At 55.5% G+C, this 134,648-nt stretch overlaps 11 protein-coding genes across 17 annotated transcripts in view; 5 read left to right on the forward strand and 6 right to left on the reverse strand.

The window, feature by feature from the left end:
* LOC125366323 (basic proline-rich protein-like) overlaps positions 1-3,973 on the reverse strand; it is an 11,610-nt gene extending 7,637 nt beyond the window's left edge. Inside the window, exons 1-2 of the mRNA XM_048366911.1 lie at positions 3,421-3,973; positions 1,690-2,115 (exon numbers count right to left, since the gene is read on the reverse strand). Of these exons, the coding sequence (XP_048222868.1) occupies positions 1,690-2,115; positions 3,421-3,973 (979 nt within the window). The remainder of the gene's footprint in view (positions 1-1,689; positions 2,116-3,420) is intronic.
* A 16-nt stretch (positions 3,974-3,989) lies between these two features.
* On the forward strand, positions 3,990-9,323 carry Fscn2 (fascin actin-bundling protein 2, retinal). The gene is made up of 5 exons (XM_048367351.1): positions 3,990-4,847; positions 6,934-7,090; positions 7,464-7,585; positions 8,622-8,789; positions 9,062-9,323. The coding sequence occupies exons 1-5, from the start codon at positions 4,022-4,024 to the stop codon at positions 9,265-9,267; spliced, it is 1,479 nt and encodes a 492-aa protein (XP_048223308.1). The 5' UTR covers positions 3,990-4,021; the 3' UTR covers positions 9,268-9,323.
* Positions 9,324-10,634: 1,311 nt separating this feature from the next.
* Faap100 (FA core complex associated protein 100) lies at positions 10,635-17,820 on the reverse strand. Its single transcript, XM_048366762.1, is given in 10 exon segments — positions 10,635-10,768; positions 10,897-10,983; positions 12,267-12,383; positions 13,197-13,333; positions 13,928-14,042; positions 14,044-14,698; positions 15,178-15,334; positions 16,133-17,088; positions 17,421-17,539; positions 17,635-17,820. Coding segments are annotated over 10 exon segments (2,640 nt in total). The 5' UTR covers positions 17,800-17,820; the 3' UTR covers positions 10,635-10,636.
* Positions 17,821-20,208: 2,388 nt separating this feature from the next.
* On the reverse strand, positions 20,209-89,534 carry Nploc4 (NPL4 homolog, ubiquitin recognition factor). The gene is made up of 17 exons (XM_048366766.1): positions 89,336-89,534; positions 84,156-84,236; positions 81,182-81,294; positions 68,619-68,792; positions 65,331-65,379; positions 63,169-63,263; positions 61,160-61,283; positions 59,838-60,017; positions 57,391-57,477; positions 56,406-56,477; positions 56,053-56,179; positions 48,818-48,978; positions 34,128-34,199; positions 29,944-30,039; positions 28,215-28,331; positions 25,829-25,931; positions 20,209-22,370 (listed from the first exon to the last, which is right to left on the reverse strand). The coding sequence occupies exons 1-17, from the start codon at positions 89,348-89,350 to the stop codon at positions 22,213-22,215; spliced, it is 1,824 nt and encodes a 607-aa protein (XP_048222723.1). The 5' UTR covers positions 89,351-89,534; the 3' UTR covers positions 20,209-22,212.
* LOC125366217 (GA-binding protein subunit beta-2-like) lies at positions 73,411-75,333 on the forward strand. The gene is given in 3 exon segments (XM_048366767.1): positions 73,411-74,243; positions 74,245-74,638; positions 74,640-75,333. Coding segments are annotated over 3 exon segments (1,251 nt in total). The 5' UTR covers positions 73,411-73,608; the 3' UTR covers positions 74,862-75,333.
* Positions 89,535-92,388: 2,854 nt separating the features above from the next.
* On the forward strand, positions 92,389-98,518 carry Tspan10 (tetraspanin 10). Its single transcript, XM_048366912.1, has 5 exons — positions 92,389-92,424; positions 94,536-95,071; positions 96,700-96,985; positions 98,317-98,373; positions 98,456-98,518. Exons 1-5 carry the CDS (start codon positions 92,389-92,391, stop codon positions 98,516-98,518), a joined length of 978 nt encoding a protein of 325 aa, XP_048222869.1.
* Positions 98,161-105,727, reverse strand: Pde6g (phosphodiesterase 6G). 3 transcript variants are annotated; one of them, XM_048366777.1, is made up of 4 exons: positions 105,699-105,727; positions 100,841-101,062; positions 99,469-99,509; positions 98,161-98,736 (listed from the first exon to the last, which is right to left on the reverse strand). In XM_048366777.1, the coding sequence occupies exons 2-4, from the start codon at positions 100,984-100,986 to the stop codon at positions 98,660-98,662; spliced, it is 264 nt and encodes an 87-aa protein (XP_048222734.1). In that variant the 5' UTR covers positions 100,987-101,062; positions 105,699-105,727; the 3' UTR covers positions 98,161-98,659. The 3 variants fall into 3 exon arrangements, with proteins under 3 accessions (XP_048222734.1, XP_048222732.1, XP_048222733.1); XM_048366775.1 differs by lacking the exon at positions 105,699-105,727 and adding an exon at positions 102,831-102,965 and having other exon boundaries at positions 100,841-101,061; XM_048366776.1 differs by lacking the exon at positions 105,699-105,727 and adding an exon at positions 101,393-101,405 and having other exon boundaries at positions 100,841-101,069.
* Positions 104,442-105,778, reverse strand: Oxld1 (oxidoreductase like domain containing 1). 2 transcript variants are annotated; one of them, XM_048366771.1, is made up of 2 exons: positions 105,698-105,778; positions 104,442-105,035 (listed from the first exon to the last, which is right to left on the reverse strand). In XM_048366771.1, exons 1-2 carry the CDS (start codon positions 105,734-105,736, stop codon positions 104,613-104,615), a joined length of 462 nt encoding a protein of 153 aa, XP_048222728.1. In that variant the 5' UTR covers positions 105,737-105,778; the 3' UTR covers positions 104,442-104,612. The 2 variants fall into 2 exon arrangements, with proteins under 2 accessions (XP_048222728.1, XP_048222727.1); XM_048366770.1 differs by lacking the exon at positions 105,698-105,778 and having other exon boundaries at positions 104,442-104,809; positions 104,891-105,360.
* A 94-nt stretch (positions 105,779-105,872) lies between these two features.
* Ccdc137 (coiled-coil domain containing 137) lies at positions 105,873-111,157 on the forward strand. Of its 2 annotated transcripts, XM_048366769.1 has the most exons (7): positions 105,873-106,029; positions 106,413-106,546; positions 108,106-108,328; positions 109,937-110,019; positions 110,465-110,544; positions 110,754-110,952; positions 110,988-111,157. In XM_048366769.1, the coding sequence occupies exons 1-6, from the start codon at positions 105,899-105,901 to the stop codon at positions 110,913-110,915; spliced, it is 813 nt and encodes a 270-aa protein (XP_048222726.1). In that variant the 5' UTR covers positions 105,873-105,898; the 3' UTR covers positions 110,916-110,952; positions 110,988-111,157. The 2 variants fall into 2 exon arrangements, with proteins under 2 accessions (XP_048222726.1, XP_048222725.1); XM_048366768.1 differs by having other exon boundaries at positions 110,754-111,157.
* Positions 111,158-112,914: 1,757 nt separating this feature from the next.
* Arl16 (ADP ribosylation factor like GTPase 16) lies at positions 112,915-116,769 on the reverse strand. Of its 2 annotated transcripts, none has more exons than XM_048366774.1 (5): positions 116,653-116,769; positions 116,501-116,559; positions 116,023-116,136; positions 113,878-113,966; positions 112,915-113,687 (listed from the first exon to the last, which is right to left on the reverse strand). In XM_048366774.1, the coding sequence occupies exons 1-5, from the start codon at positions 116,711-116,713 to the stop codon at positions 113,516-113,518; spliced, it is 495 nt and encodes a 164-aa protein (XP_048222731.1). In that variant the 5' UTR covers positions 116,714-116,769; the 3' UTR covers positions 112,915-113,515. The 2 variants fall into 2 exon arrangements, with proteins under 2 accessions (XP_048222731.1, XP_048222729.1); XM_048366772.1 differs by having other exon boundaries at positions 113,851-113,966.
* Positions 116,770-116,938: 169 nt separating this feature from the next.
* On the forward strand, positions 116,939-132,314 carry Hgs (hepatocyte growth factor-regulated tyrosine kinase substrate). Of its 2 annotated transcripts, none has more exons than XM_048366763.1 (22): positions 116,939-117,053; positions 118,940-119,024; positions 119,300-119,375; positions 119,986-120,078; positions 121,352-121,475; positions 122,141-122,193; positions 122,655-122,723; positions 123,186-123,310; positions 125,971-126,049; positions 126,116-126,214; positions 126,314-126,409; positions 127,017-127,055; positions 127,131-127,271; positions 127,347-127,406; positions 127,655-127,868; positions 128,263-128,435; positions 128,515-128,655; positions 128,732-128,903; positions 130,986-131,119; positions 131,200-131,322; positions 131,430-131,516; positions 131,725-132,314. In XM_048366763.1, the coding sequence occupies exons 1-22, from the start codon at positions 117,017-117,019 to the stop codon at positions 131,833-131,835; spliced, it is 2,331 nt and encodes a 776-aa protein (XP_048222720.1). In that variant the 5' UTR covers positions 116,939-117,016; the 3' UTR covers positions 131,836-132,314. The 2 variants fall into 2 exon arrangements, with proteins under 2 accessions (XP_048222720.1, XP_048222721.1); XM_048366764.1 differs by having other exon boundaries at positions 127,658-127,868.
* Positions 132,315-134,648: the final 2,334 nt, after the last annotated feature.

A 134,648-nucleotide genomic window follows, 5' to 3' on the forward strand; every position in this document is an offset into this window, starting at 1 on the left:
AGCGCCACCTCTGGCCTTTTCTGTATATGTGGTGCTGGGGAATTGAACCCAGGGCTTCATGTATACGAGGCAGGCACTCTGCCTCTAAGCCATGTTCCCAGCCCCAAGAAAAAATTCTAAGTGCAAAAAAACAGCACCTGCTACACCTGCTGGAGGGGGAGAAAAGAGCCAGGACGAGGCGTCTTGAGAGGCTTGTGGCTTTGTCCTCGTGCAGTTCTAGACGTCGAGGCGCAGGGCCTTGAACCTGAGCTCCGGCCGCTGGGGAGGAAAGCCAGCCGGTGCGCGGCGGGCGGCGGGGCAGGGCGGGCCGGTGGGAAGAAGCCCACACTGCGCTCCAGCCCTGAGCCCCCCCCCCCCCGCCTTGCAGAAGGGAGCCTGTCACCCTAAACCCGCCTGCAAGCCCAGCCCGCCCGCCCCGGCCCAGCGAGAGGGCCGCGCCCACTCGCCGCGTGTAAACAGAACCGCCAGGAGCCGCGCTCCGCCATGAAAACTTCATGAGGTCCCCCAGCGCCCTGCGCAGCCGCCGGCCTCTGAGGGGTGCCGGGGTCACCCCTGGGCCCCTGCCACAGCCGTGTCCTACGAGCCTCGGGGCGCCCTGCCCGCCCCGGCCAGCTCTTCATTGAAGCGGAGCCGGCTGGGGGCTGTGGGGGAGGCCGTGGCTGCCTCTCGGACGGCCGGGGTCACCCTCAGAGGCCCCCCGCAGCCTCCCCTCGGGCCGGGGTCACCCTCAGCGCCCCCCCACAGCCTTGCCCAGCCGGGGTCACCCTCAGCGCCCCCCACAGCCTCGCCCAGCCGGGGTCACCCTCAGCGCCCCCCCACAGCCTCGCCCGGCCGGGGTCACCCTCAGCGCCCCCCCACAGCCTCGCCCGGCCGGGGTCACCCTCAGCGCCCCCCCACAGCCTCGCCCGGCCGGGGTCACCCTCAGCGCCCCCCCACAGCCTCCCCTCGGGCCGGGGTCACCCTCAGCGCCCCCCCGCAGCCTCCCCTCGGGCCGGGGTCACCCTCAGCGCCCCCCCCGCAGCCTCCCCTCGGGCCGGGGTCACCCTCAGCGCCCCCCCGCAGCCTCCCCTCGGGCCGGGGTCACCCTCAGCGCCCCCCCCGCAGCCTCCCCTCGGGCCGGCAGATGCCGGGGCGGGCCAGGCGAGCGGGGCTCCTGGGCTCCTCCAGTGGCGGTGGCTCTGCGTCTCCCGGGAGCAGCCTGGGGGAGCCGGCACCCAGCACCCTGAGGAAGCTGTGCGCTGGGGTCCAGGAAAGCGTCTCCAGGGGCCGGGCCGGCTCTGCATGCGCCGCAGAAACCAGGCTCCCCACGCCCGTCATGGGCACCCCGACTCAGCAGACCAGACCGCCGCGCCCCAACCTGGGCGGGGGGATGGAGGCCCAGCTCAAGCAGCCTGTTCCACCCGCCTCCCCCCAGGAGCCCCCCGGGGCCCCAGCGCCGAGGGGCCCAAAGGGCCCAGGGTACGGCCTAAGTGGTAGAGTGCTTACCTCGCAAGCAGGCAGTCCTGAGTTCAAGTCCCAGTGTGGCTGACAAAGCGCTGCCCTGGCTCCGCCCCGAGAGGCCCCCGGAGCCGGGGTGCGTCGTGCGTGGTGGCCGGGTTCCCTGCCAGCCCCCTGCCGGCGCCAGGCCGTGCCAGTCAGAGGAACAGACAGCCTGGTTCCTGTGCAGCCCGGCTCGGGGCTAGTGCCCACCCCTGGGGCGGGCGCGCACCCGCGGGGCCCGGCCCCCAGACCCTGGTGGGAGACGGAAGCGTGGGCCCTCGGAGGGGGCTGGGCTGGGGGTCCCGAGGGGGCACGGGGGGCGGCATCCACCCAGCGCCAGCTCCCGGGCAGGGCCTGGCACCGGCCTGGCTGCCTCCTCGCCGTTCCGGCCACAGGGGCGGAAGCGGCCGGCAGGGGAGCTGAACCCCAGCCCGCGCCCCAAACTGGACACATCCCCCTGGGCAGAGGGGCAGGGCAGGGCTGGACGCGGCCCCGTGGGCCCTTGTCCTGCAGGCCCTGTGCTCTGACGAGGCAGAGGACACTGAGTCTGGCACGCGCCCAGCGTGGGCAGCTCGGGTTTCCCGGCTTGGCTCTCAGCCGCCGAGGCAGGTGCAGGACCCCGGCGGGCAGGCAGGGCTGCACAGACACACCGAAGCCCCCCCAAGGGCGCACTTCAGGCTGGGAGTTCCCACCGGCCGGGACCCAAGCATGGTGAGCTCCGGGCACCTCGGCCTGCTGGTCCCACGCCTCCACCGGAGGCCTAAGGGCAGACTGCGCCCCGCGTGGCCCGTCAGGCCTGTTGCCTGGCGATCTGAGCAGCCACGGTGGGCCCCTCATGGCGGCCTGGAAAGCCCACTGGGAGCCGTCGGAGCGCCGATTACCCTGAGCCTCCTTCAGAGAAGGGCGGGGCCCGAGCCCCAGGCCCAGCCCTGGCCCCAGCTCAGGCCCAGCCCCAGCCTCAGCCCCAGCCCCAGCCTCAGCCCCAGCCCCAGCCCCAGCCTCAGCCCCAGCCCCAGCCCCAGGCCCAGCCTCAGCCCCAGCCTCAGCCCCAGCCCCAGCCTCAGCCCCAGGCCCAGCCCCAGCTCAGCCCCAGCCCCAGCTCAGGCCCAGCCCCAGCCTCAGCCCCAGCCCCAGCCTCAGCCCCAGCCCCAGCTCAGCCCCAGCCCCAGCCCCAGCTCAGGCCCAGCCCCAGCTCAGGCCCAGCCCCAGGCCCAGCTCAGGCCCAGCCCCAGCTCAGGCCCAGCCCCAGCTCAGGCCCAGCCTCAGCCCCAGCTCAGCCCCAGGCCCAGCCCCAGCTCAGGCCCAGCCTCAGCCCCAGCTCAGGCCCAGCCCCAGCCTCAGCCCCAGCCCCAGCCTCAGCCCCAGCCCCAGCTCAGCCCCAGCTCAGGCCCAGCCCCAGCTCAGGCCCAGCCCCAGGCCCAGCTCAGGCCCAGCCCCAGCTCAGGCCCAGCCCCAGCCCCAGCTCAGGCCCAGCCCCAGCTCAGGCCCAGCCTCAGCCCCAGCTCAGGCCCAGCCTCAGCCCCAGCCTCAGCCCCAGCCTCAGCCCCAGCTCAGGCCCAGCCCCAGCCTCAGCCTCAGCCCCAGCCCCAGCTCAGGCCCAGCCTCAGCCCCAGCCCCAGCTCAGGCCCAGCCTCAGCCCCAGCCCCAGCTCAGGCCCAGCCTCAGCCCCAGCTCAGGCCCAGCCTCAGCCCCAGCCCCAGCCCCAGCTCAGGCCCAGGCCCAGCCCCAGCTCAGCCCCAGCTCAGGCCCAGGCCCAGCCCCAGCCCCAGGCCCACGCTGAGCAGGCCCACCGCGGCCCAGGGGGCCCTTTTCTTCCGCTGTGGGAGCAATTCGCGCACACCCAGTCCTGGACAGGCGCACTCTCAGCTGCTCAGGGCCGAGGGGTCCCGGGCCTGGAACTCGCAGCCTCCCGCCCCTCCCTGTCCAGAGGCCAGGGGCCACCCCCAGGGCCGCAGCCTGAGGTCAGAGCCAAGGGGGGCAGGGGCCGCGGGGCGGGGGCTCCGGGCTGCTGGGGAGGGGGCCCCGCGGGCTCCTGGCAGCAGGAGTCAGAGAAGCAGTAACCGGATCCGGCCGAGGGCCCGGCGCCGCGGGGGGCGGAGGGCGGTGATCCGGTTACCGGGCCGCTGCGAGTTTTCCATTGGGCGGCGGCTTCTACCCGGGAAGCTGCCGTGCGCGCGGGTCTGATGGAGGCCGGGCCCCGGGGTCCGCGGGCCCCTGGAGTGGCGGGCAGGAGGCGGCGGGGTGGAGAGGGGCGAGGGCCGCGCGGCGGGGTGTAGGCCTCCCGCCCGGGGCCCCAGCGGCGACGGGGGAGGCGGGCGAGGAAGCGGCCGGCCCCGCCGCAGCCCCCGGCGCCCCGGCTTTGGCCCCTGCGCTCCAGGAGCCGCTGAAACCCAAGCTGGGGGGCAGGCGCGTCGGCCGCCGCCCCTGAGCCCGGGGCGCGCTCGCCCGCCCTCCCGCCGGCCACGCGAGACCGGCCCGGGCGCCGCGGGCCCATGACGCCGGCCGGGCCTCCGGGGGCCTGGGGGCGCGGGCCGGCCCGAGGATGCCCACCAACGGCCTGCACCAGGTGCTCAGGATCCAGTTCGGGCTCCTCAACGACGCGGACCGCTACCTGACGGCGGAGAGCTTCGGCTTCAAGGTGAACGCCTCGGCGCCCGGCCTCAAGAGGAAGCAGACCTGGGTGCTGGAGCCCGACCCCGGCCAGGGCCCGGCCGTGCTGCTGCGGAGCACCCACCTGGGCCGCTACCTGTCGGCGGGGGAGGACGGCCGCGTGGCCTGCGAGGCGGAGCGCCCGGGCCCCGACTGCCGCTTCCTGGTCCTGCCCCAGCCCGACGGGCGCTGGGCGCTGCGGTCCCAGCCGCACGGCCGCTTCTTCGGCGGCACGGAGGACCGGCTGTCCTGCTTCGCCACGGCCGTGTCGGCGGCCGAGCTGTGGACGGTGCACCTGGCCATCCACCCGCAGGCCCACCTGCGCAGCGTGGGCCGGCGGCGCTACGTGCACCTGTGCGCGCGGGAGGACGAGCTGGCGGCCGAGGGCGACGTGCCCTGGGGCGTGGCCGCGCTGCTCACGCTGCTCTTCCGCGGCCGGCGCTACTGCCTGCAGTCCTGCGACAGCCGCTACCTGCGCAGCGACGGCCGGCTGGTGCGGGAGCCCGAGGCCCGCGCCTGCTACACGCTCGAGCTCAAGGCCGGCAAGCTGGCCTTCAAGGACTGCGACGGCCGCTACCTGGCCCCGGTGGGGCCCGCCGGCACGCTCAAGGCCGGCCGGAACACGCGGCCCGGCCACGACGAGCTCTTCGACCTGGAGGCCAGCCCCCCGCAGGTGGTGCTGCTGGCCGCCAACCGCCGCTACGTCTCCGTGCGGCAAGGTAGGGCCGCTGAGGGTGACCCCCCCCCCCCGCGCGTCCCCGACCGGGCTGCGCGCGTGGCCAAGAGGGGCGCGTGTGCCCGCGCCCGGGCCGGCGGCTCTGGGGGCCTGCGGAGGCCCGGAGGCTTTGGATCGGAGCCCGGGGGGACCGGCCTCTCTGGGCGTGCGGCACGGAGGTGTCTCCGGCCCGGGAGCCGGGTGAGGCGAGGCAGCCGCCATGTAGGGCCCCGTGGGGTGCTGGGCTTAGGCGGGAAGCCCGGGCTTCGGGGCCCCCCCCTTCCACGGCCCAGGAGGGCCCGGGCAGAGCCAGGGGACCGCGGGAGTGGAGTGGGGGTGCCCTCAGCACGCCCGACTCGCGGAGCCCCGTGGGCTCGGTTACCTGCGGTGCGCGTGGGCCCAGGCCTGGGCGGCCCCGTCCACAGCTCGGGGTCCTCGGTGGGGGGACGGGACCGCTGTCCCAAGGGCCCCGCCCAGGCCACCGGGCACCCCCCGACCTGGGCCCTGGGGTCAGGCAAAGCGACGTGGCGGGAGGCGCCCGGCCCGCGCAGGTGCCCTGGGGACCCGAGTCTGTCCGGGCCTAGAGCCCTGGCCCGGGGGAGCCCGGCCGCTCCCCGGGGGCCCCGGGCCCGCCGTCGGGCTCACAGCGAGGGTGTCCCTCACCTCCTGCGTACGGCCTGGCACATGGCCAGGTGCTAGGGCTGGGCTGCAAGTGGGCGCGCAGGGATACTGGTGGGCAAAGAAGGCATCAGACGTGGCTTTATGCAATTCTCAAAGGGCTGGAGGGGAGGAGGGTGATGATGGTGGACGGGGTGGCAGTGTGGGTGGAGGTGGGGGGGGACTGGAATGTAGGCCGCCCCCCGGCAGGGTGTTGGCTGTGTGCTGCATCTCATCATGACCCACATGCAGCAAACAGACCGTGCTGCCGGAGGAAGGGGGGTGCCCCAGTCCCTTTGATGGAGAACCCTAGCGGCCCTCCCCCCTGGGGATGGCGGGGGGGGGGGCCCAGCCGGTGGTGCGTGCTTCACCTCCCAGCCTCCCTAGTAAGGCCCAGGCTGGTGGCCCAGCCCACCAGGGTTTCTGGCTTTGACCTGGAATCTGAAGTGCACTGTGGCTTCTCAGTAAGAAAATGTCTCCCTTCACGCCTCACAAGGCAGCACAGGGCAGAGGGGTGAAGCCGGCGGGGGGGGGGGGGGGGGAGGCCGCCACCGTCAGGCCGGTTCTCTAGACGCCCGCAGAGCCCCGCCCGCCTCGAGCCCCCTCCCCTCTGGGAGCCGGGCGGGCAGGGGCTCTGCCCTTGCGCCCAGCAGGAAGCTGCCCCCCCCCCGAGTGTGGGGCAGCCCGCCTGGACCCCTGCCGCCCACCTGGGTCCGGCCCGGCCAGTGCAGGGATGAACAGCTGCCCACCCAGCTCGGGATGGTGGCCGAGGCGGAGGCAGGGCAAAGGAGACACCACAGTGAGGACACCGAGCCCCCCTTCTGGAAGCAGGTGAAAGGTCATTTCCTGATGACCTTGGTGGGGAGAGGGTTGGACGTAGCCCCCCTCTCAGGCTTTTTTATGGGGCTCTGCGCCCCCTTTACCTGCTACGCCTGTAGCTGAACGTACCTGGAGCCCCTGAGAGCTCTGTAACCTTTCAGGACCTTAGAGGAGCCAGTGGTCATGGAAATGGATACAGGAGGACCCAGAATCCATGTAGGGGGAGACCCCGAGCGAGTGCACAGAATTGCTGCTTCTCCCAGCCCGAGCCCGGACCCCCTCGTCCCCCCAGGCCCTTCTCAGCCAGAGCCCCACCCGCGGCTGAGCTCCCCCCGCGTGGGTGGGCAGCGCCTCCCGGGCCCTGCACGGGCTGGAGACCCCACTGTGCCCACCGAGCAGCGCAGGGGTGAATTAGAAGAGGCAGGAAGGCAGGAAGAGCTGAGGAGCACGCAGGGGGCTCCACAGGCCCGGAAGGCCTGGCTGTGGGGCGCCGGGTGGGGAACCCCTGGGGCTGGCCTGGGGGTGTGGCCGCCTCCTGCCCCCCTGAAAGCCGAGCTGGGGCGCAGAGCCCTGGGTGAGACGCCAGGCTTGGCTTTCCCATCTTCCCTCCCCAGGGGTCAACGTCTCAGCCAACCAGGACGAAGCACTGGACCATGAGACCTTCCTGATGCAGACTGACCCGCAGACCAAGAAATGCACCTTCTACTCCAGCACGGGGGGCTACTGGGCCCTGGTCGCCCACGGCGGCATTCAGGCCACAGCTACGCAAGTGTGAGTGCACCTGCTTTCCTCCACCTCCGCCCTCGCTCACCACGCGCCCCAGCGCCCCTGCCACGCGCGCCACGCCCCGGCCCCGGCCGCCACCGCGGCCCCCACGGGGAGGCCTAGCTCCTCGGGAGGCTGAGCTTTGAGGATCCTGGGGCCAAGCCAAGCGGGGCAGGCCGGAAACGGGGCTGTGGCTGGAGGGGTAGAGCACTGGCCCTGAGCACAGAGGGGCTGGGGGACGGCGCTCCGGCCCCACAGCCAGCCATAAACAAGCACGACCGCGCTGGGGCGGGGCGGCTGTGAAAGGTGGTGGGCTGGTGCCGGTCCTTCCCTCCCGACCCCCGAGAGGAACGGGCCGGGCGCCTTGCGTCTCCTGCAGCTCCGCCAGCACCCTGTTTGAGATGGAATGGCGAGGCCGCAGGGTGGCCCTCAAGGCCAGCAATGGGCGCTATGTGTGCATGAAGAAAAACGGGCAGCTGGCGGCCACCAGTGACTTTGTGGGTGAGTGCCGGGGCTGCGGGGCTGGAGGTGGGCGCTGCTGGGTGTGTGTGGGGGGGCCGGGGTGAGACCCGGGGGCCGTGGGGCTGGAGGTGGGTGCCGCGCTGGGGGGGCCGCGGGGCTGGAGGTGGGCGCCGCGCTGGGGGGTTGGGGTGAGACCTGGGGGCCGTGGGGCTGGAGGTGGGCGCCGCGCTGGGGGGTTGGGGTGAGACCTGGGGGCCGTGGGGCTGGAGGTGGGCGCCGCGCTGGGGGGGCCGCGGGGCTGGAGGTGGGCGCCGCGCTGGGGGGGGCCGCGGGGCTGGAGGTGGGCACCGCACTGGGGGGTTGGGGTGAGACCTGGGGGCCGCGGGGCTGGAGGTGGGCGCCGCGCTGGGGGGGGCCGCGGGGCTGGAGGTGGGCACCGCACTGGGGGGTTGGGGTGAGACCTGGGGGCCGCGGGGCTGGAGGTGGGCGCCGCGCTGGGCGGGCCGCGGGGCTGGAGGTGGGCGCCGCGCTGGGCGGGCCGCGGGGCTGGAGGTGGGCGCCGCGCTGGGCGGGCCGCGGGGCTGGAGGTGGGCGCCGCGCTGGGGGGGCCGCGGGGCTGGAGGTGGGCGCCGCGCTGGGGGGGGCCGTGGGGCTGGAGGTGGGCGCCGCGCTGGGCGGGCCGCGGGGCTGGAGGTGGGCGCCGCGCTGGGGGGGCCGTGGGGCTGGAGGTGGGCGCCGCGCTGGGCGGGCCGCGGGGCTGGAGGTGGGCGCCGCGCTGGGGGGGCCGTGGGGCTGGAGGTGGGCGCCGCGCTGGGCGGGCCGCGGGGCTGGAGGTGGGCGCCGCGCTGGGGGGGCCGTGGGGCTGGAGGTGGGCGCCGCGCTGGGCGGGCCGCGGGGCTGGAGGTGGGCGCCGCGCTGGGGGGGCCGTGGGGCTGGAGGTGGGCGCCGCGCTGGGCGGCTCCGCGCAGAGCCCTCTCCCGCCGAGCCGCCCGGGAGCAGCGGGGGAGGAGGCCGGGGCCGGGCTCGGGAGCCGTGGAGGCGGCGCGGCGGGGCTCAGGGCGCCCTCCCCCGGCAGGCGCGGACGAGGAGTTCGTCCTCAAGCTCATCAACCGGCCGCTGCTGGTGCTCCGCGGCCTGGACGGCTTCGTCTGCCAGCGCCGCGGCTCCAACCAGCTGGACACCAACCGCTCCGTCTACGACGTGTTCCGCCTGGGCTTCCGCGACGGCGCCTACCACATCCGAGGTGCGCGGGCGCGGGGTGCGGGGCCGGCGGGGGGCGCGCGGGGCGCGGGGGCGCACGGGGTGCGGGGCCGGCGGGGGCGCGCGGGGCGGCGAGGGGGCGCACGAGATGCGGGGCCGGCGGGGGGCGCGCGGGCTCACGGGATGCGGGGCCGGCGGGGTGGGCGGCGCACAGGGTCGGCAGGGGCGCACGGGGTGCTGGGCAGGGGAGCCCCGTCCCCCCCCCGCCCCGCCCGCCCGCCGACCCCGCCCCTGCCCGTCGACCCCGCCCCGCAGGCCTCGGCGGCGGGTTCTGGTACACGGGCAGCCACGGCAGCGTGTGCAGCGACGGCGAGCTGGCGGAGGACTTCCTCTTCGAGTTCCGCGAGCGCGGGCGCCTGGCCATCCGCGCGGGCAGCGGGAAGTACCTGCGCGGCGGCGCCTCGGGGCTGCTGCGGGCCGACGCCGACGCGCCCGCGGGCGCCGCGCTCTGGGAGTACTGAGGGCGGCCGCGGGCGCCGAGCCCCGCGGGCACCGGGGGGGGCACCGAGCCCCGCGAGCACCGGGGGGGGGGCACCGAGCTCCGCGGCCCGCATTAAACCGTGCACCTCGGTAGCCGCCTGATCAGGGCTCTGGATGCTGCTTGGGGGCGCGCGGGACGCGGGGTGGGGGTCCGGACGCACCCCGGAACCCCAGGCTCCACCGCGCATTGTGCGTGTCGGGGGATGAGGGACCCGGCCACCGCGGGAGGGCGCGGCGGGGGACACCCGCCCCGGTGGAGGCCGCAGGGGACACCCCGCCCGCGGCTGCCTCTGGTCTTCGTGGAGGGCGGGCTCTGAGGGGGCGAGGGAGAAGCCGGGAATGGGCCCCCCGCTGGGGGACCCGTGGTCCCCGGCTCTCCAGAGGCCCGGGACCACGCGTGAGACCAGGGTCAGGTCCCGGGGCACCAGGCTGCGCTGCGCGAGGCGGGGCCCTGGCTGGCACAGCAGTGGCTTTGATTCCACTGCTCCGTGTGCCGAGCACGGAGCCCCTCGATGGGCTCCCCCACTGTCCGGGCCGGCGGCGCAGCTCCGGCTCGCCAGGCCTGCTGTGGCCCCTGGGGTCCAGGCTGGGCCCCTGCAGCCCCTGGCGTCCAGCAGGGGACGTGACAGGCAGAAGCCAGCACCGCCGGGGACGCGCCTTTCCCCAAGGTCAGGGCCCCCGGCTCCTCCAGGGCCGGGGAGGCCAGGGAAGAACAGGACCCAGCCTAGCCAGCGGCAGCCAGCAGTCGCTTCGGGGGGGGGGGCACTTCCTCAGCCCCCCAGTCCGCAGCGCTGGGCCTCCGGCCCTAGGACCAAGGAGAAGGTGGGCAGGTGGGGAGAGCCGGGGGCGGAGGGGGGTAAAAAACGACAGCAAACAGCCAAGATGAGGAGCTCAGTGGAAAGGTCGCCTGTCAGCAAAGCACCTGGCCGCGCCTGCCCGCCACACAGAAGGCGCCCGCTCACGGGACAGGGTCAGCCGCGCCCCCCAAGAAACAGCACCGGCAGCGGCAGCGAGCGCGGCTGCGCAGGGAGGCCGGGGCCCGGGCTGCGCCCACCCGCGACCCTGAAAACAGCACACAGTGCGGGGCGCAGCCCCGGCCCCGGGCACGCGGGGGCCGTCACCCGGTCGTTGTGCTTTGGTCCGGGGGCCCCCAGCGGGGCAGCGGGGGCTCGGGGAGGGTGGTGGGAACGGGGCCGGGGGTCCACGCCCGTCATGGGGGGAGGAGAGTGGGGCTCGGGGGAGGGGGTCTGGTAAGCAGCTGCCGCGGGGGGGGGGAGGGGCGCAGCCGCGGGGGGGGGGTCCCCGCCGCCCCCGCACTCGTTGGCCGGCGGGCGCGCGGCCCCGCCGCGGTCAGAGCAGGACGAGGCTGGGGTTGCGCAGCTGCTTGTAGACCTGCAGGAGCCGCTGGGCCGTGGCGCAGGAGCTGGCCTCGTCCTCGGTGCACAGCCGGTCTCGCAGCGCCTGCACCTCCCGCAGCAGGGCCTGGGGGCGGCGTGAGCGGCTCAGGCACCCACAGGCTTGCACGCCGGCCGTGTGGCTCGACACGGGGACCCCCCCCGGCCCCCCAGCCCACGGCCCCGGCCGCCGGCGCCCACGGGCCCGGGACTCACCTCGTGGTTGGCGTGGATCTGGTGCAGGTACTGCATGCGGAGGTCCGGCGGGCTGGAGCCCCGTGCAGCTTGCTCCATGACCATCGCCTGGGGACACGGGGGGGGGGGCAGGCGCTGGGGCGGCCCCCCTCCGCAGATTCCTGCCCGCAGCCCTCAGGACAGGCACCGCTTCCCACCGCCGGCCCCGGGAGAACCCCCTCGCCCCTGCGGCTTTGCCACGCAGTGCCCTCCGGGGCCTTCCTCCTCAGAAACGCACCCCAGCCCCTCCGGCACGCAGATGCTGTTCTAGTCGGCGCTGTCCCTCCATTCGTTCCCAGAGAACTTTTTGTGCTCACAGCTGAATCTACCCCCTGCTGTCCGCCTCTGGCCCAGACCACTGGTGTGGGGCATGGGGTGGGGGGCTGGGGGGGCTCTCACCGGCCCCCCTCCGGGCCGGTCCCTCACGAGGAGGGGACCGTGCTGCCCACTTGCTCACTCCCTTGGCAGGGCACCAACCTCTGCTTCCCAAAGGCAGCAAAATACTCAACGAGTCCCCCCAGCAAGGCCCCGGGCAGCCCTCGTCGGGGACAAGCAAGGGCCCTGCGGTAAAGCTGCCCCCGAGGGCAAGTGCCCACCAAGAGCCCAGGCGGCACCGCTGGGCAGGCCTGGACGAGCCGCGACAGGTGCAGATTGCAGGGTGCTCTACGCCTGCCGACCCCACCACAAAGCCACAAGGGCTCCCGCGACATGGACCTGCTGATACCCGTCCCCCCCCAGCCAACAACAGCCCACAGCGTCCCTAGAGTCACAGTGCAACCCTAACCCAGTACCTCAAATGTGACACTTGCGGCCAAGGGACTTGTCCCTTCCCTGAGGAGACGGGTGGGCAGAGCCTACAGGCAGCGCCTCGAGTCTCCCCGAGGGGGCTCGAGCGCCCCCTCTGCCCCGTGGCCCGGCCACACCACTACGTGGGGTGAACTCTGGAATCACAGTGGGTCACCGCATGGGGCCAGGTGGCTGCCAAAGTCACGTGCTGGGGGACCCTGGCAGCAGCTACCCTGCAGATCCCGATGTTGGGGGTGACAGCGACGGAGGGCCATGCTCACTGGACGTGACCGCAGGGGCCAGGGCGACGCCCTGCTGGGTGCCAGTGGGCGAGGTGGCACTTCCCAGCACCAAAGGGAAAGGACTCATTCTCACCCCCCAGGGCCCCCGGGCACCCCCTTGTCCTGGGGCCGTGCCACGCTCGGCTGAGGACGTGCAAAGCTGCCAGCCCCACGGGAGGCCGCGGGGGCCGGGTGCGGGGCGGGAGGCGGCCTGGCCGGCCCCCCCGGCCCGGGCCGCTGCCCACACCCTCCCGGAGCCTCCCCGGGCCGTGCCGGTCGCGGTACCTGCATGCGCCCAATGATGGCGTGGTGCGCCCTGCACATGTCGGCCAGGGAGGAGCTCTCCACCTGGATCTCCACAGCCTGGATAGGCCCCGCGGGGCTCAGGTCAGTCACGGCCACCTGCAACACACGGGGGGCCTCAGGGCCGGCGGAGGAAGTGGGCGCCCGCGGCTCACGGAGGCGGAGGGCTCAGGGGCGTGGGTTGAAGCCCGCCTGGGGAAGACCCAACTGGAACACGCATCTCCAATTACCCGGCCCAGAGCTGGAAGTGGGGGTGGGGCTCAAGCCTGGGGTGCCGGGGCTTGGAGTTCATCCTGGCCCTCAGGCGGGCGCCGCCCACCCCCCCGGGCCGTGGGCCGGGGCCTCCCCGCCGGCGGGTACAGTCAGGGGTCAGGCCGGGAGAGGCTGCTTCCGGGACCCATCTGTCCCTGCCCTCAGCTTCAGGCCAGTCCTTAGGGCCAGACCCCCTCTGCCGGCTGTGTGCCGGTCCTGGGGCTCGAACTCAGGACTGGGCGCTGTCCCTGAGCTGCTTTTACTCCAGGCTAGTGCTCGACCACTTGAACCGTGGCTCCAAGTCTGGCTTTCTTTGGTAGGTTATTGGAGATAGGAGTCTCGTGGACGTGGCTGCCTGGGCTGGCTTTGAACCGCGACCCTCGGGTCTCAGCCTCGGGAATAGCTAGGGTTCCAGGCGCGAGTCCCTGGCGCCTGGCCGTTCTTTCTGCTGCCCAGTGGGGGATAAGGCTCTATCAGATCTGTCTGCCTGGGCCTGAGTCCCAGGGCTGCAGGAGTTTCCACCTGGCCTGGCGCTCTGGTGGCCCAGCAGGCCGGCCGCCCCTGAGGGGGACAGAGGGGGCCGGGCCGGGAGCCCCGGGGGCCCCCGAGGGCTGCCGAGGCCGCTCTCCCGAAGGGCAGGTGGACAGCCCCCCGTCTTGCCTCGCAGACGATGAGGCGGATGTCAGTGCCGCCTGGGGCCACTCCCTGGACAGAAGACAGCGCGCGGGCCCGGATGACGTCCGCGGCGGCGTTCCCGGCGAGGAGCCACTGCAGCGTGGCGCTGCACAGGGGCACACCTGGGGAAGAGGTGCGGCCGGGCGCCTGAGCCGGGCGGGGGCGGGGGGGCACGCGCGGCCACTCCCGCGCCTTCCCTCCCAGGGCACCCGCCGCGTGCCCGGCAGGCCCCAGCCCTGCCCGGCCGGACGCCTCGGAGGGGAAGGTGGGCAGTGGGGAGGACGCAGGCGCCCGGGGGCGCCGCCGCCCCGTGAGCCCGGCGGGAGGCTCCGCTGCGAGGGCGGCAGCGCGGACCGGCGGCGCCGTGGGGCCCGGGTGGAACTTGCCGGGCACGGCTGGGGTCACCGTCCGTGTGCGCGACCCGGCCCAGACACCACCGGACGCCCGCGCGGCAGGGTGGAGCGAGGCCGGACACAACGCGCAGACCCGGAGCGCAGAGGGGCCCCGGGAACACCGGCGGCCCCCACGCGGGGCCGGGGCCGCGGGGCTGCTCCCCAGCGGTGTCTGCTTGTGCCCCGGTCGTGCTCCACACGGTTGTTAGGAGGAACAATGGCGGGACAACGTAACACAAGACCCCGGCAGCACCCCGAGGGCCGCGGGCCCCAGGCCGAGCCGCGTGCACGCGCGCTTCCAGAGGGCCGGGCAGAGCCACCCACCTGCGTGCCCCCCCTCCAGGGCGGCCCTGAGCAGCTCGGCCGACGCCCGGATGGACGCCGAGGACGGGGGCAGGTACTTGGCCCGCAGGGAGGCGGGGCCGGAGGGCGCGCTGCCGCCACCGCCGCCCCGGCGACTGGCAGGTGTCCAGGAAGGCGTCCACGGGGTCGCGGGCGGGGCCGGGCGGGCAGGGCGCCTGCGCGCCGGGCGAGGCCAGGCCGGGGAAGCGCAGGCACTGGAGCATGTCCACCGTGTGCTGGCTCAGAGGCAGGCAGATGCCCTCCTGCTCGGGGAGCAGGTCGGGGTGGGGCCCCTCCAGGGGGTCCGGGGGGGCCAGGGCCCCGCCGACCACCTCTCGGAGGCTGTAGAAGAGCGTGCAGGACACGGTCACGGGCAGCTCAAACTCGCCGCTCTCACTGGGGCCCAGGGGCAGGGTCACCTCCCGCCGGCTGCCGGGGCCCAGCCTGTCCACGGGGATGGCGTAGGTGACGGCCGCGCCGGGCGCCCCCAGGTCTAAGGCGGAGGAGCTGGCCAGCACCTGGACGCACAGGGTCCAGCCCCGCTCCAGGCTGAAGCAGCTGCTGTTCTCCAGCAGGCAGGTGGCCGTCAGCACGTCCCGCGGCGGCAGGCCGCTCCACGCGGCGGCGGTGCTGCAGGAGATGGGCCGGGGGCCCTCGCGGCTCGACAGCAGCGCGCAGCTGACGTTCATGGCCTCGTTGAGGCTCGTCAGGGCCTTGTTCCGCTGGTCCACGGCCTTCTTCAGGAAAGACACCCTGCGGGGAGCGGAGGCGGCGCTCAGGGGCGGGGGCCCGCCGGCCCGCCGCTCACGCCGGCCGCCCCTGCTCGGGCCGCCGCCGCTGTGCCCGGCGCCCTCTTCCCTCTGTGGCTGGCGGCACTCTGCGGGGATGGCGGCGTGGCGGGCACCGTGGCCACGGGGCGGGGCGGAAGGCAGGCGAGCTGCGGCGCGCGGTCGCGCTGTCCGTGTGGCCAGCACCTTTGCTCATGGAGCGCGGTGGCCCCGGCCTCGGGGGAGAGGCACGGGCGGAGCAGGAGACGCCGGGGAAGACGCCTGTCCAGTCGGGGAGGAGGCCTCTCTCCCCTGACCTTCCCCGCGGCCCTTTGGGCTCTCCACGGAGCCAAGGCAGGCGGATGGGCACGAAGACCACCGCCGCCACCGAAGACCGCCCAGCCCGGGACACCGCCTCGCACACACGCAGCCCGACCCCCTCCTCGCGCGGAAGCCGCCGCTCACCTCTCAGAGACGTCCCCGATGCCAGACAGCAGCTCCTTAATCTTCCGGCCCGCGTTGGCCACGGTCATCCTGGCCGGGCTGGTTTTCTCGGAGTTGGGGTCCAGGCTGCAGCTCATCAGGCGGCCTTTGGCAGACAGGGCCAGGAGCTCCACGCCCCCTGATTGACGGCAGACACACAGCCGGTCAGCAGGCTTGCCCGGGGTGGAAGGCCCGGGCAGTGCCGGAGGGGAGCCCCAGGGGCCCCCCACTGGCCTCGCACACACTTGGAAGGGCCTCCGAGGTGCAACGTCAGCACGGAGGCGGCGCCGTGGTGGGAAACGGATTGGACAGCGGGGCTAAGCGAGGACGCGGCTCATCCTTCACCGGGGCACCCGGAGCAAGGCCACTCTGAGCTCGGAGCCCCATCCCTGCGCACGGGTCCTCCCTGGGCTCCCTTCCGCACCTCCTCCTCCTCCCCAGCTCCTGGACCGCGAGCAGTCCGCAGACCCCGCCCCCACTCTACCGCGGTGGGGGACCGAGCTCCCCCCCACCCCGCGGCCTTTCTCTTCAAAGCGCCTCCCCCAGCAAGCGTGTGGCTCGGCAGACATGTTGGCGTGTGCTCCGACCACCCCGCCGGGAACGCAGCCTCCCCTCGGCCCCGCGTCACGCAGACGCGGCTGGAGCGCCTCGGCCCTGCACACCACGGGAAGCGTCAGCCTGACCTGGTTTCAGGCCTGCTGAGGGAGACGAGCTGCTCCTGGCTGCCGTGGGAGCCGGGCCCCAGCCCCGGAAGGCCGCGCACGCAGCCGCCCCTTGACCCCCAGGCGGCAGCGAGCCACGTGGCAGGCCACGCCGGTGAGGCCGAGCCTATACTACGCTGGCCAGCTAAGGAGCGGCCAGAGCGGCTCAGGGAAGAGCACAGAGAGGGAGCCTCGCCCGGAGGCTTCGGTTTTCACGGCTAAGCAGCGGTGTGTACCTGCAGGTGTCCCAGGGGACACCGAGAGCGCGAGGACGCTGCAGATGCTCAAGCTGGCTGGACACAGTTCATGGGGCAGGCCTCCCAGGTCCGTGTGGGGCTTCTGGGGGCCCTCGGGGGCACTTCCTGGAGCCAGGTCCACCACACAGAGGCCCGAGGGAGTGCTGAGATACATGTGGCTACCCGCGCCACAAGCGGCACAGAGCATGGGCCCTGGGAGCCAATACTCTCGAAGCTCTGGCACCAAACTCCCAGACTCGTTCCAGCCGGCTCTGACGGCCAACGCCCGGCCGTCGTGACCAAGGGCCACCAGGCAGTCCGCGCGCACCGCCTCGTCGGGCAGTGCCGCTTCCTCGGCCTCCTCGGCCAGGAGCTCTGTCTTCAAGGCCCCGATGAAAACAACAGGCTCCTCTAGGTGATGGAGGATCTTGACGAGGGCTTTTGGGTCACCAGGGGCCAACCTGGAGGTAACCAGGGCCTTGAGGACCACACAGCAGAGCTGGCCATCCGGAAGGCCACAGAGGATCACGGGTGACTCCAAGAGGGTGGCATCGGCTCCAAAGAGTAGCCCAAAGAGAGCTTCCTTCAGCACGAAGCCCCCGCAGCCCTGGGGGCACCCGTGAGGACCCCTGGCGCCCGGTGGGGAGGCGCAGCACAGCACCGGCAGGAAGCGGGGAGCCGCAGGCTTCTCCGGGACCCCACCTGGGGGGTTGCAGGTGGACAACTCCACCTCTCCAATCAGGCCCGCCGGCAGGGAGTCCTCCCCGGGGCCAGGGCGCTCAAACAGCTGCATCTTCCACTGGGCGGGGCCCTGCGCCAGGGTGACCAGCACGTCATCCAGCGCGGCGAAGGCACAGAGCTCCGGGTCCGGGAGAACACAGGCCTCGGGGCCCACAGGGACGACGGGGTAGGGGAGCTCCCCACCGCGCCCGTCCTCGCGGGGCTGGCTGGCGGCGCTGCGGGAACAATGGAGGTGTAGTCAGGACCCGAAGTGCTCACCACCGTCTGCCTGACGCAGGCGGGGCAGAGGGGGCGCGGCTCCCGGGGGTCCCTCCGGTGACCCTCCGTCCCCCCCGCACCCCCCTGCCACAGACGGCCCGGCACACCCGCGGCGGGACAGGAGGCGGCCGGGGAGCCGCTCCGCGCCCCAGACCGCGCCACCTGGGCGAGCACCGGGCTGCAGCGGGAGACCAGGGAGGCGCAGCCGCCCCGCGTCCAGGTGCTGGGGATCCGCGACGGGCCCGCCCGCCCCCGGGACCCCGCGCCGCGCGGCCACGCCCCCCCTCACCGGCTCCCGGGCTCCACCGACAGGCAGTAGACGCCCTTCCGGGCGCACAGCACGTAGAGCGCCCTGCGGAGGGCCAGCAGCTGCAGGTGCCACACCTGGTCCGGAAACTGGTACACGGCCTGGGCGCCGGGAGCGGGGGTCAGGTCCAGCCCGCCCGGCGCGCCCCCGCCGCCCGCCCCGCCGCCCGCCCGCGGCCCCGCGGCCCCGCGCTCACGGTCAGCAGCCCGCCCTCCTGGTCGTACACGTAGACGAACTCGCTGCCGGTGGACACGAAGACCTCCGCCTCGTGGCACAGCACGCGGGGCTTGCCCGCTGCCAGGCCCCCGAGCGGGCAAGAGAAGCCAGCCAGGTAGTTCACGCGCCGAGCGGCGTCCGCCATCGTGAGGGCGGCGGGCGGGGCGGGGCCGCCGCGGGTGGATTACGACCGCCCACCGCGCCGCGCGGCCGCCGCCGTAAACCCGCGCAGCGGGGGCGGGGCCGGCGCGGGGGCGGGCCCGAGGCGCCAATCCGGAGGCGGGCAGGAGTGGGCGGGGCCGACCCGGAGGCGGGCAGGAGTGGGCGGGCCGATCTGCAGGCGGGCCTGGGGCGTGGGCGGGGCCGGGCAGGAGTGGGCGGGCCGATCCGCAGGCGAGCCTGGGGCGTGGGCGGGGCCGGGCAGGAGTGGGCGGGCCGATCCGCAGGCGAGCCTGGGGCGTGGGCGGGGCCGGGCAGGAGTGGGCGGGCCGATCCGCAGGCGAGCCTGGGGCGTGGGCGGGGGCCGGTCAGGAGTGGGCGGGCCGATCCGCAGGCGAGCCTGGGGCGTGGCGGGGCCGGTCAGGAGTGGGCGGACCGATCCGCAGGCGGGCCTGGGGCGCGGGCGGGGCCGGCCTGGAGGATCGGGGGACCAATCCGGAGGCGGGCCCGGGGCGCGGGCGGGGCCGCGTGGGAGCCCCAGCAGCCTAGCAGGGCCACGCTCGGCTGACCCAAGTGGACCGCGGGCCAGCGTGTTGGCCGTGGAACTCGGGAAGCCCGAGGGCGGCCCGCCCCGCTCCGGAGGGACGCTGTCAGGGGCTGGACTCGGGGTGGAGGGTGTAAGCCACCGCGCCTCCCAGGCCCGGGCCACCGCCTTCGCCTGGACTCAGCCCTGGCGAGCAGGAGGCTCCTCCGGGGTGAGCTGGCGGGCGTGCAGGCCACCCACGGCGCCTGGGGTTGAAACTCGGGCCAAGCTGTAGTGCGGGACCCCAGCAGAGCAGGCAGGCCTTCCTCCGTGCCCGGACACGCGGGAACGGGAGCCAGCCAAGGGTTAGGGGACCCTGAGAGGATACCTGGCCAGGGCCCACGTCCGCCCTCCCCGTCGCACTCTCCCCCGTGCTCCGGAGGGCGCCGGGGACCCGGCCCAGGGCCCCGGGAGTCGGGGTGAGCACCTCTATCGCCAGCTGCTTGGAAGCGGAGGCAGGTCTATCGCCTGGGGCCAGCCTGAGCAACACGGAAGACCCTGTCTGCGAGGTTAAGGCGGTCAGACATCCAGGAAAAAATGAAATGGAGCACAACCAGGCAGAGCACGTTGGACGGTCAGATGCTCCGACGTGCCTGCTCAAACAAACTGCTACGCCCCCATCCCAAACGGATGGTGCGGTGGGCCGGCCGCCCTGACCGCACCTCGGCCTGTCTTTGGTGCCGAGGGACTGTGACTTCCAGCTCCCCTTCTGACCAACTGTAAGCAATGCTGGCGGAGTCAGCAGAGGAAATCACGTGAAGGTCGTGGGAGGCGCCCCAGTTGAACGGGCCTTGCTGTGGTCGCTCCTCTTCCCACTCCACCAGACCCCAGGGCACCCCTGGCCCCCTTCCAGCCCCACGCTGCCTCAACAGCTCTTCTAAGCAGGAGGGGCCTGGAGAGGGGGAACCAGGGGTGATTCTGGCATTGGGGAGGGAGGGGGGGCCTTAGGCCACACCCCAGCCCAGCCCATGGCGGAAGCAGGCTGGGAACCTGTAAGACAGCAGAGCATGCTGGTGATGGCCCCTAAACCTCTGCTAAGATGGGGCCACCATCACGTCCCTAAGGACTGGTGTAGCTGAGCAGTTCCAGAATCAGGCTGGGAGAACAATGGAGTATGGGGGAGGCTACAGGCTGTGCGGAGGCACAAAAGCCCAACAGAAAAACATGTGGGGGCAGGGAGTAGTACAACTTGATGGAAGGAAGGGGCAGTCTGAGTACATCCCAGAACTCACTCTCGGTAGCATCCAACAGGAAGAAAATGGCAGGGCCTTCCAGTCCTGAGCCCCACCACCCCAGGATGGAGCACAGGGGGTCTCCAAGCGAGGCCCAGCTGCCTCAGATCTCAGTGAGGGTGCAGGGGCAAGGGCAAGAACCCCACTACCTCTGCAGCCCAGAAGCCAAGGCTGCTTCGCCCCAGGGGGAGGGAGGTGCACTGGGGCTGGGTGGGAGTTTCTGTCCTGTTTGCAGGGAGCAGTGCGCCACTACCTGGCCAGGAAGAGCATGGCAGACATCCTTGGTGGGCTCTGGGAAAGGGTTCAGCTCAAGGAAAGGCGGAGATCACCCTCTCCGCGCCACCCCCTGCAGTAACATGTACGCGGCCTGGGTTTGCTTAGACTCTCCTCCACCTTTGTGGCCATGTGCACCTGTCTAAGGCACAAAGACCCAGGAGCAGTCAGGTGGCTAGCAGATACAGAGAGGTGGGAAAGAGAGCTTGAGATTGGGGGAATCAGGGTGTTACCAAATCACTGCACACCCAAACATCTGCTAGACACGGCTTGGGGCACAGGAACAATACACAATGGGCGCAGGACAGTCGCTTCAGGTGCTTTTATTAGATTTCACTGCGGGGCTAGGATCAAGGTAAGGCTAGTCCACGCCCAGCCGACACACCTGTGAGCCCAAAGCAGAGCCGAAGCGGGAGCACCCGTGTCCCAGGAGCAGGCTGGTCAGATGCAGCCAGAGCCAGACCCCACCTCCGGGGCTGGAGGGACGATGGCAGCCACTGGACTCACCACAGCAGGTGTGCGCTCGGCACCCCTCTGGGCCATGGTGCCTAGCGGCACAGGAGGGGCATGAGGTGGGGCTGGGCCCCAGGTACAAGGGGGCCGAGCAGCCCAGCCGGAACCTTCGCAGGGATCACCCCAAGCTGGTAACATTAGCATGACTCTCTTTGGACAATAAAATAAAGTGCATTACTGAACAAAGAGCAACTCAAAACCATAAGCGGAGAAACACAACACTTCTTTAGCTGAAAGTTGAAGACATGAATGAATGGAGATGCCAGAATTTCAGAGTGAGAACACTATTGGCTGAGGAAACAACAGAAGGTTGGCTTGGTGGGTCAGAAGAGAGCGGATGGGAGAGGAAGCGAAGGTGCAGGGGTGGCCAGGCCCCGCTCCGCGCCCTCCCGCGCGGCGTGGGCGGCCTTGGGAAGAGGGGGTGGGCGCGGCAGCGCCCGGCCGCCCAGGCTCACGCCGACCTTGGAGACCAGGAGGGACAGACAGGTGAAGCCTCAGCCGGGCGGCTGCCGGGAGAGCCCACGCCCCTCAGCACCTTCTCGAGGCTGTGCTGGCTGACCCACAGGACGGCCCTGCCGCCAGCACACCAAGCCTGCCGGGCCCCATTCGGGCAGCTGCTCAAGCCCCATACCAGGCAAACCCAGGGGTGCTGGCCACGGCCCTGCTGTGAGAGCCCGACAAGCACGTGTTCTCTGTCTACACGGTCAAGGATGGGGACCAGCATGGGACACTTCTCCAGGAGGAGGGGGCGCCCCCGTCTCCCCGTCTGAGCGCAGTACAGCTGGTTCCGTTCTTAGTAAGGCAGAGAGACGGCGTGTCTGGGCAAGGGCTGGACGCTGAAGAGACCGCTGGGACGCTGTTCTGGACCTCCTAGCTGCACCATGGGTGGACGGTGCCAGCGGCGCAGGCCCCACAAACACTGTCACCGGACCCTGCTCCCGCAAGGCCAGCGTGCCGGGTGCTGGGGAAGCGGAAGCAGGTCCCCAGCGAGAGCCCATCCAGGCCGTCCCCACAGGCGGCCGGCCTGGCGAGGGCCGCACAGCAGGGGCCTGGGGAGGAAAGTCTCAGGCACTGAGGTTTGCTTCAAAGAACCGATGGTGGCCCAGTCCACTCACCACCCTGAACACCCACGAGGGGCTGCACTGAGGAAAGGAGGCGAAAACTAGTCTCTCACTTCCCTTTTGTGCAGTTTTATCTTAAAAACAATAAATAAAGGTTTTCCAGGCAGTTACTGATCACTATTATTATAACCAATGCAGACTTTAAAATCCCACCTGAGGTTGGCCAGAGGAGGATGGGGGCGCACTGACCTGCAGGCCAGGCCGCCCAGGCCAGGGCCCAGCCGCACATCCCCCCCGACGGGCCGCTCACAGGAGGGACGTGACCGTGAACCTCACAGGCAGGGCCTTCATCCCAGAGCAACAGAACAGAGAGGCAGCCGGGAACTCCCAACCAAAACAGGGCAGGGGAAATAAAGAACCAAAGTGTCAAAAGAGGGAAGAGGAAAGCCGGGTGGCAGCTGCAACCAAGCCCTGCATCCCTAATTCCAAATGGTGATTTGGAGGTGCCCGGTCCTCCCACCAGGGAGAGGGCTGAAACCAGGTGAGGCGTGTGGGTGTCGGGCAGGGCTGCTCTGCGTTTCCACGTGGGAAGTTCGGTTCAGGCCTAGCGCGGCAGCAGGGGCGCCTTCGCTCCAGCATCGTGGCTGGAGACCCCGGGGCAGCCGGCCCGCCCCCTCAGGGCAGAGGGCTTCCGAGGGCGGGGCTGGCTCAGTCCCACGCAGCAGAGGGCCGGGGCCCTAGGTCCTGGGGAGGCTGCACATCTCGCAGTGGCCCGTGCCGGGCTGGTTCATGAAGGTGCAGTGCTGGCAGGCCCACATGGCGGCGGTGGCGGCGTGCGCGGAGCCCCCGACAGCGCCGTACTCGTGGAGGCCAGGGAGCTGCACGCCAACGGTGCCTGCAGGGAGAGGAGGGAGGTCAGTGCTCACCTCTACACAGAGCTCTGGGCTTGGGCAGGGCGGCTGGAGACCTGGCACCAGAGCCACGGCTCACACACTGGGAGGGTCTTGGGGAAGGCATCCCGCGCCTGCTCTGGGCCTGCGCGGGCCACTCCGTGTGGCTGCGGAGAAGCTGTGTCCTAGCTGATGAAGGGGGCACAAAGCTGCCCATGGGCACGACCGCAGAGCCCGTGTTCATTCCTCACCGCTGGATCACAGGTGAAAACCTCCCAGTGGTGTGCACTTGTAATGGTTAACTTTTCTTTTTTCAGTTGTGGGGCTTGAACTCGGGGCCTGGGCGCTGTCGCTGAGCTCCACTTCTGTAACAGTGTTGAGTGCCACCTTGACTGGGTTAAGCAGCACTCAGGAGCTTTGTGTGTGGGTGTGCCTGTGAAGATTTTTCTACAGACAGACCACCACAACTCTTGACCTAGTAAGTGGTATAAGGCACTGATGGTTTCCCAAGTTGGACAGACCAGGTGCCAAGCTCATACTTGTAATCCTGGGTACTCAAGAGGCTGAGAACAGAGGATCGTGCTTCTAAGGCAGCCTGGCCAACAGCCTGTGTGTGACACGCTCCCATTCACCACCAAAATGCCAGAGTGGAGCTGTGGTTCAAGTGGTAGAGCAGCAGCCTTGAGCAAGAGCTCAGGAACATCACCCAGGCCCCGAGTTCAAGCCCCAGGACTGGTACAAAAGAAGAAGGAAAGAGAAACTTGAGCAGACTGTTGAGAGGTACAAGTGTGGAAGGTGGGACCTGGCTGGGACAAGCGGGTCACCAGGGGGAGTCACAGGTGTGCCCCTTCCTGCCACTGCTCTGCGCCCCGCGTCCTGCCCAGCAGCCAGTGAACAGCCTCCAGACACGCCTGCTGCCCTAGGTGCTGCCCAAGTAACCGCGGAATGAAGCGTCTCGAACAGCCAACTAAGTGCCTGCTCCCTTAGGTTGTTTCTGTCAAGGATTTCATTAAAGTGACTAGAAAAGAAAATAACACTGTCCCACTACCCTGCCTCCTCACTGACAAGTTAACTTACAATGTCCTGAGCACTAATGGAGCACTATCTCCTTTTGTAAAATGTTTGCCCCCCACCGCCTGCACATGCGAGCGTGTGTGTGGGGGGGGGGGGGGTATTGAACTCAAGGCCTTGAATTTGCGTACTGAGTACTCTACTACTAAGTCAAGCCTTTTGCCTAGTTTTCACTTAAGGCATTTCTGCTTATTGCTGAATTCTGTTTTGGATAAGGGATCTACATCATTATATACCCACTGCAAACGCCGGCCTGCTTTCTGTGCCTTTTCAGGTTCCACAGTGCCCTTCAATGAACAAACATGCTTCAGGTGGGTTGGCTATTTATCTCTTTGCTCTGAGATGGGACTCAAACCAGAACTCACTTTCCACTCTTTGGCAGGAGCCCTACCACCTCAGACACTTCTCCAAACCCCAGGGGTTTTCATTTGGAGAAAATTCAAATATTTTATCTTTTCTTTTTTTTTCCTGTGGTGCTAGGGTCAAACCCAGGGATATACACATGCTAGGTGAAATGCTCGCTGATTGAGCTACACACCCTAGTCCATTTTCTTTTCTTTTTGGACATAGGGTCTTCCTATGTAGCCTAGGTTGGTCTCAAACTCAAAAATCCTCCAGTCTCCACTTCTTGATAACCGGAACTACAGAAAGGTGTCACTGGACCTAGCCCAAAGCTGATTCCTGTCTAAAACAACATTCGCCTAGCCAAGGTTATAAATATATTCAAGTAAAAATAAGCAAATGGGCTGGGCCAGAAGCTACGCCGGAGGCTGGGAGCTGAGGATCACTGCTCAAAGACAGCCTGGGCAGTAGCTGGGGCTCTTATTTCCAATTAAATCACAGAACAAGCCGGAAGTGGCACTGTGGCTCCAATGGTAGAGAGCTAACCTACCAACTCAGGGACAGCGCCTAGACCCAGAGCTCAAGCTTCAGGACGGGAGGGGATAAAAGGAGGACTAGAGACATAGTTGAAGTGGCAGATTTTTCTATAAAGGGCAAGGTGCCAAGCTCTGCCCAATACCACCAAAGTAAATAAAAGAATATCCTTAGTTGGGCACCCTCAGTCAGGAGACTGAGATCCAAAGATCAGTAGTTCAAAGCCAGCCCCGGCAGGAAGGCCCATGAGACACTTATCTCTAACCACCAAAAAAGCCAAAAGAGGGGCTGGGGATATGGCCTAGTGGCAAGAGTGCCTGCCTCATATACATGAGGCCCTGGGTTCGATTCCCCAGCACCACATATACAGAAAATGGCCAGAAGTGGCGCTGTGTCTCAAGTGGCAGAGTGCTAGCCTTGAGCGGGAAGAAGCCAGGGACAGTGCTCAGGCCCTGAGTCCAAGGCCCAGGACTGGCCAAAAAAAAAAAAAAAAAAAAAGCCAAAAGAGGAGCTGTAGCTCCAGTGGCCCAGTGCCTCCCTGAAAGAAGCAGCCAAGCAAGGGGGCTGGGAGTGTAGCCTAGTGGTAGCGTGCTTGCCTCGCATACATGAAGCCCTGGGTTCCATTACTCAGCACCACATATACAGAAAATGGCCAGAAGTGGCGCTGTGTCTCAAGTGGTAGAGTGCTAGCCTTGAGCAGGAAGAAGCCAGGGACAGCGCTCAGGCCCCTGAGTCCAAGCCCCAGGACTGGCCAAAAAAAAACCCCAAATACCACACTAGCTTAGGAAGGAAAGTATAAGACTCCATAAAATAACCAGCAAAAAGCCAGGCTGAAGGCATGGCTTAAGTCACAGAGCACAAGTTAAGCAACCAAGCCAAGCAAGCATGAAGCTCACAGTTCCAATCCCAGTGCCAGGAGAAAAAAGCAAGGCTTCACAGCTTAGGTGTTATCATGAGGTGACTGACCACACAGCCCACGGTGTCAGTGCTCTCTCCATGTTTTCCTTGGCTTGGCCCGTCAGGCACTTTCTCCTTAGACCAGTACCCTAAGGACTCCGTCACGCTAGCTCTGCGGGGCTCTGGGGGGGACTGCCCCGGCCGGAAGGTGCGCACCCCCTGCGTACGCCTGCTCTCTGGGATTGCGCCTACCTCACCCACCCCGAGGCCGAGTCAACAGCACTGCTGGTCTGCATCACCACACTGTGACCAGACGGCGACCACACCCAGTGAGTACAAGCTGCTGCAGCGGCCCGTCTGGACGTGCCACTCCTACGGGGGAAGAAGTCTCGGGGATCGCAAGGACCACGCCGTGACCCCACACAGATACTGTTCAGATGGAGGCACTCTCAGCCCCAGGCGCCGCGCACAGCAGGAGGGTCAGGGCCACCTGACCAGAGCCATGGCCATGGCCACAGGCTGCACCCAGGCCAGAAGGCCCCTGGGTTTCTGAGGAATAGAGCACATGCTCGGGCTTTGGGCTCAAGCGCTATGGCGAGTGGGGTGAGGATGTACTTACTACAGAGCTGCTCAATGGTCGCCCACTGCTCAGACTTCTTCCATGTCTGGGCCAGCTCCTCATTTCTGGTCCTCACAGCCTCTAGCAGCAGACTGATGCTGTCCTGTAAGAAGCCAAAAGGAAGCTTCTACCTTGTTCTAGTTAAGGGTGACTGCTAAAAGGGTTCTCTTCCTTACCTTCAAGACCTACTACAGAGTAAATAAAACCTATGCTGGGCATGGTGATGCCCACTTGTAATCCCAGCACCTGAAGGCAGAGGCAGGGGTTCTGACTTCCAAGTTAGGCCATACAGCAATTTCGAGGCCACCCTGAGCTATTATATAGCAAGATCTTGCCTCAAATAAGTAAACAAAACGAAACCTTAGAGGCTGTCAACGTGAAACAAAATTTGCCACAACTTAAGTGACCCAAAATTTACAGTCTCAAGTGAGTATCTGTACCTAGAGAACAAAACAACACACATCCTTGGTACTGGAGGTGGAAAGAGATGGATAGGAACCCAGGGTTGTAAGACCGGCCCGTCTCCCTCTCTTTACCCTCTGCTCTTTTGCTTCTCTAGCCAATCTAGAAACAATACACTATATCCTAGACCTCCAAGGTCAACATACAAAAAATTAAATTTCTACTGAGACTGATGAAGCCTTCAAGGGGTCAGGAGAGCTACTGAACGTACTTCATGCTGAGGGCACCCCTGCCCGCTCGCCGTGGAACCCTCACGAGTCAGGCAGAACAGGTGACTACAGGGTAATATTCACTCATGACTAAAGTGTGTCCTAACCGGTGATTGAAAGCAGTCACATTAGCTAGCAAGGCGGCCCTGCTGCACAGGGCCACGCTAAGAGCCCTGACCCTGCTGCACAGGGCCACGCTAAGAGCCCTGACCCTGCTGCACAGGGCCACGCTAAGAGCCCTGACCCTGCTGCACAGGGCCACGCTAAGAGCCCTGACCCTGCTGCAAAGGGCCACGCTAAGAGCCCTGACCCTGAGGCCGGATGGCTCCTCACCGGGCTGACCACCACGGAAGAGCGGTGGATTTAGATGCGTACGAGAGGGTGATGGGTCCCAGTGACTCACACTTGTAATCCTAGCTACCCAGCAGGCTGAGATCTATGGACTGTGAGGCCAGGGACATGAAAGTGCATGAGACTTTTTTTATAATCGCTCACAGGGCATGAACACAGGGCCTGGGTGCTGTTCCTTGAGCTTTTTTGCACAAGGACAGTGCTCTACCACTTTGAACCACAGCTCTACTTCTGATTCTCTGGTGATTGAAGGGAGATAAGAGTCTCACATACTTTCCTGCCTGGGCTGGCTTCAAACCATGATCCTCACAGATCTCAGCCTCCAAAGTCACTGGGGCCTGGCTCTCCTTGAGTCTCCTAGCTCTAATTAACCACCAAAGAGCCAGAGGCAGAGCTGTGGTTCAAGTGGCAGAGCTCTAGCCCTGAGATAAAAAGCCCAGGCCCAGATTTCAAGACACGCACACACACACACGCACACGCACACGCACACACACATACACACATATGCATATGTTGCTTAGAGACAAAGCAGAACAAGATAAACCTAGTAAGAGGGAACGGCTACACGCTGCCCAACCCAGAAACTCCTGAGGGGAGTTCTATCACCCCTGGGGGAGGCGCTGAGTCAGTGCCATCAGAAAGAAACTCACTCCACCCTCCAGCATGTCCATGGGTCTCAGGCAGAGAAGGGCTGCTTGAGAAGACCTGTCCTGCCTGCCACAACCCAGGCAGCGGCTGCCTGCTGGGCCCTCACCGTGCTCACAAAGCACCTGCCATCTGTGTGATGCACATCCTAACCATCTGACACTGTCTTAAGGATGCAAACTGGCCGGGAGTTGGTGGCTCAAGCCTGTAATCCTAGCTATACAGGAGGTTGAGGAGAAACAAAAAAAAAAAAAAAAAAAAAAGCCAGAAGTGGCACTGTGGCTCAAGTGATAAAAGTGCTAGACTTGAGCAAAAAGGAGCTTAGGGGACAGCAGCAAAGCAAAAAGTTCAAGCCCCAGGACCAGCAAGGGAAAAAAAAAAAAGACCCAAGCCATTGGACCAGCGCTGGCTCAGAGGCTTTGTTACTAAAGCCATAGGGATGGAGACTACACAGCAGGCCCTCCCGGGCCAGAGGGCATGGCTCCTTCACCAGTGCTCTCTAGTTGACGATAACTAAGGAAACTGCCATTGCTGTGAAGGCTGAGGGTGAGAACACCCACGTCTCCATCCACACGCCACGTGGGCAGTTCCCGCAGGCCTGCATATTTGCATATGCCCATATGCAGAAGCAGAGAGATGACCCTCAATACCAAGCCTTACCGCAGCTTCCTGACACCCAAGTGAAATGAGAGAGACGGGCTACCGCAGCCGGCCTGTACCTGCAGAGGCATGACCTCATTGGTGACTAGAAACAGCAGGAGGTGGAAGTCCGAGATGGTATCCAAGAACACAGATGAGGTATTCTGGGACAAATAGGTGGCCAAACTATGGAAGTCCTGGAGAGGGGACAAGAGACAAAGAAAACACACAAACACTCCGTTACAATGCCAGAGCCTGGAAGAGAGCTGCTCCGACTATAACACAGACAGAATTAATGCTGGCAGGCCTCCTCACCCCCGTTTCCTACGACCACTGAGAAGGTGCAGGAAAAGAGGTACAGAAGGCCACAGTCAAGGCTGACAACTCCAGCCTCCCCACAGAAAGTCCCGAGCCCACCTGAATAACCGGGGTGTGTGAGAGCTGACCCACAGGCAGAAAACAACTCCTTCACCCAGAGCTGCAGAGCAGGGTGGGGAGGAGAGCCCGCTGGCCTGCCTAAACGCACTCCTCTGTGGGTACAGGAGGGAACAGGGAGGAACGACAAGAACCACCGTCACACAGCCCATCCATGTGCAGCAGGACCCCATGGGACCCCTAACGGGCCACTCGGGAGCTGGCAAGCTCCCCATGGCTCTGGCCAGGGTCAGACAGGGCTTTTCCAGTAGATCAGCACAGCAGAGGAAAGCCCATGACAGGCGATCCTCATTCGGGCACCTTCTGAAACAGGTGCAAAGCACAGCCCAACAGCCATGAACACATTAACACAAGGCAGGAATCGCCAGTCAGGCCTGGCCTGGCCTGCCCTGCCAGGGAGGGGAGGGCAGCGCAGGACACGGAAGCAATGTGCCCAAGAGCACAATGCGCCAGGCAGACCACCTAAGGCCCACAGCTGGGTCAGTCTGACAAGTCAGGCAGACCAGCAAGGCCACCTCCACACACACATCTCAGCCAGTCACAGAAGGGGGTCAGCAGAGGACACAGAGTGACGAATAAAATTTGATAAGAGAATGGAACTTGTGGCAAGTCTGTGGCCAGAGGTTAGGGCAAGATTTACCCTGTGGTTATTCATTACCTAGACAGGGACAGGGCACTCAAGAGATCAATGGTGCTCTAGGATCTTTGGAGATTCGTCTCCAATTAAAAGCACAGTTCATGGGCCTGGGAATGTGGGAGAGTGCTTGCCTAGCATGCACCAAGCCCCAGGTTCAATTCCTCAGCACCACATAAACAGAAAAAGACAAACGCGGTGCTGTGGCTCAAGTGGTAGAGTGCTAGCCTTGAGCACAGAGAGGCTCAGGGACAGAGCACAGGCCCTGAGTTCAAGCCCCAGGACCGGCAAAAAAATAAAAAATAAAAATATAGTTCAAGTGGTAGAGTACCAGCAAACGGAACTTACGAAGCTCTGAGGAAGCCTCAGTAGCAGCACCAAAAATAAAAAGCCTTTGAGAGGGCTCACCACAGACTTGATCAGCGGGATGTAAAAGTGTGGCACCAGACCAATGCTAGATAATCAATTAGCAGTTTAATTTTAAACTTTTTGAGGACTGGGCATGTGGCTTAGTGGTAGAGCACTTGCCTCCCATGCATGAAGCCCTGGATTTGATTCCTCAGCACCACATAAAAAGAAAAGGCCAGCAGTGGTGCTGTGGCTCAAGTGGTAGTCTTGAGCAAAAGAAGCCCAGGGACTATGCCCAGGCCTTGAGTTAAAGCCCCAGGATTGGGGGGAAAAAAAAACAAAACAAACAAAAAAGAATCCAAAAGCCCAATATCTTGAAACAAAGAACTTACCTGTGTCTCACCCAATACATCCCGGTTTTCAATAGGAAACGGATTTTGAGAAATAGAAAAAGTGTAAACTGGATCCTTGGGGAAGGTGGTTGTGATCTAATGAACAAAAAAACACAGTGTCATGAGATGTGCTGTAAATGGTTTAAGCACACTCATGTGTATTCAACGGGCAACTTGCACATAGACAGCAACTCTGAATCCTGTAAGCTTGTGTCCCAGGATATAGTTAGTGATGAGTGTTAGTCCCAAATGAGAATCTGGAACACAGATGGTGGGAGACAAACTGAAGAATGGTGTTTAAGAATACCTCCACCTGGTCTGGGAACGTAGCTTAGCTTAGTGGTACAGTCTTGGATAGCATGCATGAGGCCCTGGGTTCCATTCCTCAGTACCACATAAACAAAAAGGAATATATAAAATAAATAAAATTAAAAGGAAAAAAAGAATACCTTCACCTGGCTGGGTGCTGGTGGCTCACACCTGTAATCCTAGCTACTCAGAAGGTTGAGATCTGAGGATCCTAGTTCAAAGCCAGCCGGGGCAGGAAAGTCTGGGAGACTCTTATCTCCAATTAACTGCCAGAAAACCAGAAGTGGTGCTGTGGCTCCAAGTGGTAGAGTGCTAGAGCACTAGCCTTGAGCAAAAGAGCTCAGAGATAGTGCCCAGACCCTGAAAGGCCCACGACGGACAAAAGAAAGAAAAAAAAACAAAAAGAAAAGAAAAGAAGACCTCCACCTGGGCATCTCCTGGCAGCCTTCTGGCACCCCACTGACCTGCTGAGACCAAATGATTCTCATGCCATCATACTTGCTCTGCCCAAGTCTAACACGAGGTCAGTGTGCCTCTGGTCAAGCCAATGCAAGGACATGTTTTGGAGGAGACCAAAGACCAACAGGGGGCGCAAAATTCACGAGCAGAGTGGCCAGTACTGGTCTGAGAGTGACCTTTTGCCTTCTGCATCCTGCCAGGGCTGCTCCATGGTGCTCTGGGGGACCAGTTGGGGTGGAGAGCTTGTCAGCCATGAACCAAGCCATGTGGCTCTGATGCACTTAACAAGAGGGCCTGTTCACTCTCATGAGAAATCAACAGAAGCTTCTGGAACAGGGGTACATGTGCAGATGCCCTTCCTCACAAAAGTAACCAAGTGTGAACTAGCAATACCTCTGGCTGACTTAGCAGCCCTTTGCATCTGCACTCGACACTATTAACAGTAGGCCAAGCCCCTTCCAGGTTTAGGGTAGGTAGTTATTCTGGTTCCTGAGGGAGTATTTCTAAGGGGTGAGAATGTTGTTCTGCTTTCTGTATCAGCAAGCTGTTTCTGGATGTAGCTGTGCTGACAAGCACATGACTCCTGAAGTACTCAAGGATGGACATGTGAGTAGACCCATCAGTGCTGCCCCTGACCCAAGCCAGAGTCCTTTACAGACAAGCCTGTTCCGCAGTCGGCCAAGCACGCACACTTGGACACAGGGCTTCCCTTTACGCATCTGGGAGACAGGTAAAGAGAGAGTGGCTCACAAATGAGGCATCCAGGGTAGGACTGGCACATATTCAGTCTTAGCTGTTTCAAAGGTGAGGGTGTGCCCGCACTGTAGACAAACGCCTACCACTATTTGGGTACTTTCTTTAAGAAAACAAAAAGGGGAGATGAAGGGCAAGTGAGGAACGGGCAGGAAGCAAGCTAGTGAGTAATCAGGAGGGGCATTCAGCTCTGCATGCATGATGGCACACGCCAACAACCCCAGCTACTGAAGGCAACTTAGCAAGATTTTGTCTTTAAAGGGGGGGGGGGGGGCTGGGAAGATGGCCTAGTGGTAAAGGGCTCGATTCCTCAGCACCACATACACAGAGAAGGCCGGAAGTGGCACTGTAGTTCAAGTGGTAGAGTGCTAGCCTGGAGCAAAAAGAAGCCAGGGACAGTGCTCAGGCCCTGAGTCCAAGCCCTGGGACTGGCACCAAAAAAAAAAAAAAGAGGGGGACCAGGCATCTGTGGCTCATGCCTATAATCCTAGCTACTCAGGAGACTGAGATTTGAGGATCACGCTTCAAAGCCAACCCAGGCGGGAAAGTCAGTTACACTCTTATCTACGATTAACCACCAGAAAACTGGAGGTGGCACTGTGGCTCAAGTGACAGAGCACTAGCCTTGAGCTGAAGAGCTCAGGGACAACACGTAGGCCTGAGTTCAAGCCACATGACCAATGAAAAAGCAACAACAACAACAAAAAAGAGGTAGCAGTGGCTCACAGCCTATAATCCTAGCTACTCAGAAGGCTGAAATCTGAGGATCAAGCTTGGAAGCAAGCCCCAGGATGACAGAATGACAAACAACAACAAAAAAATGGGTAAGAGGAGTCAGGATAGAAATGGAGTTCACTAACAGTGTACATACTGAGCTTGCAGAAGTCTCTGGATACTCAATTCCCGGTTCTCCCTCACACACCCCCTCCACACACAGAACAAAAAGGGCATTCTTTCACATGTAACATTGTGGCCTTGGAGAACTATAGAACCAAAGTGCACACATCCTAGGGTTGAGCTCTTTGTCTCACATTTATGCCCACCGTCCCACATCCAGCCTGTCCCAGAATCAGGCTGCCATGCAGATCATCCCCAGGTACTTCCATGGAATTCCAGGCAATGCCTACCATACTACCACTATCTGCAACAGCTGTCTCACCCCTAGGTTTAAAAACAGCAACAGCCCTGCTCCAGGCCTGCACAGATGGGTCTCTGGGGCCAGACAAGGAGCACTCTCTTTTGGGCACTAGCTTTAAAGGGGCTCCCAAGTCTCACTTCCACGGGGACACAGAACTTGGGTACCACCAGGTTGAACTTCTTTTACGGGAGAAGAAAAGAAGGGAGAGGAGCTGCAGAGAGAAGATTTTAGGAAGGTGATTCTAAATCACACAGACACCTCCTATGAGTATGTTCCATCAAACTGTTTTTATCTTAATTATACCCTTAGCAGTCTAAAAAACAGATGCCTTTATGGCCTAGGTAATAAATACGTTCTCTGGAGCTGTCAATTAGAATGGAGCACTGATGGGCGTGGCTCTGGGGGACTGACTGCTCCAAATGCAATGATATTTTACTGCCTGAAACACATGGCATCCCAAGTCCAAATGCAGCCTGAATAGATACAGGCAGAGCAGCAGTGCAGGACACAGCTACCACCTGCTCCTCTGGAAAGCTCTGGCAGGCAGTGACACCCCAGCTGTGCAAAGTCATTAGACTTTGTCCTGTGGCACTGGTTGTTCTGCGGTTCATACCACCACATGGCTTCCAGAAAGGAGCAAGGACTCAGAGAGGATGCAGCAGAGACAGCCATTCTCCTTGAGATCTGCCTAGAAGATCACACGTACTCTTCTCTCCTCAAGGGTACAGAGTCACAGCTGCCCATCAGAGCGTCATGGCTATCCAGCCCAGGGAGGAAAGTCCGTGAGATTCTTATCTCCAATTAACCACCAGAAAACTGGAAGTGGCTCTGTGGCTCAAGTGGTAGAGTGCTAGCATTGAGCTGAAGAGGACAGGGACAGTGCCCAGGCCCAGAGTTCAACACCCATGACGCCCCCCCCCCCCAAAAAAAACCCCACACATTTATATACATATATATATACATACATATATATATACATACATATATATATACATACATATATATATACATACATATATATATATATCCTGAAACTGGGGCTGGGAATGTGGCTTAGTGGTAGAATGCTTGTCTAGCATGCAAGAAGCCCTGGGTTTCATTCCTTAGTACCATATACATGGGAAGAGGGAAAGCCAGAAGTGGTGCTGTGGCTCAAGTGGTAGAGTGCTCCCCTTGAGAGAAGGAAGAGGACGAGGAGGAGGAGGAGGGAGAAGGAGAGAAGAGGAGGAGGAGGAGAAGGAAAAGCAGCAGCAGCAGCAACAGCAGCAGCAGCAGCAGCAGCTCAGGGACAACACCCAGGCCCCAAGCTCAAGCTCCAGGACTGGCAACAGAACAAAGCCAACTTTCCAAGAACAATGATGGGGGCTTAACCATTCAAATGCATTCCCCATTCCCCAGCACTGCACAGGGCAAAGGGAGAGCTCTAGCTCCCACAGCCTTCTCTGGAGTCACCGCCCTTCGGCAATCCTGACCTCCCACATGGCCATGGGGCCAGCCAGGGGGCCTGAGCTCGGGACGCACTTACGTCTATGATCAGGTACTCCACGGGCAGCGGGCGGGCCAGCTGGGTGATCTCGTTGCCAAACTTATCTATGTCCTGAAACATTAAAGGGAATAACTGCTGAGTGAATCCAACCAGTGACAACGCTCCTTTCACATTTATATCTTACCTTTTAAATTATTACAGTTCTCTCTCTCTTTTTTTTTTTTTTTTTTTGCCAGTCCTGGGGCTTGGACTCAGGGCCTGAGCACTGTCCCTGGCTTCTTTTTGCTCAAGGCTAGCACTCTGCCACTTGTGCCACAGCGCCACTTCTGGCCATTTTCCATATATGTGGTGCTGGGGAATTGAACCTGGGACCTCATGTATACGAGGCAAGCACTCTTGCCACTAGGCCATATCCCCAGCTGCTCTACCATTTTGACCCAGGGCTCCATTTCCAGTTTTTAAGTGGTTAATTGGACAGAAGAGTCTCATGGGAACTTTTCTGTGTGGGCTGCCTTCAAACTGAGATCCTTAGATCTTAACCTCCTGAGTAGCTAAGATTGCAGGCCACTGGCGCCTGGGTTTAGATACTAATTCCTAAAAATCTTAAACCTCTGAAATCCCAAATTTATGGAAGCGTAGTACTTACAAAGTAACTAGACATGCACAAATGAATACACACACACACACACACACACACACACACACACACACAAATAAGCAGACATGGAAACCCCCACAACCAATCTGTCAAAGTCTAAATTTGCTTTGCTTTGTCAGATGAACAGAACATAAGGTTTAATTATGGTGAAAAAGAGCTAGCATAAATGTTCATTAATCATAAAATGACAATTAGATCGGATTTATGTCAAATATGCTGGGTTCAAATAAAACTCTAGAAATAAATTCATAAAAACTGAGCTTTCATTAAAGATTTACAAGAGGGGTCATATTATCTACTGAAATAATCACTTCAAATTATAGAAATCATTCACTGAGCCGTATGTATGTGTGTGTGAACACACACACACACGCTGTTTTAATTTGCCTGTCAGGCTTTGAACTTGGGACCGGGACACTGACTCTCAGCAATTTTTGCTCAAGGCTAGTCCTCTACCACTTTGAGCCACAGTACCACTTTCTGTTTTCTAGTAGTTAATTAGAGATTTGAACCGCCGCAAGCACAATCCTCAGATCTCAATCTCTTGAGTAGCTGAGACTACAGGTGTGGCACACCAGGGCTCACTGAGTGATATATAAATTATATATCCATAGTTTGCCATTAGAGGGTCTTATATAAAAGTTTCTTTCTAATAAACCTAACCAAGGAAGCAAAGGGCCACTATAGCAAAAGCTGTGAAAAATCAAAGAAGACACCAGGAACTAGATCAGAAGAAATATGGCGAAAATGGCCACACTGCTAAAGGCAATCTACAAATTCAATGCAAAACCCATCAAAATTCCAATGTCATTCTTCATCAAGATAGAGAAAGCAATCCAAAAATTCTTACAGGATCCAAAAGATTGCAAGTAGCCAAAGCAAATCTGAGCAAAAAAAGCAATGCTACAGCCGGGCGCTGGTGGCTCACGCCTGTAAACCTGAGATCTGAGGATCACAGTTCAAAGCCAGCCCAGGCAGGAACGTCCATGAGACTCTCACTCTAACCACCAGAAAACACAAGTGGTGCTGTGACTCTGGGGTAGAGCGCTACCCTTGGGCTGAAGAGCTCAGGGACAGCGCCAGGTCGTGTTCAAAAGCCCCACAACCAACAACAAGAAAAGGCAATGCTGCAAGGATCCCAATTCTCAACCCCAAACTTTGCTATAGAGCTATAATAACAAAACCAGCTTGGTACAGGCATTGAAATTAAACCCGATAGCCAGTCACCAGCAGCTCCCTCCCTCCTATAATCTTAGCTACTTAGGAGCTGAGATCTGAGCACTGTGGTTCGAAGCTAGACAGGGCAAGAAAGATGTGGATCATCTCTACTAAACTACCACAAGAGCCAGAAGAGGAGGTGTGGCTCAAGTGGGAGTGTGCTAGCTTTGAGTAAAAGAAGCTCCAAGACAGTGCATATGCCCTGAATGCCAGCTCTGGACTGGCACCCACCCCCAAAAAGCAGGGGGGGGGGGCCTGAAGACCAATGAAATAGATTAAAAGGTTCAGAAATAAGCTTATCTACTTACAGTTACCTGATAATCGATCAGGAAGCCAAAAATATATGTTGGAAAAAAAGCCTATTTAACAAATTGTGTTGGGAAGACTGGACATCCCTATGTAGAAGACTGAAACTGGATCCTTGTCATTTTGTACTATAATCTCAACTCAAAATGAATTAAAGACATCAATGTCAGACTTGGTGTCTTGTCTTTTTTTGTCATTCGTGAGGCTTGAACTCAACACCTGGGTGCTGTCCCTGAGCTCTTGGGCTCAAAGTAAGTGATCTACCACTTTAGCCATAGCTCCACTTCCGGTTTTCTGGTGGTTTATTGGAGGTAAGAGTCTCACAGGCTTTTCTTCCCTGGCTGGCTTTAAAATGCTATCCTCAGATCTCAGTCTCCTGAGTAGCGAAGTTGACAGGCCTGAGCTAGCAGCCCTCGGCTCTGATTTGAAATTTTGAAACTATTACAAACAGAAACATTAGCATTATTGGCATAGGCAAGAACCTTCTAAGTAGAGTTCCAGGGACTCAACAAATTGGAGAAGAGAACAACAATGGGATTGCATCAAACTAAAAATTTGAAAGACAGCCTATAGCCTATGCTTGGGAGAAAATCTTTATCAGCTATACATCTGACAAGGGTCTAATATCCAAAATATACAAGGAGCTCAAGAAACTATCTGTACCTAAAGTCACAATAAATACATGAGCAAAGGAGATAAATAAAAACTTTTTTTTTTTTTTTTTGGCCAGTCCTGGGCCTTGGACTCAGGGCCTGAGCACTGTCCCTGGCTTCTTCCCGCTCAAGGCTAGCACTCTGCCACTTGAGCCACAGCGCCGCTTCTGGCCGTTTTCTGTATATGTGGTGCTGGGGAATCGAACCTAGGGCCTCGTGTATCCGAGGCAGGCACTCTTGCCACTAGGCTATATCCCCAGCCCCAAATAAAAACTTTTTAGAAGAAGAAAAAATGGCTAATAAACATGGAAATGCTCAACATTCCTAGCCATAAAGGAAATGCAAATCAAAACAAGATCTCACTCCAGTAACAGCCACAATCAAGAAGGCAAACAATATCAAATGTGGATGGGGATTCACAGAGGAGAGGAAGGAACCTTAGGACTCTGTTGGTGGGAATGTAAACTAGGGCAACCAATCTGGAAGGTGGCCTGGCGAGTCCTCAAATAACTAAATATAGGCTAGGTGCCAGTGACTCACATCTGTAATCCTAGCTAGTCAGGAGGCTGACATCCCGTAGTTCAAAGCCAGCAGGGGAAGGAATATCTGTGAGATTCTTATCTAAAACTAACCACCAAAAAGCCAGAAGAGCAGCTCCCAATCAAGTGGTAGAGCACTAGCCTTGAGCAAAAAAGATCAAGAACAGTTCAAGCCCCAGTACTGGCACATACACACACATACACAAACATACACACACACATACACACACACACACACACGCTGGGAATATGGCTTAGCGGTAGGTAGAGTGCTTGTCTTGCATGCATGAAGCCCTGGGTTCAATTCTTCAGCACCACTTAAACAGAAAAAGCCAGAAATGGCGCTGTGGCTAGCGTTGAGCAAAAGAAGTTCAGGGACAGTGCTCAGGCTGATTCCAAACTCCAGGACTGGCAAAACAAAAAACAAAAAAACCCTGAAATGAAATGACTAAAAATAGAACTATCCAATGATCCAGCTATATTCTCTTAGACATCTACCCAGAACATTACAAATCAGGATAAAGACACTTGCATATCCGTGTTCACTGTTGTAAAATTTGTGATAATCAAGTTATAAAGACAGCTCCATGCCCTACAACAGATGAGTGGATGCAGAAAATGTGGTACATATACACAAGAGAATTTTACTCATTTATCAGGAAGAATATTATGTCATTTGCAGGGAAATGATGTTCCTAAAAAAACCTTGTTAACTGAAGGAAGTCAGGCTCAGAGAAACAAACTGTGCATGTTTTCTCTCGTATGTGAAAGCTAGGTCTAAATTACAAACATACATAGTAACATGCATAGGACTCTATGCATATATACATTGACTAAAGAATGGTAGGAGCTGGGGATGTGGCCTAGTGGTAGAGTGCTTGCCTCACATGCATGAAGCCCTGGGTTTGATTCCTCAGTACCACATAAACAGAAAAGGCCAGAAGTGACACTGTGGCTCAAGTGGTAGAGTGCTAGTCTTGAGCACAGAGAGGCGCAGGGACAGTGCCCAGGCCCGAAGTTCAAGCAACAGGACTGGCAAAAAAAGAATGGTACACTTAGGCCAACAACTGTTTCAACAAAATCCCAGGAAGTTGAAACATGTTTTTTGAGGGAAGGGGAAAGGGAGAGCAAAGGAATGGTGTGAGAAAGAGTGATTAAAGGCAGTCATGATATTCAGTGTACACAATGTAAAAAGTGGCCTAGGTAATTTGAGGGTAGGGACGGGAGGGGCAAAGAGGAAGAATGATGGAAGGGGTGACGACATTGAACTCAGAGCCTGACATATGGAACTGAAACTTCTTCCTAAGATTACTTAATTTAAAACAGTTTACAGTTATTCGTGGAGGCGCTCGGACCCCAAACGGCTGCCAAGTACATGTGTTTAAGGTGTGCCCGTGAGGCTGTTTCCAGTACATCCTCACCTCTCAGAACACCAGAGAGCCATGCAATCCTAAGTCAAACCAAGCCCATCACCCTAACAGGACATCACTGGGTCCAACTCCCCGTTTCTTAGGCCACTCTCCTCTTAGCAATCACCCCGCTCCGGGCCGTCTCCTTCCTGGGAAGCTCAGATGACCTGCCACCCACCCGTGGTAAGGATCACTTGTTCGATGACTCTGATACCTGCAAGAGGGCCTCACAGAGGTAGACCTGCTGAAGGGGTTCCTGCGCCCCTAAAGAGGCAGTTTCATGATGGAGGAGATATTGTTAGAGGCAGGAATCAAATCGAATCAAACTAAATCACCACTTCCAAAAATACAAGATTGCCCCTACAAGATATAACCTGCAACAACTCACACATAATTAGCCCATCTGGAATTCATCTTCAAATCTAATTAAGCTCTAATATGCAGAAACATTTTTCCAGCACCTGTTCACTTTAATCTTCCCCTCTAGGGAATTTTCTTGCTAAACGCCCCTCTTTCTTGTTCTTTGTCATGCTATTCTCGTTTAAATTTAACTACCCAATTGTACCTTTTCTGCTCCCCAAGAAAATAAAGGTGTTATGCCCTCTTTTCTTCCCTGGGGAAAACCAGGTAACGTCTGTCCTCTCCCCGACGCCCTCGCTGAAATGTTCTTGCCAGCCAATTCCAAGCCCTACACAGCGTTTTTAAAGGCAATTACTTTTTATGGGCTTTAGCAAATGTCAGACAGAATATGCTAGGAGGAAGAGGTCTTAAGAATGCCAGCTGCCACCGTGTCAGCAGTTTGAGCTCCACGCGGGGCAAGACACCCAGAGAGTGAGAAACTGTCCCCCGTGCCTCACTAGGATGCACAGGTGCAAGGCCCCGACACCCCACCGGAAGGTGGGGGCCGAGACTGGTCACCCCACAGCACACGCACAGGCTGTGGGGCAGAGCGACAGAGGCTCACGGATCGGAGGACATGGGCAAGGCTCTGAGCACGCGGCCTCAATGTGGGGAAGGGGCAGGACGGGACAAGTGGCATCGGCAGCACTGATCGGAAGGGTGCTCAGAACACAGTCTCTCTTTCTTTCTTTTTTTTTTTTTTTTTTGCCAGTCCTGGGCCTTGGACTCAGGGCCTGAGCACTGTCCCTGGCTTCCTTTTGCTCAAGGCTAGCACTCTACCACTGGAGCCACAGCGCCACTTCTGGCCTTTTCTATATATGTGGTGCTAAGGAATCGAACCCAGGGCTTCACGTATGCAAGGTGAGCACATTACCACTAGGCCACATTCCCAGGCCCCCACAGTCTCTCTTAACATCAAGATGTCCAAGTCAGGGGCTGGGAATATGGCCTAGTGGTAGAGAGCTTGCCTCGTATACATGAAGCCCTGGGTTTGATTCCTCAGCACCACATATAAAGAAAATGGCCAGAAGTGGCGCTGTGGCTCAAGTGGTAGTGCTAGCCTGAGCAAAAAAAAAGAAGCCAGGGACAGTGCTCAGGCCCTGAGTCCAAGGCCCAGGACTGGCAAACAAACAAACAAACAAACAAAGATGTCCAAGTCATTCCTAGAGTACTTGCCATGCCTGGTCCAGGTTGGATGCCTCTTACAAAGGCCTACCTGGTATGCACAACTGCACACAGCACAGTTGTCCCCTCTCGACAATGAGGAATGATAGGTCGCAAAGTTTATCCCAAAGCTCCAGCAGAAAGTAAAGCCAGTATACATTCAGAGCTCAGGTCCCAGGCTACACCCTGTGCTCTGACCCTCACCCTGGCACTGCTGTGTAAACTCAGAGTACGTACAGACCCAACTTATGCTTCCTAGACTGACCCGATGCTTCTGCCTTGGCCCTGACAGTACATTTGCCATTTGCTCTGCAGGGGAAGAACAGAAAGTACTCACACTTGAGGGACATGAAATCCTTTCCTAGAATGGGACTGGGCTACTGTGCTAAGAGGCAGGAGACACGGGAACCATGGTGCAGGGTACCAGTAGTTTATGGCAGTACTGCATCATCTGGACAAACATCTGAGAATATCTCCAATTAACCACTAGACAACAGGAAGTGGTGCTGTGGCTCCAAGTGGGAAAGCACTAGCCTTGAGCAAAAATAGTTCAAGGACAGTGCTCAGGCCCCGAGTTCGAGTTCAAGCCCCATGAATGACCAAAGCAAGGTGACAAATCAGTTTGCAAATACTGAAGTTCACAACCCCAAGGTACTCCTCCCTGAGATCAGGTCAGCAGAGACTGCAGGGGTGGGCAGGACAGGCATGGAGGGCGGAGTCTGAATTCAGACACCAGCGCGGCCACTGCCGCTGGGCTGGCTGCGCTCCCCTCACCCCATGTTCTGCTCCCTGGCGCTCAGTCATGCCTGACCGCCAGACACTGGTTTGTTCCCGGGCTCTTCCCCGTCTTTCTGCATGACATTTGCATGTCCTCAAAGGCGCAGCCCCCCGCACCTTCGTATGAGTCTTCTGGGATGAAGACTTCCTCCCTGGTCTCCACTGCCAATATCATCGTCATCCACTGCATCTCAACATGGTGGTCCCATCCCTGCCCTCTGCCCTGCCGCCCCTCACTTAGGCAACATGGCGCCTGATGCTTGAGGCTGTCAGAAAGTCTCCTTCTCCAGTCTACATCAGAAGGAAGGCTCCAGATGAAGAAGGTTCCTCTACGACTTCCCTGCCTGCCATACGCACTGCACCCCCAGCCACGCTCCAGATAGACTGGATCCTTGGACACACACACTGCTCTCCAGGAGTGGGTAGGAGCCTACCACTCTTCCCAGCTTAGGTTGTGGGGTGCCTGCTCTGCCCCCACAGGCTCGAGGGGAGGGGCCAGGCGTGACTTGCTCGCTGCTACAGGTGCAGGGCCCAGGTGAGCTCCTCACACGATCAAGCCTGGGCAAACACAGGGTCTGGATAAGCAGAAGAGAGAGGCAAGTCCCCAGCACACGAGAAGAGAGGGGTTACCAGAGGCTGAGAGGCGAGTCCCTCCGCCTTTAGACCTCAGGCTCTGGGCTCTCAATGGTGCTTCACCACCACCACCACCACCATCACCACCACCACCACCACCACCCCACCCCCCTACCCCACCCTGTGCTGGTGGTACAGGTTCAGGGCATATCCAGACCTGACTCATGTTTTCTTTCTAGACTTCAGCGGATAGAAAAGAGGGGCCAAAAATATGGAAACAACCCAGATGCCCCTCCACAGATGAATGGATCCAAAAAATATGGTACTTATACACAATGGAATACTACATAGCGATTAGGAATGGTAAAATATTGTTATTTGCAGGGAAATGGTCAGAACTCGAACAAATAATGTTGAGCGAGACAAGCCTAGAACACAGAAAACAAAGGGGCATGATCTCCCTGATATATGACTGTTAACAAAGGGAGACGGAGAGACAGTAGAGACCAAGTCTGTGAAACAAAAACTGCTTGTCAAATAGTATTCCCCACAGGATTGGGGCAGCGACACGACAGTATGTAACTAAAACCAAACAACTACTCAACATATAAAGGTCAAAAATTGACCTCTCAGGGGAATACAATAGCTCAAAAGCTAGGTATGTACGTTCATATAAGACTACTGTTGACATATTGTCTAATATCGACATTGCATTTAAAGCCCTAGGCGAACTTTCTTGGGCGTGGCCACATGGCTACTGTATATGTTCTTGATACATTGTATATTGTATATATGTCTACCTGACCTAGAGAAGGGATAGAAAAACAGGGCATAAGATATCACAAGAAATGTACACACTGCCCTACTGTGTAACTGTACCCTTTTTGCACAACACCTTGTCAAAAAATTTGTGTTCAATTAATAAATAAATTAAATTAAAAAAAAAAAAGAAAGAAAAGAGGGGCCAGGGGCTGGGAGAGTGCTTGCCTTGTATCCATGAAGCCCTGGGTTCGATTCCTCAGCACCTCATATATAGAAAAGGGCAGAAGTGGCGCTGTGGCTCAAGTGGCAGAGCGCTAGCCTTGAGCAAAGAGAAGCCAGGGACAGTGCTCAGGGCCTGAGTTCAAGCCCCACTACTGGACCAAAAAAAAAAAAAGAGAGAAAGAAAGAGAGGAAGGAAGGAAGGAAGGAAGGAAGGAATGAAGGAAGGAAGGAAGGAAGGAAGGAGAGGCCAAACTCTAGGTGCAGCCCCAGGTTACCTTTGAATTCATCACCATGAAGCTGATATAAAACAGTATGTGGGAGGGCAGGGTCCCCTCCCAAAAGAGCTAGCAATACTGGAAGGGCACAACTGCGGTGGGGGTTGTTCTGATTCCATCCAGAGTGCCAGCGTCTGAGAAATCTGAACAAGCTCCAGAGGTTAAGTTAGCAACTCTATGCACAGAAGGGCCTTGCCAATGCCTTGAGCACACACACATCCCATGGCACCGGGAGAGAATACTCATTAGACCTGCTACCACTGCATGAACTCCTGCGACCTCACAGGACGCCCTGTGAGTGCTGACTGTAGAGGCGGTGCTCCCAAAGCGACAGAGGCAGACGGGGGTGGGGGGGGGAGGGTAAACAGTTTTTCTTTTGATGAAGCAGCTGGCTGTGTGGCTGGGAAGCTTCTAACTGTACCGTTGTCGAGGAAAACAAGTGCTGCATGCTTGGCTATACAAGTCTGGTGTGAACAGAGCTATAGGTCTCTTCTGTGCTTTGCAAGCAATCAGGCAGACAGTCCTAACCCTCCCCAACAAAAACACCTGTTGGCCCTGGGGCCTACATGAGGCTCACAGCTGCAGCCTCCCAGACAGATGTGAGGATAACCAGGCCTCTGAGGTGATCAAGCACACAGAATCCCCCAGGGCATTCCCTGATAGCCAGGTGTCCTCCCTGAAAGGGCCATCTGCCACTTCTACCTTGCCTGCTTGACACATCAGCTACTGTAACAAGGACTTAACACAACTATGTGTACTTAGGGCAGAAACCTATTTTAAAGTCTTCTATTGTGTCTTGTTTGTTCAATTTTCTGTCTTTGGGGGAGTAAGGGGGATAAGAAATGGAAGAAGAGGGCTGGGAATATCTATCCTGAACAATAGAAACCAGGATACGACACCTGCACTCCCATGTTCACTGCTGCACTATTCACAATAGCCAAGCTATGGAAACAACTCAGATGCCCCACTACAGATTGACGGATGGATCCAAAAATTGTGGTACCTATATACAATGGATTTTTACACTGCCATTAGAAGGGATAAAATAATGGTATTTGCTGGAAAATGCATGGAACTAGGACAAATCGTGTTAAGTGAGACAAGCCAAGAACAGAGACAAATGGCATATGGTCTCCCTGATATGTGGGTGTTGCAAAGAGACAGAACAAAGTAAACAAGTGTCAAGATACCAGATACAGTAACAAGAAAAAGAGGACACAGAATGAATGGAAAGTGTGTGAAAATAATAATACAGCAGAAGGACCATCAGCTACATCGGCCCCTAATAACGAAGCAACTCGTGTGGGAATGGGAAGGAAGGAGTGAGGCAAGGAGGGAACAGATGTGACTTAACAAAAGGAAAGTGATGTACATATCATCCTAAATGGAGGAAATGATTTTAATGTTCAAGTTCACAGACTTGTTAGCTATGTAGACCAGAATGATAATCTTCATCATAGTGAAAGTTAAAATGTGTACCATGAAATATATGTAGTAACTTAAACCCAATTAAAAAAAGACTGTAAGATTATGCACTGTTTAATTGCTTTGAGAAAGATTCACAAAGCAATCCAATATGAATCAGAAAAAATCATTTTACATGGAAAACCCAAAGAAATTTAGATCCTTGAGATGAAAAGAAGATCTAGTTTAACAAGCTATAATAAAGAAACATTTTTTTTCCTTAAAAGGCGGGGGGGGAGCTGGGAATATGACCTAGTGGTAGAGTGATTGCCTCATACACATGAAGCCCTGGATTTGATTCCTCAGCACCACATATATAGAGAAAGCCATAAGTGGCGCTGTGGCTCAAGTGGTAGAGTGCTAGCCTGGAGCAAAAAAATAAAAAGAAGCCAGTGACAGTGCTCAGGCCAAGTTCAAGCCCTACAACTGGCGGGGGGCGGGGGGGGGAAGGTGGGCTGGGAATGTGGCTTAGTGGTGAAGTGCTTGTCTAGTATGCATGAAGCCCTGGGTTCGATTCCTCAACACCACATACACTGGCACTGTGGCTCAAGAGGTAGTATGCTAGCCTTGAGCAAAAAGAAGCCAGGCACACTGCTCAGGCCCTGAGTTCAAGCCTCTGGACTGGCCAAAACAAAATAGTTTCTTTGCATGTATGAAAATGAAAACTTCTGAAATTGAGATTTTTTTTTTGTTTTTAATTTTTATTTATTTATTTGCCAGTGCTAGGGCTTGGACTCAGAGCCTGAGCACTGTCCCTGGCTTCTTTTTGCTGAGGCTAGCACTCTACCACTTGAGCCACAGCACCACTTCTGGCCATTTCTGTATAGGTGGTGCTGGGGAATCAAACCCAGGGCTTCATGTATAAGAGTCGAGCACTTTACCACTAGGCCATATTCCCAGCCCTTGTTTCCATTTTTTTAAGATTGCAAACAGGGCTGGGAATATGGCTTAGCGCCAGATAAAACTATAAAAATAACAGATAATTAAAGAAATGCCAATATTGCATGACAAAAGGGAACACAATTCTGAAGTGCAAGAAGCATACAATGACATATGGGAATGAGAGTGAACTCCAGGCTGTGTCAGTGGCTCACACATGTGATCCTCAGTACTCAGGACACTGAGATCCAGAGGATCGAGGCTCAGTGAAAGCCAGCACAGGCAGGAATACTCCATTCCCAGCAAAGATGAACACCAGCCATGATCACAAGCAAGCCAAACAAGCACAAGGCCCTAAGAGTTCAAACCCCAGTTCAATTAAAAAGGTAAAGAAGGGGGCTGGGGATATGGCCTAGTGGCAAGAGCGCTTGCCTCATATACATGAAGCCCTGGGTTCGATTCCCCAGCACCACATATATAGAAAACGGCCAGAAGGGGCGCTGTGGCTCAAGTGGCAGAGTGCTAGCCTTGAGCAAAAAGAAGCCAGGGACAGTGCTCAGGCCCTGAGTCCAAGCCCCAGAACTGGCCAAAAAAAAAAAAAAAAAGGGAGAAGGGTGTGCTGGGAATATGGCTAGAGTGCTTGCCTAGTACGCTGAAGCCCTGGATCAATTCATCAGTACCACATACACAGAAAAAGCTGGCTGAAGTGGTAGAGTGCTAGTCTTATCCAGGGCCTTAGTTCAAGCCCCAGAATTAGGCAAAAACTCACAGTAAACTATACCTAAAGATGGGATCCAAAAGCTTGTCCTTTAAGATGAAAAGCAAAACAAAACTCTCATTCCTGTCATTAACAGTGCTGGGAAACAAAGCCAGCCCACTATGCCAAACAAACCTGGAGAAAGAAACCTAACACCTAACGCCCTGCCTAGGTCAAATGGCTGTGTAGAAACCTCGCTGCAGAGCCTTCAGCAGAGCTGCTGATGCAAGACTTACCTGTTCCAAACAGCAATGGGTGAAGGCCTCATTTTTACAGTGCTGCTATCTTGAAGCATACAGAAAAATGAAGTACCTAAGAATGACCTGACAAGGCAAGGCCTTCACAAAGTAACCCAAAGCCTTCTGGGAAACATTACAGAACTAAGTGAAGCACTTAAAAGTCCAGAGAGATCACAGCCCTGGAAGTCTGGGAACATCAAGGACTCTTCCATTTGGTATAACCTCAGAGGCTAACATGTGATATATTATGACAGATAACACATCATAAAGTAACAAGAAGAAGAGAGTGCTTTCTTTCACTGAACAATCCTCAGATAAGTGATCATCCACATGGCTAGGAAGGGCAAGAAGGTATTGGGAGAGCCTTCGCTTTGTGAGCCTAATTACCCCACAGGGAGTTAGTTAGGAGAGCGTGCTGGCTTGGGAGATTCCACAGGTCCAGAAAGTCAAGGCATGGAGAGGAGAAAGGGCCCAGAGGAAACCACAGCCAGAGGCACCGATGACACGAAGATGGATGCCCTTCTACAATATTAGGCAGAGATTATGGCAGGAGATAAGGCCCAGCATACACTCTGGCTTCCATAAAAGACTGGAGTGACTGGGTTTGAGACACAGGGATTTTTAACACCATGCTGTTCTCCACGGAACTAGCAAACTCTTAAGGCACAGAGGGCAGGATTCCTTTAAGCCTAATTAAGGCACTATGAGATAGGAATCAGACCCAAGATAATACCTATTCTTATTTTAACAGTATCAAAATGTGAACTCGGCCTGAGTAGCTATGATTATGGGAGTGGCGCCCAGCATCCAGCAAACCAGAACCTTCTGATAGATCCACTCTATTTCCTATAGCCTTTCTGAGCCCAGAGGAAGTCTTAAGGCGGTGTCTGCAGAATTCCTAGAGGACGTTGTCCACAGGTGGAGGAGAGCCAACAGCAGACGCCCGTCACGCTCCCTGCAGGAGGAGGGACCCTCACTGGTAGAAATGCCGTGGAGCAGCACACACTACAGACTCACACCGAGGAAAGATGAGGATCCAAAGGATGCACAGAAGGTAAAAATGCCAATACATACTCAGAGGAAAGATTAAGCAAATCTGCTGCATGAAACAGGTGAGAGAGAAGACTGATAGAAACAGAAGAACAGTCAGTAACTACATCCTGTATTTCCACCGAGGCAAGTTAAAAATGGGCAGACAGATGGCTAGGAACGTGGCCTAGTGGTAGAGAGCTTGCCTTGCATGCATGAAGCCCTGGGTTTGATTCCTCAGTACCACATACATAGAAAAAGCTGGGAGTGGCACTGTGGCCCCAGTGGTAGGTAGCCTTAGCAAAAGCAGTTCAGGGACAGGGCCCAAGCCCGGAGTTCAAGCTCTAGGACTGGCAAAAAAAAAAAAGTGCAAACAAATGACAATGTTAAGCCAGGTGCTGAGATCTGAGGATCAAGGCTCCAAGTCAGTCTAGGTAGTCTGAGACTCTTATCTCCAACCAGTAAAAGCCAGAAGTGGAAGCATGACTTGGGTGGTAGAGTGCCAGACAAGGAGCAAAGCATGTCAGTGAATTTGAGTCCTAGGGAAGAGAAAGGGGAAGGGGAAGGGGAAGGGGAAGGGGAAAGGGAAGGGGAAGGGGAAGGGGAAGGGGAAAGGGAAGGGTAAGGGGAAGAGGAAAGGGAAGGACCTGAGTTCAACCCCCAGTACTGGTAGACCAGAAAAGGGAGGGGAAGAGAGGAGAGGGGAAACTTCTAGCAATGAAATAATTATGTCTGAAATCGGTAATAGTCTAGAAGATTAATAATGAACCTGAAGACAAAATAGGAACATACAGAGAAAAAGAAGATTGAAATAAAATGAACAGAGGATAGCTGGACGCCAGTGGCTCACACCTGTAATCTATCTACTCAGAGGCTGAGATCTAAGAATTGTGGCTTGAAGTCAGCCCAGGCAGGAAAGTCTGCGATTCTTCTATCCAATTAACTAGAAGTGGCACTGTGGCTCCAGTGGTAGAACACTAGCCTTAAGGGAAAACAAGGTCCGGTATAGTGCCCAGGACAATGACTTCAAGCCCCATGACGAGCACATACACAAGCACAAAAAAAAATCTCCCAAGGAGAGGAATCATAAGTAAATATATAAAGTACTTGTGGTACGCAGAATTCTAAGAAGGGTCTTATACACCTGTCATTTAAAAGTAAAATTACTTGCAACGATCTGATTTATGTCACATATCTAAATTCAGAGCATGTTGTTCTCCATGCCGCCGATATCTAAGTAGCTGATAACAAGACCAAGAAATGTGGCAGGCACCTCAATCAACAAGCAGGACCCCTAAACACAATGACTGACTAGTACTAGTCCAGAATCACCAGCATCGGAGGAGTCCAGATCAGGTGCACACTGTCCTTTACATAATGAAATTTTTGTACCCCTGCTTTTTTACCTTATAAAACACATCAGGCACGTACTGCTCACTGCTGGACTCCTTGGCATAGCCGAGCTCAGGAGCATCCTTGCACGGTAGGAGACACTCATCACGGACCAGTGCCATGCACTGATTAGACACCTGGTATCCTTCAAAATGGACCTGGTTGTCTGGACCACCTGCAAGAGACAGACTTTCAAAGAGAATCTACTAAGACATTCAGAACCAACCTATGCATTTTACTCTTCTGACCAATGGAAACAAATGCTAGGGAGTCCGTCTTGGGTTACCGGGCTGGCAGCTACATGAATGAGGCCTGGACAAACACTGACAGCCTGGATCTCCAGTCACAGACCCCAAACACAGGGCCACCCGTGACACAGTCCCAAACCCAGACAGCTAGACGGCTACATGCTCCGATGCTCCAAAGCTGTGCATCATGTACATGGCCTCCAGTCGTTAGCAATTTCAAGATATGAGGACAAAACCCTTCGTTCCACGAGCTTCAGTATCCAAGTGAGCAAGAACAGCATCCGAAGGGGAGGTATCAGGTACAGGGGAATGAATAAGAAAGACAGACTCTCCAGTTGGGTTGGTTGGCTGGATTTTTTAGACAAGTCTTGCCATGTGGCCTGGGCTGGCCTTGAATTTGTGGATCCTCCTGCCTCAGCCTCCTGAGTGTTGGGATTATAGATGTGTGATACCATGCCTGGCTGGAAAATATTTTCAATAAAACAGTCCTAGCACTGCCATCATATACAGCAGTTCCTACCTTAAAGAAACTTATGGGGGCTGGGAAGGTGGATTGGAGGCAGAGTGCTCGCCTAGCACGCATGAGGACCTAGGTTCGATTCCTCAGCACCACATATACAGAAAAGGCCAGAAGTGGCGCTGTGGCTAAGGTGGTGGAGTGCTAGCCTTGAGCAAAAGAAACTCAGGGCAGTGCCCAGGACTTGAGTTCAAGCTCCTTGACTGGCAAAAAAAAAAAAAATTTAAAAGTCTATGTGGGGGCTGGGAATGTGGCCTAGTAGTAGAGTGCATGCCTTCCATACATGAAGCCTTGGGTTCGATTCCTCACCACCACATATATAGGAAAAGCCAGAAGTGGCGCTGTGGCTCAAGTGGTAGAGTGCTAGCCTTGAGCACAAAGAAGCCAAGGACAGTGCTCAGGCCCTCAGTTCAAGCCCCAGGACTGGCACACACACAAAGAAAACCACCCCAAAAAATAACCACCTTTGTGGCCACCTCAGGTCAGGGCTCCAAGCACCACTTCTCACGCTGTGGTGGTATGGACAGGACCTCAGATCTGTGAATGACAATGAGGTCTCCTCAGAGTTCACCCAGGCTCACAGCCAATGCACTGCCCTCCAGCATTCCTTCTTTGCCAAACACGCTTCCAGAATCAGGGCTCTATCAGGACAACTCCAGTGTTCACTATTCTTGTTTTTTGTTCGCCAGTCCTGGGGCTTGGACTCGGGGCCTGAGCACTGTCCCTGGCTTCTTTTTGCTCAAGGCTAGCACTCTACCTCTTGAGCCACAGCGCCACTTCTGGCCTTTTCTGTGTATGTGGTGCTGAGGAAACCCAGGGCTTCATGCATGTGAGGCAAGCACTCTGCCACTAAACCACATTCCCTGCCCAATGTTTACTGTTCTTATATCTCTAGAGAACAAGAAATTCTCATTATCCCTAGTTCAGTTTGACAAAAACAGACATTTGTTGCTCAGGAAACAGAAACTCAGTCTATCCAGCTTCCAAACCCACATGAGAAACTTTACTTGATGGCCACACATTCAGAAAGGGTGGAGGATGTGGACAAAGCAGGCTGCTCCTCTTTGCAGGAGGTCAGTGGAGGCTGGCTGTAAACAGCTGCATCCTGGTAGCTCCAAGCATCCTGTTCCTGAACCTAGCAGTTTCTCTCTGGTCCTAACTCAGGACAACCGCAACACACCCAGACTCAGCTGTGCAGCATGCTTGTTATCATGAGCAGGGCCCCACATGAGAGCTCACAGGCTCTGACAGTGCAGGGCCAGGGCTCGAGGGGTGCAGGGGTCCACACGAGAGCTCACAGGCTCTGACAGTGCAGGGCCAGGGCTCGAGGGGTGCAGGGCCCCACACGAGAGCTCACAGGCTCTGACAGTGCAGGCCCAGGGCTCGAGGGGTGCAGGGGTCCACATGATCAGTGACATTTCCTCAGAGTTACAAATCTGCACTCATCTTCAGATCAGTCATTGAAGTACTGACAGGTGAAAAGAGAAACATGACCTCTGAGAAATGGAACCAGTGTTGTAAAACCCTCAATGAAGGAAGGAAGGGGGGATATTGATCAAGAAGCACCATACTCAGAACCTGATTTATGGAACTGCAGCCCCTTTGCACAACTAAATAATAACGTGGGACTCCACCTCAGCCTCAGTGGCTAGGCACAGTGGCTCACTCATCTATCTCAGCTACAGGGCAGATACCACTGCTGGGGGTAGGGTGACGCACAAATAAATGGCCATCCCCTGCATAAAGTCAGACTACCTCAAGAATAACTACACACAATTAATTAATCAACTAATGTAAGTACACAAGGCTAGGCACTGCTGGCTCACACCTGTAATCCTAGCTACTCTGGAAGCTAATATCTGAGGATAGTAATTCACAGCCAGCCCAGGCAGGAAAGTACATAAGACTCTTATCTACAATTAACCACCAAAAAAAACTAGAAGCAGAGCTGTGGCTCAAGTGGTAGAAGACTAACCTTTAGCACAAAAGCTCAGAGACAGCCCTCAGACCTTGAGGTTCAAGCCCCAAGATGGCATTAAAAAAAACCCCACAAATAACCCCTAGAAGAACACTGTAAGCATGTGAAAAACCAACAATGAGATCCTAATACCTAATCTTAAGTTAATAAAAAAAGGGAAAAAAACCCACAAGGAACTAACTGGCAGAGAACAAGTGATAGAGAACCTGCCTAGCAAACTCCAGACCTTGAGTTCAACCCCAAGTACTGCCAACCAGTCAGTCAAACAACATCAATCCTCATGGTAGTCTCCAAAGGTATTTCACCAAGACAGAAGTGGGAATGTCCCTCCCCCTGTAGAGCAGGGACAATGCCCTGTGCTCTGGAACTTATTTAACCTTGTAGAGAGAGCCACACACAGAGACTGAGATGCCAAGGCCACTGGGAAAACTACCTACCTAACTTCTCACACGGAGCACACACACAGAGGTAGACTTCAGGGGCTAGAAACGGGCACTGAGAAGACGAATGGAGCTGCTGCTGAATTTGAGGTGTATGTCTGGCTCTGAAAGAGATCCTCAGAAAGTCACGTTCACAGCCCAGGAGCCATCTCCGCGATGCAATAGCCTTCCTGACTCCCTCTGGTTCACTCAGGCAAGTCGTCACACACAACCACACCAGAGGAGTGTGCAAGGGCGGCAAGGGAGCGGGCTCATGGAAGGAGCCTGAAAACACACAGCTGTACAGCTTTCCACTCTATCAAGGGGTTCAGGAATGGGCCTGTAGCAAGTGCACTTCCTAGCACCTCCCAGATCCCCACTTGTTCCCTGGCTAGGGACGCTAACACAGGACAAATAGTTACAAAAGCTGCCCCTCAGTTTAGGCTCTACATCATAATGGATCATCATTCTGCAGCTGGAGAAGATGATAAGAAACAAGCATCCAGATGCAAAAGGACAATGAATCAAGAACTTGTAGTAGATGGGGTTAATAGAGCTGGGGTAGAGCACTTGCCTAGCATGTGGTAGGTCCTGGGTTCCATCCCCAGTTGCAACAAATAAGGACTAAAAAGAAGTTAGTCACTGCCTCAATAGTTTGATATCCTTCCTGTAAGTGCCATTTTTGGAGGTAAAAACTTCAAGGACAATGCATATGATTTCTAAACTCTCAACAAGAGGTATGACTCAATAATTGAAAGTGGCAAGCCCCAAGCTAGAAACTATTTATAATTTTTAAATGTGCCAGTTCTTTTGGCCCATGGGACAATTTCCCCATAGAAACAGTAATTAAAAGGGCTGGGTTACCATGGAAGCTCATAGGCGCCCAGAACAGTCATTCTCAGTGAAAGACGTTCTAGAAGAGGCTGAGGGTATTTCTGCTGTCTCACTGGCAGGGCACTGACAATTTTCATACGCTTGGGGAGTTGAAGATAGCAGGTCCTGCCAGGTACAGTGGCGCTCCACACAAGAATCATTCCGTACCCCACAGGAATAAGCAAATACAACCCTATGACGATCTTAGAATCAATCCTATTTCATAAACAAACCTGAAAACATCTACACCGTCTCAACCTCCACTTGGTTTTTGAGGAGTGATTAGCGTGTGAGCTAAGGCGGGGGGGGGGGGGCGTCTTGGCTTTCCTTAGCTAGCGAGACCACCATGGAGCATCTTGGGAGACCACGGCCCTGCTGGCCAGCATGGCAGTCTGAAGGACCATACAGAAGCCCCCTCACCTGAGATCTGTTCTATGCCATCTGAGTCCTAACGACGTTAAGCATCAACCGTCTTTGTCACTGTGTCCCCTGTATCACAGTTAAGTATTATTACCCTGCGTCTTTGTTCTCCTTGTAGGCAGACTAATGCATCATAAGACTTCCACATCTGTAGTGTGTGTCAAAACATCCCAGAAAAGAAGGTGGAATCTGACAGGCATGAAAACTAGCAGCCTACACCACCAAACCCCAAGTTTCATCCTGAATTCAGAGCCACTGTCTCCTGAGTGCTGGCCCGAATGCTGGGTCGTGGGAGGCAGGCCTCCGTGCTGGTAATGGGGACTTAACATGTCCTCTCCCTTCCGCAAGCACGGTGTGGGGCAGGAGGGAGAGCTATGAGTCAAGCACAATCTCTCTGTTCACTTTAAGGAGCCCAGCACCCATTTCCCTGGCGTCTCTACTGTCCTACTGTGACTTCTTTCCCATTAGCCTGTGGACCCTATTTCTTCAATCCTAGCCAAAACCACAACCTTCAGCACCAGACTCCAACACAATTTAGGAAAATAAGTCTGACAACTAATTCACAGGAGTAAAGCTTTACAGGTTTCATTATCAACACAAAAACATAGGAAAGATGCTGCCATCTTCTATCATTCTCAAAGAAGCAAATTCACTCTACAAAGAAGGTCCCTAGCTTACACCTGTAATGCTACTTAGGAGGCTGAGATCAGAGGATTGTGGTTTGAAGCCAGGCCAGGAAGAAAACTACTCAAGACTTCACCTTAATTTAATCAACAAACTACTGGAATGTAGGCATGGCTCAAGTGATAGAGTGCCAACTATGAACAAGAAAGATGAGCAATTTGTTTTCCATTGCTTGTTCATTTATATGTCTTTGGGAGTGGAGGGGGAGGTACAGAAATAAGTGACAAAAGGTAAACCAATGCAGCAATGGTACTCACCAGACACTAAGTTTAAAATGAACTTTACAACTTTTATGTGGAGATAGGTAGGGGAAAAGTGGAGAAGTAACATAGTCCAAAAAGACTCATACTCTTTACCTAACTTAGGCACTGTAACCCTTCTGTATATAAGCTTTATAATAATTTTTAAAAATCAAAAATAAAATAAATCTGAAAACGAAAACTGAGCAAGAATGTGAGGCCTTGAGTTCAATCCTTGGTAAAAACACCCACATGTGAAGCAACAGCAATGAATCCCCCTCTGTAAAGTAATATAAGCTTAAACAAACGAATAAGGAGACAGAAAGACAGAGATAACTGCCCTATTATGTAACTGTACCCCTTTTGCACACCACCTTGTCAACAAAATTTAACTAATAACAAAAATTTTTAAAAGAATTAAAAAAAAAGAAAGTGCTGAATACAAAACAAAACAAAAAAACACTCTTAATGAGAAATAATAAAAACTGGGGCTGGGAATATGGCCTAGTGGCAAAAGTGTCTGCCTCGTATACATGAAGCCCTGGGTTCGATTCCCCAGCCAGAAGTGGCGCTGTGGCTCAAGTGGCAGAGTGCTAGCCTTGAGCAAAAGGAAGCCAGGGACAGTGCTCAGGCCCTGAGTCCAAGGCCCAGGACTGGCAAACAAACAAAACAAAAAAAAAATCAAGAAAAACTGGCATTATTTTTTTAAAAAAAAAGAGAAAAAAAGAAAAGAGTAAAGGGGAGGGGAGGGGAGGGGAAGGGAAGGGAGGGGAGAGGAAAGGGAAAGGGAAAAAGGAAGGGGAAGGGGAAGGGAAGGAAAAGGGCTGGGAATGTGGCTTAGAAATAGAGTGCTTGCCTAGCATGCATGAAACCATGGGTTCAATTCCTCAGTACTACATAAACAGAAAAGTCCGGAAGTGGTGCTATGGCTCAAGTGGTAGAGTGCTAGCCTTGAGAACAGAGTGCCCAGGCCCTGAATTCAAGCCCCAGAACTGGCCAAAAAAAGAAAAAGAAAAAAGGAGAGAGGGAACAGAAAAGAAAACAGGGCTGGGGATGAGGCTTAATCTGTAATCCTAGCTACTCAGGAAGCTGATATCTGAGGATCCTGGTTCAATGCCAGCACAGATAGTCCTGAGAGTCTTGTCTCCAATAAGCTCTACTCAAAATAAACCCAAGTGGCCCAGTGGCTCAAGTGGTATAGCACTAGCCTTGAGCAAAAAGCTTCAGGGACAGCAAAGGAAGGAAGGGGGGGGGGGGGGGAGAGGCAGGCAGGCAGGCAAGCAGGCAGGCAGCTAAAGAGAACACTGCAGTTCAAGATCAGCCCAAGCTGGGCTGGGGATATGGCCTAGTGGCAAGAGTGCTTGCCTCCTATACATGAGGCCCTGGGTTCAATTCCCCAGCACCACATATACAGAAAACGGCCAGAAGTGGCGCTGTGGCTCAAGTGGCAGAGTGCTAGCCTTGAGCAAAAAGAAGCCAGGGACAGTGCTCAGGCCCTGAGTCCAAGCCCCAGGACTGGCCAAAAAAAAAGATCAGCCCAGGCAAAAAGTTGTTGAGACTCTATCTCAACGAAGAAGCTTTGTGTGGAACTGTATACCTATGGTCCCAGCTATATCAGAAGGTTAGACAGGAAGACTACAGTCTGAGGCTAGGCCCATGCAGAAAGCATGAGGCCACAGCCCCAGAAGAACTAAAGGGAAAAAAAAGACTAGGGATGGACCTCAAGTGTAGAAAATGTGCTTACCAAGTACAAAGCCCTCAGTTCAAAGCCCACTACTATCACAAAAGAAAGAAAAATGCTGGGAAGGAATGCAAATCATTACCAGGGAAGCAGTGTATACAACATTTTTCTGTTCTGTCCGCATTTATACCTGTGGCTACTGTAGTGACAAACTTGGATCCAAAATGCCCATCAGGAGAAAGCCGACAGATGTTGGGGTGCTTGTTCTGGAAGTCTCCTGCAGTTATGCATTCTTCTGAACTTAGAAAGTAAGTGTCCTAAAACAAGAGAAAGGGCACATAAACTTCACAGCAGCATGTCAAAACAAACCGTTTATTCTTTGGAAAGTATTAAAAGCTAAATTCCAAGCTCTCCAAGTCTACACTGACACAAATACTTGGGAGGCCTAGCATTACAGTGCCTCGTCTAAAAGCCACCCACTCCACGGGTCTGTGAAGGCGAAGGGACTTCCCTGCCACGAGGCCACGCCAGCCGCCAACTCACCTTATTTCGACTATAACGGACTGTACCCTTTCGGGTATCTTCTGAGATGAGGTCTGTGAATATCCAGCCAACCTTAATGAAAAAAAGAAAGTATGTTTTAAATAGTTCCCCTAGAACACACTGATACAGGAAGCTTGAGCAGGGTCTCCAAAGCCTGCTCTTAGTTAGGAAGCAGGTGAAGAGCGAGCAGTTCCTCAGCTACCAGGCACACCAGTGCTTCAAAACCCACTGGGCAAAACTAACAGCACCTTCTGGTGCTGCTGGGCCAGACAAATAAATACAGGACTTACTGATCCATTACCAAGGGCTCCGCTCAGCACCAGCTGTACCCAGCACTGTGGTGGGCAGGAAACTAGCCAGATGTGGCAAGGGAGAGTTTATGTTCCAATGTCAGAGACAGACGACCCCGCAAACGTTGAGTTTCCTACATGGCTGGGTATTTGGGCACATCCCTATAATCCCAGCACTAGCTAGGAAAGCAGAGGCAGGTTACTCTGAGCTCTGAGGCTAGCACGTATAAACAGGAGGTTGAAGGACGATGCGGAGGAAGAGGTGAGCGCGCCCACAGAGGCACGCCTGCATGTTCCGGCCAGCGTCAGCAGCCGTGGCTGGCAGGCACTGCGGTGGAGGCTGTGACTACTGCTCTGAGGCGATGCATTCTGTTTATTTATTTTGGTTTAGTTTTGGCTTTACGAGATGGGATCACATAATGTGGCACAGGCTGGGCTTGAACACCTGGCCTCCACCCTTCTACCTCATCCTCTCAAGAACTAGGAGTACAGGTTTGAAGCTCCTGCATAGCAGTGGGTTTAGACTTAAGGAAATATTCCCACCTCACTGAGTCAAAGGATCATAAAAGCTATCAGCACCCAAAGAGCACAAGGGCCAGGCCTCTGCCTGACTTATGCACTTCCCCCAGAGCCGCGGGCCCCAGCAACAGAGCCCAGATCCCCCCAAGGCCACATGGCTGACAGAGGCCCTATACCTTCCTCAGGCCAAGTTTGGCAGCGATCTCATCTACCACCTCAGCTTTTGGATCTTCAAGAAGCTCCAGGCTATTCTGTGTGCCAATCTGTGGGAAATCAAAGGGAGAAGAAAGTCAGAGGGCAGGGCTGGGACAGGCAGGACTCCACTCCCTCCACCACTACTCAGTGATGCAAGCCTAGTGGCCTCCTCCCTGCCTGGCACTGGCTAACCATACGCAGGCTCACACCAGGCTTTCCCTCCCTGGCTTCAGGCTGGGTGTGGGTGTAGCTCTTCAGGTCAAAGCACAGCTATCCACTGTGCATCCCAAGGTTTCCTTCGATGGAAAGTGAACTCTACACGTGGGTGGCAGCTGCAGGGTTGATGCTTGGGGACACAGCCAGAACTAATGAAGAGGCACCGCAGACTGAAGCGGGCTCACCAAGAGGCACAGTGCTCAGCTGGGGCATTGGACCAAGGGCGGCTGTGGATTGTGAATAAGGAACACTCCAAGCAGAAACTCCAGCACAGGTGTTCCAAACTTGAGTTACATTCATGAGGCATAGCATTGTATATTAAGTCCAATTCTGACAAAACAGCAAACCATTTTCTCTTCTGCTGGGTGTCACTCACATAGAGAACACCACCCCCCCTAGGAGACAGGTCAAATCTCCAACTCAGGCTTAATCAGAGGAAGACACTTGTTCAAAAACAAGTGGCATCAGGGGCTAAGGAAGGATGAACAGGAGGTCATTAGAAGTCAACAGTCTCAATTCAGACTCTCGTCCACCCACATGCTCAAGCCTCCAATGACCCTGATGGGAGTCAGCAGGCTGATTGCTGTTTCAATTATGTATTTTTATTTTTTGGTCAGTCGTGGGGCTTGAACTCAGGGCTTTCTTCTCCCCAGTCCTGGGGCTTGAACACTGTTCCTGAGCTCCTTTTCCCCAAGGCTAGGACTGCACCATTTGCACCACAGTGCCACTAAGCCACATTCCCAAACCCCAAGCCTCTTTGTGCTCGAGGGGAGCACTCTACCACTTGAGCCACGGAGCCACTTCTGGTTTTGTGTGGTTAACTGGAGATGAGTCTCACAGAGACTTTTCTTGCCAGGCTGGCTTTGAGCTGCGATCCATAGATCCCAGCCTCCTGTGTAGCTAGAATTACAGACATGAGACACCAATGCCCAACTGTATTCTTCATCTCTTTTTCCTTCCCACCCCTCCCTTGCCTTTCCTCTCTTCTCTTTTTCGGTCATAGGACTTGAACTCAAGACCTGAGCACTGAATTACTTGAGCTTTTTTTTCGGCTTCACTTCCAGTTTTCTGGTGGTTAATTGCAGCTGGCTTTGGGCCACGATCCTCAGATCTCAGGCTCCTGAGTAGCTAGGATTACAGAGGTGAGCCACCAACACCTGGCCTTTTTTTGTTGTTTTAAACTGACTCTGTTTGTAGTCCAGGCAGGCTTCAAACTAAAAATCCTCTTGCCTTAGCTCCCTCAACAGCATTGTAGAAGTATATGATCAGGCCCAGCTTGTTTGCTGAGATGGGTTCTCACTAACGTTTTGCCGGACTGGCTTTAAACCAACCCCTGCCTTGTGAGTACAGCTAAGGTTACAGGCCTGAGCCACCTCACTGGCCCTGCTCTGAGCATTCTGTTTTGGGTTTATTGGCTAGTCCTGGGGCTTAGACTCAGGGCCCGAGCACTGTCCCTGGCTTCTTTTTGCTCACGGCTAGCACTCTGCCACTTGAGCCACAGCACCACTTCTGGCCGTTTTCTGTACATGTGGTGCTGGGGAATCGAACCCAGGGCTTCATGTATACGAACGAGGCAAGCACTCTTGCCACTAGGCCATATTCCCAGCCCCTGCTCTGAGGTTCTGAAGACGTCTAGATGAGTCATGCCCTACAAGTCCTGTCACTCCTGCCTGCTGCAGGATGGAAGAGGCAGAACCACAGCAAAGAGCTAACAGCAGCTTCCCACTGTGCTGGCACCAGCAACTCACTACACTTATGAATTATGCCAGAGAATATTTCTACTCTTAGGAAACACAACCATACAGTATTGAGAAAATAAATATGAGAGCCAGGTACAGGGGCTCATGCGTGTAATCCTAGCTACGCAGTATGCTGATCACATTTCAAAGCCAACTCAGGGAAGAAAGTCTGTGAGACTCTCACCTCATATTAACCACCAAAAAACTAGAAGAAGAACTGTGGCTCTCTAGTTGGTAAAGTGCTAGCCTTGAGCAAAAAAAGCTCAGTGACAGCACCCAGGCCCCAAGTTCAAACCGCAGAACCCGCACACAAAAAAAAGTACAATAAATGTGTATGCCCTTTGCATAGACAGCAACGGAGAGAATACACAAGAACATGTGAAGCAGTGAAAAGCTCATCTTACACAGCCTTCAAACAACAGCAGACATGTGCATCATGTGTAAATGACAAGCCCTGCCCTGCGCTCGCATACCTGAGGAGGTTCATAAATCGCAGCCACTTCCGCCCTGATGCCCAGGGGAATGTCCTTGTGCTCCGTGTACCGTCCATACAGGTACCCGAAGTGCTGGTGCCCCGTCTTTCTCCAGAAGTCAAGGAAGCGGTCAGCAACCGTGTGATTCTCAAACATGATATTGTCAACATGTCTGTATTTCTGTAAATTAACAACAGTGGACTAAAGGAAGACATTGAATCCAATCTGCTTTTCTACACCAAACCATGCCAAAATATCTACTATCTAGTCTCTTCTTTATCAACTCCAAAACGGGATTTTAGGCCGGTCCTGAGGCTTGAACTCTGGGCCTGGGTGCTGTTCCTGAGGTCTTTCTGCTCAAAGGTAGTGTTCTTTCTACCACTTGTGTCACAGCACCATTTCTGGCCTTTTCTGTGATAAAATGAAGATAAAAAGAGTCTCAGACATTCCTGGGCTGGCATTGAGCCATGATACTCAGATCTCAGCTTCCGGAATAGCTAGGATTACAGTTGTGAACCACTCATGCCCAGCTTTTATCCTCTTTAAAAAAAAAAAAATAGAGCCAACAGCCTGGGGGAAATCACTCAAGAAAGAGCACTTGTCAAGTATACACACACAAGTACAAGCCCATACTAAATAACAAAACATTTTTCAGCCAAAAAAACTCAGAGGGCTGGGAATGTGGCCTAGTGGTAGAGTGCTTGCCTCACACACATCAAGCCCTGGGTTTGATTCCTCAGTACCACATATGTAGGAAAAAGCCAGAAGTGGGGCTGGGAATATGGCCTAGTGGCAGAGTGATTGCCTTGTATACATGAAGTCCTGGGCTTCAATTCCCCAGCACCACATATATAGGAAATGGCCAGAAGTGGCGCTGTGGCTCAAGTGGCAGAGTGCTAGCCTTGAGCAAAAAGAAGCCAGGGACAGTGCTCAGGCCACGAGTCCAAGCCCAGGACTGCCCCCGCCCCCTCCCCCCACAAAATTTGGGACTGGGAATATGGCCTAGTAGTAGAGTGCTCGCCTTGTATACATGAAGCCCTGGGTTCAATTCCGCAGCACCGCATATATAGGAAATGGCCAGAAGTGGTGCTGTGGCTCAAGTGGCAGAGTGCTAGCCTTGAGCAAAAAGAAGCCAAGGACAGTGCTCAGGCCCTGAGTCCAAGGCCAAGGACTGGCAAAAACAAAACAAAGAAAAAGCCACAAGTGGCGCTGTGGCTCACCTGGTAAAATGCTAGCGTTGAGCAAAAAGAAGCCAAGGACAGTGCTCAGGCCCTGGTGACTGGCAAAAAAAAAAAACACAAAAACCCTCAGGAACATCTCACCTGTCTGTTCAGTGTGATGGCACTGGGTTGGCACTTGGTGCAAATGCCATTGGGCCATGGGAGATGTCCCTCGCAGCCCGACTTAATCTTACAGCTGATATTCTCCAGGGCAACAAACTTCCCCCTGTTGGAAGAGAAACAACGGAGTCACTGTGACGATGGTGAGGAGTCAGGCTGGAGACTAGAAGGGCACTGGAACAAGGTAACCTCCTCCAGGGCAGCTTTCCAGGGAAGGTACGAAAACTACCCTAGCGGTAAGTCCAGGAAGTCCTATAAGACAGCCTCATCTTCTACTGAGGCTCAACCCTATAGAAGCATGGTTTTTAGACCCAAGCCCCTACCCTAACATCCATGGGCACAGCTGGAAATGTACTGATCTAACTTGTCCACCAAAAGGAAGCCTCATCCCTTTTTAATAACTCTAACACTGTGAGCTCAGCATTCATAATTTCTAAAACATTCTTTTTATAGAAAATGTAAGAGCAATAGCTTCCTTCTCTATACTTTTAGGTAATGTAAAATCACTATTTGAAGACTGTCAGTGAGAAACCTGGATCCGGCTCTGAACTTGAAGGAACTTGTGCAGGTGTTAAGTTTTCTCCCTTCAAGAATGGTTTAATAATTCCTATATTCTTCTGTATTTTGTTTCCTTTCTGCTTTCTTGAGATGTGATGGACAAAAATTTTATGTGCCTAGTTTTACACAATGTGATGATTTTGATGTTTTATTTATTTTTCAAGTAGAAATGAAATGTATCGGGTGTTCATGTTTCACCACACACATAGGCGTGCGCACATGCTAACTATGTAATTAGCATTGCATCAGCTGGTACTTACAACTCTTTCTCAACGAGCCACAGGCACACTGGTGCCTCAGCACCTGAGCAGCCATGCTTCTGTCTCCGTACATGCCAGTAACGCCCGCAGAGAGTATTCTATGACCCAGACTGAAAAGAGACTGACCAGGCTCCTCTCATGCAGTAGTCCTCATACACTCCCTACACCAGAGAGCTCCATTGCTTCCCTACGTAAAGCCAGCAATGGGCTTCTGCTGGGTTTTTTCTTCTGTTCTAACACTGTTTAAAAAATAACTTCAGGGCTTAGAGGTGTGGCTCCAATCACACAGTGCCTGCCCAGAAAGTGCAATGCTTTGAGCTGAATTCCCCAAATACCACAAAAAAAAGTCACTTCGATATGTCTGGAAAGGGGGCTGGAAATGTGGCTTAGCCGTAGAGTGCTTGTCTCGCATGCACGAAGCCCTGGGTTCAAGCCCTCAGTACCACGAAAACAGAAAAAGCCAGAAGCGGCGCTGTGGCTCAGTGGTAGAATGCTAGCTAGCTTTGAGCAAAAGGAAGCCAGGGACAGTGCTCAGGCCCTGAGTTCAAGCCCCAGAACTGGGGGAGAAAAAAAGAAAAGAAACCAAAATATTCACTACTGCTAGCTACTTCCTGAATTCACTCAGAAGCTGAAGGAAGGCTACTGCTATGTCTGCCTCACCAAGTTTGTGAACCACTACCACTGTGGTTACAAGTTACAACAATACAGCTTCAGCTTCTACTACAGCTTTGAAACTAAGGCTGAAGAGGCAGATCACTGGGCAAAGGTCCAGTAGCCAAAGTGGGCAAGCTGAGACTACCAATGAGCGGAAAACGAAAGACGCCAGCACAGGGCAGGCCGCCGCCATGCACACTAACTTCAGGTGCGGCATAGGAGAGAAGGCCAGTGGCGTCTCCCCGGCTGGGCAATCTGTGCGGTTCTCTCAGCACTCTGGTTGTGACACAGTGTCTGCCACAGACTCTCCCCAAGGTTTCTAAAATACAGAGCAGACCTGCCTAGCAAGTGCAAGGCCCTGAATTCAAACACAAGTACCAGCAAAAACTCCTAGGATCCAAGATGCCAAGGCTTTGTACACTGTTAATTTTCCCTTCGCCATTCCCATGCCCAGTAGCTGTAACCATTCCAATATGCTAAAGGAACCTTGCTTATGCCAGAGCCACAGTAGCTGCTTACTTGTCAGCCCCTCCAGTCAGCTTACGGATGTAGGCATGAAAGGACATATGCTTCACAGGAGGCTCCAAGTGATTCAGGTAGTCTTCATCGAACGGCTGCCAAAACACACACAGGAAGTGAGCAGTCATAAGCTGGCCAGGGCACGGGAGGCAGAAGGATCCTGCTACGCAAGGGAGCAGGTGAGCTAGCCACAGTCAGTGTCCACAGGGGCAGGGAGGGAGGCAGTGTGGCTTCCTCACTAGTTCAAGATCCAAATCAAGCTTTTCTATGTGAGCCAGTTATCTTTTTAAGTCTAAAATGAATCTCTACTAAATAGAAAATGTTTTTAAGCCAAATAAGTTCCAGAAAATTTTTACAAACAAGTTACAAGAGGGCTGAGATACAGCTAAGAGGTGAAGAGAACTGGGCACTGGTGGCCTACAACTATAATCCTAGTTACTCAGGAAGCTTAGATGAGAAGACTAAGCTTGAAGCCAGGCCAGGAAAAAAAAAGCCTCAAGACGCCATCTCCAGAATAACCAGCAAAAACCAGGGTAGGTCAGATGCCAAGGACCTCATGACAGTAATCCTAGCTACTTAGGAGGCTGTCACCTAGAGTAGTGTAGTTCAAAACAAGCCTAGGCAGAAAAGTCTGCAAGATTCCATCTCCAATTAGCCAGCAAAACACCACATTGGAGGCATTGGTCAAGTGACAGAGTGCCAGCCATGAGCAAGAAAGTCATGTAAACTAGGTAGTGGTGGTTCCTGCCTATAATCCTAGCTACTCAGGAAGCTGAGATCTGCAGCAAAGTCTTTGAGACACTTTTTCTGTTTGTTAGTTGTGGGGCTTGAACTCCCCCGAGCACTGTCCCTGAGCTCTTCAGCACAAGGCTAGCTCTCTACTACTTTGAGCCACAGTGCCACTTCCAGTTTTCTGGTGGTTAATTGAAGGTAAGAGTCTCACAGATGGGGCTGGGAATATGGCCTAGTGGCAAGAGTGCTTGCCTCGCATACATGAAGCCCTGAGTTCGATTCCCCAGCACCACATATATAGAAAACGGCCAGAAGTGGCGCTGTGGCTCAAGTGGCAGAGTGCTAGCCTTGAGCAAAAAGAAGCCAGGGACAGTGCTCAGGCCCTGAGTCCAAGCCCAGGACTGGCAAAAAAAAAAAGAGTCTCACAGATTTTCCTGTCCAGGCTGGCTTTGATCCATGATCCTCAGATCTCAATCTCTTAATTAAGTACCTAGGATTACAGGGGTAAGCCATTGGAGCCCAGCTGAGACTCTTACTTTCAATTAGCTACCACAAAGCTAGAAACAGACTTTTGGCTCAAAGTGGTAGAGCACTAGCCTTGAGCACAAAAGCTCAGGGACAGCACACAGGCTCTAATTTCTACACCGCCCCCCAACAAACCAAAAAAAGTATGGGGCTGGAAATGTGGCTTGGCAGTAGAGTGTTTGCCTTGCATGCATGAAGTCCTGGGTTTGATTCCTCAGCACCACATATACAGAAAACAGCCAGAAGTGGCGCTGTGGCTCAAGTGGTAGAGTGCTAGCTTTGAGCAAAAACAAACTCAGGGACAGTACCCAGGCCCTGAGTTCAAGCTCCAGGACTGGTTTAAAAAAAAAATTATGTCAAATGAGAACACCAGGCCCTACATTCAAGCCCCATCACTGGCACACAAAAAACGGTCACCTGGAAGCATCATGGCTCAAGCGGTAGAGTGCCAACCAAGGAAGGGGTCCTGAGTTAAAACCCCAGTACAGGAAAAGAAAACCCACAAGGTTAAGGTCAAGGTTCAAAAGCTGCCTGAGGAAAATCAGGTTGGCCTTGCTTGCCAGCCCCGTTACTAGCTAATAACTCTTATCAAGACAAATCACAGGGTCCAATCAAAACAATGACCATCATGACACCGCTGTGTCACCTTTTGAAAGTGTTATGCAAGGAGCACACAGTACACCACACTGCCCTTCACCAAGAAGGCTTTAGCCACTCATACTCCACCCACAAGGCCGCTCCCACAAAGGCTCACCCAGCCTTGGTGCTATTTGCACAAGTGGGGATGCAAGGCCCAGGACCAAGGCAATCAACACATCAGTTCGATTCTCCATACTCCAGTTCAGGAGCTCAGGAAGTCAGCAGCCAACCATCCCGAGTGGGCAGGGCTCCCGTAGGAAACTCACCTCCAGCGGAACACAGTGCACACACTTTCCCAAGGGGCCATGTCGGCATCTGGAGAGAGGACAAGCAGAAGAAAGGCACAGCAAAACTTAGGCTATTTTTGTGTTGGTGTCTCCCAAGTGTTTGAACATTTAAAAGTAAATTATTCTTTAATACAGTATTTCTCTACTAATGTATTTTTTTTTATTCTTTTTTTTTTTTAGCCAGTCCTGGGGCTTGAACTCAGGGCCTGAGCACTGTCCCTGGCTTCTTCCCGCTCAAGGCTAGCACTCTGCCACTTGAGCCACAACGCGACTTCTGGCTGTTTTCTGTATATGTAGTGCTGGGGAATTGAACCCAGGGCCTCATGTATACAAGGCGAGCACTCTTGCCACTAGGCCATATCCCCAGCCCTGTATTTTTTTTTTTTTGCCAGTCCCGGGGCTTGAACTCAGGGCCTGAGCACTGTCCCTGGCTTCTTTTTGCTCAAGGCTAGCACTCTACCTCTTGAGCCACAGCACCACTTCTGGCTTTTTCTATATATGTGGTGCTGAGGAATCAAACCTAGGGCTTCATTTATCTAATTTCCCCTTACACTCTTCACAGTCCCTGCATGTAGTCCAGGTTCCTTCAAACTTGGAATTCTGCCTCAGTCTCCCCAGTTCTGATATGACAAGGATGTACTGTGCTTAGAGTTCAAGGTTGTTAGTTGCCTAGGATGACACAAAAAATAAAAGCAATACTTAAGATGCATAAGGCCCTGCGTTCAGCCTCCAACAACAAAAACAAAAGACAGATCTCAAGTCCGTTTAAATAAATAATGTTAATAGCCAGCAGTTCACACTTGTAATACCAAATTACTGTGGAGGATGGTAGCAGAAACATTGAGGTCTAAAGCTACTCCAGGCAAAAAAGTCCATCTCCAATTAACTAACCAAAGGCTGGAGGGAGCAAATCAAGAGAAAGTGTGATACACGAAGTCCAAACCCTGGAATTGGGCTGGAGGGAGAGGAATTAATAAGAAAACCAGTAACACATAGATGTGGCAAAACCACAGAATAGTGTATGAACCACCCATGTTTGGAATACGCCTACTTTGCGCACACTCAGGAGGATGCTTGGCCCTAAAGATGCTGGACATTTTCAGTTACAGAAAAGAACATTAGCCTGTACAATAAAGAGACCTGCTTATTCGTGTGAGGAGAGTGGTGAAGATAGTGGAAAGGTCAAACGGCAGTCCCTCCAAGGCTCAATCAGATCCCACTCAAAACAGGATCAGAATTCTTAGGGGGATCTGAGTATAGCATTTCAAGGGGCTGGGGAGATGGCCTAGGGGTAGAGTGCTTGCCTTGAATACATGAAGCCCTGGGTTCCATTCCTCAGCACTACATATACAGAAAAGGCCAGAAGTGGTGCTGTAGCTCAAGTGGCAAAAAGAAGCAAGTCAGTGTCCAGGCCCTGAGTCCAAGCTCCAGGACTGGCAAAGAAAGCATTTCAACACGACAGAGATGCCTCCTGATGTAGGATGCAAGCTCTTGTTGATGACAGGTCAGAATTAACACTGCACATGCACATGTTTTACAAGGGGGTGTTGAACCCTAGGAGGAAATACAAGTGGGAGTGGCAGCGGAAATACAAGTGGGAGCGGCAGCTAACGGCTAAGACTAAGTGACTCCATGCCAGCTTCAGCTGAACATGTGTGGCTCTTCCATCTAAAACATACAAGTTGCTACTGCAACAACTGGGATCCCAATAGCTCAACATTTACAGAACGAGGCGTCTTCAAAAAAAGACAGCCACTACAGACAGAGACAGATAAGCTTTGCTTACATCATTTTGCATCATTGGTTATGAATTCAGACACATTCAATTGGTATCTTTAAAAATAACTATAAATATCCTAAAATAAATGCGCACCAGCACCGGGGTTTCACATAAACCTGGTCAAAAGTGGATATTCAAAGGAGCAACATCTTTTGCAAATGACACATTCACTAGAGAGCTAAAGAGGACACATCAGTACAAGATGCCAAGTTCATTCTGTTGTTACTAAGAAGCCAAACCATGTTCTTAGACTGACAGATGCCCAAATACCATTCCCTTCGACTGCTCCCTCTCTGCCTGGGGGCTGGAGGGCTACGTAATTCAGAGGATCTCATGGTACAGTCTGTGTGTAAGATTCCTACTTTCGCTGGACAACTTTCACACCTTTTACTATGTGTACACACTAAGACATTTTACATGGAACATATTTTAAAGTTCCAACTAATAAGATGAAATGAAATTCAATATTAAAATATATGGTCAGGAGCTGGGAATGTGGTTTAGTGGTGGAGTGCTTGCCTCGCGTGCAATAAACCATGGGCTCCATTCCTCAGAACCACATACACAGAAAATTCCGGAGGTGGTTGCTGTGGCTCAAGCCTGAACAAAAAAAAAGAAGCTCAGGAAGAGTGCCCAGGCCTGAGTTCAAGCCCCAGGAATGGCAAAAAGTAAACATAAAAATAAAATAACAAATAAATGATCAGACTCAAAATTTCCATGTCATCTGATACTTATTAAGAGAGAACATATTTAACACTATCATAAGCAAGGGATATAGCTCACTGGCAGATTATTTTACCTAGCATGTGGGAGGTTAAAAAAAAAGTGAAAATGTGGGGCTGGGAATGTGGCCTAGTGGTAGAGTGCTTGCCTAGCATGTGTGAAGCCCTGGGTTCAATTCCTCAGTACCACATAACAGAAAAGGCCAGAAGTGGCGCTGTGGCTCAGTGGGAGAGTGCTAGCCTTGAGCAATAGAAACTCAGGGACAGTGTCCAGGTCCTGAGTTCAAGCCCCAGGACTGGCCAAAAAAAAAAAAAAAAAAAAGTGGCAATGTAGCCGGCAATAGTACTCAGATGGTAAATCCTTTATGTTTTAAAGCCAGGTAACATGGTACACATCTTCAACCCTGGCAATCAAGAGGTTTAGAAAGGAGAATTAAAGTTCAAGATCAGCCTGAGTTAACATATGAATACCCTGCCTCAAATTTAAAAAAATAGGGGCTGGGAATGTGGCCTAGTGGTAAAGTGCTCGCCTCCTATATATGTATGAAGCCCTGGGTTCAATTCCTCAGCACCACATATAGAGAAAAAGCGGGAAGTGGCGCTGTGGCTCAAGAGGTACAGTTCTAGCCTTGAGCAAAAAGAAGCCAGGGACAGTGCTCAGGCCCTAAGTTCAAGCCCCAGAACTGCCAAAAAACAAAACAAAACAAAATTTTAAAATTTTTTTGAAAAACTACAGGTGGATCTAGAGGCGTACGAAGCACTTACAGCTGTGGGTCTCGGCTCCTGTAAATCTTCCCGTCCTGCTTGCTGAGGTACTGATCAATCTCATCCTCCACCACATTGGGAACAAAGGGCTTTAAGCCCAGTGAGGTTGATGTCTCCATCTCTGATGAGGGTCCAGCAAGGCTTGAGGGAAACAGGAACAACAAATCGCCATGCCTGTGTGAAAAACACAAAGTGTCCACATCATCTTTTCTCTACCATATGAGCCACGCAGAACAAACTGAACATGTGAGTTCCAAGAGCTGAAAAGGGCAAACCCCATCATCATAAAAGTTCTCAGTTAATGAAGTTTCCAGTTTTTTTGGTTTGTTTTTCTTTTTTTTTTTTTTTTTTTTGGCCAGTCCTGGGCCTTGGACTCAGGGCCTGAGCACTGTCCCTGGCTTCTCTTTGCTCAAGGCTAGCACTCTGCCACTTGGGCCACAGCGCCACTTCTGGCCATTTTCCATATATGTGGTGCTGGAGAATTGAACCCAGGACCTCATGTATACTCTTGCCACTAGGCCATATCCCCAGCCCCAAGTTTCCAGTTTTAAACACGAGAATTTTCAAGCCAGGCACTGGTGGCTCATGCCTATAATCCTAGCTACTGAGGAGGCTGAGATCAGAGGACCATAGTTGGAAGCCAGCACAATCGAGAAAGTCCATGAGACTCTTATCTCCAATAAACTTCTCAAAAAAAGTCAGGGCCATGAGTTTGGCCTAGTGGTAGAGTGCGTTCCTAGCATTCACGAAGCCCTGAGATCGATTCCTCAGCACAACATACACAGAAAAAGCCCAGGACAGTGCCCAGGCCCTGAGTTTAAGCCCCAGGCCCTGAGTTTAAGCCCCAGGCAGGACTGGCAAAACAAAAAAAAACAACAAAAGAAAAGCCACGGACAGAAGCCTGAAAGAACATTTGGCCCCTGAAACGCACAGACACCAAACCAAAATGGAGCAGAGCCAGAAGTACAAGCACTAAAAGGATATATGGACTTCAAGGAGCATGGCAACAGCTCTTCAACAGATCTGCTCTTACCTCCTTTCCCGTCCATAATTCAGGAGTGACAAAACTGCCAAATTGTATTCAGAGACTTCTGTTTGCAGCAGTGAATTAGTCTTAAACATCCTCCAGCTCTAAAATACTTGACTCAGACACTGGATCAATTTTACCAAATACACTCTAAAAAAGACTGCTGTGTGCTTAAGAAAACTAACACGCAGGGGCACCAAACCCAGCAGTGCAGTAAATAATAGAAGAGGATGTGGCTCCGTGCAGGCTCTGAGCTAAGGCCAAGATCAAGAGCCTCACAGTTGTTCACTAGACAATCCCAGACCAGGCCATGAACACACCTGCCCAGCATAAGCTGCTGAAACTGCCCCATGAGACCAGATGTCCAAAGAGAATCTGAAGAACTGAGGAGCATCCGTAAGCTCAAACTAGAAAAACCCTGTCTGCCTCCATCTACCATGCAGCACAGAAAAAGGCCAGCTCCACTGAAGGGGCCTTTTCTGCCATGCTGTGGGACGGGGTGCACCTGATGCTACTGAGATCAGGAAGCCCAAAGACAGAACACAACTCAGTTACAGCTCCACAGCGCCTCCCTGTGACCACAGAAGCAAACATAAACTTTCTTTATAGAAAAGCTAAATCTGGGTCCTCAGGAACCCAAAACTGTTCCATCACATATAACTTCTCAAAAAATTAAACTTAAGAAATAAATAGAAAGATACAAAGGAAATAGGCCCACCATCAAGAGCAGACAGAAAGGGCTGAGAAGATGGCCTAGTGGTAGAGTACTCGCTTCTTATACATGAAGCCCTGGGTTCGATTCCCCAGCACCGCATATATAGAAAATGGCCAGGGGCTGGGGATATGGCCTAGTGGCAAGAGAGCTTGCCTCGTATACATGAGGCCCTGGGTTCGATTCCCCAGCACCACATATACAGAAAACGGCCAGAAGTGGCGCTGTGGCTCAAGTGGCAGAGTGCTAGCCTTGAGCAAAAAGACACCAGAGACAGTGCTCAGGCCCTGAGTTCAAGCCCCAGGACTGGCAACAAAAACAAAACAAATAAACAAAGAGCAGACAGAAATATATACTAAGATGCAGACTCAGGATTCAAGTGCTAAATTTTTTTTTTTTGCCAGTCCTGGGACTTGAACTCAGGGCCTGGGCACTGTCCCTAGCTTCTTTTTGCTCAAGGCTAGCACTCTGCCACTTGAGCCACGGCGCCACTTCTGGCCACTTCTATATATGCGGTGCTATGGAATCGAACCCAGGGCTTCATGTATACGAGGCGAGCACTCTTGCCAATAAGCCATTCACAGCCCTCAAGTGCTGAAATTCTAACACAGAAGCAAACTGCTATTAGAACAAGAACTTTCCCAGATAGAGCTGAGAGTAGTGTGGCCACTGTGAGTGACAGAAGTCCACCACCAGATTAGAAAGTGGAAAATAAGCTGGGTGCTGGTGGCTCATGCTTGTAATCTTAGCTAACCAGGAGGAGGCTGAGATCTTGAGGGTTGTGATTCGAAGCTAGACCAGGTAGTAACGGCCATGAGACTCTTTATCTCCAAAAAAAAGAAGTGGTGTTATGGCTCAAGTGGTAGAGCTAGCCTTGAGCATGAAAGCTCAGAGACAGTACCTAAACCCTGAATTCAAGCTCAAGTAGAAAAAAAGAAGTGAAAAATGGCTGAGTATTAGTGACACATACCTGTAATCCTAGCTACTCGGAAGGCTTGAGATATGAGAATCAGAGTTAGAAGCCAGGTAGGAAAGTCCATGAGATTTTTTTTTTTGGGCGGGGGGGGGGGGGGAAACGCACAACAGTCCTGGGGTTTGAACTCAGGGCCTGGGTGCTGTCCCTGAGCAAACTGTGGTTGTTAAATAACAGGACCAAGTATGTGCCCCCAGAGCAAAGAGAAAGAGGAAGTGGAGGTGCGGGTCAAGTGACAGAGGGCCAACCTTAAGTGAAAAAGCCAAGCCAGAGTGCAAAGCCCTGAGTTCACCACACACACACAAAAAGAGGCCTAGTGGTAGAGTGCTCGCCTCGTATACACAAAGCCCTGGGTTCAATGCCTCAGCACCACATACACAGAAAAAGCCAGAAGTGGCGCTGTGGCTCAAGTGGCAGAGTGCTAGCCTTGAGCAAAAGGAAACCAGGGACAGTGCTCAGGCCCTGAGTCCAAGCCCCAGGACTGACAAAAAAACAAAACAAGCAAACAAAAAAGGTGACACTATCCAAAAAATAAAACACAGAAACATACTCATTACCAGACTTATGAAATCAGAAATGGTGGCCCCTCTGTACAACATCTTAGTAACAATAAAATTGTTTTTAAAAGTAAAAATAAAAGCTGCAGAAACTGTCACCTGGAGTGTTAACCCCTATTTCCTGCATGGGAAGCAGAAAATGCTCCTTATTCTTCTTCCACTTTTCCTTACTTTAAATGTAATGCTAAAATAAAGTATACAGGGTGCCTGGGGCTATCTATGGTTCAAGGGGCAGAGCACTTGGCTAGGAAAGAGGACTTCCTGAGTTCAAACTCTAGTACTGCCAAAAACCAAACCAACAGACACAGCCAAGCAGTACATGCCTGGAACCCCTGCACTCCCAAGGCAGAGGGAAAAGATGACAGCACAGCCTGAGCTAAGAAAAAACTAAATTGTTCAAAAGCCACAGCCATGGTTTTCCCTGTACTTAGCATATACAGGCACTGTACACCAAAGAAGGAGGCGTGGCTACACCTGAAGTACAAGTACAGTGAGTGAGGTAAAGCAAACTCCAGAAGGGGTAGGGACATAGCTCATAGATCAGTGTAATATTTGTCTAGCTGGTGCTGGTAGGTCACATCTGTAATCCTAGCTACTCAGGAGGCTGATATGAGAGGATCACAGTTCAAAACCAGCCTGGGTAATCAAGCATGTGAGACTCATCTTTAGTTAGTCACAGTAAAAGCCAGAAGGGGAGCTGTGGCTCAAGTGGTAGAATGCTAACCTTGAAATAAGATCAAGGCCTGCAGAAGCCTAAGTTCAAGCCCCAGACCTAGACAAAAATAAAGGCTACTACATGTAAATCCATGGGTTCCATTCGCAGCACCAAAAGACAACACGAAACAACAACAACAAAAACGCAAAAGCTCTAGGAAAAGATGACTCCTGTCACTCTGGAAAAGGTCACAAACAACAGTAAAGGTATCCAGTAAAAAGTCTGTGGCTGTGGAAGAACAAATAAATGAATAATAACTTTGTCTTTTTTTTTTTTTTTTCCAGTCCTGGGCCTTGGACTCAGGGCCTGAGCACTGTCCCTGGCTTCTTCCCGCTCAAGGCTAGCACTCGGGCCACTTGAGCCACAGCGCCGCTTCTGGCCGTTTTCTGTATATGTGGTGCTGGGGAATCGAACCTAGGGCCTCGTGTATCCGAGGCAGGCACTCTTGCCACTAGGCTATATCCCCAGCCCCCCTGGCTTCTTTTTGTTCAAGGCTAGCACTCTGCCACCTGAGCCACAGCGCCACTTCCAGCTTTTTCTATATACGTGGTGCTGAGGAATCGAACCCAGGGCTTCGTATATATGAGGCGAGCACTCTACCACTAGGCCATATTCCCAGCCCCTATAACTTTGTCTTTGTCCCTAGTTATCCTGAAGGTAACCTCACTACTAGAACAGAACAATGTTTTGACTAGTGAACAAATACTTGGCCAGCTGCATATTACACTCTCAGTCTAACCCCTAGTGACCACAGAGTTAAGAGTGAAGGAATTTTTGATTCTTCCATTTCTCCACACGGGGGGGGGGGGGGGGGCCGGGGAGGAGGCCCCCAAAATATGCATATATGAAAAAAAGCCAAAAAAATAAAAATTAAAAAGGAGCCGTCACTGACAGGGAATCTTAACTAGAGAAAGAAACAGGACCAAACTGGCAGGCTTGGCGGAAGCAGAGCTGGCAGCGTCCCAGACAAGAAGGTACCCCAAAACATTTGTTCCTATGCATAAAGATGTCTTTGGTGGACTTGGGGAAGAGGTTGTTAGAAGCAGCAAGAAAAGGCCAAGATGACGAAGTAAGAACATTAATGGCAAATGGTGCCCCATTCAGCACAGACTGGCTTGGAACATCGTCCCTCCACCTTGCAGCCCAGTACGGCCATTATTCCACAGAAGTGCTCCTTCGTGCAGGTGTTAGCAGGGATGCCAGAACCAAAGTGGATAGTACTCCTCTGCACACGGCTGCTGCTGATGGACATGCCCACATCGTGGAACTGCTTGTCAGGAATGCTGCAGATGTGAACGCCAAGGACATGCTGAAGATGACAGCTCTACATTGGGATACAGAGCACCACCATCGAGATGTTGTAGAGTTATTTATCAAGTATGGAGCTGACGTCCACGCTTTCAGCAAATTTGATAAATCTGCCTTTGACATAGCGCTGGAGAAGAACAATGCTGAGATTTTGGTCATCCTCCAGGAAGCAATGCAGAATCAGGTGAATGCTAACCCAGAGAGAGCCAACCCTGTGACTAACCCTGTGACTGTGGCTGCTCCATTCATCTTCACCTCAGGAGAGGTGGTTAACCTCGCTAGTCTTGCTTCTTCAACCAACACCAAAACAACCTCAGCTAATTCAGAGGAGCTCAAAGGGAAATTCTGTTGATTCATCAATCCATCAAGTAGTGGACAGTGGAGGCCAGAGAGTCATCACCATCGTGACGGATGGAGTTCCTCTGGGTAATATCCAAACTGCAATTCCTGCTGGAGGCATTGGCCAGCCATTAATTGTAACTGTGCAGGATGGACATCAAGTTCTAACTGTACCTGCTGGTCAGGTTGCAGAGGAAACTATAATTGAAGAGGAAGAGGAAGAGAAAGAGGAAGAAGAGGCAGTGAAGTTGCCATTGACAAAGAGATCAAGGATGGAAGAAATAACAAACACTGGGGAAGAAAGCAAGGAAGGCAACAAAAGAGAATTACTACAGCAGCAATTACAGGAGGCCAATCGAAGAGCTCAGGAATACCGACACCAGCTCCTAAAGAAAGAAAGAGCAGGAGGCAGAACAGTACCGCCTTAAACTAGAGGCTATGGCCCAACACCAGCCTAATGGAGTTGATTTCACCATGGTTGAAGAGATAGCTGAGGTGGACACTGTAGTGGTAACAGAGTGGGAGGTGGAAGAAAGAGGAACAGAAGTCAGGAGTTCAGGAGGCACCACAGAGACTAACACTGGAGTTTCCATAGAAACTGTTTCATCTTAGCATGCAGGGGCCACAACGTGCACTGAGTACATCCTATTCCTCTTAAGAAGAAAATACAAAGACAAACACATAAAAATTAAAAATGTCCTTGAGAAAACTCTAGGAGGATACGAAGCTTGGGCCCAGGAAGGCTCTGCATGCAACTGGAGAATCCAAAGCCATGTTCAGGGAACACTTCTAAGGGACCTAAAGAATAAGGACCAAATTTCTTAGCTTACTTGAATGCGTTAAGCATAGAGGCAAATGAGTGCTGAATGTTGTGGGTTGATTATTTTTATAAATAACTGGTTTTATATGAAAATATTTCAAAATAATCCTTCTAATACATACACGCCAAGAGCCTTTAATAATTATGCCTGAAAATTTCAAGTGACCTGATACTTTCTGTCTTATGTTTTTGGGACTGATTAGAGGGTTATTAGAAGCAAGCTTTGGGGAAATAAAAAGCTTCTAAAGGATCAGGCACACTCAACTATCCGAAGGTAATTTTACTGAAAATAAATTATGAGCTGGGAATGGTGGTGTACATCTATAATCCCAGCACTCAGGAGACTGAGGTAGTAGGATTGCCAGTCTGAGGCCAGCCTGCACTACATAATTTAACTCTGTCACTATCGTGTGTCCATAGCTCAGATGTCAGCTTAAAAAATGGAAATATGTGGGCTGGGGATATGGCCTAGTGGCAAGAGAGCTTGCCTCGTATACATGAGGCCCTGGGTTCAATTCCCCAGCACCACATATACAGAAAACGGCCAGAAGTGGCGCTGTGGCTCAAGTGGCAGAGTGCTAGCCTTGAGCAAAAAGGAAGCCAGGGACAGTGCTCAGGCCCTGAGTCCAAGGCCCAGGACTGACCAAAAAAAAAAAGGAAATATGGCTGGGGGTGTAACTCAGTGGTAGAATGGGTACCTAGCATGGATAAAGCTAGTTCAATTTCCAGCAGCACATACATAACTAAAAATAATAGCTGGGTACAAATGGCTCGTGCCTATAATTCTAATGACTCAGGAGGCTGAGACTTAATGGGTTGAGGTTTGAAGCCAACCCAGGCAGAAAAGTCCAGCACACTACTTCCAGTTAACCAGCAAAATACCAGCCTGGTGATGTAGTAGAGTACCAGCTGTGAGCACGAAAGCCCTGCAAGAGCACAAGGTTATAAGTTCAGGTCCCAGAACTGGCACAAAAAAGAAAAAACCCTGACATCAAGCATTTTAAAACTATGAAGAACACTTGTTTATGTGGGAGAGGTGTTGTATATAACACCCAAGTCCTCTGGCTATGTTTTCAGAGTGCTGGAAAGCGGCTAGCAAAAGGCTTCTTATTGGGCTATGAAAACTGGTCTTAAGATAAAAACTTTGCATTGAATGTATTTTAGGAAATTGTAACCAGGAGAGTAGTCTGAACAACTTGTTTCCAGACATCTGTTTATATAAAATTGAACTCAAACTCTTTAATTTTATAAAATTCTGTTGAATCTTCTGTCATTTGGGATACATGGACTTTTCTATGGCACTTATATCTTACATGCCAAAAAACAAATCATGGAGAGTAATAGAGATGATGAATGCTGATGATTATACTTTTATTTCCATTTGATTTTGAGTGAATAAATTGCTCTGTTTCTCTAAGCTTGGGCCTAATACAGAGCTTTGTGTCTTGTCAATGCATATTGACCAGGGGAATAGCAACTATCTGTGGGATAAAGTGAGAAATCCAAGATTCTGGCCCCTTTGTCTACCCTCCTCCCTTTTCTCCTACTGCCTACTCCCTTCGGTTTAAGTGCTCTCATTGCTTCCTTTTCTTTGTATGTCAGCATGAGGGTTTAAAAGAGAAAGAAACAAAGAAATGGGATGGAGAGAGAAAAGTTGTGAAGAAGTTACATTGTATAGGTTATTGCCTTAGAAATCCAGCTCTCACCATTTTACACTTGCTTGCTTGTTTGTAAATGAGAAGAAACCTGAGAGAGATTGGCCAAGTAAACATTTGAATGATTGATTAGAATGTGGTTTTCTTAATTAAAGGGCATGGGGAAACATGCTTTTGTTTTTTTTTTCCTGGTGCCAGTCCTAAGAATTGAACTCAGGTCCTGGACACTGTTTTGAGCTTTTTTTGCTCGACTAGCACTCTACCACTTGAGACATGGCTCTACTTGGGGGTTTTTTGGTGGTTAATTGGAGATAAGATATAACCTTCCTGTCCAGGCTGGCTTTGAACGGTGATCCTCAGATCTCAGCCTCCTGAGAAGCTAGGATTACTGGCATGAGCCATCAGCACCCATCAAACATGGATTCTTTTTTTTTTGGGAGTCCTGGGCCTTGGACTCAGGGCCTGAGCACTGTCCCTGGCTTCTTTTTGCTCAAGGCTAGCACTCTGCCACTTGAGCCATAGCGCCACTTCTGGCCATTTTCTATATATGTGGTGCTGGGGAATTGAACCCAGAGCCTCATGTATACAAGGCAAGCGCTCTTGCCACCAGGCCATATCCCCAGCCCCACATGGATTCTTAATTTGGAAAATAACTTGACAAGTTAACTTGATTCAATTTACCTTGATCAGTGAAGTAATTTGTAGTGTTCCAAGGTGCAGAATCATTTTGGGCTCAAAACAGACTGAAAATGTAATTCCCCAAGCCAAATTTAGCAAACACAATTGGCTGTTAGAGGCATTTAGACATAGGATTGGTTTTGAAATCAATCTTGGCTACTAGCCACCTAAGCTAGGTTTTCACCTTGGTTTTGAGTACCTAGCACTTCCCAGATGAATACATAAGAGAAAATGTAAAATTGAAACTGCTATCAAATTATCCTATTCCCGTTTGAAGTACTTTCTTTTTCTTCTTCTTCTGAGTCACTTTGGGAATCAAGTGCTAACAATTTGGCTGCCAGGTTGGCATTTCTGGCCTTAGCTTAACTACAAGGGCCAAGAACCAAGAATCATTTAAGGTATCTGTTGCCTTTATTCTTTGTGTACATGTTGGTTTTAGTCCTCCCTCCCCCATTAAGGGAGTAGAGGTTAACCCAAGATATCCAAGCCCAACAACCTCACTCCTGGAGGCACTGATTGGGAATGGGGGTGTCCATCTGACACTCCCTTCTGTGCATATAGAGTCCCCACCTATAGTGAGAATTGAAAAAGATATGTTTGCACTCAAAAAAAAAAAACAAAAAAAACACCTTGAACACAGCTCAAGTCATTTTTGACAATAGAGTATCTAAGATAGGAGTTTATGAGAGAAGAGGTAGGGAGGGAGATGCTTGGGAATAAAGGTATCATTTTTATTTACTTGGAAGAGACTGTTTAGCATCCCAGAAAGAGAAGAAGGATTTGATCTCCAGTTATATTAACATGGAGAGGGTGATGGGTCAGGATACCTTCAAAGTAGTTAGAAATTAAATATTGAAGACTGGAGGTATGACCCAAGTGGTAGAGTGCTAGCTTGGAGCATAAAAGCTGAGAGTGTAAAGCTGAGTGGGGTCAGGCCCCAGAAGAAAAAAAAAATTGAAGGGTCGGACCATTAGTCTTAGCACTCAGGAGACTGAGGCAAAAGGATCAAGAATGGGAGACCAGCCTGGACTACATAGAAATATTGTCTGAAAATAAAAAATAAATTTAGAAAGGAAAGGAAAGACAAAACAAAAAAATCTGAGTACAAGCGGCTCATGTCTGTAATCCTAGTAACTACTTTGGAGGCTGAAATCTGAGGATAACAGTTTAAAGCCAGCCTAGGCAGAAAGATCCAATTAACCAGCAGCAAAAAGCCAGAAGTGGAGCTGTCAGAAGTAGAGCTGTGACTCAAGTGTGGTAGAGTAAACTTGAGTGAAAAAGCTAAGAGACAGCAATGAGGCCGAGTTCAAGCCTACACAAAGGATAAATATTGAATTTTCATAACTGAATCAGCCATGGAAATCATTAAGATGGAGCCTAGTTCTTTGAGTTTAGAAGACTCCAACTGTTTTTGTCGGTCATGGGGCTTGAACTCAAGTCTTGGGTACTGTCCTTGAGCTTTTTCCCTCAAGTCTAGAGCTCTACTGCTTTGAGCCACAGTGCCATTTCCAGTTTTCTGGTAGTTAACTGAAGAGTCTCACCGCCTTTCCTACCCAGGCTGGCTTTGAACAAAGTTCCTTAGATTTCAGCCTCCTAAGTAGCTAGGATTACAAGCATGAGTCACTGGTGCCTGGTGATTCCAACTTTTTTTGGGGGGGTGGGGGGGAGGTGTTGGTTTATTGAGAATCAGCAGAAAATAGTTGAGCACTGGTGCTTGACTCACAGGAACTTGGGAGTTTCAGGTGGTACCTGCTTTAAAATAATGCTGCTTTAGCAATCAGTATTAATGTCAGGAATTCTGACCCTGTATTTGCATTTTGGTCTCAAGCCTTTGTTGTAAAAAGATGGAAAAAAAGAATTTCAATACTGGTTTCAGGGAAATTAACTGTAAATGCATAAATGTACATTCCCTTCCTAACTTTGTGGGACCTCTAAGTTGATGCCAGAGTTAGGGTATCTTGATTAAATCATGAAAGAACTTGGCGTTAGGGTTGTCTGTTTTGAACTCAGTGCCTTAAAAGAGATTCTTTTTCTCTGCCAGATATATATTATTTTTTTTTACTTTGATTTCCCTCTACTTCAGCTTTACCATTGCATTATTAAAATTTCTGTGTCTGTTCAATAATATTAGAAATCTTTGGCACACAAAATAATTTTTATATTGATATAAAATAATTGAATTAAAAAAAAAAGAATGAAGGAAAAGCAAGCACTCTGCTCACTAATGCATATGAAGGTGTGCTCAAGAAGTTTAGATCAGAGTGAGCAAACTTCTATAAAGGGCCAAAGAACAAGTATGTTCAGCTCCATAGGACGTAATTACTCGACCCCACACTGTTTTTTTGTTGTTTTCAGTGCTGGGTCTCGGGCTTGAAGTCTGGTCCTCAGTGCTGAGTTTGCACTGCTTTTTCACTCAAGGCTAACACTTTGCCACATGAGTGACAGCTCCAGTTACAGCATTTTGCTAGTTTATTGCAGACACGAGTCAGCTGGGCTCTGGTGGCTCACACCTGTAATCCTAGCTACTCAGGAGGCTAAGATCTGAAGATCCCAGTTTGAAGCCAGCCCAGGCAAGCAAGTCCACAAGACTCATCTCCAATTAGCCACCAAAAAGCTGAAAGTAGAGCTACAGCTCAAGTGGTAGAGCACTTGCCATGAGCATAGAAGCTCAAAGACAGCACTTAGGCCCTGAGTTCAAACCCCGGATTAGTACAAAAATTTAAAAAAAAAAATCTCAGACGTTTTATGCCTATGCTGGCTTGGAACCATGATCTCAGCCTCCTGAGTAGCTAGAATTAGAGGCATGAGCCACCAGCATCCAACTTAACTCCATGCTTACAGCATTAAAAAAGCTATGGACAGGGCTGGGGGTATAGCCTAGTGGCAAGAGTGCCTGCCTCGGATACACAAGGCCCTAGGTTCGATTCCCCAGCACCACATATACAGAAAACGGCCAGAAGCGGCACTGTGGCTCAAGTGGCGGAGTGCTAGCCTTGAGCGGGAAGAAGCCAGTGACAGTGCTCAGGCCCTGAGTCCAAGGCCCAGAACTGGCAAAAAAAAAAAAAAAGCTATGGACAGGGGCTGGGGATATAGCCTAGCGGCAAGAATGCTTGCCTCGTATACATGAGGCCCTGGGTTCAATTCCCCAGCACCACATATACAGAAAAAAAATGGCCAGAAGTGGAGCTGTGGCTCAAGTGGCAGAGTGCTAGCCTTGAGCAAGAAGAAGCCAGGGACAGTGCTCAGGCCCTGAGTCCAAGACCCAGGACTGGCCAAAAAAAAAAAAAAGCTATGGACACAGCCAAGCAACACAGCTGTCTGCAAAACACCATCTACACAAATCATGGGTAAGAAGTCACCATGCCAAAGCCTCAATGACAACAGACTCAAAGGAGTGAAGATAGGAAACGACTCTTCAACCTGTCTTCCTAGACAGCAAAACTGACATGGCATGATTTCTTCACACAGACCTGTGTTCCAAACCAAGTCCTTCCCTTCAGACAAGTAGCTGACTCCATTGTATATTCTACACTGAGACCAGTAGCTTCTCCTGATAATTCCAGAGTTCTAAAACATCAGTCAGACCTTCTTAGCAGTAACAGCAAAACAGTTGTGTTTGCTGCTCATCGACCCAGAAAACAGATTCTCTGCACTGTGGCCAATGAGCATGACAGTAAGTAGAGAACCAGAAGGAGGAAACAGGAAAAACCCTAAGCAGCCTCGGGTAGTCAATGGGCTGGGGTCCTTCCTATTCCATGGTCTCCTAGGTGATCACTTACTTGATTTTTAGCAAATGGAGGGATTTGCTGGACGATGCTGTTATCTCTCCAGTCTTGTTTCTATTGATGTAAACTGAGAAGCCATTGTTTTGAAAGCCAAACTCCTTTGCAACCTAAAAGCCCAGAGATTTGATTTAAAAAAAAGTAATAGTACATATTACACATATTACACATTACAATAGAACAACAGTTCCTCATTAGCCAAACTCATTATGTCACTCTCACTTAAGGAAATGTATACCATTCATGCAAGGGCCAATACAAAGAGGAAAAGCAGCCCAAAATAAAGGGCTTCTGTAAATGCATTTAATAATCTGAAGCAAGGGATATGGCCTAGTGGCAAGAGTGCTTGCCTCGTATACATGAGGCCCTGGGTTCAATTCCCCAGCACCACATATATAGAAAACGGCCAGAAGTGGCGCTGTGGCTCAAGTGGCAGAGTGCTAGCCTTGAGCATAAAGAAGCCAGGGACAGTGCTCAGGCCCTGAGTCCAAGGCCCCAGGACTGGCCAAAAAAAAAAAAATCTGAAGCAAGATTTGTCCAGTTTTATTTATTTTTCCCAGTTAAGTGTATTTTCATAGAGCCTTTCCTTTTATAAATACACTGAGTTAACAAAATATCAAAAAAAAAGAATCTGAAGCAAGAAGCTGGGAATGTGGTTTAACGGTAGAGTGCTTGCCTAGCATGCATGAAGCCCTGGGTTTCAATTCCTCAGCACCACATACACAGAAAAGGCTGGAAGTAGCACTGTGGCTCAAGTGGTAGACGTGCTCGCCTTGAGCAAAAGAAGCTCAGGGACAGTGGTGAGGCTCTGAGTTCAACTCCCAGGACTGGCAAAAAAACAACAGCAGCAAAAAGCAGGGCTAAGCACCAGTGTCATCTTAGCTACTCAGAAGACTGATACCTGGACAATTATGGATTGAAACCAGCCCAGGCAGAAAAACTCACAAAAAAACATGTCCAAATGAACTAGCAAAAAGCCAGCCGGGAGGCATGGCTCAAGTATTAGTGTCAGCCAAGCAAGCAGGCCTAGTTAAGGCAGTGTAGGACCCACGTTCAAATCCTGAAACTGGCAACAAAAAATTCACGACCAGAGCTGGGCACTGGTGGCTCACACCTTCAATCCTAGCTATTCGGGAGGCTGATGTCTGAGGATTATGGTTCAAAGCCAGCCTGGGCAGGAAAGCCCATGAGACTCATTTCCAATTATCCACCAGAAAATCAGAAGTGGTGCTGTGGCTCAAGTGGTAGAGAGCTAAGTTTTGAGCTGAAGAGCTGAGGGACAGCACCCAGGCCCAGAATTCAAGTCCCAAAAACAACACAAAAAAAATTCAGGAAGTACAAGACACATGGTACAATGTCGAATTACTAATCATGAAGCCCTGAGTTTAAAATCCAGTACTGCCATGTGCCACCCCCACGCCAAAAAAAAGTGTGAAGCAAATACTCATGGTCACGTGTAGAAAGTTTAATTTCTACTTTTGAATGAAGTACAAATTCACAATTCCAAATATGAACACTAAAAACAGAGGTACAATGAATTAAAAAATGTGCCAGGCACTCTGCTACATGCCAGGAAGTCAAACATAAATTCAACAAACACTAAGCAATCCTACATGCTGGGACCCAGAAGGTTTGATTACTAAGGACCCAAGAGGGGCTAAGAATATGGCCCAGTGGCAAGAGTGCTTTCCTCGTATACATGAAACCCTGGGTTCGATTCCCCAGCACCACATATATAGAAAACAGCCAAAAGTGGTGCTGTGGCACTATGGTAGAGTACTAGCCTTGAGCAAAAAGAAGCCAGGGATAGTGTTCAGGCCCTGAGTCTAAGGCCCAGGACTGGCCAAAAAAAAAGGATACAAGAATGAATTTAAAGCCAGGCCAGCAATTCTACCTACTAAGTAGGCTGAGATGTAAGAATTTAGAAAGACAAAGTTGAGCTAAGCGCTAGTCACTCTAATCCTAGCTACTCAGGAAGTTGAAATCTGAGGAACAGGGTTCAAAGCCTGTCCAGGAAAACAAATTCCAGAGACTCTTATCTCTAATTAACCAAAAAAAAAAAAAAAACATAGCAGGAAGTAAAGGTGTGGCTGAGACAGTAGAGCCAGTTTTAAGCCAGCCTTGAAGAAAAAGCCAAGTTAAATCTAGATGTCCTGGGCTGAGAATATAGCCTAGTGGCAAAAAGTGCTTGCCTCATATACATGAAGCCTTGGGTTCGATTCCTCAGCACCACATATATAGGGAAGGCCAGAGGTGGCGCTGTGGCTCAAGTGGCAGAGTGCTAGCCTTGAGCAAAAAAGAAGCCAGAGACAGTGCTCAGACCCTGAGTCCAAGGCCCAGGACTGGCAATCAATCAATCAATCAATCAATCAATAAATAAGGGCTGGGAATATGGCCTAGTAACAAGAGTGCTTGCCTCATATACATGAAGCCCTGGGTTCAATTACCCAGCACCACATATATAGAAAATGGCCAGAAGTGGCACTGTGGCTCAAGTGGCAGAGTGCTAGCCTTGAGCAAAAAGAAGCCAGGGACAGTGCTCAGGTCCTAAGTCCAAGACCCAGGACTGGGGGAAAAAAAAAGAAATAATAAAGTAATTGTAATAAAAGGGTAAGATACCATCATGGAGGATCCTACTGTTAAATGTGGGATCCTGAAAGAGAAGGATCCCTTTGCTTGTTTTTGTCCAGTCCTAGGGCTTCAACTCTGGGCCTCAACTCTGGGCCTCAACACTGTCCCTGAGCTTTTGTGCTCACGGCCAGCATTCTACCCCTTGAGCTCCACTTCCAAAGTAATGTTTTTTCTATGGAGAAAGCAATGCACACTAATGCCAAGAGTGGGAACATTTTGCCAGGAGCTTTATCTGTTTGATGGGAGAAGAAAGGAAATGAGGAAAGGAGAGGAAAACGCACAGATGGGAACAGTGAAGAGTGAGGGGACTCTGAAAAGTCAACGTGCACACCCATGGTACCTTTTTCAAAAAGGTTGCAGCTGTTTCTCTTTTTGTTGCTGTGATCCGCTTTACTCCATCCGGAGACTGGACTCGGATGATCTGTTATAAATTTAAAAAGATGATTACTTGGGCCTAGTAAGATGTTGATCTACTTTCAAAACCCTCATCCGCAATCTTTCAGCATCTAAGCAAACATCATCCTTTCCATTTCAATACCTCTCTCTATACATATCTGTAGTAGAGAAGCACAATGGTGAGCTCTACCTCCTTAAGCTAAGTGGGCAGCCTGAGTATGGTCCTGATTCAAAACCCTTGTTTCATACAGAAAAATACCTCAATATCTAATCATTATTTATAGTTATATCTGAAACACTTTTTTTTCTTTCAACTTACAAAATCAAGAAAGAAAAAAATGGGCTGGGGATATGGCCTAGTGGCAAGAGTGCCTGCCTCGGATACACGAGGCCCTAGGTTCGATTCCCCGGCACCACATATACAGAAAACCGCCAGAAGCGGTGCTGTGGCTCAAGCGGCAGAGTGCTAGCCTTGAGCGAGAAGAAGCCAGGGACAGTGCTCAGGCCCTGAGTTCAAGGCCCAGGACTGGCAAAAAAAAAAAAAAAAAGAAAAAAATTAAAAACATCATGAATGGCTGAGTTCTTTACAAAACATCTCCTTATTCTAGAATCTATATACACAACAGAATGACAAGGAATTACAGAAAATCTTGTTATTTACTTTTAGTTGTTTTTATTTTTTTAAATAAAGGTCTAGACACGGTGGTGCGTGCCTATAATCCCAGCTACATAGGAGTTCAAGGCCATCCCAGATAAGGTAGCAAGACAGTTAAAAAAAAAAAAAAAAGGACAAAAGAAGAGAGATTGGCAGAGCTGCTCAAGAGTAGAGTGTCTATTTAGCAAGTACAAGCCCAGAGTTCAAACCACAGCACCATCATAAAGAAAAGGGGGACGCTGGGCCATAGCTTAATTGGTACAACTTCAACTACTTATCTAACATTCAGGAAGCCCTCAAGAGAAAGAGGGTGAGAAAGGAAGGTGGGCAGGTCTTTCACCCCATAATCAATTTTAACAAGAGTTTAACAAAATATTTTCAGGGGGACAGGGGAGGTGGGGAAAAAATGAGGGAGGTAACAAGTTGAACAGGAAATGTACTTGCTGCCTTACATATGAAACTGTAACCGCTCTGTACTCCACTTTGACAATAAAGGGGAAAAGTGTGAAAAATATTTTCGTAGCAAGCATAAAGAAGGTGGAAGACTTTACTAAACATGCACTACTTTCTAGGCCTTATTTTTTACACTGATGAAGTTCTTTCAAGGGAAAGTGATTACGCTGGCTGCTATACCAGTCCCTGCTTTAGTCAGAGAGCATGAACTAGCATGCCCCAAAATAAAGCAACCGCTGGCCAATCACCGGAGGAGTGAGAGGGGAGAAACAAGCGCATGCCAGAAAATGTTCACACTGTAGTTTCTCCTAACAATACTAAGTAGATGAAAAAAGTGGCAAGGCATTGTTTTAAAAGATTTCCACTGATACACAATATGCCACAATGGCTGTCAACCAAGTCCATTGTTAGCAAACTAAGAGTAATAACTGGGCATGACAGCGTTTCTTTTTTTCTTTTTCTTTTTGCCAGTCCTGGAGCTTGGACTCAAGGCCTAGGCACTGTCCGTGGCTTCTTTTTGCTCAAGGCTAGCACTCTACCACTTGAGCCACAGCGCCACTTCTGGCTTTTTCTGTATATGTAGTGCTGAGGAATCGAACCCAGGGCTTCATGCATGCTAAGCAAGCCCTCTACCACTAAGCCACATTCCCAGCCCATGATAGCCTTTCTTAATCCTAGCACTCAGGAGGCTGGGGCCGAAGAATAGTTAAAACCGAGCTACATAGTGAGACCCTGTCTCAGAAAATATAACCTAGGGCTGGGTGCTAGTGGCTCATACTACCACCTACTCAGGAGGCTGAGATCTGAGGACTGTAGTCCAAAGTGAACTCGAGCAGTAAAGTCCATGAGACTCTCATCTCCAATGAACCATCAGAAAACCAGAAGTGGCACTGTGGCTCAAGTGGTAGAGCACTAGCCTTGAGCCGAAGAGCTCAGGGACAGCACGCGGGTGTGTGCGTGTGCGTGTGTGTGTGTGTGTGTGTAAAATGTATAACCTAGCTTTTCCTAAAATAGCATGGCCCTTTCTCTTCTGACAACTTTCACTTGACTTTGCCCCTATATGTTCTCAACTTTTTTTCAGACTTTGTCCTGAATAATTCTGATTGCTAAAGAGCAAAAAACACCATGTACATTTCTGGTGTGTGTGTGTGTGTGTGTGTGTGTGTGTGTGTGTGTGTGTGTGTGTGTGTGTGTGTGTGTGTGTGTGTGTGTGTGTGTGTGTGTGTGTGTGTGTGTGTGTGTGTGTGTGTGTGTGTGTGTGTGTGTGTGTGTGTGTGTGTGTGTGTGTGTGTGTGTGTGTGTGTGTGTGTGTGTGTGTGTGTGTGTGTGTGTGTGTGTGTGTGTGTGTGTGTGTGTGTGTGTGTGTGTGTGTGTGTGTGTGTGTGTGTGTGTGTGTGTGTGTGTGTGTGTGTGTGCGCCAAGCCTGGGACTTTTTTTTTTGGCTTGTTTTGTTTTTTTGCCAGTCCTGGGGCCTGAACTCAGGGCCTGAGCACTGTCCCTGGCTTCTTTTTGCTCAAGGCTAGCACTCTACCACTTCCAGCTTTTTCTAATTATGTGGTGCTGAGGAATCGAATCCAGGGCTTCATGTACACGAGGCAAGCACTCTACTGCTAGGTCATATTCCCAGCCAAGCCTAGGACTTTTGAACTCAGGCCCAAGGCGTAGTCCCTCCCAGAGCTATTTTCTCAAGGCTAGTGCTCTACCACTTGAGCTACAGCTCCACTTCCTTCTACTTCTTAATCATATCTAATTTTGTCATTCCCACTCACCAGTGTTAAATGCAAATATAAATTATTTATTTTGACAACTAATTTTTAGTGCTCTTCATTCTAGGTTTAATGTTTAGAGAAAATACACACCCCAAGGTAAATATGTTCATTGTCCATTCAGATATCTATCTCCAACACTGAAGCATGTTAAAAAGCAATGAACTCTGCTGGACACCAGTGGCTCACACCTGTAATCCTAGCTACTCAAGAGACTGAGATCTGAGGATCAAGGTTCAAAGCCAATTTGGGTAGGAAAGTCCCAATGAGACTCTTATCTCCAATTAATGACTCAAAAAACTGGAAGTGGAGCTTTGGCTCAAAGTGGTAGAGCCCTAGCCTTGAGGAAAAGAGCCCAGGAAGAGCACTCAGGCAGAGGTCAAGCCCTACAACAAACCAAACAACAACAAAAAAGTGACTGAGGGCTGGGAATATGGCCTAGTGGCAAGAGAGCTTGCCTCATACACATGAGGCCTGGGTTCGATTCCCCAGCACCACATACACAGAAAATGGCCAGAAGTGGCGCTGTGGCTCAAGTGGCAGAGTGCTAGCCTTGAGCAAAAGGAAGCCAGGGACAGTGCTCAGGCCCTGAGTCCAAGGCCCAGGACTGGCAAAAAAAAAAAAAAAATGAGGAAAGAAGAAAGGAGGGCCAGGTGCTGATAACTCACGCCTGTAATCCTAGCCACTACTCAGGAGGCTGAGATTTGAGGATGGCAGCTCAAAAAAACAAACAACCACCAAAAAGAAAAAACAGCCCAGGAAGGAAAGTCCTTGAGACTCCGGAGACTCTCATCTCCAATTAACTACTGAAAAAACCAGAAGTGGCACTGTGGCTCAAAGTGGTTGAGCACTAGCCTTGGGAAAAGAGCTCAAGGACAGAGCCAGGACCCCCCCCCCAAAAAAAAATGGGGGGTGGGAATGGAAGGAAGGATGGGGGAAAAAATAGCACAGAAAACTTTTTTTTCTTGGGAGAGTTAGAACTAGTAAAACATAAATCACCGTCACCACAAAATTTTAATTTATTTTTTTTTTGCCAGTCCTGGGGCTTGGACTCAGGGCCTGAGCGCTGTCCCTGGCTTCTTTTTGCTCAAGGCTAGCACTCTGCCACTTGAGCCACAGCGCCACTTCTGGCCTTTTCTGTGTATGTGGTGCTGGGGAATCAAACCCAAGGCTTCATGCATGTTAGGCAAGCACTCTGCCACTAGGCCACATTCCCAGCTGACCACAGAACTTTAAAAAAAAAAAAAAAAAAACTCTTTCTGAACTTACAGAAAAAGAAAAGCCAATGAAAGCAATTCTGGATGGTGTTTTAATTCCTTGCAGCCTAATGCCCAATGCCCTCCTGAGAGCCTAGACTCATACGAATAAGTAGAAAAAGTCTAGAACTCACTTGGAACAGTTGCTTAAACTCATTTAAAAAAAAAAATCATGGCAAGCAACGAGAAAATTTGAAAGCAGTTCTGGGTTCTGATAAACTGACCTATTTCTGGGCAAGTCATCCAAGCTGGTAAATGTTATTTTTAAAAGGCGTCAGCCTTTGAGGTGTCCCTAGGGTGTTGTCTCCATTCCGCCCATCTCTGGAGGAGAGAAACTCGCACTGGGGGTGGGGAGGGCCGGGGGCCCCTGAAGGCAGCGCCCCGGGACGCGGGCGCCCTGAGGGGAGAGCCTGGAGCTCCGGCCGGGCGCGGAGAACGCCACGCGCCCTTAGCAACACCGGGGGGCCACCGGCGAGGCTGTGGCGGGCGGGAGCGCCGGCGCTGCCGGTCACGCGGCGGTGCCCCCGCCCCCCGCCCCGGGCCTCGGAGCGGGATCCAGTCTCCCGTGGGCCGGCCGGCTCCCCCCTCCACCCGGCCCCGCCGGCCACACCGACGCGGGGAGGAACGCTGCCCGGCCTGGCTTCCCGGTCCCCGCGGTGACACTTCGCACGTTGCGGGGAGAGGCGCGGGGCTGCGTCCCGGCGCGGGGAAAAAGTGCCACTGCACAAGTTTCCCCGAGCCCGCGGGGGCGACGCCGCCCGGCCGCGGGGAGGGAGGCTCGAGCCCGGGCCCGGCGGGCGGGGAGGCGGCGCGGGCGCCCGAGGCCGGGGTCGCCCCGCCGGCCTCCTCCCGCCGCCGGGCGCGGCCCGGGCGGGCGCGGGGGCCGAGCCGGCCGCCCCGGGCCCCGGGCCCCCGCCGCGCGCGGCCCGCCCAGGGCGCCGGCAAATCTGCTGCCTCATCCCGGCGCCCGCTCCCGCCCGGCCGCCGCACTCACGATGCTCTCGGCCATGGCGTCCGCGTCGGCCTCCGCGGCCGGGCCCCGGGTCGCCGCCGTCGCCGCTGCCTGCCGCCCCACGGGCCTCGAAGCCCCGGCCTCAGCCCCGGCCCCGGCCTCCCGCCGCCGCCGCCACCGCCGCTCCAGCTTCGCCGCCCGGCTACGCCAGTCGCCCCGACGTCCGGTGTCTCGCGGAACGCGCTCCGCCGGCGGCGCGGCCCCGAAACCGGGTTCCGGGTCCGCCAACGGCCGGGAGGCGCATGCGCCCCGCGCAGCTCGGCCCGCGCCTCGGCCCCGCCCCGCGCGGAGTCCCGGCACGCATGCGCACAGCCAGCCGGGGCGCGGCGTCCGGAGGCCACGCCCCCGGCCTGTGGCTTTCTCCACCGGAAGCCGTGTCTTCGCCTCTTGGCCCCGGGTCCGAGGCGTGGTAGCTGACCGGTGACTGTAAAGTCACAGGCCGTGACAGTCTCCCACCGAGGGCCGTGCCTTTCCGCCCGGTGGACGCCAGAGGGCGGAGCTTGTCGCGCCCCTTTGGTGCCGGGCCCGGGGCTTGAACTCAGGGCGTGGACGCGGTCCCGGAGCTTCTCCTCGCGGGGCGGGTGGCGCTCGGCCGCTGGAGTCGCACCTCTGCTTCTGGCTCCCTGGTGGTGAATGGCAGAGAACGTCTCACCTACTTTTCTGCGCGGGGACAACTTGGAATGGAGACTTTCTTATCCCGGCCCCCAGGAGCGAGGGTCGCGGGCACGAGCCCCACCGCTCAGTTTCCTTTATTTCAACCTCTGCCTCACAGTGTAGGAACTGATAGCACCTCCAGGAGCAGGGGAACTTGGCTCATGTGTTCGAGCAACAAGTAATTACCAATGTGGCTGGGCTCTTCGAGTGGGAATAGAGGAGAAAAGAGATAAAACGTCGCCCTAGGGCAGATAACGGGCAGCCTGGTGGGCTCAGGAGTCAGAGGCTGTTGTAATAGCCACCAAGCAGTTTAGCCCCCATTGCCCCTCCACCTCGCCCGAGCGGCCACCAGTCGGCTTCACCTCTGTACGGATTCACACATCTGTTTGTCTTGTTTTTTTTCCAGTCCTGGGCCTTGCACTCAGGGCCTGAGCACTGTCCCTGGCTTCTTTTGCTCAAGGCTAGCACTCTGCCACTTGAGCCACAGTGCCACTTCTGCTTATGTACTTCTGGCTTTTTCTGCTTATGTGGTTGGTGCTGAGGAATTGAACCCAGGGCTTCATGTATGCCAGGTAAGTTCTCTACCACTAGGCCCCATTCCCAGCCCTTATTCACATATCTGAATGTTTCATATAAGTGAAATTGTACAAGATGTAACCTTTTGGGCTGAGAATGGGGCCTAGTGGTAGAGTGCTTACTTCCCATCCATGAAGCCCTGGGTTTGATTCCCCAGCACCACATATATAGAAAACGGCCAGAAGTGGCGCTGTGGCTCAGGTGGCAGAGTGCTAGCCTTGAGTAAAAAGAAGCCAGGGACAGTGCTCAGGCCCTGAGTTCAAGGCCCAGGACTGGCAAAAAAAAAAAAAAGTAACCTCCTTTTTGAGGGTCTTTGGTTTCGTTTTTGTGCCCTACTATGGCTTGAGCTCAGGCCCTGGTGCTTTTGCTTATCTTTCTTGCTCAAAGCTGGTGCTCTATTATGTCAGTAACATCTCCAGCCTCATTTTTGCTACTTAATTGGAGGTGGAGTCAAAGATAGGATCTTTAGTCAGCTCCATGTCACTTTCTATGAGGTTTTCAAAGCTTATCCATGGGGTGGCAAATGTCAGAACTGTACTTCTTTTCATGATTGAATAATATTTCATGATGTGTTTCAACTATAATTTGTGTATCTTCCTTTGCCATAAAAAAAATGTGTGGGGGCTGGGAATATGGCTTAGCAGTAGAGTGCTTGCCTCCCATACATGAAGCCCTGGGTTCGATACCTCAGCACCAACCACATAAGCAGAAAAAAACAGAAGCGCGGCTGTGGCTCAAGTGGTAGAGTGCTAGCCTTGAGCAAAAAGAAGCCATGGACAGTGCTCAGACCCTGAGTTCAAGCCCCAGGACTGGCAAAAAAAAAAAAGTGTGCAGGGACCAGGAACATGGCTTAGTGGTAGAGTGCTTGTGTAGTATGCATGAAGCCCTGGGTTCGATTCCCCAGTACCATATATACAGAAAAAGCCAGAAGTGGCGCTGTGGCTCAAGTGGCAGAGTGCTAGCCTCGGGCAAAAAGAAGCCAGGGACAGTGCTCAGGCCCTGAGTGCAAGGCCCAGGACTTGTGGGGGAGAAAAATGTATGTGGAGGTGCCCATGGATGTCTTTTCCCCCTGAAATATCCAGCAGTCCTGTCAGCACACAAGAGCTTTGACAAATGTGTCCAGAGCTCACATCCCAGTGAGAGATGGTGAAACCTGCCATAGGAAATGCCCAAGGTGACACCAGGTGACAGCCGCAGAGTCAGTGCTGAGAGCCGTGGCATGCCGTCTGCTCCTGTAGTGGCTGTCCTTGCAGGCACCAGGACGCAGTGGTGATCACAACCGTGTCCTTCCTGCTCCTGGGAATGAAAATCTCCTGAGCCCCAAAACCTTAAAATCAGAACTGAGTTTCATTCTTGTAGTGAAATGACTGGGGAATAAGTTGGTGCTTCCAAGGTGCTGCTGGGGGGGCTCCTGGAATTGTTACTGTGGCTACTGTGGCTACTCCCGCTGGCAGAGGTTTGGTGCCTTGGGGAGGCAGGCAGGGCTGATATGCAGAGCTGAGGCACAAGTGGAGTCCTGCCAGAGCAAGCCTGCCCCAGGTCAAGCCGCGCAGAGGACAAAGGGACCCAGGACCGAGAAGAAAGGCCATCTGCACCTCCACCAGCCGGGCTGCCTCAAGCTGGAAGATGTGACTTCTCACATGATCTCCCTGTGATCTGGCTCACGGGAAGAGCTAGAAGCTCCCAGCCCCGGGCTGCGTAACAAAGTCGTAATCGAGCCAGATCCCTGGCTACAGCCTGAGAAGGACCAGCTACCTGTCCTTGTGCCGGTGCCAAGGGCCTTCCCTTCCCGTGAGGTGTGGAGGATGGAGGAGGGAGAGAGGAGCCCCTTGCTGTCTCAGGTGAGTCAGTGTCCACTGGCCGTCCAAGCCCTGAAGGTCCCCGGGAGGACCTGGCATTGTGCCCCTCCAGCCTCACCTTGAGCCTGCTGGGGCTCGTAGGCCAGCGGATGCCTAGAGTGGGCAGATCTTCAGTAGTCAGGTTCCTCCCTGACGCACTACTGCACTTCTCTCCACTGGGTGCTCGCCTTTATTCTCACTCCGTGGCTCTGGGCACAAGAATGGATGGAGACAGGGCTGGGGATGTGGCCTAGCGGCAAGAGCGCTCGCCTCGTATACATGAAGCCCTGGGTTCGATTCCCCAGCACCACATGTATAGAAAATGGCCAGAAGTGGTGCTGTGGCTCAAGTGGTAGAGTGCTAGCCTTGAGCAAAAAAGAAGCCAGGGACAGTGCTCAGGCCCTGAGTCCAAGACCCAGGACTGGCACAAAACAAAATGAAACAAAAGAATGGATGTCCCTTGAGGGCCTGTCCCTTGAGGCCAGCCATGAACTCCACGGCACCTCCATGGCTCCAGTCCGGCCACTGAGGTCCCGCGGGTGTCTACCTTCTGGGATCTGGGAGCTGATAAATAACTCTCGTGTCCTGTGCTCTGAGCGAGTCAGACAGGCACAGGCGGAAGGGACAACGTGGAACGGAATGGGATCCTTGTCTAGGCAGCTGGCCACAGTTCCCTAAGTCTCCCCTAAATCTGTCATCCGACTGAGACGGGCACCCGGGAGGCTGTGAGTCGGCCTCTCTCACTGCCCCCCACAGAGAGGCCCCTCCCAGGCTGACCTGCTGGGCCGAGCATGGCTGCAGGCCCTGCCCCCTCCAGATGGCCCCCATGGGTGCCTGGCTGCCCTTCTCCCTGCCCTGGGAGTCAGGGCCCACAATCCCCATGGGCTTCACCAGTGGCACTCGCTGAGTGGGTCATGCAACAGCAGAGCTGGATTCGGGGCAAGGCAGAAGAAGGGAGACGCTGTGGACCAGGCCCTGCCTTGGAAGGCCTGTACCTCCACCCTGGGCGAGAAGCCCGTCCTGTGTGCACAGGACCGCTTACAGGCCGAGCCCAGCAAACGCAGGAAGAGCATCCTGCCTGCCGTGTACTCGCACTGGGGGTAGACCAGGGGCCCTCGCTTCCTAAGGCCAGGCGTAATCAGGAGCAGAGCAGGCTCCTCCCTCAAGTAGACTTGAAGAGAAGACAGAGCACCACCCTGCCTAGCCTTCACTCCAGACCTTGAGGGCGTGTTCCTCCTCCTGTTGAAAGGAAGCTACGTGTACAGCGTAGCTCCACACCAGCAGGCAGGAGGCCCTTTGCTGTTCCTCAGCCCATACTCCTGGTCATCTAGCCTGCTCTCTCTCTGTCTTCCTGTGTGTCTCTCTGTCTGTCTCTCTGTCTGTCTCTCTGTCTTTGTCTCTCTGTCTCTGTCTCTGTCTCTGTCTCTCTCTCATCAATCATGGGGCTTGAAGTCAGGACCTAGGCGCTGTCCCTGAGCTTTTTGCTCAAGGCTAGCACTCTGCCATTTTGAGCTACAGTGCTACTTCCAGTTTTCTGGAGGTTAATTGGAGTTAATAAAAGTCTCATGGACTTTCCTGCCTGCGCTGGGTTTTTTGGAACCATGATTCTGACTCAGATCTCAGATCTCAGCCTCCTGAGTAGCTAGGAGCCACAGGTGTGCCCTGCTTCATGTTTCTTTCTTTGTTTTTTAAAATTTCTCGTGTACCAGGACTGGTGCTGTCCCTTACTTGAACTCAGAGCCTGGGTGTTACTCCTGAGCTATTTTGCTCAAGGCTGGCGCTCTACCACCTGAGCCACAACCCCACTTCCAGCTTTTTGCTGGTGAAGTGGAGATAAGAGTCCCATCGGCTTCTCCACCCGGGCAGGTTCAAACGGGGGTCCTCAGATCTCAGCCTCCTGACTAACTAGGATTCCAGGCCTTCGCCATCCCACCCGAGACAAGGCTCCATCCAAGCCTCTGAGCCTCCACCTCTCCCCTCCACCATTGCGATTCCTCCCCTTCCACCGCACCCTCCCTGGCCGTCCCTGGGGAGGCCTCACCCTCGCTGACCCCCATCGGGTCTGAGAGTATGGAATCTCCAGTGAGGGCTCCCCGTCCCTCTTCCCCACGTAGGACGCAGCCGGCCTGAAGCCGTCCCTCTGCAACAGTGGACCCGCGTCCAGCGGCCCGGGTCCCAGCCTCTCCATGGGAAGCAGCTGCGCCAAGTACCTGATCGTCCTGTCCAACTTCCTCTCCTCCCTGGTGGGCCTGCTGGCCTTGCTGGGCGGACTCTGGGGCCTGGCTGTCAAGGGCTCATCGGGCAGCGCCCAGGGAGGACCCCTGCCTGAAGCCCCCGCGCTGGGGCTGGTGCTGGCGGGGCTGGCCGTCAGTGCCGTAAGCCTGGCCGGCTGCCTGGGCGCCCTGTGTGAAAGCCGCTGCCTACTTAGCTGCTTCTCTGGGGCTGTCCTCGCCTGCCTGGTGCTGGAGGCCCTGGCAGGGGCCCTGGTGCTGGCCCTCTGGGGCCCGCTGCGGGACGGCCTGGCGCACACGCTGCACGTGGCGGTTATTCGCTACCAGGACGACCCGGACCTGCGCTTCCTCCTCGACCAAGTCCAGCTGGGGTTGCAGTGCTGTGGGGCAGCGTCCTACCAGGACTGGAGGCAGAACCTGTGAGTCCCGGGGCGGGGTGGGGGCAAGGGCAAGGGAGGCCCCGCCCAGTCAGCGCCCGCGGGCCTGGGCTTGCACACTCGCATGGGCACGCTTAGCCACACACCACCTCACAGGCTTTCCTTCTGCTGTCCTCACACCCACACATCATCATACGCAAAGTGGAACCACTCCTGGCTCCTCCCTGAGCCATGAGCTCTTTCCCGCCCCCCCCCCCCGGGCCCCCTCAGTGTCCCTCCAGGTGATCACGGGGACTGATGGAGAAGCAGAGCCAGCAGACGCAGCTGTCGCTTTCTTCCATCACAGACAGTGCGTCTCAGTGTCCAGTGAAGACAGCCCTCGAACCCCACAGTTTTCACTCCATCAGATGTGGATGTGTGTACTCATGAGTGTGATTGAACTATGTCTCCTAAGAGATGTGATTCAAGCTGGGTGCTGGTGGCTCACGCCTGTCATCCCAGCTACGGAGGAGGCTGAGATCTGAGGATCACAGTTCAAAGCCCGCCTGGAAGGAAAATCTTTGAGACTCTTATCTCCAGTGAACCATGAGAAAACTGTGCTGTGCTCAAAGTGGTAAAGTGCTAGCCGTGAGCGAAAAAGCTAAGGAATAGAGGGGGAAAGAGAGAGAGAGAGAGAGAGAGAGACTCAAACAGACCATAAAACACTGAATTACCTCTCTCTCTCTCTCTCTCTCTCTCTCTCTCATCCTCTCTCTTAAAAACTGGTCCTGCCTACTGGGTGTGGGGAAAGAGCCTGCAGTTTGGATGCACAGGGCCCAGGGCCAGGCCCATCAACTCGGGCTGTCTGAAGGGCATCTAGGACCGGGCTGTGATGGTAGCAATGCTCCTCCTAGCCCCTCCTCCACTGCATATGCATGTGTGCTCACGTGTGTTGTGTATGGGGCTCGTGCACGGGAACGTGCGCAGGTGTATGCAGATGTGTATGTATTGTTCAGTGGGGTTTGGTGGTTTGTTTTGTTTTTATGCTGGTGGTACTGGGGCTTGAACCCAGGCCCAGGGAAATAGCCCTTAACTTTTTATTTTCAATTGTAGGGCTTGAACTCAGGGCCTGGGCACTGCCCCAAGCTCTTCGGCTCAAGGCTAGGGCTCTACTATGTTGAGCCACAGTTCCACTTCCCGTTTTTTGAGTGGTTACTTAGAGATAAAAGTCTCACGGGGACTTTCCTGCCCGGGCCGGCTCCGAATGGTGCTCCTCAGATCTCAGCCTGCTGGGTAGCTAGGATGACAGGTGTGAGCCACCAGCGCCTGGCTTCTGTCCTGTAACTTTTTCGCTCAAGGTTGGCACTCCGCCACTCCGCTTCCGGCTTCTCGCTGGTTAGCTGAGGATGGGTGTCTCGTGGCTCTGAACCTTGCTCCCCAGAGCTTGGCTTCCTGAGTGTCGAGGGTTACATTACAGGCGGGAAGCACAGGCGCCCGCCTTCTGCACTGTGGATTGCGTACACCGCCTTGTGTACCCGCGGACCTCGGTGCACCGGTGCGCGCGCACACGCGCCCGTGCCTGCTGCTGCGCGTGTGGGAGGGGACGGCGCAGGTGGGTGGGGGGCAGCCCTCAGCCTGGCCTGGGGAGCTGCCCCCCCCTCCTCCGGGACTGAGCCCCTTGTGCCCCACAGGTGCTTCAACTGCAGCTCCCCCGCGGCGCAGGCCTGCGGCGTTCCCACCTCCTGCTGCATCCACCCCCGGGAAGCCGGCGCCGCGGTGAGCGCGCGGTGCGGCCTCGGGGCCCTGCGTCTGGACCAGCGCGTGGCCGCCCGGGCGGTGCACCTGCGGGGCTGCGGGCCCGCGCTGCGGCGGTGGCTGCGAGCCCACGCGCGGACCGCGGGCGCCTGCGCCGCCGCCGTCCTTGTGGTCCAGGGGGCCGAGCTCCTTTGGGCCTCCTGGCTGCTGAGGGCCCTCGCTGCCCTGGAGGCGACGGCGGGCACGCGGGCCTTCCAGAACTCTCTGCGCTCCCTTCCTCAGCTGGCCGGCCTAGGAGAAACCCCCTCCCAGGACAAGGGTCGGGAAGAGGAGCCCTGACGCGCACCCTGGGCCACCGCTCCTGCTAGGACACTGCCTCCCCGCACTGACCCTGCCCTTGCGCCTCAAGGCCTGACTGGACCCAATTCTGCACTGCCATTCCATCTTACCGGGGTGCTCCCGGGGCCCACCCGAGTTTCTGCACGCTCCTTGCAACGGCCACACGGTCTGTGTCTGGCCATGTCTGCTGTCCATCAGAACCCATGGGGTAGGGGTTCCTGCCTCTGACCTCTGCCTCCTACCTTGGCTCCGTCCACCTCTCACTGGTCCCCAGGTCCCCTGTTTTTCCCACCAGACACCTGCCCTCCCCCGGGGCCACTTGCCCCTTCGTGGATAAGGCCCCAACCTCCCCCTCCAGGAAATGATATTTTTCCTTGGGAAGGGTAGGTTGCTCCTTAGAATTAACGACCATTCCTAAAGCAAACGGCAGGTGGCAAGGGGAGTGGACTCTCCCAGTGGGGGATCTCCATCAGGTCACGATGGCAAAGGCCCTGGTGGCCCCAGCAGGGCGGGCTGAGCTGACCCAGCAGGATTGCAGTGCCCCCCCCCCATGGTTATGCCTGGGGACCAACCACGCATTCCCCCCCCCCCCCCCACCCCCCGTGCAGCTGAAGGAGCACTCGGTGTTATGAATGCTACGGGAGAGCTTGCCGGGTGCGAGCTCAGGCCTGGTCCCCGCCTGGGGCCTGGGTTGGGCAGAGACTCCCCCGTCCCATGGCACACACCTAACATTTGTGGGCACCGTCTCGGGATGGGCCAGCAGGTGGGTGATACGATGGGCTACTCGTGGTGTGTGGCGCTCTTAGGTCTTGGCTACTCCCACCTCCCCAGGGAGTTCTGCTCTGGCCACCTCAGGCTTGCTGCACTGACCATGGCCAGCAGGCGTGGCTAAGAGATATCTTACGAGTCCGGGGCCTCTAGGCCAGGCTTTGGTGAAGGTGGCTTTCTGCCACCTACCTGGCCAGCCTCTCCTGTCCTCACTGCTTTCTCCCATGATCCCTCTTCCCGTCACTCAGGCCCCTTACCAACATACCCTAGGCTATCAAGGACATGCCAGTTTTATTCTCAAGCAGGAAAAACAAGGGTGGACCCTGTTGGGAAGGCCAGTGTGATTGGTGGGAATGAGGGGCTTCCAGGACTCCGGGCACAGCCCATGACCTCCCAGTACCCCCAGCCGGAAGGGCTGCGGGGAGGGGAGCTCCTCACCCGCAGAGAGCCAAGCAGGAGCTGGGGCGGGAGGGACACTCCCGGGGGGACACGGGACCCGTCCTGTGCTCCAGTGCATGCGTGGACTCAAGGGGGGGCCCATGAGGAGGGCAAGATCTGCGGCTGGGTCCGCCTCCCGCCCTGCAGACCTGCGGGGCTGGGCCAGTGTCTCTACAGGGTCAGAAGGGTATCCTGGCGGGCAGCTGGTAGGCTTCCTAATAGTGGCACCCAGGGCCTCAGGTCTTCACATCTGGAGGCCAGCTGTGACTGGTCTGGGGGCTCCTCGGCAGAGACTCTGAGTGGGCTCACAGCGGGCAGCAGGGAGGGGCAGGGCTCCAGGCAGGGGTCCGGCTAGATGATGCCGTACTGGGCCAGCTCATGCAGCTCCAGGTGGTTGAAGGCCTCCCACGGGCAGATGACCGTAATGTCTGCAGGAAAGGGCGTGGTCATCAGGGTCCCACAGTTTGGGGGACAGATACCCCATCCCGTCCCCGTTTCTCAAACCTCAAGTAGAGACAGGTGGTTTGCCCGGGATGAGAATACAGGCCCTAGATTCTTCTCCCAGGACACACTAGCTTTAGGGGAATATTCTCCAGGCCCAGTCCCAGAGGATAAAGGGTAGCAGGTACAAAGGATGGACCCGACAGTGGGTTCCCAGGGTGGACCCACGGGTGGACTCAAGGGTGGAATGAACTCAAAGGTGAAATGGACTCAAGGGGGGACACAAGGGTGGACCCAAGGTAGACTCAAGGTGGACTCAAGGGTGGAATGGGCTCAAGGGTGGACCCAAGGATGGATGCAAAGGTGGACCCAAGGGTAGACTCAAGGTGGACTCAAGGGTGGACCCAAGGATGGACACAAGGGTGGACCCAAGGATGGACGCAAGGGTGGACCCAAGGGTGGAATGGACTCAAGGGTGGACTCAAGGGTGGACCTAAGGAAGGACATTGCCAGAGGGACATGGGAACAAGGAAGACAGTTCTAGTCCCCTTGCCTTATAAACCCACACCATGGGAGCTTGCCACTCAGTGAATCTGAAGCTTGGTGGTAGGAGAGAAATAAGGCAGAGCAAGGGGGACCCAAGCAATAAGCAGGGAGTCTGGGAGCAGACCCAGTGGGCACTAAATCAACCCCCGCAATGGCACTGCCCGCTGTCATACCTGTGCCCAGACCTTCCATTCCAGGGATGTCATCCCCAAACCTGCAAGGACAGAGTGGTTAGGACCCAGCTGGTCTTGGGGTCACTGCACCAGGCTGGGGCCCAGGGAAGCGGCAGCCCTCCCTCCCCTCAACCTCCTGCTGCTGAGCTGGGCCTGAGGGGGCTCTTCCACCCACACAGACCGAGCCTCCGGCCTGGAGATCCATCACTGGCTACGGCCCAGCAAAAGGTCATGGAGGCCCAGGTGCATGGGGCAAGCGCATGCCTGTTCAAGAGCCCAGGATGGGGCACACGTGTGGGTGGTGTGTCAGGGCACCTGCTGTAGCCTGGATGTGGCTTGTCCTTCAAAGGTTCATGTGTTGGAGGCTTTTCCCCCAGTGCAACAGGTTTGTTTTTTTGTGTGTGGTTATTTTTGCCAGTCCTGGGGCTTGAACTCAGGGCCTGAGCACTGTCCCTGGCTTCTTTTTGCTCAAGGCCAGCACTCTACCACTTGAGCCACAGCGCCACTTCTGGCCGTTTTCTGTATATGTGGTGCTGGGGAATTGAACCCACGGCTTCACGTATGCTAGGCGAACACTCTACCACTGAGCCACCTTCCCAGGCCCCGTGTAACAGTTTTGAGCCGTGGTAGATCTTTCGGAGGGGCCTAGTGGGCAGTGAGCAGGTCCTGAGGCAGGTTACTAGATATTAATGGGGTTCTCACAGACTGGGTTGTAGTTCTACAGAGCAGGTGCCCGGCTGCTGCCTGCTCGCTGGCTCCCTCGTTCTATGTGCCCTGAGTCTCTCTCCCTGGCTCTCCCACTAGATGATGCTATCTGCTGGGCTGTGAAGCCATGACAGTGCCCTTAGCAGAAGTCAAATCAATGGTTTCACCCCTACTTTAACTTTCAGCCTCCAAAGCTGTGCACTAAACCTTTTTTCTTTGGTGGTCCTGGGGTTTGAACTCAGGGCTTTGTGGTTGCAAGGCAGATGTTCTACCACTTGAGCCACGCTCTGGTCTTAAATAAACCTTTTCTGCATAAAGTGTCCAGCCTCCGTTCTTTCGCCGTAGCCATGTAAAGCAGACTAAGGCAGCACCTGCAGGTGTGTGCTGGGTTGAGTGTGTGCACACACAGGTGACCGTGGAGTGGCCGTGGTGTGGATGCACACTCCCCACGTGGCCGGCTCTGGGAGGGAGTGGCCTGCTTCCCACACCTGTTTGGCCATAGCACCCGGAGTGGAGCCAGGCCCTCCAGTACCCGCTAGCCCTGCTCGGGCCTCCAAAGCCGCCTGCCCCAGCTGCGATGGAAAGCCCCATCTCCCCTCCTGTGCCGTGGGGGAGGGGGGTGGGGGGTGGTCCTCTTTTCAGAGGCTCCCTTCTCCACTCTGCTTACCCTTGCACACCCTTCTTGGGGGGCTTGCTCTTGAACTGCCTGGTTTGCCGCTGCTTAAATTTGGGTGGCCCCTTCCTGGGGGTGACTGGTCCCCCTATCACCCTGGTGGCTGACCGGATCTCCACCTTCGGGGGCTCCAGGTTCATGGTGAGGCCGGCAGATCGGGCGGTGACCCTGGGCTTCTGGACAGCCTCAAGCCGGGCTTACGTTCCCCACGCACGCACGCACGCTGAGGGGAGACGAGGCAGGGATTCGGTCAGTGTCCCTGCTCTGGGACTCAGCCCACCAGCACAGAAGAGCCGAGCTCCAGGAGAACCCGGGCGGCAGCTTCCGTCCGAGGAGGAGCCGCCTTGCAGGCCCCCCCCAGGTTCCTCCTTCCTGTCCCCTCCTCCCCAGGCCGGAGCCACCAGGTGCCTGCCACACACAGCTCAGACATTGACCCCCCGGTCTCCCTCACCCTGCCCCGCCCCACACGCCCAGGCTACCCCCAGCCCATCCTCAGCCCCGAGACGGGTCCCGGACCAGGACTTCCTGTCACCTACCCCGCAGGACAGCCGCGGAGGACTCTCCCTGAGTGCACACGCCACCCCCTGCAGACGGGAGTCTGACCCAACCACGTCCCTGCCCCGAGCCATCCGGGGACCCCGGACTGGCGGGTCGGCCGCTCTCGTCTGACCATCACCTCCCAGCTGCCCACAGCCCTCCAGGTCCCTTCTCTTGGCTCTGACGCCATGGCTTCTATGTCTCCAGACCCTGATTTATTTGTTCATATCTCATCCTAGCCCAAATTCTACCGATTAATGTGCTGCTGCTGCTGGGATTGTCTTTATATTCACCCGCTTGCTGTTCCACTGTTCCCTGGGGTTGAGAGGCAGGGATGATAGATACTATCTTACAAAATGGGGGGAGGGTGCCTGTGGGAAGGGGTCTGTCTCAGAAGGGGGTGCCTGCTGTGTAACCCTCACCCTCCCACTCCCTTTCACCAAGAGAGAAACTGAGGCTCGGGGTGGGGAAGGGAGGCTGGTGTTGTCTCCAGCTGGTGTCCCGCCTTGGCTGGCAGACACGCCCCTGGGTGTTCACGGGCTCCCCGCACGGGGCCTGCTCTGGGCTGCGTCACCTCCGGGCTCTGGTGTGGCTGCTCTGCAGCAGGCCACGTCCTTGTCCTCGCAGGCGCCACACCGGAGGACCTCTCCTCCTTCCCCCAGAGGCCCTAAGCCCCGCTGACCTTGGCCAAGGGCAGCTCGGCTTCCTCTAAGCCTATTGCCAAAGGGAGAGTCCTAATCTCCCAGCCTGCACAAGCCCCACAGGCTGCCAGAAGGTTCTGAGGCCTCGCGTGGAAAACAGGAGGCGCTGCGGAGCCCTGGGTGCCCCAGAAACCACTTTGAGGTTCCCTGTGCTGCCTGCCTCCAGCTTGGTGCTGAATCCAGGCCTGGGGCACTTTTGAGCTGTTTGCTGGAGCATCAGGACTGAGACCAACTAGGAGGCCCCATTCAGGAGATGTGGGGTCCATACAAACCCAAGGGCAATCGTTACCCGCCTTTCCTGAGGTCCATTCTCCACCCCCGGGGCAGACAGTACCCCGAGAGAAACCAGGGTCAGGACCGGGTGGCCTGGCTGTTCGTCCCTTCCTTTCCAGATGACCCACCCTGTTCTCCAGCGCCAGGCCTCCTGTGGGTAGCTCTGGCTCCTGACAGAGTTCCAGCGGCCCAATACCGTCTCCATGGAAATGCTCCCTGACCTGTCTGGCCCGGCTGGTGCAGCTCAGGCAGCTGATCACATCGTGTTCACCCAGGCTCCCAGACCATCGCTGGCTGTGGGGACTGTGGTGGCACCACCATGTAATATGGGGGTCCATAGAGCAGGCAAACGGTACACTCCTGAAGACACTGACTTCCACAGCGGTGGTAGAGGCAGTGAGCTCCCCACCACCCCAGGAAAATGGGCAGATGTCTAGCTGCCACGAAAGGCAATGGGGTGGGCCAGGACTTACCAAGTGCCGCTGGGTCTCAGAGCCACAGGTCCCAGTGTGGCTGGACCTGGCTCAGCAGGGCAGTGGCCCCAGCATTTATCTGCTTCCAGTGATCGGATTAGGACTCCGCTGACAGCCACGGATGAGCTTACTGGGCTGCAAAGGGAGACAACTAACAGTTCTGGGAGTATCCAGAAGGGGCTCAGGTGTGGTTGGGGGCTTGGAGGATGTCCAAGATGTCCAAGATGGCCAATGTGTGGAGGAAGCATGGTTCTGAATTGCCTTCTAGAAGCCATCTGCCCACTCTTATGGTTGGCTCTGGCCCTGGGCTTGGCCCTCCCCCACTCCCCCCGACTGAAGAAGCTGCCGTTATGGCCCCAGTCCTGTGTGGGCAGGGTGCACAAGATGTTTGCGCAGACCAGGGCCTATCACTCGTGGTTCCTATAATCCTGTTTCTCTGGGCCAAGCCACAGAAAGCTCCGAGTGTTTTGGAGAGCACGCATCAGATGTCCAAAACGCCAGCCTGAACTAGCAATGCCTCATTACTCACTAGCAAGCACCCTGCCTTGCAGTCTCACAGTTTGTAGCCACAGCTTCATGTGAAATGTCATTATGAGAAGAACCTATTAGTCAGCTCAAAGCCCCTAGGAAATCACATTACAATCTTGCCTTTTCCCTAGATGAAGAGATAATAGATCTAATTACACATAAGCTTAACCCTCACTACTGCCAACGCCAGAATTCAAAACTGCTGAGGGACTAGGCACTTGTAGCTCATGCCTGTAATGCCAGGTGCTCTGGGCAGAAAAGACCGAAAGACTCTTATCTCCAATTAATCTATGAAAAGATGTGGAGGTATGGCTCTGGTGATAGAATAACCCCCTTCAATGAAAACGCCACCCGAGAGCACAAGGCCCTGAGTTCAGGCCCCAGTACCGAAACACACAATTTGCCAAGGGGAGAAATCAGGATGAAGAAAGTTCTACAGAATGAGGTGAAGAGTGAGAATACTGAGACAAAATCTGACTCTGGGCCAAAGTATGGTGGCCAACACTGCAGTCAAGAACCAGGCTGGGGCCTGGCAGCTGATTCTGGTCCTTTACCCTCACTGCCTTAGGAGCCCTGGCCAAGTGGGCAGACCCAAGGCCTCTACTGATAAACAGAGTATCTCCTCGAGAACCCAGCTGGGGACAAGGGCTTTTCCACCAATCACACAAGGAGACGAGTTGGCCTTCCAGCTCCAGAATTCAGAGCCTAACCGGGACTATCAGCAAGACTCCTGGGAAGTTGGAGGGGCCTATCACCTGAACCCTTCAGGTGGGTGGGGGGTGGTCACCAGCAGCCCAAGGCTGCGGCTGCCTTCCCTGACAAGGCAATATCGGCCAAAAGAACAGTACAAAAGCCTCCTGGGCTGGAAATGTGGCTTAGCAGTAGATGGTAACGTGCTTGCTTAGCATGCATGAAGCCCTGAGGTTGATTCCTCAGCACCATGTAAACAGAAAAAGCCAGAAGTGGCGCTGTGGCTCAAGTGGTAGAGTGCTAACCTTGACTAAAAGAAAGCTCAGAGACAGTGCTCAGGCCCTGAGTCCGAGCCCCAGGACTGGCAAAAAACAAAAACAAAAGCTTCTTATGCAGCAACCACAAGGAATTCATTTATTTCCAGGCAGTCAATAAGACAACTCCTTCTATTCCCAGAAGATACAGCCCACAGAAGGAGTGTGACTCAAGGGGACACTGTTGCTTCCTGAACAGGAGCTGCCCACGGGTGTCTCTGCAGACTGAGGGTCCGTGGGGCAAGGTGGCTCAGCCTCTATTCTTAGTGTGGAGCCGAATCTCCATCCTGAGGAAGGCCTTGAGGTTCTCATCAGCCACGTGCTCTTCCAGGGCGGCCAAGGCCCTTTCTCCACCATCCTGGTAGTGGTGCAGCAGAGTCTCTGCATACGCCACCCACACGCAGTTGGGACAGCCACTCATGCAGCAGTTTGTAGGGGGCTTCAGCTCCGGTGGCAGAGGGTATGAAGATCCTACGGGGCCCTCGCTGGGCAGGGAGGCGTTGGGTGGCTTCCTGGCACTGTCTGTACCTGTCTGGGATCCCCCTTGCACACGGTCCATCCCCAACTCTTGGTGGCCATCACCGGCTCCCACGCCAGCATAGCGCCTTGGAAGAACAATGCCTCTTCCAGAAAGCCTCTGGCAGCAGTCCCAGACAGAGAGCCAGCGAGCCCCCTGTGGATGTAGAAAAACGTGACTCTCCAGGAAGCCAGCAAGACCTCCCTCGCCCCAGGGAAGGTGCCTAACTGTCCTGTAATTGCACAGGTGGCTCCCTATCTTTCTCAGATCCCATTCCTCTAGTCTCAGTTTCCCCATTTGTAAAATGGACATAACAGGCTGGCATTAAGAGGATGGGTAAGCGTGGCCGAGTTCAGAGCCAAATGCTGGGTGTCTGCTCCAGCAAGCGGGCAGGGGAGCCCGGGCCTCCAATTCCGATGGCTGAGCGGGTGACTGACATTGGAGGACGGGATGAGGGCGGGGTAGACACACTCCTGGTCACACCGGCCTCCCCTGCACAGCCTGTCCTGTCCAGTCGCACCCCCCCCCCGCCCGCGTCCCTCCACCACTCGAGCGGCGCGGGAATCTCGGTCATCCCTTCCTCACCGGCCCCCCGCCCCAGCCCTCGGGTCCCCTTCCGTGGCCTGGCCACCGCCTCACGGAGCCCGGCAGACGCCGCTCGCGGGCCACCGCCTGCGGGGCTCCGCCTCCCGCGAAGCGCCCGGCCGAGGGGGCCCGGCGGGCACGCGAGCGCCGGGCACCGGGGGCGAGCCCGGGCGCGGCGGCCCCTGGGGCGGGCACCGCGGGGCCCTCGCGCGGCCCCGCCCGCCGGTACTTGCCGAGCCGCGGAGGACGGCGCCCACGGCCCGCGGCGACATCGGCGGAGCCCCGCGCCGCGCTCCGCGGGGCCTCAGCGCGCCGGGGACCGGAACCGGAAGCCGCGCCGTGGGGGTGGAGCCGGGGACCGGAAGTCTCGCTGGTGGGGCGGGATCCTGCCGCGGGGCGGAAGTGGCTTCTCCGGGGAAGCGCCCGGCGTGGCGATGGCGGGAGCCCGGCGTGGAGCTGCGGCCCCGGGGCGGCTGGCGGCGTCGGGGAGCCCGGGACGGCCCCGGGAGCGGCGGGGGCGGCCGCCCGGGCCGCGGCCCTCGGCTCCGCGGCTGGGGCGGCGCCGGTGGGTGCGGTTCCCGAGGGAGGGCGCCCGGTTGGGACGGACCCGGGCCGCGACCCCCGTGGTGTCGGCGGCCCCCACGCCGCCGGGACCCGTCGAGTACACCGCGGCGTCCGCTCCCTCGGCCTCGGGGTGTGCGTGAGCCGCGTGCGGAGGACGGGGCCGAGATGCCGCCCCTTCCCCCCCTCCCCCGGCTCCGGGGTGCCTCCCACCCCAGCGTCGGCAGAAAACAGCTCAGGGCACCCTCCGTGAGGCCGAGCCGAGGGGCCGCGGGCTGCCCCGACTCGGAGAGGGGGTGGGCAGCAGCTTTTCCAGCCCCACACTCCCTTGTGATGCTGCTGCTGCTTCACCTGAGACGGGCCTCACCCCCGGGTTCACCATTACAGCAAAGAAAAGAAGAAAGCGGATTGCAAGCCCAAGAACCTGGATGAACAGGAGATCCCTTTCCGGCTCCGGGAGATCATGAGGAGCCGCCGGGAGATGAAGAACCCGCTCAGCAACAAGAGGAGAAAGAAGGAGGGTAGGTGCAGGTCTCTGCTGAGGAGTTCGAGGCCCAGGACTGGCAGCAACAGCAAACAATGTGAAACTGTTCTTCCTTGCCAGCCTTGGGGTTTGAACTGGGGCCCGGGCACTGCCCCTGAGCTTTTCCACTCAGGGCTAGAGTTCTACCACTTGAGCCACAACTCCACTTCTGGCTTTAAAAAAATAACAATTTACTTTGTTATTACAGAAGTGACGTGCAAAGTGATTTCAACTACATAAGTCAGGTAATGAGTACGTTTCCTTTTGCACAGTGTCTTCTGTACTAGTGACTTTTTTGTGGTTAATTGGAGATAATAGTCTCAAGACCTTCCTTCCCCGGCTGGCTTCAATCTGTGATCCTCAGATCTCAGCCTCCTAAGTAGCTAGGGTTACAGGCATGAGTCACCAGCACCCAATGAGAGTGGTACTTTTTTTTTTTTTTTTGGCCAGTCCTGGGCCTTGGACTCAGGGCCTGAGCACTGTCCCTGGCTTCTTCCCGCTCAAGGCTAGCACTCTGCCACTTGAGCCACAGCGCCGCTTCTGGCCGTTTTCTGTATATGTGGTGTTGGGGAATCGAACCTAGGGCCTCGTGTATCCGAGGCAGGCACTCTTGCCACTAGGCTATATCCCCAGCCCCGAGAGTGGTACTTTTTGAACCATGCAGCACTGAATTGATACTTCGTGTTAAATTAGATGAAAAAAAGTATAACTTCCAGTGGTTGGACCTGTAGCTCAGTACTAAAGCACTTGCTTAGCCAGCAGAAGGTCCTGGGTTTAGTCCTTGGCATTGTACACATGCAAATGTAAATAATATGAATATGAATATAAATGTGTGGAAAAATCAAACAGCTCTGAGAGAAGTCTGAAGTGTAAGCCTTTTTATTCTTTTTTTTTTTTTTTTTTTTTTTTGCCAGTCCTGGGCCAACTGTCCCTATAGCTTTCTAGTGGCTAGAGCTCTACCACTAGAGCCACACCTCCACTTCTAGCTTTTTGGTGGTTGGATGGAGATAAGAGTGTCTTCAACTTTCTCGCCCTGGCTGACTTTGAACCAAGATCCTCAGATCTCAACATTGTTTTTTGTTTGTTTGTTTTTTTTTGCCTGGAGCTTGGACTCAGGGCCTGATCACTGTCCCTGGCTTCTTTTTGCTCAAGGGTAGCACTCTACCACTTGAGCCACAGCACCCCTCTGGCTTTTTCTGTTTACGTGGTGCTGAGGAATCGAACCCAGGGCTTCATGCATGCTAGGCATGCACTTTACCTCTAAGCCACATTCCCAGCCCCAGATCTCAGCCTCTTAAAAAACTAGGATTTTAGGTGTGAGCCACTGGCACCTGGCTGTTGGACATGTTTGACAGGAAACCTCAGGCTGTGGAGTCAAATCCCAGGGTTCCATGTGCTGGGCATTTTAGATCCTCTTTCTTTGCTTCTACTTGAGCCTGGTCTTCCCTGGCTATAGCCCTGGAAGGGAAGCATTGAGTGTGAACTATCTTCTGGTCATCAGCCAATCTCTCGTGATCCTTGTGCCATGCCACATCTGGGGTTGCTCTGTGTCCTCAGCCCAGGTGGTCTTCAAGAATACGTTGGAGATGGAAGCTAAGGGAACGGAGCCTGACATCATTGTCCCCAAGTTCAAGCAGATGAAGGGGGAATCAGATGGTGCCTACATCCAGCGCATGGAACAGGAGACCCAGCATGTACTGTTCCTTAGCAAGAACCAGGCTGACCGGCAGCCAGAGGAGAAGGCAGCTCCGAAGAAGGAGAAGTCTGAGCGGAAAAAAGCGTGAGTTAAACTAGATGCCCAAGAATGGTACAAATGGTTGTGTCCTGTGGTGACAGGACACATCAGGCAACATTTTGTTTTATTTTGTTTTCCAGTCCTGGGCCTTGGACTCAGGGCCTGAGCACTGTCCCTGGCTTCTTTTTGCTCAAGGCTAGCACTCTGCCACTTGAGCCACAGTGCCACATCCGGCCTTTTCTATATACGTGGTGCTGAGGAATTGAACACAGGGCTTCATGTATACAAGGCGAGCACTCTACCACTAGATCATATTCCCAGCCCAACAGGCAACATTTTGTTGCCTTGGTCAGCAGTGGGCAGCACACCATGATTCAGAAAAAAACATGGGAAAAAGTTCGTCTTGACCAGAACAGAGTTTAAGGTACGGGAAGAAGACTTGGTGCTCCAAAAAAAGTTTTTTTTTTTTTTTTGGCCAGTCCTGGGCCTTGGACTCAGGGCCTGAGCACTGTCCCTGGCTTCTTCCCGCTCAAGGCTAGCACTCTGCCACTTGAGTCACAGTGCCACTTCTGGCCGTTTTCTGTATATGTGGTGCTGGGGAATCGAACCTAGGGCCTCGTGTATCCGAGGCAGGCACTCTTGCCACTAGGCTATATCCCCAGCCCTCAAAAAAAGTTTTAAAAGAGAAAGTGCTGCGGGGTGTCAGTGGCTCCCATCTGTGATCGTAGCTACTTAGGAGGCTAAGATTTGAGGATCACAGTCTGAAGCCCGATCAGGCAGGAAAGTCCATGAGACTTTATCTCCAATAAACTACTCAAAAAGGTGGAAGTAGAGCTGGGACTGAAGTGGTAGGGCACCACTTTTGAGTAGAAGAAGCTCAAGACCCAGTGTACATATGCGCACGCTCACAGCTGAGTGTCTTCCCACGAGGGCTTGCTGAGTACCAGGATATTTTGACGCCCCTGAGGGTGTATCCCCATTGCACATTCGCCCCTGCCTGGCCCTGGACTGGGTTCATGTTCAGTGTTCTTTCTGGTCCAAAAAAGATACAAGAATGTTTATCTGTAATTGTGCGGGTTCTGTGGCTGGTACCTGTAGCAGTAATGTCACTGTTGTGAGGTTCCAGGATCTTCCTGTACAGTCCCTAATGATGGCATCCAGCCAGTAGCAAGCCCACCGGTTTCCCTGCTCACCTTCCTCTTGCCTTAGGTCACCACCCCTGCCCTCCAGGCAGGCAGGGAAGTGAGTTCAGCAGGACGACTTAATGAGATATATGAGATATGTCAACTATAGCAAAACTATTTTTTTTCACAGTCTTGGGGCTTGAACTCAGGGCCTGGGCACTGTCCCTGAACTGCTTTTGCTCAAGGCTAGCGCTCTACCACTTGAGCCACAGCGCCACTTCCGGCACCATCCTTTTGCTTCCTAGAGTGCTTAGTAGCCCTCACCTGCTGTCACCACCCAGATGTCTGCAGACAGCATCAAACGTCCCTTGGCAATCCACCCTCAGGGACCTGGCACCTGTGGAGATGTGGGAAGGTCCCAGGGCTCATTGCTCTGCCCTTGCATCCCTTGAGGCTGGGGTGACTTCTGCCTCCTCCTTGGGCAGAATGAGAGCCTGGAAATCTGGATAACCTTGTGCTTTCTTCCCAGGTTCCAGAGGCGGCGACTGGATAAAGCCCGGCAGAAAAAGGAGGCAAAAGCTGTGGAGAGACTGGAGCAGGAATTGCTGCAAGGTAGCTCTCCTGAAAGGCACACAGCAACCCTGGTCCCTGTGGAGGGCACCTGCTTTCCCACCAGACCGTTGGGAGGACCGTGGCCTCCCCTGGTCAATGGATCACTCAGAGTTTTGTGTCTTAGTGCTTGGGGAGAAGGGGGGAGCGTGAGCAAAAACAGAGGTTGGGGGCTGGGAACGTGGCCTAGTGGTAAAGTGCTCGCCTCATATACATGAAGCCCTGGGTTCGATTTCTCAGCACCACATAGAGAAAAGGCCAGAAGTGGCGCTGTGGCTCAAGTGATAGAGTGCTAGCCTTGAGCAAAAAGAAGCCAGGGACAGTGCTCAGGCCCTGAGTCCAAGGCCCAGCACTGGCCAAAAAGAAAACAAAAAGAGAGGTTGGGGCTCTGGGTGTTCAGATAGAATGGTTTGTATAAGCATCAGGCCTGTCTGCCCTGCCTCTCCAGACACTGTGAAGTTTGGAGAAGTGGTTCTGCAGCCCCCGGAGCTGACTGCTCAGCCCAGAAAGAGCCTCGGCAGAGACCAGGTAGGCCGCAGTTGGAGGGTGGGTGGTGGGGAGTCAGTGAGCCTGCCCCCTGCTGCCCCGAAACCACAGCAGCCAAGGTACATTGTGCTGTCTACTGTGGGGTCCGACCTGCAGCTTTGTCCCCCCGGCTTTGAGCTCTTGGACCAGTTACGACCCTTGCCATTTCCCCTTGTCACCGAGCCTGGCCCCAGCTTTTCCTTCTTCCTCAGCCTGGGAAGAAGTCACTGATGCTGAAGAAGATTTTGAACCCTGGCATGTCCCAGCCTCTGGCTCCCTCACTGGCCCGGCAGCGGATTCTGGGAGAGGAAAGGCAGCGGGCCGTGGAGGCATACAGAGCCCTGAAGAAGCTCCAGCAACAGCAGCAGCGATAGCAGCAGCAGGGCCACCTGCCTGGCAGCACTTGCCGGAGAAAGCCTGGAACCATTGTGCTAGACAGACCTGAGGGCTGCCTGGGAGCTGCTGGACAGGCCGGCACTCCAGCTGTCCGCACTGGAGCATCTCCAGGTCTTCCCTTCCTCTTCTCCCCTAATGACTGTCCTAATGACTGGCCACAGGCAGGTCTTGTGCCTTATTTTTGTCGGTTGTTGGGCTTGAACTCAGGGCGCTGTCCCTGAGCTCTTCAGCACAGGCCAGCTCTCTACTACTTTGACCCACAGCGCCACTTCTGGTTTTCTGGTGGCTAATTGGAGATAGAGTCTCACAGATTTTCCTGCCCGGGCTGGCTTTGAGCCACAATCCTCAGATTTCAACCTTCTGAGTAGGTAGGGTTAACAGTTGTGAGCCACTGGTGCCTAGCTAGATCTTGTGTCCTGTACAGGCAAGTGCACTGTAGATCAGGGCCAACAGTTGAATGAGACAAAGCCAAAAGGATCAGTGTCTTCTTCCCTAAGCCTAGGTCCATTTTGCAACAGAAAAGTCCCCACTCAGAGCCACTTTAGGAAGGATTCAGTCCATAACTGTGACTGTAAAGAGTTAATTATTCAACCTGCTAGTTAATGCAGGCCAGCCTACTGTCTAAGAAGTAACTTAGGCAGAGGTTAGGCAGAGCGGACTGGCAGGACAGTGGAGAGTGAGCAGGCTGGGGGGCAGGGTTGGCAGACAGCACCTAGATGACCTGTGGGGGCCAGGACCCCAGCCTGCTTGTTAGTGTCCGGGCAGAGAAGGGAGCCCTAGGATGTATAGCTTGGATGGAGACTGACAGTCCAAACACCAGGAGGATAGGAGCAGGTCTGTTTCCCACATAGCAGCTTTCCCAGAGACCGAATTCAGACCGAGACTGTTGAGAGAGTAGACCTCTACCCAGAACAGAGGTTTCTGGGGTGAGTCCCCCCTGTTGGGGTCAGCTGTGCCTTTAAGGGGCCACAGCTAACCTCGGCCTGTCCCTCCCTGTCTTTAACAGGAAGAGAAGCCCCTGTTCCTGGGGCTAGCACGTGTGCTATGGCGGAGGGGTACCCCAGGGGCCCATCCTTGGGGGGCTGGACCTCTTCCCACAAAGGAAGTCTCCTGACATCACTTGAGGGACAGCCCCTTGGGACCAATCGGGGGCCCCTCTCTTGTGCCTGCCTTTGGGGTATATCTGGGGGGGCTCCTCATTTGAATAAACAAGCCCTAGAGGTTTTCTCCAGGGGCACACACATCCGTGTCCTTGGTGGTTTGGGGGCACCCTGCGACCACATGCCACCGAGGCTACCTGTGGCCATCTCTCCCATGTGAGGGCGATAAAGGACCACCCAGGAAGGGGCGAACAAACCCCTTCCCCCCCAAGCGGAGGGGAAGTAGAGAGAGAGCCCAACACTCCCCACCCCAAAGGAGAGAGCATGTGCCTGTCGGCTCCAGATGAGGACAAAAGTGAGACTCTATCTTCAGTTAATCAGCAACATCCCAGAAGTGGAAGTGTGGCTCAAGTAGTAGTGCCGACCCTCAGCCCGAGTTTGAGCCCCAGTTCCTGCACAGACCAACCCCAGGTTGGTCATGAAGACCAGCCTGAGCTTCAGCTGAGGAAGTGAGCCTGCCTGCCTGCCTGAGGGAGGAGCTTCCCCAGGGACGCCCTGGCCAGCAAGGCACCAGGAAGCTCCGAGAACACCTTCAGTCCTGGAGCACGCGTGGAGTTCTGGGGTTGGGTGTGATCTTTGACTGCCCTGGCCCAAGTTGGCATTTTCAGAAGTTTATTTTTACTGAATGTTTGCAATGTTTGGAATCCGTCTCAGAAGTGATCTTTGCCACTTTGTGACACACTGGTGATCTCAGTCCACATTAGTGTGACCAGGGATGAGTGTCCCTGGCAGGCCAAACACGTCAGACTGCACCTGTGAGCTTGGGAGTGACTCACGGCAACACGTGCTTACTGGACAAGTAAACCAAGAAGCAGGCCAAGCCCTTGGTGTTGGTTTTTAATGTAAAGGGGCTACCTGTGCTGCCCATGCTGTCCTCCACTCCACTTCCTGGGCTTAGGTGATCCTTCAGCCCAGCCTCCCTCAGTGTAGCGACCACGGGCCTTGGGCCCCACCAGGCGCTTGTTTCTAACTTGAGCCTTAGTTCTTCATCTCACACTCACTTTGTCCACCCCCTTGTAGCCTGGGAGGAGGAAGGATGGGGTGGTCAGGGTATCAGAAATGTAAACAAATTGGGGCTTGTATTATAGGCAGGGCACCGGGTCTCTGTGGTGGCACCGTAATACAAACACCTTGGCGTACATCCAGTGGGCTTCCTGGGGACAGGGAAACAAGTGCTGGGGGTGTCATCCTCGGAGGCCGCTTACAGGCCAGCCCTCCTTCCCCGCACTGAGGACAGTCTTCTTCAGATGTCCGGAACTGTACTCCTGGTGGCTCTTGACCCAGAACTGCACCTCAGCACAGATCGCTATTGTCTAGGACTCTGCTAGGCTGTTCTGCCTGTCAGACCACTGAAGGCATTACTGCATCCTCTGCCTCCTGGTCAGCAGGTGGGCCAGCCAGACTTCTCCAACTTGTAGTCAGCGGCTTGTTCCACACCGCTCCTGGAGCCAGCCCAGCACGCCAGCCAAGCCCGTGCCTTCCCTGGCACTGATTTCTGCTGTGGTGATGTGCTGCTTGGCACAGGCAATGATGTCTGGGAGCCTGATCAATGACTTAACTTCCTCCACGGTCATGTAACAAGGTAGGTCACTGTAAACAAGCATTCTGTCAGAGTGGTGGCTGCTACAAACCTGCCCAGCCCCCGGCAGCACCTCCACCCGAATGAGCCCTGCACTTGGCTACACCCCGAGAGAGAGCTCCTCCCCAGGACAATCCCCACCCCTCGTGTTGCCCCCTACTTCAGAGACCATACATCTTGTTGAAGAGTATCAGGACTGATACATCTGAAAGTTGTTCTGCAGAAAGGAGACCCAGGAGATGCACGCAGGAGGCAGAGAGCTGAGTGGGATTGGAGGCATCCATCACGAACTAGAGAAGGAAAAGAGCATGGCAGCAACTTCCTGCTATGGAAGATCCTGGTCAGCCTTCTTCCTTTTTTTTTTTTTTTTTTTGGCCAGTCCTGGGCCTTGGACTCAGGGCCTGAGCACTGTCCCTGGCTTCTTCCCGCTCAAGGCTAGCACTCTGCCACGTGAGCCACAGCGCCGCTTCTGGCCGTTTTCTGTATATGTGGTGCTGGGGAATCGAACCTAGGGCCTCGTGTATCCGAGGCAGGCACTCTTGCCACTAGGCTATATCCCCAGCCCAGCCTCCTTCCTTTGAGCAGCACAGGCATGTCCTGCGACGAGGCTTCTATTTTTTGTGCTGTGCTGGAAGCTCACAGGTTCCAGGCAGGCACTCTGCCAGTGAGCTGAACTCCCACTATCACAATAATGCTTTATTTTGTTTTCATCAGTCATGGGACTTAAACGTGGGGCCTGAGCACTGTCACTGGCTTCGTTTTGCTTGGATCACTCTACCACTTGAGCCACAACGCTACTTTTAGCTTTTTCTGCATATATGGTGCTGAGGAATGAAACCCAGGGCTTCATGCATGCTAGGCAGACAGGCATTCTATTGCTAAGCCACATTCCCAGCCCATCAAATGACCTTTTTTTTTTTTTTTTTTTTTTGCCATTCCTGGCACTTGAACTCAGGCCCTGAGCCACCGGCTTCTTTGTGTTCAAGGCTAGCATTCTACCACTGGAACCACAGTTCTACTACTTTTTTTGTAGTTTATTGGCTATAAGAGTCCAGCGAGGGGCTGGGCATATAAAGCACTCATCTCGTATACATGAAGCCCTGGGTTTGATTCCTCAGAACCACATAAACAGAAGAAGCCAGAAGTGGCGCTGTGGCTCAGGTGGTAGAGTGCTAGCCTTGAGCAAAAAGAAGCCAGGGACAGTGCTCAGGCCCTGAGTCCAAGCCCCAGGACTGGCCAAAAACAAAGAGTCTAGAGTCTAGTGAATTTTCCTGCTCAGGCTGGCCCCCAACTGAAATCCTCAAATCTCAGTCTCATGAGTAGCTGTTCATAAGCCACTGGTGTCCAGCTGCTTCTTCTGTCTCTTTTTGGTGCCAGTCCTGGGGCTTGACCTCATGGCCTGGGTACTGTCCCTGAACTTTTTGCTCAAGGTTAGCACTCATCACGAGCTGCAGCGCCACTCCTGGCTTTTTGGTGGTTAACTGGAGATAAGTCTCATGGATATTCCTGCCAAGGCTGACTTTGAACCTCAGTCCTCAGATCTCTGCCTCTTGCGTATCTAGGATTCCAGCACCTGGCCACAATAACTTCTCAATAAAGAGGTTTGGGTCGGGGCTGGGGATATAGCCTAGTGGCAAGAGTGCCTGCCTCGGATACACGAGGCCCTAGGTTTGATTCCCCAGCACCACATATACAGAAAACGGCCAGAAGTGGCGCTGTGGCTCAAGTGGCAGAATGCTAGCCTTGAGCGGGAAGAAGCCAGGGACAGTGCTCAGGCCCTGAGTCCAAGCCCAGGACTGGCAAAAAAAAGAGTCTCACAGATTTTCCTGTCCAGGCTGGCTTTGATCCATGATCCTCAGCACCACATATATAAAAAAAGCCGGAAGTGGCGCTGTGGCTCAGGTGGTAGAGTGCTAGCCTTGAGCAAAAAGAAGCCAGGGACAGTGCTCAGGCCCTGAGTCCAAGGCCCAGGACTGGCCAAAAAAAAAAAAAAAAGAGGTTTGGGTCTAGGCAGAAGCAGAGGGAAATTCACTTGCATGTTTTCACTTGCATGGTAGTCTGCACTCAATGTAGCAATCAGTTCTCCATCCCAGAGCTGGGGCATAGGTCTCGTAAGGATGCATTCAACCAGAAGGATGTAGAAATCAAGCACAAATGTAGGACACACCCAGGGGCCAAAGGAAGGGAACTCTAACGTCAGCTCAATCGACTGAAGCAAGCACAGCCTCAGTCCCACTTCCCATAGTAGAACCCCAACCCCTATTCTACACAAAGTAGGATCTGGGCCTGACAGCTCCGACGCATAGGCACGCTTTCCTAAAGGAAACCCAAAAGCTTATGACCTACCATGAGCGAATGGCAGTTCCCATAATAACTCGACCAGATGGGGCTCATGCACCCTCCGAGCTCTCGGATGGTGATCTTTCTCTGGGCCACTATGTCTGTAAGGTTGGTGCCCACCTGTGGGAAAAACCGCCAGGCAGAAAGAGAACGATGTAAGCGCCGTCCTGTGGTAAGCTCGAGGCATAAGTGCACGCACACTCTACTCTGAGGCCTAAATCCACAAGGCCCATTCCGCCAACACCTCAAACCCAGCAGCCAGACGTGGCGAGCAGGAGAGAGGAGGGTAAAGGGTGCTGCCCGGGGTCGGGGCGACGCCCGCCAGGGGGGATCGGCCCCGAGGACCATCGCGAGGTGGGTCCTCCGGCGGAGGGAGGCTCAGCTCCAGCCCCGAGCACACCGCCCGACAGCGCCGCGGCCACCACCGGGGCGGGCCTGGAGACGCGGCCCCGCGTTAGCCCGCACGAAGGGGGCGGGCACCTACCGTGGGCCGCGTCGGAGGAGGCTCGCCCAGGTCGCCCTGGCCACCCTGGGAGCTCAGCTGTGCCGACGGTTAAGGACCCGAGAGCAGCGGAGGGAGGAGCCCCGCGCCCGCCCCCCGGCCCCCCGGCCCGCCCGCGGGGCAAGGAAGGATATTCTGCAGGCGTTTCACCAAAAGCGTCTTCCCCACGCCCGCGGCGCCCAGCAGGAGACACATCCCCAGCCGCACGCCCTCCACTCGGCCCACGTAGGCCGGGGGGCCGGGGCGCGCAAGGCCCGCCCCCTCCCTGCTCTCATTGGATGGGCCTCCCTTCCGAACTGCTCATTGGCTCTCGAGGTCCCCGTCGCCGCTCAATCGACGCGCGCGGGGCCGGCGGGAGGCCACGCCTCCTCGCGGCTGGAGAGCCGGCGCCGTGACGTGCGCGCGCGCGCGCTGGGGCGAGAAGACGGAAGCGGAAGTCGGGGGGCGCGCCCGCGGAGAGCCCGCAGCTCGGCGGCGTCTGTCCGGTCCGGGGTCGCCATGGGGCGAGGCAGCGGCACCTTCGAGCGTCTCCTAGGTAACGCGCCCTCTCGCCGGGCCTGCGTCCGCTCGCCCGCGCTCCGGCCCCGCACGGCCGGCCTCGCGAGGCCCGGGCCGGCCGCCCTCCCGGCTCTGCGGCCGTCGGCCTCCCGGGCGCGCGGCGCCGGCCCTGGGCCTCGGGTGTGGCCTGGCGGGCTGCGCTCGTCGGCCCCGGGCGCCTGCGAGGGCGGCGCGGCCGGGGTCCGCGCCGGGCCCGGTTTCCTCCCCGGCCGACGGCTCTCGACCGATCGGGGCCCGAGTCCTGAGTCACGAAGCGGGTGACTCGGAGCCAACCCCGGCGCGGGGCCTCTGGCCCGAATGTCGGCCCCCGGGGGCGTCGGGGGCGGCCTGTGGGCGTCCCCGCACCCAGCCAGCCCCCGTGGCCTGTCCAGGGACTTAGAAAGGGCCTTTCCTCTCCACGTTGGAGGTGTTAGGGGACCCTAACCCAACCTCCTGGAGACTGCAGATTTTAGGAAGAAAAGTGAGTTTGACGTCCGTGTCCCATCTTCTTTTGGGGCCGTGTCCAAGTTGGGGATGCTGTCGTGGTCTGCCCCCGCCCGCCTCTTTCTGAAGTATGGGTTTTCTCTTTTGTCCCCATTCCCTCCCTGCACCCCCAACCGTTCAAGTCTCTCCTTGAACGGCAAGACTCAACTCCATGCAGACCACATCCCGTCTCAGGTCCTGCACCCTCTTTCAGGATCGTGTTCTTGGGCGCCTTGCCACCTGTCAGACTGCCCTCCATTCCTCTGACCCTTTCGCGTGCTCTACTCTCATCACCTTCACCTTCCTCTCAATTCCTGTCTACTGCTCTGCCTGTTCCTTTAGGTTTTACCATCCCAGATGCCCTACCCCTTTCCATTTCCCAGCACCATATCCTTTCTCAGTGGCTCATCTTGGCTCCTTCTTGGCACGAGGTAAAAGTTTTCAAGGAGATCTCAGATGAGATACCTCCCTTCTCTAGGGGTACACAGCCTTAGTACTTCAGCTTATAGCGGGGCTTCACACTTCAAGGATGAATCCAGAAATTTGCTGAATCACTAATGAAGACAACAAGGCCTGAGTTTGTTTCTCTGTCTTGGGAAAGGTGATGCACAGTTGAGTAGTAGTTAGTGCCTGTTTGTCAGAGGTGACTAGTATGAAAAGAAGAGCTGTTGGTTGGGAGAACTTGGGGGTCAGTTCCCTACACCCTACAGTGTGCTTCCAGTGGAGGGCTGGAATCTGGGTCACAGGTCTCTCTGAGGCTTTTCCAACTAAGAGCTAATCAAAGGGGTAGAACGTCTGAAGGCTGGAGACTCTGAGGGACAGGTCACCGCGTCTGTGGAGAGCAGCAGAGGCTCTAGGTTCAAAGTGTGTAGCAGGCGGTAACTTGGGGCAATGGCCTTGCCTCTGCTTGGCCTCTGGCGGTGGTAGAAATGGCAGCAGCTGGTTAGTCTACGTGGGAATTGAGAGAATTCACAGACCATAGCATTTGGATGGCAGCTGGTATGTAAGAAGCACACAGCAGCCATTCTCTTCTCATTTTTGCTCTACTTCTCACCTTGGAAGGATGGCATTTTCATGGTCTTCCAGTCTGCCGAAATGTTTAAGAAGGGAATGAGGGCTGGGGATATAGCCTAGTGGCAAGAGTGCCTGCCTCGGATACACGAGGCCCTAGGTTCGATTCCCCAGCACCACATATACAGAAAACGGCCAGAAGCGGCGCTGTGGCTCAAGTTGGCAGAGTGCTAGCCTTGAGCAGGAAGAAGCCAGGGACAGTGTTCAGGCCCTGAGTCCAAGGCCCAGGACTGGCCAAAAAAAAAAAAAAAAAAAAGAAGGGAATGAGTTGCAGAACTGGTAACACTTAGCGAGTACAGCAGCCCCCTTGACAGCATCTCTTTCCCTTAGACAAAGCCACAAGCCAGCTTCTCCTGGAGACCGACTGGGAGTCCATCCTGCAGATCTGTGACCTGATCCGCCAGGGGGACACGCAGTAAGTGAGGAGGGGAAGCCACGCACAGTGCTCACTGTTTCTCCCCGGTTCAGCTCACTGCACAAGGCCCTCAAACAGACAATCATGTAGTCATGTGCTTGATGCTTTATCATCTTGGAACAATTAAGGGACTTTGTGCAACTTGAATATACCTGGTTATGTTAATGTTTGAAGTGTCTGAAGGAGACATTCTAAAATGGTAGGTGGCGTTTCTCATCTCGTTGACTGAGACTTTATTTTTCTCTCTGCTGTTAACCTTGCTCTTTTTCTTTCAGAGCAAAATATGCTGTAAGTTCCATCAAGAAGAAAGTCAACGACAAGAACCCACACGTGGCCTTGTATGCACTAGAGGTAACTAGAGTCCTGCTTCAGTGGCTTCTGACCCGCCGCCTCCAGGGTCACTGTCCACTCCTGGTCCGGCAGCCTCGCCTGCGTCCCTGTGCGTGCAACAACTAGTGGAATTCCTCTAGCTTTGAGTACAGGAGTGAGCGGTGCCGTTGTGCTCCATCTCCCTATGGGGATGGGGGAAGGGAAGCCCCTGCTTCTCCAGGCTTGATCCATGCATGAGCCTCTTTTTTTTTTTGCCAATCCTGTGGCTTGAACTCAGGGCCTGAGCACTGTCCCTGAGCTTTTGCTCAAGGCTAGCGCTCTACCACTTGAGCCACAGCTCCACTTCCAGCTTTCTTTGTGTATGTGGTACTAGGAATTCAGCCCAAGGCTTCATTCATGCTGGGCAAGCACTCTGGTACAAAGCCGTATTCCCAGCCCCAACTATGTGTGACCCACAGCCATGATGACAGAGGGGGCGTGTGACAGGAGCCGCACCTGTCTAGAGAGCCCCTGCTTGTCATTTCCAGCAAGCTGTATGGCCTGAGGAGACTGTCAGGCCTGTCTTCCCTGGGAAGACGGGGGCCCTGTCCTTACCGTGGGCCCGACCCTTCCCTTCCCTTGGGGTCTGCAGGTCATGGAATCTGTGGTGAAGAACTGTGGCCAGACTGTGCATGATGAAGTAGCTAACAAGCAGACCATGGAGGAGCTGAAGGAGCTGCTCAAGGTGGGTGCTCCAAGAGCCAGGGGGGTGGCAAACGGCAGCCGCTTACTGAGCACCCGCAGTGGCAGAGGGGGAAGGTGAGAATGCCGATCCCGGGGCTGTGACTGCAGGCTCAGCCTGGGGAAGCCTCTTCTCCCCATCCAGTGCTGGGGTCGCAGCAGCCAGCACAGGTGCTGTATCTGGGCCCAGGGAGACCGGCTCTTCTTTGGGGATTAGGAAATGCTTCCAGAGTGGCAGGATTAGGAGCAGAGGGGTGAAGGGCGGGAGCTACTCCATACTGGGCAGAAGTGGTGGTAGCAGCTACCGTGTTAGTAGGAGGCACATCCTGGGGGTGCAGAAGTGGTAGGTGTCAGGAAGGAGCTGTGCAAGGAAAGGAGGTTTCTCTGTCCTCACTAGCAGAGGGGGGAGGCCCTCTTGGTCACCTGGCGACGGTCCCTGGGGCCACTCGCGGGGATTGTGATGTAGGCAGGGGTGATGTGGCAGGGGTTTGGAATGAAAAGGGAATCCCACCCCGTCTCGGCGTGACCTGGAGTGAGGCCTCTGAAGAGGCGCTGACTCCGGCCTTCGCCCGCTTCCCGCACCGTCCTGGCTGGAGTCCGGGAAGGGAAGGGGCGGCACACTGGCACGACTCTTGCACCGTCGACCACGTTCTGTCGGTGCTGAGGTGCGCTGCACCATTCGCTCCCAGGGAGGCGGGGTGCCGGTGGACCCCAGTGTGACCTCTGTTGTTGCGGCTCCTCAGAGCAGCCCCCCCCACGCGTGGAGAGGCCCCCACGTGCGCGCACACCCCCGTGTCCTCCGCGCCAAGTGCCGGGGGCGGCCTCGCTGCCAGCTGACACGCTGCAGGCCGGGCTGTGCCCTCGCCCGGGGGGATGGTGGCCCCGAGCTTCCCCTCGGTGTGGAGGGGTGGCTCACCTGCCACCCCTGGACTGTGACTGGAAAGGCCTTTGGCTCCTTAGCGGCCGTGTCCTCGGCCTGAGGCGACGCTGCGTGCGCAGGTCTGATCGGCTCTGCCCACGGGAGACGAATGGCACCTGGTGCCAAGTAATGGCGTGGAGGCTCCCGTCCCCGGTCGGAACAGGAGAAAGAGACACAGCTGTGACTCGTGCGGGAGACGGGGCAGTTTGACGCGTGGAGGCCTCTAGTTTTAGGGTCCCGAGCCAGTGCAGGGAGCCTGGGGATACGGCGCCCCCGTTGGCGCCCCGCCGGCAGAGGGCAGCGGCTTCCGCCAGCACCTCGGTCCCCATGGCCCGCCTTCCTTCTTCCTGCCCCGCAGAGGCAAGTGGAAGTGAACGTCCGGAACAAGATCCTGTACCTGATCCAGGCCTGGGCGCACGCCTTCCGCAACGAGCCCAAGTACAAGGTGGTCCAGGACACGTACCAGATCATGAAGGTGGAGGGTGAGTCTGGCTCCCGTCTGAGTGCTGGGAGCACGGCCACCGTGAGCGGCCAGGCTGCCCTGCTGGGTGGTGCCAAGCCCGGTGACCAGGGGCAAGGGCGGATGCACCAGGCCTGGCTGACAGACGGGTGACGGGAGCCGGGAAGGGGCGCCTTCTTCGAGAACCTCCCTCCGCGGGCCGGGGGCTGGTGGTGACGGAAGACAGCAATAGTAGCTTTTCATCAGAGCGTGGCCTGGCCCTGGGTGGGCCTTCAGGACGCCCTCAGGAGCAAGCGCCCTGGGCTCCAGGGCCTAACAGGAGAGGGAAACACCAGGACTCCGTGCAGAGGTCCTGGGCCCACGCGCCTGTGACCTCTGGGGGTGAGGGGGCAAGAAGCAGCTCACACCCAGAGGAGGGCAGCGCCGGATCCGGTGCGGCTCCGTGCAGCAGCACGGCCCTGGCCGGTTTTCAGCCAGGCTGTGACAGCCGAGTCCGCAGAGCCCTGTGTCTTCCTCCGGCGGCTGCCGTGGCTTTGGAGAGCTGGTCTGGTTTCAGAGCAGGACAGTGGCTCAGGGTGGGGTGGGCCTACACCTCGAGGTCCTCTTGTGCTCCTGTGGGGGACAGGTGTCAGGAGGGAGCGCGGCGGGCCCCGTGGGCCTGTGGTCACCGCCGCCTTCTCTCCCCAGGACACGTCTTCCCAGAGTTCAAGGAAAGCGATGCTATGTTTGCTGCCGAGAGAGTGAGTGTGGGCGGGGCGGCGCCCAGCGGTGGACCGTCGGGGAAGCTGGCGGGAGGTGGGGGGGGGGGTCGGCCTGCTTGGGGCCTCTGTTCTGACTGAGGGCAAGATGGAGACGTGCTTCTGGACCCTTTGGGATGTGGCTCCGGGTTCACCAGCATTAAAACACCCCCAGCCAGGGACGTGGCGCAGCGCCTTCTGAGCAAACAAGCTGGCTCACACCTGACTCCAAAGAAACAGCTACACAGATAGATGGGCTGGGCACGGGTCCCGGTCCCAGCGTGACTCCCCCCGGGGCGGGACTCTGCCCTCTGACGTGGGCCGGTGGTTTGTTTGAGCCGGCAGCTGGGGCGGGCCGGGCCGCGCTGCCGGCTTCCTTTCCTGTCTGCGGCGGCCTCTGGGAGCCTCGGGGCCAGGGGACCCTGTCATCCTGACCCTCACTCCGCTGCCCTCCTCCCCTCCAGGCCCCCGACTGGGTAGACGCCGAGGAATGCCACCGGTGCCGAGTGCAGTTTGGGGTGGTGACCCGCAAGGTGCGTGCCGAACCCCGGGGGTCTCCACACACGGGCCAGCAGAGCCGGGGCTCCCTGCCGTGGTCGGACCGGGATTGGCTGGGGATTCGTGCCCTCGGCCGCCGTGGGTCTGCTGCCCCTGCCTCGCACAGGCCCCGCTTCATTCACTCTGGGGACACTGAGGCCCTCCTCAGGGCTGCTCTCACGTGTCACCATTCCTCCAGGTGACTCAGACCCCAAAGCTGCTGTCCTGTTCCACTGCAGCTTCCCGCACCGTGCGTGCTGGGGCCCCGCAGGGGCTGAGCAGGCTCAGGGCCGCCCCGTGCTGAAAGGCTCTGCTGTCCTTGCTAGAATTTCTTCCCTTTCCCCAAAGTGGTGGCTGGAGTTGAGTCCCTAGACGTGTGTCCACGTGGCCTCAGCACCGTGGCGCCGTCAGGGCGGCCCCCGCCCCCCCGTAACCAGCCCCTCTGGCCCGCCCCACAGCACCACTGCCGGGCCTGCGGGCAGATCTTCTGCGGCAAGTGCTCCTCCAAGTACTCCACCATCCCCAAGTTCGGCATCGAGAAGGAGGTGCGCGTCTGCGAGCCCTGCTACGAGCAGCTCAACAAGTGAGTCCCCCGAGGCCCAGCACAGCCAGGCGGGGGGGGGGGGGGGTTGATTTGGGGCAGGTGTCGTGCGCAGGGCGGTGTGCACACGCGCGGCTGGCCCCGGGCCCCTGGGCCGGGAGCACTGCCGGGCGGCGTCTCGGCGTCCGCGGCCCACCTGCCCGCGCCACTGCTGAGGCGTGCGCACACGCTCATCTACATCTGTGCCAGGCCTGGGCTTGAACTCGGCCTGAGCGCCATCCCCTTGTGTGTGACCAGCGCTCTACCACTTGAGCCACAGCTCTACTTGTAGCTTTTTGTGGTTCATTGGAGATAAGAAGCTCAGAGGCTTTCCTGCCTGGGCTGGCTTTGAACCATAGCCCTCAGATCACAGCCTCCTGAGTGACTAGGATTATAGGCATGAGCAATAGTTGCCTTGCTTGTACTTTATCTGAATTACTTCTTTTTTATGCCAGTCCTGGGGCTTGAACTCAGGGCCTGGGCACTGTCCCTGAGCTTCTTTTGCTCAATGCCACAGCACCACTTCCGGCTTTTTCTGTGTACGTGGTCCTGAGGAACGGAACCCAGGGCCTCGTGCATGCGAGGCAAGTACTCTACCCCTAAGCCATATTCTCAGTCCTCTTATTTTTTTATATTTCATTTTTAGTTTTATTTTTTGTCGGTCATGGCACTTAAACTCTGGGCCTGGGCACTGTCCCTGAGCTCTTCAGTTCATGGCTAGCACTGTATCACCTGAGTTAGTGTGCCACTTCTGGTTTTCTGGTGGTTAATTGAATAAGAGCTAAGAGGGCTGGGAATATGGCCTAGTGGCAAGAGTGTTTGTCTCGCATACATGAAGTCCTGGGTTCAATTCCTTAGCACCGCATATACAGAAAAGGCCAGAAATGGCGCTGTGGCTCAAGTGGCAGAGTGCTAGCCTGGAGCAAAAAGAAGCCAGGGACAGTGCTCAGGCCCTGAGTCCAAGGCCCGGGACTGGCAAAAAAAAAAAAGAAAAGAGAGAAGAGTCTCATGGACTTTCCTGCCTGGTCTGGCTTTGAACCTCAGTCCTCAAGTCTCAGCCTCCTGAGCAGCTAGGATTGCAGGCATGAGCTGCCGGTGCCCGGCTTGGCATTTGAACAGTCCAGTGAACTGTGGACTCTTTGGCCTGAACACTCATGGTAGGTTTCCCAGGGCGGCTAGGCTGTCAGAATCGTTGACACCCGCCCTGTGGTGGTGGCACCGGGGCGTCCGGCTTTGCCCTGCCCCCAGGAAGGCCTGGTATGGCTTCTCTACCGGGGGCTGTCAGGTTGCGCAGCGAGCCACGCTGCCTTCCCTCCTCCCGGGCTGCCTTCCCCAGAACGCGTCTTCAGCCTCTGCCGTTGGATGTAGACATCTCAGGGGCAGTCCAGCTATCCAGGTGACTTGGCGCTTAGGTTCAGGCTCAGTGTTTCTGGCAGAAGCTCCAGGAGTGAGGCACGATGACCCTTGGATCTGTTGATACAAACCTGGGCCAATTTGGTTGAGAGGTTTGGAGGCTACTCGCTGGGGATACCCCTTTGCCTTGTGGTAATTAGGGTCCCTCTGGAGCCCAGGCGCAAGTCCTGCCCCTGTGGCTGTGCACCTGCCCCTTTTCTCTTGAAGTGCTCATGACTCAGCTCTTTTCCTGGTGCTGCTTCCTCCTTTGTCAGGCGTGCCTTTAGGGTTTCCTGTTAGAAAAGAGCTGGGGCACTGGTGCCTCACTGAGGCCTGGAAACGGCTGAGATGTGAGGATTGTGGTTCAAAGCCAGCCTGGAGGGTCTGGGAATGTGGCCTAGTGGCAAACGTGCTCACCTTGTATGCATGAAGCCCTGGGTTCGATTCCCCAGCACCACATGTAGAGAAAGTGGCCAGAAGTGGCGCTGTGGCTCAAGTGGCAGAGAGCTAACCTTGAGCAAAAAGAAGCCAGGACAGTGCTCAGGCCCTGAGTTCAAGGCCCAGGACTGGCAAAAACAACAACAACAACAACAACAAAAAAGTCAGGTTGGACAGGAAATCTGTCTGTGAGACTTTATCTCCAATTAACCTTTGCCCTGGGATAAGACCCAGCACCAACAAAAGAGGGAGACAGACAGGCCTGGGATTTTCTTGAGGGGCAGGGAACGTTGGCTCATGTGGGTTGGAACGCCGGCTGTGCTGTGTGTGGCCCTCACCAGCCACCTGTTCCGGAGGAAACGCTCGGAAGCCAGCCGAGTGTCTGCGGCCCACACCTGTAAAGCTAGCTACTTCGGGAGGCTGAGATCTGCGCATTGCGGTTCAAAGCCAGCCTAGCGAATCCATGAGACCTAACCTCCAAGACGTTACCAACAGAGCTGGAAGTAGAGCTGTTTAGAATGCTAGTCTCGAGCAAAAGAAGCTCAAGGACAATCTCCGGGCCCCGAGTTCAAGCTACAGGACCAATAACAACAACAAAATACTGTAGGGCTGGGAATGGGGCCCGGCGGTCGAGTGCTGGCCTCCCCAAATGCCCCCCGGGCTCCTGACCCCAGGGAGGCCCTGCCACGCAGCCCCCGCTGCCGCTCCCTACAGTTCCTGGGGCACCGTGCTGCGTGGCCTCCTCCAGCACCGCACAGGCCCCGCCGGGGAGCCCCCCCCCCCCCCCCCCCCGCCACGCCGGTCTCCCGCAGCAGCGCTCCTCTTGCCTCTAGGAAAGCGGAAGGGAAGGCGGCCTCCAGCACAGAGCTGCCCCCGGAGTACCTGACCAGCCCCCTGTCCCAGCAGTCCCAGGTATGGCCCTGCCGCCCCGGGAGCGCCTCCCCTCGGGGCCGCCCTGACCGCCCCGTCTGCCCTCAGCTGCCCCCCAAGCGGGACGAGACGGCCCTGCAGGAGGAGGAGGAGCTGCAGCTGGCCCTGGCGCTGTCCCAGTCGGAGGCCGAGGAGAAGGAGAGGCTGGTGAGCTGCGGGCGCCTTGCAAGGCCTTGCGGGGGGGGGGGGGGGCTCTGTGCCACACGACCCCCACACGACCCCCACGTGCCCTGGGTTCTGCCTCAGAGACAGAAGTCGACCTACGCGGCGCATCCCAAGGCGGATCCCGCCCCCCTGGCGTCGTCCGCGCCCCCGGCCAGCAGCCTGTACTCTTCCCCCGTGGTGAGTGCCGGGGCCGGGTGGGGGGGGAGGGGGGGAGACGCCATGGGGCGGCTTGAACTCAGGGCTTCAGCTCTCGTGTTCACCGAGGCTCTGCCGCCTGAGCCACACCTCCACGTCGGGCTTTTTGGTGGCTCATTGAACATAAGAGTTTCAGACCTTTCTGCCCAGGCTGGCTTTGAACCTCGAGCCTCAGATCTCAGCCTTCTGAGTAGCTAGGATGGCAGGCGTGGGCTAAGGCTTCCTGGGGCGTTAAGGGACCGGTCCTCTTGGGGATCCACCCTCCCCTCCCCCACTCTAAATGTGCGGGCACAGATTTCGGAGGTCGTTCTCAAGCTCTAGGCGCCACAGCTGGGGCTCGGCCGTGAGGAGGCCCAGGTCTGTGCTGGACGCGGGCAGGGCGTCCACGCTGTGGCCCGGTGCTGGTCCTGGCGAGTCCGGGGACAGCGGTCGGGAGCCGCCCTGGGCCGGGCCGTCGGTGCAGCCGTCTCCGGAGCCAGAGCTGGAGAGGGCTCCGTTGAGGGCCGCTGCCCCGGAGCCTGGGCCACGAGGGGTGTCGGGTGCCACCTGGGTCCCTGCCACATCACAGCTCCCCAAACTGTGTCCTCAGAACTCGTCGGCGCCTCTGGCTGAGGACATGGACCCTGAGGTAAGGGCCCCGGGTGGGGTGCTGTCGAGTCACACTCCTGACACGCACGAGTGACCCCTGCTTGATACTGTGCAGCTCGCGCGGTACCTCAACCGGAACTACTGGGAGAAGAAGCAGGAAGAGGCTCGGAAGAGCCCCACGCCGTCGGCGCCCGTGCCCCTGGCAGACCCGGCCGCCCCGGCCGCGGAGGGGCCCGGAGCCCCCGCCATGGTGGAGGTGAGGCGGGTGCCGTCCTCCGGGCTCTGGTCCTGGGGGGCAAGCGCGGCCCCCCTCACCGCCGCTGTCTTGCAGGCCCCCCTCTCAGAAGTGGACTCGCAGCCCATCGCCACCGCCGGCGGCCCCTTTGCCGAGGTGAGCCTGGCGCCTCCGTGGGCGAGGGGCTCCCGGCCACCCCGGTCCCCGGGAGCCGGCGTCCGTCCGGGGCCGCCCCCGCCCCGCCGAGCCCTCGCTCTCAGGAGCCGCCGTGAGGCCGCCGTGCTCACGGGCGTCGTGTGCTGGGGACAGCCCGGCCCGGGCCGCCGCGGGCTCTGAGCCCCGGGGCGCCTCCTGGCGGCCAGCCCGGGGCGCGGCGGCACTCAGCACCCCACCCTGTGTCCCAGCAGCAGTACCAGAACGGGGAGTCGGAAGAGAGCCACGAGCAGTTCCTGAAGGCCCTGCAGAACGCCGTGACCACCTTCGTGAACCGCATGAAGAGCAACCACATGCGGGGCCGCAGCATCACCAACGACTCGGCGGTGCTGTCGCTCTTCCAGTCCATCAACAGCATGCACCCGCAGCTGCTGGAGCTGCTCAACCAGCTGGACGAGCGCAGGCGTGGGTGCCGGGCCCCGGGGGGCCCCGAGACCGCCGGCCGCCTCGCCCCTCCTTCCCCGCGGCCGTGATGGCTCCCTCCCTCCGGGCGGTCCCCGTGGGATGGGCCCCCGGGGTGGCCCCTCGCCCCCGGCCCCGCCCAGAGCCCGCACCCACCGTGTCACCGTCTGTGCTGGAGGATTCTCAGCTGCCCTGCCTTTTTGGCGTTTCTGCCTGTCCCGGGGCTTGAACTCAAGACCTGGGCGCTGTCCCTGGGTTTCTTCTTGCTCACGGCTAGCACTCTGCCACGTGAGCCACGGCGCCCCTTCTGGCCTCGTCTGTGGTGCTGAGGACTCGAACCCAGGGCTTGGTGCGTGCCAGGCCCCGTTCCCGGCCCGACCCTGCCTCCTTCCCACAGTGTACTACGAGGGGCTGCAGGACAAGCTGGCGCAGATCCGCGACGCCAGGGGGGCGCTGAGCGCCCTGCGCGAGGAGCACCGGGAGAAGCTCCGCCGGGCGGCCGAGGAGGCCGAGCGCCAGCGCCAGATCCAGCTGGCCCAGAAGCTGGAGATCATGCGGCAGAAGAAGCAGGTGCGTGGCACCACCGGGGCCGCCCACGGGCACGGGCCGCCCGGCCGGCCTGACCCCCCCGCCCCCGCCCCCCCTGCAGGAGTACCTGGAGGTGCAGAGGCAGCTGGCCATCCAGCGCCTCCAGGAGCAGGAGAAGGAGCGGCAGATGCGCCTCGAGCAGCAGAAGCAAACCGTCCAGATGCGCGCCCAGATGCCGGCCTTCCCCCTGCCCTACGCCCAGGCAAGTGCCGCCCGCCCCCTCCCCGCCCTCCTGGGCCCGGAACCCCGCTCACTGCCATCTCGCCCTTTGTCCTCAGCTCCAGGCCATGCCTACCTCTGGGGCTGTGATCTACCAGCCCTCGGGGCCCACCAGCTTCCCCGGGACCTTCAGCCCCGCCAGCTCAGTGGAGGGCTCCCCCATGCACGGCCTGTACATGAGCCCCGCGGCGCCCGCCGGCCCCTACGCCAGCATGCCCGGCAGCACCGCAGGTAACGCGGGGCAGGGCCGCCTCCCGCCACGGCGCCCACGCCCCAGCCCCTTCCTCCTGGCTTTGTCTTAGCTTACAGAGTGTCACACGTATGGGACAGAATCTTCCAGCGTCCCTAAATGTGGGTATTTCTCACAGTTGCTTTTTCACCTCTGCTGTGGATCTGCGCGGGGGGAGGGAGCTTGCCCACACACGGGCTGCTACCGAAGGAGTCGGGGGCCAGTGGCACGTGTCTGTCATCCCAGCTACTCAGGAGGCTGAGATCTGAGGATCGTGGTTTGAAGCCAGCCGTGGCAGGGAAGTCTGTGAGACTCTTTATCCAAATAGCCACCAAAACCCACAAGTGGTGCCGTGGCTCAAAGTGGTAGAGTGCTAGCCTTGAGCAAAAGAACTCAGGGACAGCACCCAGGTCATGAGTTCAAGCCCCACACTGACCAAAAAAAAAGAAAGCTAAGATACACTGTTCAGGCCCTTAGTTCAAGCCCCAGTACTGGCATACGCACACAAGAAGAAAGCCAAGTACCAAGCACTCGCAGCCAGAGCAAGAGGCTCTGAATTCAAACCTCTAGAGCAGCACAAAAAGAGCCTATAGCTAGGGATACGGCTCAGGTGGTCTAGCATGTTTAAGGCCAGAGGTTCAATCCCCAACTACAAAATAAACACCATGTGCCATTTAAAGAAAAAGGCAGTGCCAGAAACGTGGCCTAGTGGTAGAGTGCTTGCCTAGCACGCATGAAGCCCTGGGTTCGATTCTTCCTCAGCACCACAGAAACAGAAAAGGCTGGAAGTGGTGCTGTGCCTCAAGTGGCAGAGTGCGAGCCTTGAGCAAAGAGAAGCCAGGGACAGTGCCCAGGCCCTGAGTCCAAGCCAGGACTGGCAAAAAGAAAAAGGCAGCTTAAATCTCCACTCCCATTTACTGCATGAGGATCAGGAAATACTTCTATTTCTCTGTACCTTAATAAAACATTTGTGCAAGTTTAGAAATAAAAATGAAAGTCATCAGCAAGCTGAACCCTAAGTTCAAGCCCCAAAGCAAAAACAGAACAAAGCAAAATTACACCAGCTCCCAAGCCTGGAGACTTCGGTTTCTAGGTCCCATCCACATAAGAGTTGGGAAATTGTGTGTGTGTGTGTGCTCGCACAAATACTTGTCTAGGTATGCATGTGTAGTGTGCAAACACACCATTGTGTATCACGAAAGTCATTCCAGGAGCTCTGCTGTCTGCAGCACAGTACACAGAAAGCGCTTTTAGGAAAACCGCTAGCCCAGCGTGGGGAAGTGACCCTCACCTCGGGTGTAAGTCTGGTTTGTTCATGTCCTCTGTGGCCTGAGACCACGTGGAGCCCCTCCTGGGCTGAGGGCACGGGGCTGGCTCTCCTCACCCCTCCTCCCCTTCAGTAGGGCGACAGGGCACTGGCTCTCCTCCGTCCTCGCCCCCCCCTTCAGTAGGGCGACAGAGGGCACTGGCTCTCCTCCGTCCTCGCCCCCCCTTCAGTAGGGTGACAGAGGGCACTGGCTCTCCTCCGTCCTCGCCCCCCCTTCAGTAGGGCGACAGAGGGCACTGGCTCTCCTCCGTCCTCGCCCCCCCTTCAGTAGGGCGACAGAGGGCACTGGCTCTCCTCCGTCCTCGCCCTCTTCTGGATTCAAACTCGTGGCCTCTTAGTTCGGAGCTTCCTCTGCTTTCCAGTCCACCTTCCATCCTTGCGGCTTCAGTTGTTTTGGGCAGATGCTAGGGCTTTAACTCGGGGCCCTGCGTTGTCCTGAGGTTTCCAGTGCTCGGGCTCGTGCGCGCTGCTCCCCGTGAGCCACCGCTCCTCTTCCGGCTCGTTGGTGTTTGATTGCAGAGAAGGGTGTCAGGGACTTTCCTGTCTGGGCTGGCTTTGAACTTGGATCCTCTGATCCCAGCCTCTTGAGTAGCTGGGATTACAGGCGTGAGCCACCAGCGCCGCCCAGGGTTATTTTGCTTCACTGAGAATGTGAAACATGAACTTGCTTCCCAAAGTCACACTCTCCAGAGGAACCCCCCCCCCCCCGCCTCCATGCTGTGCGCCACCCCGCTCATGCGCCTTTTGTCTGTCACAGATCCTAGCATGGTGAGTGCCTACATGTACCCAGCAGGGGCTCCGGGGACCCAGGCGGCCCCCCAGGCCCAAGCGGGGCCCGCGGCCAGCCCAGCCTACTCATCCTACCAGCCCACTCCCACCCCAGGCTACCAGGTAGGTGCCCCCGCGGGCCCGAGCGCCCCCCCCCCCCGCACCCCGCCAGCCGTTTGACGTTGTGCCTCTCCCCTCCCCAGACCGTGGCCTCCCAGGCCCCGCAGAGCCTCCCCGCCGCCCTCTCCCAGCCCGCACAGTCCAGCAGCATGGGCTACATGGGGAGCCAGTCAGTGTCCATGGGCTACCAGCCGTACAGCATGCAGGTGAGGAGCCCCCCCCCCCGCCCCGCCCCGTGTGACCTGCGCCCTCCCCTCCCGCGGGGCGGGGGGAGGGCCAGCGTTCCCAGCGTTGCTCTGCTCTCCTGCCACAGAATCTCATGACCACACTCCCTGGCCAGGACGCCTCGCTGCCGCCCCAGCAGCCCTACATGGCCGGGCAGCAGCCCGTGTACCAGCAGGTGAGCGTTCCCCCCCCCCCCCCACACACACACAGTGGCGCTTCCTGGGCTAGCGGCCTCTGTGGGGCCTTCCCATTGGCCAGCTTCCAGGAGACGGGCGTGCAAGACCTCCTGAAGACCGCGTGTAGATCGGAAAGTCGAAGCGGAGTCTGGCTGGGCGGGGAAGGGGGTGGGGGGGAGGCTGAGCCCTGTCGCTCTTGCCCTGCAGGTGGCGCCCCCTGGCGGCCCTCCCCAGCAGCAGCCAGCCGTTGCCCAGCAGCCACCCGTGCAGGGACCACCCGCCCCGGGCAGTGAGGCCCAGCTCATCTCCTTCGACTGACCCTGGGGCCCCGAGCCCACTGTCCCGAGTAACACTACGGTTCATTGGAATCCGCCTTGTGTCTAGCTAGATGTTCTGTTCTGCCTTCCTCTTCCCTCGATGCCCCAAGTGCCCCTTCTCCTGAGAGCAGGGCCCAGGCCTGCCCCAGCCCTCCACCCCTCTACCCCAGTCTGCTGGCTCCTGTCACCCCGCTTTGATCCTGCCTTGGTCTCTGACTTCCCCCCAGAGCTTGGCCTCTGGAAGGAAAGGGGGAAGGGAAGGACCCTTCCAGACCCCCAGCCCCGTGGGGGGGGCTGCAAGTGGTGACGAGTGGGGACACTCAGGCCCGTACAGCCCACTTTCGTCCAGAGTGAGCTGATGGGGTGTCCAGGCTTCGCCCCAACTCCTGCACAGCGAGGGTGGAGGATTCAGGCATCTCCAGCTGCTCTGCTTCTCAACTGTCATCTCTCCATTGCAAAACAGTGAAAATAAAATGTATTTCAAAAGTGAAAGAGGGGCTGGGAAGGTGGCTTCGTGGTAGAGTGCTCGCCTGACATGCAGGAAGCCATGGGTTCGATTCCTCAGCACCACATACCAGAAAAAGGCCAGAATTGGCGCCGTGGCTTCGCGCGGTAGAGCGCTAGCCTTGAGCAAAAGCAGCTCAGATGGTGCTCAGGCCGAGTTCAAGCCCCAGCACTGAGGGGAGAAAAGTGTGTTTGGTAGAGCAGCCACGCCTCTTGGCCCAGGGTGTGTAGGCACTGGCTCAGCCGCCCGTGTCCCACCCAGCTCCACCAGCAGTTGGGACGTGTCCTTCCTGTTCCACAGAAAGGAAAAAACATGCTTACAGTTGTGGGGTTTGAAGCCACGAGGTTGGGGGGTCTTGGGGTCATCTTGGTGTGGGGACTGCAGCTTCCCACCTGATACCGGAGGGGCAGTGCACTAGACACCACGGAAATGGCCTCCCAGATAGCCATTTCCTGGGCCTAACCACCTGGTGAAGGACTCACTAGGGATAGTTACACTCCAGGTTCGAGCCCCAGAAGACAGCTTAGCTGGCCCCTCAGGGTGAGTTCCAGAGTCACCTCTGGCTTCCAGAAGAATGCCAAACTGTTACGTGCCGGATACCCAGGTGGGCCTCGAACCCACAAAAACAGGGCCTCAAACCCACAAAAACAGTCGCCAGCACTGGGTCAATTGAGTATTTAGCTGTGCACTAGGGCCAAATAGGGCTGGGCTTTTTTTTTTTAATACTTTATTTTTAGAGATTTTTGAGATTAACAGCAAAATTGAGCACAAGGTACAAAGACAATTTAAGGTTTGCAATCTAGCCCAGTGCCAGAGAACTTGGACCTTATCCACAGCAAAAGGCACTGGAGGAAGAGTCCACAGTTGGGAGTCCCAGCCTGTAATTAAAACTAACAGAAAACACTGACATTTGCCTCACGAGCAAATAGAGGGAGTACGTTTCTCTTTAGGTCTCCGAAGGAAAGGCAGATTTGGGGGAGGGGGAATGCGTCAAGCACATTTTTAAATGGAAGAGTTTTCTTAATCTTGGTACATATATTGTGCAGCAACACAAAAAGCACAGGTAGAGTAACACTGTTCAAAGGCTCCCGGGCAGGGGCAGCGGCACAGCATAGACAATCGGGCCTCAAGCACCCTGGCATCTTAAAAACAGGGCTGGCTTCTAAGGGCAGTCATCTCGAGCACAGCACGCGGGGGCCATGGGGTAAGGATCCCGTGCACGGCACGCGGGGGGGGGGGGGGCCGTGGGGTAAGGATCCCGTGCACGGCACGCGGAGGGGGGCCGTGGGGTAAGGATCTCGTGCACGGCACGCGGGGGGGTCGTGGGGTAAGGATCTCGTGCACGGCACGCGGGGGGGCCGTGGGGTAAGGATCTCGTGCACGGCACGCGGGGGCCATGGGGTAAGGATCCCGTGCACGGCACGCGGGGGGGGGGGGGGCCGTGGGGTAAGGATCCCGTGCACGGCACGCGGGGGGGGGGGGGGTCGTGGGGTAAGGATCCCGTGCACGGCACGCGGAGGGGGGCCGTGGGGTAAGGATCCCGTGCACGGCACGCGGAGGGGGGCCGTGGGGTAAGGATCTCGTGCACGGCACGCGGAGGGGGGCCGTGGGGTAAGGATCTCGTGCACCGCATGCGGGGGTTGTGGGGTAAGGATCCCGTGCACGGCACGCGGAGGGGGGCCGTGGGGTAAGGATCTCGTGCACGGCACGCGGGGGGGGTCGTGGGGTAAGGATCTCGTGCACGGCACGCGGGGGGGGGGCCGTGGGGTAAGGATCCCGTGCACGGCACGCGGAGGGGGGCCGTGGGGTAAGGATCCCGTGCACGGCACGCGGAGGGGGGTCGTGGGGTAAGGATCTCGTGCACGGCACGCGGGGGTCGTGGGGTAAGGATCTCGTGCATGGCACGGGGGGGGGCCGTGGGGTAAGGATCTCGTGCATGGCACGGGGGGGGGGCCGTGGGGTAAGGATCTCGTGCACGGCACGCGGAGGGGGGCCGTGGGGTAAGGATCCCGTGCACGGCACGCGGAGGGGGGTCGTGGGGTAAGGATCTCGTGCACGGCACGCGGGGGTCGTGGGGTAAGGATCTCGTGCATGGCACGGGGGGGGGCCGTGGGGTAAGGATCTCGTGCATGGCACGGGGGGGGGGGCCGTGGGGTAAGGATCTCGTGCACGGCACGCGGAGGGGGGTCGTGGGGTAAGGATCTCGTGCACGGTGGGGGGGCCGTGGGGTAAGGATCTCGTGCACGGCACGCGGGGGGGGGCCGTGGGGTAAGGATCTCGTGCACGGCACGCGGGGGTCGTGGGGTAAG

This window comes from Perognathus longimembris, chromosome 17, assembly GCF_023159225.1.
Source record: "Perognathus longimembris pacificus isolate PPM17 chromosome 17, ASM2315922v1, whole genome shotgun sequence".
Classification (NCBI taxonomy): domain Eukaryota; kingdom Metazoa; phylum Chordata; class Mammalia; order Rodentia; family Heteromyidae; genus Perognathus; species Perognathus longimembris.

Excerpts from the sequence above, each read along its gene's own strand:
- Nploc4 (XM_048366766.1), bottom strand. Across the intron at positions 68,793-81,181 it reads CTCCATTTGCTAAAAATCAA|GCATGGCGATTTGTTGTTCC; the intron begins GTAAGTGATCAC and ends TTTTTCACACAG. Across the intron at positions 65,380-68,618 it reads AGGAGCCGAGACCCACAGCT|ATGCCGACATGGCCCCTTGG; the intron begins GTAAGTGCTTCG and ends TCCTCTCTCCAG.
- Ccdc137 (XM_048366768.1), top strand. The coding sequence starts at position 105,899 with ATGGCGGGAGCCCGGCGTGGAGCTGCGGCCCCGGGGCGGCTGGCGGCG. Across the intron at positions 108,329-109,936 it reads AAGTCTGAGCGGAAAAAAGC|GTTCCAGAGGCGGCGACTGG; the intron begins GTGAGTTAAACT and ends CTTTCTTCCCAG. Across the intron at positions 110,545-110,753 it reads AGAGCCTCGGCAGAGACCAG|CCTGGGAAGAAGTCACTGAT; the intron begins GTAGGCCGCAGT and ends CTTCTTCCTCAG.
- Pde6g (XM_048366777.1), bottom strand. The coding sequence starts at position 100,986 with ATGAACCTGGAGCCCCCGAAGGTGGAGATCCGGTCAGCCACCAGGGTG. Across the intron at positions 99,510-100,840 it reads CCCAAGAAGGGTGTGCAAGG|GTTTGGGGATGACATCCCTG; the intron begins GTAAGCAGAGTG and ends CTGTCCTTGCAG. Across the intron at positions 98,737-99,468 it reads AATGGAAGGTCTGGGCACAG|ACATTACGGTCATCTGCCCG; the intron begins GTATGACAGCGG and ends CCTTTCCTGCAG.
- Arl16 (XM_048366772.1), bottom strand. The coding sequence starts at position 116,713 with ATGTGTCTCCTGCTGGGCGCCGCGGGCGTGGGGAAGACGCTTTTGGTG. Across the intron at positions 116,137-116,500 it reads CTCCTCCGACGCGGCCCACG|GTGGGCACCAACCTTACAGA; the intron begins GTAGGTGCCCGC and ends TTTTTCCCACAG. Across the intron at positions 113,967-116,022 it reads GGAACTGCCATTCGCTCATG|TTCGTGATGGATGCCTCCAA; the intron begins GTAGGTCATAAG and ends TTCCTTCTCTAG.
- Hgs (XM_048366763.1), top strand. The coding sequence starts at position 117,017 with ATGGGGCGAGGCAGCGGCACCTTCGAGCGTCTCCTAG. Across the intron at positions 120,079-121,351 it reads AGCTGAAGGAGCTGCTCAAG|AGGCAAGTGGAAGTGAACGT; the intron begins GTGGGTGCTCCA and ends CCTGCCCCGCAG. Across the intron at positions 127,407-127,654 it reads CCGGCGGCCCCTTTGCCGAG|CAGCAGTACCAGAACGGGGA; the intron begins GTGAGCCTGGCG and ends CCTGTGTCCCAG.
- Oxld1 (XM_048366770.1), bottom strand. The coding sequence starts at position 105,191 with ATGTCCATTTTACAAATGGGGAAACTGAGACTAGAGGAATGGGATCTG. Across the intron at positions 104,810-104,890 it reads GCAAGGGGGATCCCAGACAG|AGCTGAAGCCCCCTACAAAC; the intron begins GTACAGACAGTG and ends CTCTGCCACCGG.
- Fscn2 (XM_048367351.1), top strand. The coding sequence starts at position 4,022 with ATGCCCACCAACGGCCTGCACCAGGTGCTCAGGATCCAGTTCGGGCTC. Across the intron at positions 4,848-6,933 it reads CTACGTCTCCGTGCGGCAAG|GGGTCAACGTCTCAGCCAAC; the intron begins GTAGGGCCGCTG and ends TTCCCTCCCCAG. Across the intron at positions 7,586-8,621 it reads GGCCACCAGTGACTTTGTGG|GCGCGGACGAGGAGTTCGTC; the intron begins GTGAGTGCCGGG and ends CTCCCCCGGCAG.
- Tspan10 (XM_048366912.1), top strand. The coding sequence starts at position 92,389 with ATGGAGGAGGGAGAGAGGAGCCCCTTGCTGTCTCAG. Across the intron at positions 92,425-94,535 it reads GGAGCCCCTTGCTGTCTCAG|GACGCAGCCGGCCTGAAGCC; the intron begins GTGAGTCAGTGT and ends TTCCCCACGTAG. Across the intron at positions 95,072-96,699 it reads CAGGACTGGAGGCAGAACCT|GTGCTTCAACTGCAGCTCCC; the intron begins GTGAGTCCCGGG and ends TGTGCCCCACAG.